The sequence below is a fragment of the Haemaphysalis longicornis genome, unplaced genomic scaffold (assembly GCF_048455015.1).
Source record: "Haemaphysalis longicornis isolate Haplotype H1 unplaced genomic scaffold, Haemaphysalis longicornis Haplotype H1 scaffold_5, whole genome shotgun sequence".
NCBI classification, from domain to species: domain Eukaryota; kingdom Metazoa; phylum Arthropoda; class Arachnida; order Ixodida; family Ixodidae; genus Haemaphysalis; species Haemaphysalis longicornis.
The window spans coordinates 175,059,196-175,203,374 of record NW_027526385.1 but is presented as its reverse complement, the minus strand read 5'-3'; the positions used below and the strand labels follow the sequence as shown (position 1 = coordinate 175,203,374).

At 46.1% G+C, this 144,179-nt stretch overlaps 3 protein-coding genes and 2 long non-coding RNA genes across 6 annotated transcripts; 3 read left to right on the top strand and 2 right to left on the bottom strand.

Moving 5' to 3' along the window:
* The first annotated feature begins 3,738 nt into the window (after nt 1-3,738).
* On the top strand, nt 3,739-11,704 carry LOC144139513 (uncharacterized). Its single transcript, XR_013316240.1, has 3 exons — nt 3,739-3,813; nt 5,675-5,728; nt 11,563-11,704. It is a non-coding gene; the product is annotated as an uncharacterized LOC144139513 (long non-coding RNA).
* A 15,757-nt stretch (nt 11,705-27,461) lies between these two features.
* LOC144139512 (carboxypeptidase inhibitor SmCI-like) lies at nt 27,462-62,446 on the bottom strand. The gene is made up of 7 exons (XM_077671830.1): nt 62,125-62,446; nt 45,526-45,588; nt 44,635-44,808; nt 33,523-33,705; nt 31,359-31,541; nt 29,863-30,027; nt 27,462-27,596 (listed from the first exon to the last, which is right to left on the bottom strand). Exons 1-7 carry the CDS (start codon nt 62,219-62,221, stop codon nt 27,556-27,558), a joined length of 906 nt encoding a protein of 301 aa, XP_077527956.1. The 5' UTR covers nt 62,222-62,446; the 3' UTR covers nt 27,462-27,555.
* A 10,540-nt stretch (nt 62,447-72,986) lies between these two features.
* Nucleotides 72,987-112,058, top strand: LOC144140008 (uncharacterized). Its single transcript, XR_013316310.1, has 5 exons — nt 72,987-73,080; nt 73,842-73,909; nt 104,858-104,938; nt 106,249-106,290; nt 111,937-112,058. It is a non-coding gene; the product is annotated as an uncharacterized LOC144140008 (long non-coding RNA).
* On the bottom strand, nt 85,585-93,503 carry LOC144138827 (uncharacterized). 2 transcript variants are annotated; one of them, XM_077671309.1, is made up of 3 exons: nt 93,215-93,503; nt 92,387-92,524; nt 85,585-85,681 (listed from the first exon to the last, which is right to left on the bottom strand). In XM_077671309.1, exons 1-3 carry the CDS (start codon nt 93,317-93,319, stop codon nt 85,661-85,663), a joined length of 264 nt encoding a protein of 87 aa, XP_077527435.1. In that variant the 5' UTR covers nt 93,320-93,503; the 3' UTR covers nt 85,585-85,660. The 2 variants fall into 2 exon arrangements, with proteins under 2 accessions (XP_077527435.1, XP_077527434.1); XM_077671308.1 differs by having other exon boundaries at nt 85,608-86,270.
* A 1,167-nt stretch (nt 112,059-113,225) lies between the features above and the next one.
* On the top strand, nt 113,226-137,263 carry LOC144139511 (uncharacterized). Its single transcript, XM_077671829.1, has 8 exons — nt 113,226-113,253; nt 120,046-120,087; nt 123,271-123,306; nt 125,114-125,158; nt 126,724-126,759; nt 127,906-127,962; nt 131,973-132,005; nt 137,148-137,263. Exons 1-8 carry the CDS (start codon nt 113,232-113,234, stop codon nt 137,213-137,215), a joined length of 339 nt encoding a protein of 112 aa, XP_077527955.1. The 5' UTR covers nt 113,226-113,231; the 3' UTR covers nt 137,216-137,263.
* The last annotated feature ends 6,916 nt before the right edge of the window (nt 137,264-144,179 follow it).

The window sequence follows — 144,179 nt, the reverse complement described above, 5'->3', positions numbered from 1 at the left end:
TATTTCTCAACGCAAGAACATGAAACTGTCGGCATATCAGATTGAATTAGCCGAGCTGTCAAAATTGATTAACAGAAGTAATACGAACACCATTGATACTTACAACAGTGCAGTGATCGAAGACACTTTGGAAATAAAGTGAAGCGTAACATCAACTAAAAAACGCTAGCTTCCGGCAAAGAGAGAATTTACGCAATCAGACACGAGGACGGTAGCAGTTCACAACATGGATGAGACAATTGAATTAGCGGAACGACTTTACACCAGCCTATGCGCCTCTGACGTAAGACCAGGGAATACTGCTAAGCATACAGGCTGAGCTGGGGAAGTCGCACTAATAATCGAAGACTAAGTAGAAAAGGCTCTCTAGGGAATGAAAAGAGGAAAAGCTGCAGGGGATGATGGCGTAAGCCTAGAATTTCTGAAACATGGGAATGTAATCGTACTGTAAAAGCTTCCCACACTATTTTCCGAATGCTCGAAGGCTCCAAAACCGTCCGTAGCCTGAAAAAAGCGCCACTATAATTCTGATTTGCAAGAAGGGGAAAACAAAAACCTTAAGAAATACACACTTATTAGCCTAGTCTCAGTTGTATACAAGTTGTTGACCAAAGTGACCGTTAACCAAAAAAGTAATAGCCTAAATTTCCTATAAACCCAGATAACAGGCTGCGTTTAGAAAAGATACTTAACAATGATCACATCCACATCTTCAATGAAGGTATAGATTAACCCGCCGAGTATAATGAACTATTTTACCGTAACAGAGTGGTGAGATGGGCAAGTGGGTATGGCGTCAGTCTGGGCAACAGCGCGAAAAAAGGCGTGGACGAAGGGAACGGACAGAACGAGCGCTGTCTCAGAACTAGTTTATTCACGCGATCCGAGCAGAAAATAGGCGTTTACAACAGAAGAGAAAGAGAGAGAGGGAATGTGAAAAACTGGTTGAGCGCCTCCCGGCCTCGGGCTTGGCCGACGCTCTGGGCCCTGCAGTGGAGAATGAACGGTTTGCTGTTGTTTCCTACGCACATAGGCTGTCCCATGGGCTAAAAAATGTAGCGCAGCGCTATGGTGTTGGTGTGTTTTTTTCTGCGCCACATATAAGCTTACCAAGATGTGTGCTCAAGTGCGCAGCCGCACAGAGGGCAATCGCACAAAGGGTAGCTGTGGTGTGAAACACAGACCAAGGTTTGTTCCGTGCAAGACGGGTATAGTCTGTCGGGTAAGAGCTACGTAGGTCATCAAAGTGGCCGATATTGTCCACACTCACCTAGGGGAGCATAGAAGGTCGCTAAAAGCGACCACCTACTCCCGGCTGGCGGACCACTGCCGCGCATGAGTCTGATATCCTTTGCTTGAAGTAACAACCGTTCTTTCAAGACACGCCAGGCAGACAGGCCGGGAAATCGTTGAAGCATTTCACATCAAGAAATTGGGAGCTAATTGTGTAAGCCAAACGTCGATTGCGCTGTGTGAGAAAGCGTATGCGGGCTTGGCTAGCACGTGCCGTTATTCTTGATGTTTCGATGTTTTGTATCCCAGTTATCAGCCCGGTGTGTCCCACTGTTCATTCTTCATGAGTTTCAAGTTAACGTGTTGAGTGCTGACGATGTGGGAGAGGGGGTACGAGGGAGTGTGTTGGATTTGAATGTTCTGTTTCTCTCTCTCTATCTCTTCTGTTTTAAACGCTTATTTTCCGCACGAATCGCGTGAATAAACTAGTTGTGAGTCAGCGCTCGTCCTGTCCGTTCCCTTCGTCCACGACTTTTTTCGCGCTGTTGCTAAGAAGAACTATTTAATCGGCCGTTTATGGACTACGAGAGAGAATTTCGTTCACCGAGCACCGCAGCAGTTTTGGAAGAAATGGAAGACCAAGGGATAGAGGTGGCCTACATCAGACTCCTAGACGACCTATCTCAAAGACCTACGTGCAGGCATATCCGTCACAAGTCAAGCAACGAATTACCCATCCGTAAGGCCGTACTACAGCATGATGCGATTTCTCCAAAACAGTTCACAGCTTGTATAAAGGAGGTACTGAACATGTTTAAGTGGGAAAACACGGGATTACGAAAGCGAGAATGTGCGAAGGAAAAGGTGACTTCCACCTAATTCAAGCGGTACGGCTAAAAGGGCAAGCGGTACGACTTTCTCGGAAACTTCACAGTTGTAGAAAAACTCTGCCTGTTCCAGGAAACGGACACGGGACCACGCCCCATTTAGGGCAGTCGCTCTAGCAGCTCAGCTACCCAGGAGGCTAGCCATTTGTAGCACTAGAGCGAATTCATCAACAACTCGAAGAGAGGGACAGGTGTTAGTCAGCCAGATTTAGGGGAAATCCCCAAGGTGAAGTAAGTTTCTGCGAAAAATTTTGACATCCTCCTCAATTCGGCCGTACGGCTACAAGGAAGGGCTATGCAACCTTCTTAGAAACTTTGGTGGTGAAAAAAACCTCGTCCTGCCGCAAGATACTCGTCCATAAACAGAGAACACTTGTGCCATGTGAGGTTTGCAGACAACATAGCCTTGCTAAGCGAGTCGGCAGAAAAGCTGAAAATATGTTTGAGGAAATATATTATGGCATCACGGCCATGAGGCTAGAAATAAGTAATAATAATTCTAAAGTAATGATTGAGAAACATGCCGACACGCCCTGTTTAGCATATGTAATGAAACTCTAGAACGATTAGCAGAATATAACTACCTCGGCTAGCTCGTCTGTTCTGATCCCGGCCCCAAGAAATAAGTCCCGTGCAGAACAGATATGAGCTCGGTGCACCCGGCAAAAGCTCCAAAATAAAGAGAAGTAACCTCATTCACTCGAAAGGCGAATATGCAACCAATGCGTCCTTACGGTTTTGACATATGGAGCGGAAACTTGGCGCCTTACCACGCAGCTTGAGGAGCAAGTTAAATTGGTTTAACGGGCCATGGAAACAAGAATGACAGTGGTAATGTTAAGAGAGAGGGAACGAGCTTCTAGGTTCAGAGAACAAAGTACAGTCGGAGACCTGAATGTTGAAATAACAAAAAATGAACTGTCGCTGGCAACGCAATTAGGCGAAATGACGACCGGTGGACTACCATGGCTACAGATTGGGTACCCAGAGACGGGACGAGAAAGAGGAAAAGGCCAATGACTCGATGGAGGGGAAGAAATAGCAATTCCAGAGGCAAAGACAGGCCTGGTGCGGCGCTGGACCGGAGCGGTTAGATCTCGATGTAGAGGCCTTCGTCCTGCGGTGTACCAAGTTGTCTGGTATTGATGATGATGATAACCATCAAAATGCCTTTGACTACAACAATGTTTAAAGCCAGCATCCTGTTCATCATCATTTTTGCAACCACCACCTTTTCTTGCATCAACGATTTCTTCACCAGCCTAATGATATTAATAAACTCTGTCAGTATCATCACCAATATGAACATATTCCCAGTCCAATTATGTCATCTGCTGGCAACGGCATTTTTCCTGAAGGTTTGATACAGGTTTCGGGTTTTGTTTTGAATAATAAATTTGTTGTTTTTATGATCGCATTAAGGATGCCTAATTTTGCATCTTGCGTTCAGTTGCCATTGCGTTTGGCGGGAGAAATGGTTAAGAAGGGTCGATACGTATGTTTTATCTAAACAACAGAAAAATGCACTTCAAATTACAACTCTATATTTGCGCTTGTTTGTCAATGCCTCATTTTCCTGGGTGATTGTGACCACAGAAATATTCCTGCATTTTGTTAGAACACATCTGCTTTTCAAGCGGGCATTCGAGAGTGCATGGCGAACGAAGTACTCGGAATGCATGTACTAAAACCGGTAAGCCGGCGCCATTACAACAATCTTCGGATATATTTGCAAAAAATGCTGGAAAAAGAGAACATTTCAGTGCGAGCTGCCGTAAGAACTACAGCATTTTAACCGTGAAATCAACCACATGACGCATTCAACTGGTCCCCTCTCAAATGAAGTGAATAGTAGCTATTTTAAATCACTAAGGGCAACCCTTATTGTAATGAAAACTCGCTACTTCTAGATTTGAAACGCAGCCTAGGGTTGCCATGCGTGTCCGGTGGTGTGCAATGTGTTTTTTTTCCAGTCAAAAAATGTACACAAGGGGAAATGCGTTCTGATGAATGGGCTACAGATAACTCGTCTGCACCATTTCAAATTTGTTTTCAAGCGACATGTGCACGTTTTGTTGCGTCACTTCGTTCTTTCACTACACGCAAATAACAGCTTTCTCACTGTACTGGTTCAAATGGAGAGCAATTTTATTGTGCTAGAAAAACTGTTGTTTCGTTCCCGCACATCAGGGCACTGTAAAAGTGTTACTGGTCTGAATCGGACGTACTGGATGTGCCGACTGTTTTTGCTAGCTGAGACAACCAATTCGTCAATGGTGATTTCCCATTAAAAAGAAGAAGGCGTTAATTTCAATAAAACGGGGGAGGCGGGGATAACAGCGAAGTCCTGCTGTTTACAAGCATCCTTTGTGTGATACTCCAGCACGAAAAATTCCTTCGTACCAAAAGGAATGCCGGTAAAATATTCCTGCATCGCGTGCTGAGACGGGTTATCTATCCTGTTGTGGCCCGGACCAGCACCACAGCCCGGGCTTTTTCGGGCGAAAGTAGGCATCAAAAGTGAGAAAAAAGGTGAACGTAGATAACAGGCGGCAGTTGAATTGACTGGGTCGCGCATGCTCACGTGGTACCGGTATCAAACTTGGCACTATGGGTGCCTGTCTTCAATGCAGCGTGCATCAGGTCGATTGAGTCTGATAGGCAAAAGTTAGGCCACTTTACGTACCAGTTCTGTGCGTGAAAATCCTGATTTGCCTTCTGATTTAACAACGAAGGTTTTGCAGGTAGACCCTTGTCGACTGTGTACTCTAAATTGTGTTCTGCGCGGATGTAGTAGCCGGGTCCCAAACCCACCGATAGAAGGTGCAGTTGTCTCACGGGGACGAGGTTTTCGCCCTCAAACTAGGGGACGGAGAAAGGTGGTAACGTCGTGCCGCTGACGTTTAGCTGTCGATTTCTTTGAGGGAACTGTGGAATTTCCGCGGCGACGGCGCTGTGGTTGCCGCACGAGGGCCCGTTTACGTTCGAGCCGAAGGAAGAGAAACACTGCTCCACTTTTTCAGCAGATGTTACGCTCGTTGGAACTGGGTTTCAATTTTTATTATCTCGCAGACTTCTTGTAAACAAAAATAACTCAGAACGTTTTTAGCGTTGCTTGATAACGACGCCAGTGCTGTCACCAATCTCGTTTGGAGCCGATCTCACCGAACATTGGAGGTTATCTATAAATCCATGTCCAAACAAGTGGACCACATGCAATTTCCATCGTTTACTGTTAGATTTTTCCGATACCGTTAACGCTATTAAAGTTGATTTAAAGTCGTATTAAAGTTGATTTAAGAATAACTGAATATACGAAAAACGTGTTGTTAATTGTTCAAACAACACGTCTGCCAATGGAACAAAAACAATCCTACCAGAGATCCGCAGATGAAAACTGGACAGGTAATTTCAAAACACCTGAAAACGTGTTGCTTAACAACGCTTCTTTAAAGGGCTCAGCGGTGTTTAAAATGTATGGCGAATTATGTTTTTCTTCGCCGGCAAATGCTGATGACTCGCCCTGACGGTGACTACATTTTTGTTCGCTTCAGGAACTGTTTGAAACCGCTGGTGTGGAAGTCCATACCTTGCTGAACGATTTAAAGGTATGTCGCATTGAATGAATTTATACTTGGACATTTGTTGATACGCCACATTTTGCCGACACAAGGGGCTGTATACACATACCTTTGTATCAGAAAATACACTGCATCCTGTTCACTTACTACGTCGTACTGGACAAATGAATGATTACCATGCATTGACACCACAGTCAAAAGCTGTAAACGGGGATGAGCCCAGGGCTGTGGCTATATGCGACAGCACACACCGCACGGCTGCTAGCAGTTTCCTTTCTTGGGCCCGAAGTCATAAACAACACAAGAAATATATATTAGTTGAGACGTAAATCTCCCAAATTTGGTCGGTTTCATTATTCAAGCTACGCTAGAAACACTTGGCTTCCATGTAAACACATTGCACTGAACTGTGAATACACAGATTGAACTCGCGGTAGCCACACTAAAAAGGCGATAAATTCAAAAAGGTGAAAGGGGGTATGGCTACAAAACGCTACTTCGCGTGACTAGTGAAAAGAAAATTGCACAGCTTGTATGAATGTTTTTTTTGTGTTTTCTAGTTGGGCTAGAGTATGTTATATAAAACAGATGTATATAATACTTCCGATAAGCCCACTCCCTTTAAAGGTAAAAACCGAAGCTTTCGAACCACATTATGCAGCGTTCATGACTACCAGTACGTGACCTTTTGTTTTTGTTAATTTCTACATATGTTTGTGGTTGCGAAGATGAAATAATAAAAGATGAGGGAGAACGGGTTGTCTGGAATTACTTATTACTTTCAACGACGATACCTACAAAACTAAGAGAATTTAAAAATGTCCCCCACAACAGGCGAAAAGGTCATCGGAGTGTTTCGATTCCTGTATCGCTATGTGGAAAAAGTCTTAAAGGAGCCATGAAGAGAAAACAAAAGTTTGTTTTATTCGAAAGATTAGGTGTTTCATAGTACCCCAAGCGCTTTCCCGGAAGCAAATGATGCTTTATTCACTGAGAAATAAGGCAATTTAAGCCAAAATTTTAAATCTCCCGCTAAAATTGCACATTTGGTGACGTGAGCAATGGTGTCACACGGGCCGGTCCATGAAACAGATACTTAGTATGTCGACTCCATATAGCACCCACACGCGGGAGTCGACCGAGACGGCGGCCATTTTAAAAATGCTAGTAAAACCTAGTGCACCCGCAGCCCTAGTCATGGAATCGCCTGATCCGGAGAACAAAACTCTCGCCGAGGAGCTCGGGCTTGCATTTAACAACCTCACACCACTAGAACGCTCAACGCTTCTAAGTGCACGAGCGGCAAGAGTTGTGGGATACGCGGTGGACGGGAAAGCGACCATTCCGCGATAGCCACAACAGACGAACGCCCTGCCGTCGGCACCGCTGCCTCGTCAGCGCCGTCGCCACGGACGAATACAGACTGGTACGTATGTGCCGTATTTTTATTACGGTTAATAATAGTTCAACTTCAGTAGCAGTATCGCTTATGCCAGTTGGCCGGTGTCGTGTATGGAAAGCCGTTCGCGCGAGCTCTCTGCTTCGACCAGAAAGATACGAGCGTCAATGCGCGGTGTTTACGGCATTTTTCCTCCAAGGTCAGAGCGCCTCGAACCCGAAAATTCGTCTGCGCGACGGCGAGATGTCGAGCTCGGCCAAGCGGTTGTTTCGTACGCATTGGCGCACACGCTTGCGTGTTCGTTCGGAACTTCAACCGTTTACTCCACCGTTCTTTGTCATAAAAAGAATGTGCAGTATGTTTCACGGGCATTTAGCTCGCTATGCAAACTGTAAGCCCTGCCTAACATGCGTTTGCTTTTGCCGGCCTCCGCCAATCGCAGAGCTTAGCCCATGTGACGGCATAGGTTCTGTTGCGGGAAATGAGCTGGTGGGTCGCATGACCATTCCCGTTTTTCCTAATTATGTAGCTTATTTGAGCGAAGTTTGCGTTATAAGTGGTGTCGTTATGGTTCTAACGAGGCAATCTTTCGAATGAACCAAACTTCTGTTTTCTCTTCATGGCTCCTTTAAAGTACTTTTTCCGCAATCTGCAGTTTACTACCGTTCTAGATTTTTTCTGTCGCAGGCCAGACGACAGGTCGCTGTGAAAACTTCGTGAGGTATTCAGCGTAACTGTACAACTGAAGAGAAGCAATAGGACTGCCCTCCTTCCTTTAATATTGCACACAAATATTATAAACCAAGAAGCGTTGCTTGTCGTACATAAACTGAAAAATTGAGGAGCTCTATTTTGAGTAACACAAGAAGCCTTTCAGCCTGAAATGATCCCAGGCAACCCTTTAGCGGAATTGCGGTGCAACCTGGTTTTCTACTGTATATTTTGATTACTTCACTCATGCTGAACGCATTCATCTTAAACCCGCTTGAAGGGAGAAAGAGAAACCTTCTTGACGTGTAAGGGCAAAAATAAGTAATCGCTCCTATGACATCCGACCAAACTGTGACATCCGACCGAAATCAATAGCTTATCACGCTGCGTTCTAGCACGTATCAGCTTGCATCACGTATCATCTATCACGTATCAGCTTGTAATTAATAAGTTCCGGTATCCTAAATGCGATCACCTTATTACTAATGCGGTCATCTCCATAATTTCTAATTGAAGCAGCCTTGGCACTCTCTGTGGCCGCCTCTTGTTTAGTGTTGCCGACCATTTTGAGTTCTAATTCAAATTCGAAGCCACGCCCTCCACCGGAAACAAAGAGGCATTGTGGGTGTAATATAATATGCGGACGAGAAATATGCGACAAACGTCTTTTTCAAAGCCTAAAAAGCGGCTGGAGCTCTTTCACCGATAACTTCAGTACACTTAGTACACGCATTCATTTAACCTTCGATCAGGAAGAAACAAGCGTTAAGAACGTGACAGTTTTTTTAGGGAAGTTGACACAATTCATCAAGTTGTGATGTTTTTGCAAACACAGTTTGCTTCTGAAGAGGATTTTTATAGTGTTCCAGGGTACAGGCAATTTCATTTGAACCACCTGGGTAAGCGTGTAGGTGGTGTCTCAACATTAATTTTTGATTCCTTATAATATGAACTGCTACATAAATGTTCTTGCAGTACTCGATATTACTAAGTTTTAGCAGTTGAAAATCTATATATATTTTTTTAGGCTATCGCCCTCATGGGAATGATTGCTATGATTTTTTGTTTTCTAGGCTGATGTTTAGAGTTTCTCAATATGAATGGTGATGATTTTTTTCTAGGCGGATGATTTAATAATAATATAGGAGTTGGCAGTAACATAAAATGGAATTTTGAATCTCTTCTACATGTCCTTACACGTGAAAACGTTATAACCATGCCCAGGGTCAAACTTTAAAATCAAAGGCTCTTTTAGATATTTTCCTAACAAACTTTGACGCTCGTCATTTAACCTCTTGTGCTATTCTTCGTACAGTTACGAACCTTTTGGTTACTTATATTTGAGTGAATCAAACTTCAGTTCTCGGTAGAAAAGAAAAGAGAGGTGAGATTACAGAATTATTATTTCCCGTACTCTTTCCAGGTTTAGAGACCGGTTATTGCATAGTGAAAGGGGCGATGTAGTCAGAGAAAGCAACAAAAACACAGCATAGGATGAATTCCTCAGGTTATTCAAAGCAGCTAACTCCGCCTTATTCCCCCTCAAACATATAAAAAGCCGTAGCAGGGTCGAAGGACATGAATGACAAAGCGACTTCAAGCCCTCATAAAAAATGGGACCAACAGTACGAGTTCTTTATTCAAACCAATTTCCTTGGGGCATTAAAAGATTTAAACAACAAAAAAACTCTTTACAAAACAGCGTAGAAAGGCAGGAACGCATTATTTTTAAATTTGCTACAATTCTTCATGCAGAAGCAATGAGAATGTTTGGAAGACCCTTTATTTACTCCTTGGTAACTCTCAACAACCGTTTGAAAATTGTACACGGTTGTACCGAGCTATCATGGAACGCACTAGAGAATGCTTTGAATGATATTTTTCTCTCCGTTTCACAACGAGCCGTTTCCCACGAGGGCCATGAACCACCATTTGAAGCAACAGTTAATCACACCCAACTGCGATCATATACCCAAGTACTCCCTAACTATAGGAACAAAAGTCACAAATACCCATTTCCCCGCCCTCGCCGCTCTCTTAATAATGCTACCACCTTCCGGCGACTACAGGCTAACTCCTACCGTAGTGACGAACGTCCAAAATACCCATTCCCCCACCCTCACCTCTCTCGTTATGATGCTACCACCTTTCTGGGACTACAGGCTTACTCCTACCGACATAAGACCTTTCCACATGCCAGGTATTCCACCCTATACCCACCGCATGCAAATCACCGCATGCAAAAAATTTATGTTATAAATCCGATTTAAGCAGTAGCGATTGTGCATTAACTAGGCTTACCATGTTAGAATAAAAATTTAAGGCTACAGGATCCGTACAACATAAAATCGGAGCGTCAATAAATGCTGCAAAAACTACGGGACACAAATGATCCAGTACGTATTACCTACAACGGTAAATACTGTTTTTTTTTTAAAAAGTAGCGTTTCATCTCTTTCAGCTAGACAGTTGCATAATATGATTTCTAAGCCCGATGCGACGTAACAAGTTTTGTTTTCAAGTTGTCCCTGACATTTTTAATTGCTCTGACTTGAAGTGAGCACTGTACTCCAATTTTGTGCTTCATTCTTGTTTGTCTGCTAGTGCAATAGTTTTGCACACGTTTTGTAACTAACTACGCTTGTTTTGTAATTCCTCTCGTCATGCTTGGCTGTGCGCTGTGTGCAGGGCGGCTAGGACTTCAAGCTTTTTCAACAATTTTTTTGCTTGTCTTAACGCACAATTAATATAAATTCAATTCAACTATTTTATATGCCCAGTATTACACCAGACAATTGCCCTATGCCAACCACCCCTCACCCACAACACAACCCAACCCCTTCTAACATAAAATGACGTACACTCTCTCTACCGCTTCACCCACGGACAGTTTTCTCTCCCATATAAGCAATCATCAAAGAACACAGAGCCATACTTCGCCAGCTACGAACCAACATCTTACCAAACCCGCGCCGGAAATTATTATTGCCCAAACAAAACACACCCTAATGCATATTCTGTCCCACTTCAGGAACAGTACACCACATTATGTGGCTATGCTCGAACACTCTAGATAGCTGTTTGGGTCCAAGCGGTACCCTGTCAGAGTTTGTGTCGACGCCGACGCTGACCAACTCTGGCCCGTGTTTCCAGCTTCGGCTGCCGAATAGGACACGGACAGTCGTCTAGTTAGGAAGTCTTGGATTGGACAATTCTCCCTGTCCGGAGTGACCACAGTGACAACGGACGGGGAAAATACAGTGTATTCTCCCTCTCTCGCTTCAAAAAGGAGGTTTCGACGCACTGTGGCACCAACCGAGTCTTTATGGGTGTTCGACTTGTGTGCGTGTATTTTTGGTCGTTGTGATTTTTTGTTTGAACAGCTCACTCAGATCTACTGGCTGGATGCGCGGTTTCGAAGTGTATTGAGGTTCTAAGAACTACACTCACTTGCATATGCTTCCAGCTGCTATAAAACACTTAAAAATAGAATAAATCAAGGAACTATAAAAAGAACTCTAAAAATACTGTTCATATAATATAAAGAAAGCCTACTGGGCACGTGGATTCTGCAGGAGGAGGCACAACACCAGGCACTAGACCAGTCACTGTAAGGTCCTCGCTTGTAAAGCCAAAAAAAACTGTTACTGCTAGGTTATATATGTGTTCACCGACCATACAAACGAAACTTTTTATTCAACATAAGTATTTCTTTTGTTGCGCATGTCGACGACTGGCACCGGCACTGCAGACGTGCTTGGAGGGAGATTTGTTTCCAACCGACATTCGCGTTGTTTTGGGCACGGTGAGGTACCTTCGGAAGGTGCTTTTCTTGGGAACGACAAAATAAAAACAATACAGTAGCGATGGATTTCCACTGAAAATAACGTTTAAGCCAAATAAAATTTTATTATAGCTCCTCTTTTGTAATGTCGTTTTGATGTGGTGCTTGTAGATTTTCAGAGACGTTTTCAGTATGAGTGAAAAACAAAGAATACCTGCCTTCTTTCCAAAATACGTCAATTGCTATCGCATTAATAGAAGAGGAAGTAGACTTCCTAAGCAAGTCGTGTGTGTAAGTGCGTACGTGATATGTGTGTGTGTGACTCGTGTATGATTTCATCATTTTTAATCTCTTGTTGGTTGCTTAAATAACACGTGTTCTTCCAATAAAATTTCAGTTTCTAGACAGCGCCTCTCTGGTCTATTGTCTTCTTCGTGTGTTGTTTCCGTTCGGGCTGACCACCATGACTTTGCTAACTTATTACAAGCAATTTCTAACTCATGGTCGGTCGCCCAGAGTTTGCAATCCGATCATTAGGGTAATCCAGGAGTATAGTAATGGCAGGCTTTACCACGTTATTAAAACCACGATGACACTGCAGAAACCTCGGTTGTGTGTAGCTCTCCCAGATGGTGTCAATCACCAGAAGGCACAGCGCCGTCAACAATACTGGAGTAGCCCTAACAACTACCCTTTCACGAAGCCTGTTTAGTACTTGTCTGGCCGAAGAAAGTTATTCCTGGGTCTCGGTCTGGCCAAAGATCTTATGCGGGAACTGAGAAGGATCGGTGCATGGCACTTTCCCTGCGGGTGCTGTATTGAACGTGGCTGGGCCAGTTATTTGTGGGAGAAGCAGGACACGACCGGCTCCCGTATATCCAATGTAAACACGATGGGGAAGTAACGAAAAAGAAAATTTGCTCGCGTCGAAACGTATCTGCAGCTCCATTGCGGATGCTGGGCTGCAAACTGTAAAACATCGTATGCTGGCACGTAGCACGCGACAATATTCACGGTGGGCATAAACATCTGAAGAATGTTGACTGTTAGCGGGTAAAAGCTTGGCCACACTGTGGACGACGACGGTTAGCGTAGTCCGATAGTTGCGTGGGCTCTGGTATTGAATATAAATAAACAACACGCTACGATGTGGCCCGGTAAGCCTACATGCAATGCTGAATCTTCTGCTGCGCAAAATGAGACCATGACCGCCATTACCATAACAACATAGCCTGATGACCGTCTAAGAGGACATTTTCCTAAAAAAAAACATTTTGAGATGAAGCCTAATAGACACTTCTCTAATGTAACAATCTGTTGCACTGTCGAAAGATAGGATAGGGTTCCCCAATAAGTAAGATTCAAGCACTTCATTACTTAACAAGCGCAATCTACTGGAAGGCGTGGCACGCCCGTTGTGCTTTTTTGACCAACTATCAAACGAACTAAATTTGTCGCCTCAGTAGTCTGCAGATAGAATTGTCTGGTTGGAGTCAAGTGCATGTGTTGTAGCCACAGAAATACCATTTTTTTCTGGAGGCGTAAAGTTTCTTACTTCAGTTGTATCGGTGGCTGAATATTTTGCATTCTTTTGGCAAATAGGGGTGGTTTGCTATTTTTTGTCTGATTACGAGTAGTCACAACGTATCAGCATGTTTAATAAACGTTTTGCATTGCCCAGGAATGGCCGGTCTTTTATCTATCTCGTAATCGATTATCGCTATCTGGTGGTGCTTAATAAAGGGTTCAAAATTTCTTATTGAGCTGGCAGTATAACTTCTTGCAATGTTCCGAATAGTAACTGTTTATTGAACGTCATATTTGAGAACTTGTATAAGCAAAAGCATTCAGAGTTACATGTTCCAAGGAAGCGGTTCAAACTAAAAAAAGTACGTTGTATTTTATTATTCATATATTCTTTGCATCAAAAGTTTACCACAACTTCATTTAATTTTCCAAGGAGGGAAAAAAAATCACAACCAAAAAAGCCTGCTGTTGTAAAAAAATTTTCCACTTTCCTCTTTGGTAAATACCTCAGCTCAAATACCACAGCCAAAGCGAACTTTGTTTTATTCTAACAATACTTGTAGCTTCACCCAAAGGTTTTATACAAAAAAGAAAAGACAAAGACAGCTTTTGGAAAAGTATGCTTTGAATGCGCAGAGTGCAATTGTGCGGATGGTTGCCGCAGCGAAAAATGTGCAGTGGATTTATCGAAAAAATACCTGTAGGCCCTACGTAACGAGCCACGCACAAAGCGCTGGGAGTAACCGCACAGTTGCCACGACAAAACAAGGAATTCTAACAATCTGGAAACGGCAATATACAATTAAGCTGGCACACTGTATGCCTCGAGCACTGCCTGTATGGGCGCCACTGAAATCATCCCCCTAGTCATAGAGTTTCTTACAATAGACACTAGGGAGGAATCGGGCGCTAGTGTCTATGCGGCTCATATCAAGTAGAGTTCCTCTATACGCCTCGAGCGCGGCCTGTAGGGGCGCCACTGAAATCCCCCTAGCGGCCCGTTTCGAAAGCAGGCGCGGGAGTCCGCGCCCCGCTCCCCAGTGCCGCCGCTGCTTTTGCGGCACGTTCACGGCTGAGATTTATCGTTTATGGGCGTTTGAAATTCATGTTTGTGTGGAGCAGTCACTCTGTTCGCAAATGGGGTGTGTTTACGAGAGTGTAAATGTTTCCGACGCGATTTTAGTGTGGTATTTTCGGTCTGTATAAGCGCCAGGGGTGTGACACAGGCCAGCGTCGCGGAACCGGCGTATGCATGGACCTGATTGTAGTTACACTGAACTGAATTTACTAGCCGTGTCTCCGTAACCACCGGTTCCTCAGATGTTTATGCTACGGCTATACACTACGATTTAAATCGGTTTTGTGCGCTTACATAATCAGCGGAGCACTCATACCTGACAGCACACCAGTTACGTTCGCCAATATTATACCTCAGATATTGATCACCACCATTTACAAGCCAGTCTGTGTTAATTTCGGGAATATTCAACAAAAGTACGATGGACAATGCATAATTTTACTCGGGGATCAGCACACGACAGAGTCGTCTTGTCGTGAGGTGCGCGCCCGCAGACCTTCATCTGCTACATATATCCTCTGCGAGCAGCGATTAAATGCGACTAAATGCTTCTTCGAAATATCGTCATATGGCACAGGGAGCCTGCAGAAGAAACCAGAAACTGAAATCAGAGGGCCTTATCACATACCACACTCTTCCACCGACACAAATGTCATCGCTTGTTGAACAGCCTACTCTGTATACTTCCAAAAATGCGTCCGCCGTACGATCAGCTCTTCGTTGAAGTAGAAAAACAAAAGGAAAGTGAACGCGAGATTTATGTGTGGGATTACTAAAACGTTCATTGCTTGATTCCGCTCCGAATTTGTATACGGCGTCCCCCTCCCCGCCCCCCCCCCCCCCTCACCGAATTCTCGCGAAATAGCAGTGCATTTTGAAACCTACCTGGCTTAAGTTTAGACGAACGTCTTTAGCATGCCAGAAGCTGCACTGTTTGTTTTTTCATTTCCGTTAGAGCTATTATGTTTCTAAATTCCGCATTGGCACAGCATTTATTTTTCTGTGGTTTCATTATTTCCTTGGTTCCTGCTATATGGCGTGTGTGGGCACATATTTAACGACGCACAGGCTTGGAATATACTTTACATTTTCATGGTTTACATTCTTATAAAAGGCATAAGTTTTTGTCCGGGATTGGGTAATCACATCCCCGAAACATATTTTTTTGCGGCGTATATATGCGAAACGAAGCCGCATTCGTTCTCCACGCTGCAAAATGAAGCCAACCTCTCATTGTGCCAGTATCAGGTCTAAACGAGGCGTCAGTAGAATTCATTTGTGCCTGATGTTTTGGAGGTGACATGGGTGATATGTTCCTGCCGTCGCCGACGCCCGGAAGAGCGGCGACGAAGCGCGCAGAACCGCGTCCCCGGGTAGCTCTTGCAGGCGATCGCGTACTCTACGAAGACGCAGCTGCTTTTTAAGTGACCTAAACGTACTCTTTGCCTATAGTCGTCACCATAACAAGTTTTTTTAGGCCGCGGAAAGGCGAAAAGAAGCGAAATAGAACCAAAACACTGCACGAGCCCCTATCAGTCACTCAGCGCAAATCCCGTCAACGCCGCGGAGAAGCGGCGGCAGGCGGCGCAGCGATCACGAAGCTCGAGGCGTATATAGCTCCCGCAGGGAGCTAAAAGTTGCGCGACCCTTCTCCATGCGCCGCCGTGATGACGTCACTGTGGTTATCTAAGCCGCGCAGAGAAGCCCCTACTACAGCTGCGTCGCAGCCGCCGACGCGGGCGGCACCGCGACCCGCCCAGGAACAGCAGCAGCAGCAGTAGCAGCGTGAGCGACATCACGGGAATCCAGCGTAGCAGCCGTAAGTAAGGTGGCTTCCGGCGGAAGCGTGAAAAGCATGGTTATGGGCGAAGCAAAGCTGAATTTCAAAAGAGAAGGAAGAGAACTGATTAAAACTAATAAACTCAGCGTGGAGTCACTCAGAACCAGGAAACAGGAGTTTAAATTACCCTTAAAATTTCAGGCTTTTTACCGCGTTGAACGAGGACAGAGTAGACATGCTAAGTCAAAGCGTAACAACTGCAATCATGCAGTCACCAGCAGCTGTGGCAAAACCAGCCTGTCGGCAACCACCTGACCAACTATCTCAAAAAACGAACGAATATGCAGTGAAAGGTAAGGACATAAAACGCTGGAGTACGGTTGAACAAATTGAATTCGTGGAGTTATAGAAATTGATTAACAGAAGCAAAACAGACAACATCGGAGCGTACAACATGGCTGTAATCGAGGAAATGGTGGAGAGAGGAAGACGCTTTAAAGTCACAAAGAAAAAGCAAGCTATCGAGAAAGACCGATTATACGAACTGAGGCACGAACAAAGCAATATTACGCAGAACATGAACGAGGTAATAAAACTAGCGCAACAATTTTATACCAGACTTGACGCCAGCGACGTTATACTAAAGGAAACTACGGAGCCTAAAAGCTCAGCTAGCCATGTCTCACTAGTAACTAAAGAGCAAGTGCAAAATACCTCAATGGCATGAAGAGAGGAACAGCGGCTGGTGACGACGGTATAACCGTGAATATTTCAAGAAAAGGAGGAGGTATTGTACTACAAAAGCTTGCTGACGTATTTTCCGAGTGCATAAGAACTCTAAATGTGCTCATAGCCTGAAAAAACTGCAACATAAATCCGTTCACACGAAGGGAGATAGCAAAGATCTTGCAAATTGCGAAACCAGCCTAATGATGTTCGTATACTAGCTGACGACCAAGATAATAGTAAACGCACAAGTGACACCCTAGATTTGGAACAACTTAAAGAGCTGGCTGGACTTTGAAAACAATACTCTTCATCGAATTATATTCGTGCCATAGATCAAGTAACACGAAAATCCGCAGAATATATTAAACCCCTTCACAATCCATCTATAGGCGATGATATTGCGTTTCATTAAATTGACAATGCAGTAGTGTTTGCACCGAGAACTATGGAAAACCATGGAAGGGAACACCACAGGGAGGAGGGCGCCACAGCCATTGCGCGAGCGGACATCCAGAAGGGTAAATCTTCGTAGAATACACCGTCTATGAAACCGCCAATTTCGTTACCGTCAATTGTGCAGAAGGGCAAGCGCAGGCGAGAAGGACGGTTCAGTTCGACACCATGCTCAGCTCAGTAGGATGCGATCTAGAGGCTTTACTGCTCGCGGTAAACGAGTTCGAGCAACGCAAACACGTGGAGGTGCAGCTGGGCCGAAAGTGTATGATGTTTGCTGAAAGTAGAAAGGTCGTGGCAAGACTTGGCGGCACCCCAGTCGTCGGCTCAACGAGCAGCCACCTGAACAAGATGATTGCGAAGAGACTACGCACAACAAAACACACTACCGGGCGGGTGAACTGGGCTCAGGGACACGCGGGCACCGTCGGAAACGAGACCACCCCTGCGTGTGCGAGCGACGAAGCAAGTACCCGCTCTGAACTATTGCAGCCGGTTCCCCTAGCATGGCATGCCCCTGACTGACTATGCGGGCCTCACAACCACTGCCAAGCAAGAGAGCAGGGCGGAGCTCCGCACCGCCACACCCCCGGCCAAAGATAACTTTCAGGAGGACTTGCCAGGAGGACCCAAGTCCTGGTACACAATATAAAAGCCGGGCCTGCTCTTACAGACGACGTGTTTGCAAACTCGCGTACATACCGTCCACCCTGATAAAGATACCTGAGGCAACCCACCCATACCTACAAAGATATCACCATCGTGACCAGCTCTTTGTGTTACTTGCCTACTAGGCCTACAAAGCACAAGATGCTGTGGAAGTGGTCAGGGCTCCCAGCGGAGAGACGAGCCCATCTTCCGCCGTACCCCAAAACCCTCCACGAGTTAGCATTGCCTCTTCTTGGCCTGGGGCACCGAAACGAGACCCTGTCGACTTCCGCAAGTACCATGGGTATACACAACAGGATGCAGAAGACCTCATTTTAGTAACCGCCTTCCCCAACACTGACTAGACTGCGAGTCTCACTTTTTAAATAAAGAATAATATCAATATTATAAAGAAGCCTTCACTGCAGTTTAGGGTGGGGGAGAGGGAAAATGGATTCCCGTGAGTGAGTCGGCAGACAGCTATAATCTTTCGGCTATATTCTTTGGGAAACCGGCCAATGTGAGGCGAATGATTTTGATGGCATCTTGTGCCACGTATTAGGAATATGTAACATAAATTTTCCCTCGCAAGAAACTTAACTTCACCAGCTGTCCATAAAAAACACAAGTGTGTTGCCATCTGAGCTGCGGCAGTTGGTAACTTAATGTGATTCGGTGACAGGGGGCCATGGTTCAGCCCGAATACGTGCGCTCATTCTTGGCCCCACCCGTTTTGTCATCGATGAGAAAACGACAAGGTCCTTTTAATGAGACATCCGCGTGCGTTAAGGATATTTACGTGCTGCACTATATATTCGTATCAATAGCCCACAGCCGCTGGTCCCCCTGTAATTCAGGTTTAGCTTCCACATGCTAACGTCCAGAATAGGCCCTTGTGAATCTGTTCGCAAAAGAAATGTTTTTTTCTACTTCCTGCGTCACAGGAGGTCAATTGTCGATAAGGGTGTGTCCTTAAGAAACGAATTTCATTTCACGGGTGGCAATACAGCACAATATTTTGTGAAAAGGCGTGAACAGTGATTTTATAAAAGGAAATTGTCGATCTGCAGGTATTACTAATTGTCTTGTGAGCATCCCTTGTTTTCAAACAAACCTTGCGAGGATTTATTTTAGGTCCCAAATACAACAATATGAATACATATTCACCTTCTTATTTCCTGCGTTTTGTGCCTTCTGAGAACCTGAAATGTGGAGAATTTTACTACGAAGATGGCCTATTATAAATACAATGAATTGAGGCTGGTAGTAGTTCTAACGTCTTGAAAGAAGCGTTGTGTCAATTACGTATAAGCCCCCACTCCTAACCTTTTTCTAACGTTCTTCGAACGATTTCCGGCGAGAATTATGCTGGCTATGGCGTCTTGTAAACACCACGCTGTAGCATCAGCGAGAAATAAAGATATTTCCCATACACGTGTTGAAATGTCAATGCAGTCACAGTGTTTTAATATGCACAGCTGGTATGCGACATGATGCGGGCGCCGAACTTGTGTGTAGGTTGCAATCAATTGCGGCGTTTTCGTCTGATTATGCACGTCTTCTTGTCTGCAGTAGATATTGAATGGTTTCGCTTTAAATACCGCCTTTTATTCGTCTATTTCTAGTAACGGAGGGCATCACCTAGATTCGCACGAGCGCCTGAAATAGCTGCACGCATACACGCCATAGTGTATAATGCAATCATAGTATCTCTCGCGCTAGAGTCCATCCGGGTGCCGCTGCAACTAATTCAGCCCTCCTTCTAACGACGCTTCTTCATGTTCATTTGTTATTTATATATTTCGAGTAACAGTAGTGAAGGGCCAGAAACTGGACATATTAACGCTGATACCTTGACAAGGAACATCCAATAACGAGCTTGCTTTGTTAGCTACTCTTTTGCTCTACCGGGTGAATTCGCCCGTAATTTTTTTTTCGGGAGAAAGCTACACCCCCCAGGAAGAAAGTTTAACAATCACCGCCTGCCATAAATTTAGTAGAGTTAATATTCTCGCAGCGCACTTAGTGCCAGTTCGCTTTGTTCGCGAACACCACCTTCGGCCGTGCCTTACTTTTCCGCTCATAGTGCTTATCACGAACCGAGACCGCTTATAATCTGAAAGCTACCCCCCAGGGGTCAGGAAGTTTTGTTCTTTGAACACGACGCCACCACAACAGAAGCAGCAACAAGAATCGCGTGCTGTTTTAACGCATCGATTACGAGCAGGTTTATTATGAAGATACACGCACCATGCTTTTAAAAGCAATGCTTTCTACCTTTACCAGCCAACGCTTCTTTTGTGGCGTAGGGGACGAGAAACTCCCAACGTGGCTGGAGAGGCGGAGGGCGCGTTTTACTCACGGAGTACAATGTAGATGACCCGGCAAACGCGCGCTATTACTAGAGTGTACTAGGAGGAGTTCTAGTACACTCTACTATTACCCAGCATACCCTGCGCGGCGGCGGAAACCACTACGTAACCTCTGTCGTCTGCTTTATCGAGGGTTGGTTTGGGCCTATTTTGGCGCAGCTTCGCGTTCATTGCGCTGTTTCTTCGCACGTCTTGATTAACCTGTTCGCAGCACCTCTTGAGTAAACCAGACCCGACTTAAGTAAGTGGCCATACGGCAAAGATAACTTAAGGATTGGTTTCCCAGGCGGGAAAGCAAAATGTAGAGACCACACACAGACATCTGGCCGCTAGAGAAACGCTATCTTCTGCGCACTGCTTGTCAAGAATTGGACTTCGTTTCTTAAATTTCTGAATACCAGTTCGGTTGTGTTTTAACAGGTATTCGCGGCATCAACGTTACGTCAGCTTTCTTGCAATTCTCAAACTTACGAAACTATGTAGTTTAAATTTGTATGAATGGGAATCACTAAGCTCACACGCCGGATTGTGTCGGTGTTGGCGCTTGTGTAGCGCGGTGGTGTAACCCCGAGCTAGCACATCAGGATGGCTAGGTTCCGCCGTTTGACCCTTCGAAAGACGCTCCTCTCCGTTTTTATTCTTCCGACGCACGGCCGGGCTACAGCGGCGGCGTCCGCCGCTCAAGCCCGGCCGTGGCCGACGCTGCTGCGTTCGGGACGGCGCCCCCGCGAATCCCACGTAGTAAACACCATTGTCCGGAAGTAAACACCATTCCGCATACCTGAGAGTATAAACTACATATGTGCAAGAATCCCCGGACGGCTCTTTTGAACCAAACAGCGCACACTCTTCAGAGAAGACTCTAGCTGCCCTGTTTAGGTGTTTTGCCCATCTCCCATGATTGACCAACCCATACCTCGGCCTTCAGTGCACGCAGCTCTACTGCCCCTGACCATGGCAGCGGTTAGACCAGCGATACAGCAGTGGGCGCAAAGAATGTCTCCGTCCGGTCGAGCCGCCTTGGAACTTGATCCTGGCACCGTTCAATGCGTGAACTAAGTCAAGAGACAGAAGCTTATTTGCCCTATTACAGGAGCACGGATATTATAGGACTACGCCAGGTTCGAACAACGGGAGAAGGCTTCACGGAGTTGCGTAGCGGGTATAATCTGTGCACCTGAGGTCCTGAATAAAATGGGGATCACGGGGTGCGTGGGATTAATATTCCACAGAGAAATGGCAGCAAACGTGCAGGAATTCCTCCGCATCACCGAAAGGCTCCAGTCGCACTGATCAAGATAAACAAGAGATACAGGTCAACGGATGTACCAGCCTAAGCGCCAATATCTAGCTAAGTAGATCAGGCCATAGATGGTTTGTACGAGGACGCTGAATAAACAATAAAGAAGGGGACATCGCAGCTCACGAATGTGATGGGAGACTTCAACGTACAAGTCAGGGCAGTCTGAGAAGTGAGTGGGAAACTTTGGATTGGGCTTTCGTTACAGTCGCCGATATATTTATCTTAGGTAAATTTGCGGAGACAAGCTTCCACAGGCTAATTAACACATTTTTCGGCAAACCAAAGTATAGGAAATGCATATGGCAAAGTCCAAGCGGTATAACAAAAAAAAAAGTCACTTAATTCTGAGGGGTTGTGTCAACCCTGGAGGTGGTAATCAAGATTTGGAGCGGCGATCATGGGGTGCGTGGACTCAAAGTAAGGCTGAATCTCAAAAGAGAAAGAAAAAAATCGCAAAAAATAAGAAACCCAATATGGAGTCAGTCAGAGCCAGGAGTCCAGACTATTCTCTTTCAAAACAAATTCACCCTTTTAACAGGGTAGAACCTGAACAGTGTAGATATGCTAAATGGCAGCCTAACAACTGGAATCGCGTAGTCAGCAGCAGCGATGGGAGGAGACGCCTGTCGGAAGCAACCTTGAAACATATCTTAAAAGACATAGAAACCTTTTCAAAACGTAAGAACACATAGCGCTCGTGTACGGGGAATAAAACTGAATTAGCGCAGCTGTCAAAACCGATTAACTGTTGTAAAACGCGCGACATCCGTGCGTAAAACACGGAAGTAATCGAGGAAGCTGTAGACTAAAAGCAACCGATAAGAAGCCGTATAATGAAAAAAATTGGCCGCATATCTGCTCCTTTTGTTGCAAATGTTGTCAAACGACGATAGTCTTTGTAGACATTTGCCAAGGAAATGCCCCCCTTTGCTTTCCTGCTCACCTCTCATGCTGTTCCTGTACCGTCGCGCTCATCTCATGGTGAACACACCAAAGGTTTGCTCAAGGCGATTTGAATTTGCCGCGTTCCACTGCTACAGGCGGGGTTCCTCGATGCCAGCGCTGCAGGACGGCGGTGACGCGCGTGAATGGAGGCGGCCGACTTCAGGTTTATAGAACCGCGTGGCCGTGCTACTCGTGCGTTCCAAGCAGAACGTGGAACTTAGCTAGTGGAACAACCGATTTAGCCCTGGCCTATCCCCCTTGTGGGTGCGTGCCAAAATCTTTGAGGACATCATCATCATCATCATCTTTCGTTGCTGTTGTCGCGTGATTTTTCATATTGCCGCCTGGAAGTGGCGCGGGCAACAGCAGGCGGCGGTTTACTGCAGTAAATGTAAAATATCATTTGCTATCGAAAAACCAAACATCCATGCATGTTTTAATAAAGGAAAACTGTAAATATTCCTTGTGTAGTAATTTCCTGTCTTATGTTTGCGTAAGGGCTTGTTTTTGTTGGTTCAACAAAGTTGACAAGTAGGAACATATGAAGCGGGCTTAGACGTTTACCTTTGGCTCTGAGTATATAAGACTATTGTGCAATATCTACTTTGCTTTGGCCGGGAGGCTGAATCGAGTCACAGACGGACAGACAGACCCACAGGCAGACATACAGACCGACCAAAATTTCTGAGTTTAAGTAGCCCAAGAGAGACTGTCGTCTTTTAAAAAAGAGATTGTATTTACTTAGAAATGAGGATAAGTATACCCAGAACATGGACAAGATAAGAAGTAACAGAACGATTCAACATCAAGTTATGAGCCGGTGAGGTTTGTCCAGAAGAAAGTACTGAGCGTACACGCTTAGATTGTGATTTTTCACTAGTAACGGAACGGTGAGTAGCAAAGATTCTCAAGGGCATGAATACGGGAAAAACTGCAGGTGGCGACAGCATAGCCGTGGATCTTTTATAGGGAAGGGGGGTTATTGCGCAGGAAAAGGCTGCTTCACTATTTTCACCGGGCTCAAAAACTCAAAAAGCACCCGCTGCCTGAAAAAAAATGCCAAAATAATTCTGATTTATACGACGGAAAATACATAGGACTTTAAAAATTGCAAATCCATCAGCCTGTTCTCAGTTATTTACCAGCTGTTTACCAAAGTAATAGTCCGCATACGTGACAGTTTGGATTCGTAAGAACCCGGTGGCAAGGCTGGGTTTAGAAAAGGGTGTATAAATAAATCACATTCATGTTGTAGATCAAGTATCAGAAAAACTCTCGTAGTATAATGGGCCACCTAACATGACATTTAGGGACTCTAAAGAGTGGGCTTCAGTAAGCGCCGCCGCAGTGCATGAAGCAATAAAATGCCCTCAAATACAGGAGACACACGAGAGGATGTATGAGCTGGATAATCCCGCTTTTTTTGAGCGGGATTATCCCGTGTCTATCATGTGAGGAGTGCGACAGGAAGATATCAATTCGCCAAAAGGGTTGAAGCGTGTCTGGGAAGAAGCGGAGGAGCGCTGTAGAAAGCTGGATTGGGACAACGCAGGATTTTGCAATCGTGGGGAATAATTTAGGTCTTTGAGGTTTTCAGGCGGCATTATCCTCCTCAGAGAGTCGGCGAATCACCTGCAATAAATGCTTGACGAAATACAATTAGAAAGCGTGGCCCGGGGGCTGCGAATAACTATGGATAAATCAAAGTAACGATCAGTGAACATGTTGAACTAGCGATCTTCAGTTTAGGTAAGGCAACGCTGAAATAAGTAAGCTGGTATAACTACCTTGGACAAGTTCTCAGTGTTGATGCTAACCACAAGGAAGAAATACGCCGCAGTATATGTATGTGTGGGGGTACAGTGTGCAACCACTACCTAATAATTAAAACTTAGCTCTGTGACCTCTGGCACAGAAAGAGAAGGAAACCATTTCGTGCTGCCGGTGCTGGCGTATGGAGCAGAGACATGGTGCCTTTACTAAACAACTGGAATCAAAATTTACGTCGGCTTGAAGAGCCATACAACCAACATTGATTGTGTAATTTCCAAGACTGACCAAAACAAACATCCTAAATCAGAGAGCACAGTTCAGTATAAATTATCATAGTGCAAGTAAAGAAAAAATGGAATTGGCTGGAAATGTAGTGAGAACAAGTTACAATCGATGGACTATAACAGGATAATAGAATGGCTACCGAGGTACGGGTCTAGAAGAATGGAAATGCTTTTAACTAGGTGATGGGACGAAATAAGAAAATTTCAAGTCAACGCAAGAACTCTTGCAGGGCAGTGCAAGAGCAGGTGGGCGTCAATGGGAGAGGTCTTCGTCTTGCAGTTGACAAATAAAGCAGATGAGGAAGACCACGGCGACGATGATGACGAAGACGACGACGATGATGATGGTATTCGCTTAATTCTTGGGTAGATTTCCAATTTTAAATGGACCGACAACGAATTTCTGTGGAGTGCTGGTGCTGAAGCTCAAACGAAAGCCAGCGTTCTCTATACTGTGGTAACGACAAGGAATTTGTGAACAAACAGTAAGAAAAATAATATTCTGACTGTGTTGATTGATTGATTGATTGATTGATTGATTGATTGATTGATTGGTTGATTGATCGATTGATTGATTGATTGATTGATTGATTGATTGATTGATTGATTGATTGATTGATTAATTGATTGATTGATTGATTGATTGATTGATTGATTGATTGATTGATTGATTGATTGATTGATTGATTGATTGATTGATTGATTGATTGATTGATTGATTCATTAATTCATGGTAGGGTTTTCCGCGTAGACGCAACGCAGTCGATGAGGGCGCCTTAGTGGAGGACTCCGGATTAATTTTGACCTCCTGGGGATCTTTAACGGATGCCGAAATCTTGTACACAAAGGCGTTTTTGCTTTTCGCCTTCATCGGAAAAGCGGCCGCCGCCACCGGAATTGAACCCGCGTGGCACAACGTCTTAGCCGCTGAACGTCACAACGTCTTAGCCACTGAGCCATCACGGCTGGTATTTGAGCTTTATGAAATCTGAAACGAGGTGTCTACACTTGCGTTGTCATGCGTATACAAACAACTCCGTCTGTTGCAGTGCGTGATTCAAACACCGCATGAAGGAATAGAAAAGACTCCTTTTTCTTCTTTTTTGCCTAGGTACAAGTTATTGAACATCTGTTTTCACCTCATCCGCAATCGAAACTGCGTTGTCGCAAGGTTCACTGTCATAGTCGCCACCTTTCGTTTTCACAGCATGTGTCAGGTTGGTAGATCTGAATGTTGCTTCTTTCGAACGCTCATCGGCGCTATAAAAAAATCGTTATGGTTTAAGGTGTTCTAAGTGGTGCTCTTTTATTTTGCTCGCTGTCTCTTTAAATTCCGTGAGCAGGCATTCCTCTATGTGTAAAAGTTCTAGACAGAACCGAAAATAAAAATGTAATCGGTCACCACTGGGTACTGAACCGTTTTTCGACTGCTTTGCACGTGAGAATCAAAAATGCGCCCCTGCGTGATGAAGCCAGCAAGCATGTACGTACCAAACACTCTTCTGAACGCAAACACAGGGTCATGAAATACTATGATTTAATTTTCATTCATGAAGACCACATCACTCTCATTCATCAACATCGCTTTTCTGAAGTGTCTATGAGCGTTTTGAACCAGGTTTAGACGATTCACCTCCAGTAATTGGCAGTAAGAAAGCGTTAAGAAAGCCTGGTGTTCCTAAATGCCGCTTGAATGTTCCCAACAAAGACACCAAACTTCGCGCATTTAATACTGTAATCAGACCAACCCAAGAATACTTTTCTATAGTATAGCCCCCTCGCCCAGAAATCTTTACTGATATGCTCGCACCCGTCCAAACCAAGGCGGCACGGTTTATTTTTCATAGTACTCTCGTTATTAATGTGTGTCAGCCATTAGACAAAGTTTAAATCTCTCACCACTTGCGATACGGAAAAACGTTTTCGGGATATTTTTCTTCCACAGATTATACCACAGTGATTTCCCCATGCTATTCAACCTTCATTAACCCTGATACCTAAATTTCTACGCCTATCGATCATGATCGCAAGTGAGAATCTATTGATTGATTGATTGATTGATTGATTGATTGATTGATTGATTGATTGATTGATTGATTGATTGATTGATTGATTGATTGATTGATTGATTGATTGATTGATTGATTGATTGATTGATTGATTGATTGATTGTAGGGTTTAACGTGCCGACGCAACGCAGGTGGTGGGGCGCACCGTAGTGGAAGGCTTCGGATAAATTTTGACCACCTGGGGATCTTTAAAGTGTGCCAAAATCTCGTTCCCATCGGCGTTTTTGCTTTTCGGCTCCATCAAAGAAGCGGCCGCCGGCGTCCTCGTGCTCATCAGCACAACGCCTTAGCCACTGAGCCACCGGAACGGGTACAAGATAGAATTTAGGTTTTCTCACAAAATGAAACACCAATATTCTCCCTTTGTTTTGTCGATAAACAAGGGGAGGTATCTGCCCGCTAGCTAGGTCGCCCACACAAAATATTCAATTTATGAAACTGCTTTACCCGCTTTTACTGGAACTGATAAACAATCACACCCATTGCAATCTTTGCTTGTGTATAAACGATAAGTACTGCTTTACCCGTTGTACCTGCTCTGCAAAGCTTTGTCGCGGTTTTTTCTCGGTATATTTTTGATGTCTCTGTAAATTACTTTCTTATCCTCTGCATAATTGATTTTTTTATAAGATATCTATTAGTATTACCGAAACCCCCTGATGTAATGTCCTTTGGGTGCATAAGGTAAATAAATAAATGAATACAAAAATAAATAAACAACTAAATACTTACATCAATAAAAAAATAATTAATAAATCTGGACACGCATCAGTTATTTGGCGTTTGCATGGCTTTCTGATATGACGGCAGCTGTTTACCCAACAAATGAGACGGAACAAATTCTTGAGGTTTCTCAATAAGAATCGAAATACAAAACGACGTTTTGAAGTTCCACGGAACACCATGTAGCTTGCGTGCTGCTTTATTGGCCTGATGTAACATACACAGCCATTGAATTTGATTGTTCCCAATAGAAGTTAAGCACGGTTGCACTCAGGATCACTCCAAGTCAACATAGCTCGAGTCAGCAACATAGGGGGCTGTAAAAAAATGGAATTATACCAACGCTGTTTAATTATAAGACATCACCTCAAAAGTAGCAAACTACTCGCACTGACGGAAGTGCCAAGAAAACCTTTAAAACCCTAGCTTCAGAACTTCAAGAAACTTATTCAAAAAGAGCCATACCAAGCAAGGAATTCCAGGGTAAGCAGTTTTTCGCAATACCGCAATCAGTGTACCGTCAATTCATAAAAATAATAGTAGCGCTAAAATTTTCTTTTTATTTTTGCGTGTATACGCAGCCTTTATTGCAATATCTGACATCACTTTCTGCACTAAAAATACTATCAAAGCCACTTTGCGCTCTTAAGTGTCATAAAAAGTGTCATAAAACCAGCAGCCCTAAAAACGTAAGAATGTAAAGTCAGAAAGCTCTGAACTATGCATACTTGCTGTGAAAGTAAAGTGCAAATGAGAAGTTTCCTTCACTAAAACAGCGTCTGCAATGCGATAGGCCCTGGAATACACTGTTGTAAACAACCCCACTCTGAGAATGAGGTCCAGACAACGGTGGGCCTCTTTCCCACCGTACCAAAACGTGCCCAGGAGCGAGGTTAGTACACGATTTCTCTGTTTTTTTCGTGCCTGAAAGAGCTGCTAACGATTTGTTATTGTTCGGAAAGAACACGGCCGCCGCTTCTGGCACCCTTTCTAAGTTTCTACGTTAGGTTTGTTGCGGGTATCTGTTGTAGAGCTATCAAATAGAGGCTCTAACGTCCTCGTAGTATTGCTAATAAAGTGATGCGTCTATATTGCTTGTGTTACCTCACAAAAGGGCTCAAAGAGGCTCAGAATTGGAAGAACTTTGGAAAGCGATTGAATATTTTAGAAAGCTTTTATTCCATGAGCGCACACTAGCAACGTTAGGCTGGGGTACCTCTTGTTTGCATTACCCGTGCACCCAGCATAATTCGTGACCAGTTCCTGAGAGTGTTTGAAATGTCGCAAGGAATGCACCTAGTTCTAAACTTCGATTTCAGAAGTGAGAAGACATACTGATTATCAATAGTCATTAAACTATTTCAAGAAAACTTCGTGCAGAGTATGTGTAGTTTTCAAACGAGCGTGTTGAGTCGAGCACGTGAATTCAATTCGGTAAGGGCTGCTACTCTCGGCCATAGAAGGTTCGAAAACGTTCATGATATGAGTCAGTTGTAGCCTCTGCGAAGCCATCTTCCTTTTCCGTTTCGCCACTAAAGGCACATCCGCTGACGCAAATGTAAGAGTAGTTTTGAAGAGCAATACAAAAAAATATACCGTGCCATAAACTCCCAAACATGAAGCTGCTTGAAACCGTCGTCCATGAGAAGTTTTTGGCATTCACTGACATAATAATCTAGCAACATAACAAATCTTTGTTCATAATTTCAGAGGCCAGTCAAAACTGCAATCGGCCGAATGGGTTTTTTCTTGTTGTTTAGTCCTAACAACGAAGGAGAAAACTTACGGGAGCTAACGATAGGTAATGCATAACAGGCAATACAAATAAAGGTAAGACCGCTTTTTCAATTTAGAAGGTTTTTTTTTCTACGCCCATTTGAGAACGTAAAGAACTGTACATAATCATACGCTACTTTAGGAACGAGGTACAATGATGCAATACCAGGGTCCCTCTATGCTATAAATCGACTGGGCAGATTACGTGACTTAGATTCGTGTTGTGCTTCCTTGTGCCGCTTATATCACAGCTAAATATCCCGGAACAAGTCCGCTATGACGTTTAGCTGGCATGGCGTACTTGGTCATATCAGTTTCGGCAATGGCCTCATTTCGCGGCGTCACAGCTTTACAAGTGCGCAAGACCTTTAACTGAAACATTAAAACCTTTTCATACTGAAATCGCTGAAACACCATACTAACCTTGTTAATAAACATCTGTTATCAAAAACAAATAAGATGTGATTTTATGCGCGGAATGGGGGAGTGCAAAACACCTCGAATAAAAACAGCTATCGTATCAAATTCTTTGTTAAAACGAAGGTTTTCTGTAGATTGTCATAACCGATCTCAGAATTTTTGAAAAGCGGCAACGCCTTATTGGCATGCCGGCTTGGCTGCCAATATTTAAAGAGAAAATTCATACATAAGGGCCAAAATAATTGCTGCTTTGCTGCTGTGTCACTTCAGACTGCCTTCGACGAGAAGGCGCGTAGTTCTCTATGATGGACCGTGGAGGAGTCCAGAAATACCTTCCTGGACATCCACGTTCAGATTCGTAGGGTGGCGTGCGCCATCAGTACTCACCCATGCAGGCGTTCTCGCATTCAGCAAGTGAGTGGAACTGGCCCGGAAACCAGTAGTAGGCGGAGTGGCGGCAGGTGTCCGTGTTGATGTCATACCACCATCGTTTGTGCCTTACCAACCGCTGTTTACCACCAAGCCCAGGGGTGCACTTGTACTTGGAAAACTCTGTAGCATAGAAGGAACAGGCAAAACGCGCCAAATAGTACTACTGTTTCTCTAGTACTATACGAGACGTTACACGTGGTCTCACACGGCAGGTATGAAGATGGTCCTCTACAAATTGAGAAAGAGAAAAAAGTCATGCACCCCTCTGTTTAACGACGACGATGGTTGAACGCGAAGCTTTCTTATGATAAATTCTTTGGTTGGCCAATCCTACACTGCGAGTATATGCTAGTCTGGAGATACGCACCACTTTTCTAGAATACCCACAGCAACTGTCGGGTGTGCTCTCCGTACGTGTCCTAGCTCGTGTCCTGTCTCCCAACGCGTGTCCTGTATCCCTTCTTTTCTAAGCCCATCGTTCTTGCGCTGTTTTCCATCATGCACTGCGTAGGCCGAGCGTTTGCGTTTGGTGTGTACCTGCTGCTTGGCATTGGCTTCGGCCATGCCGAAAAGGAGAAATCAAATATACGCTAGCTGGCTAAAGCGAGGGACCCAGGTTTTATTTCGGCTACGGAACGCGTCTTTTCCGTCCACTTCACCCACAATATTTCATCTTCATCGTCAGAGAAATTTGGCTTTCCTGCAGGGTGTATCGGCTTGCAACGGCATCAGTGAAGACACTAAATCTTATGTTTAATTATATTAACCGTAAAATAAGCGGAAACTAGTACAACCTAGTAAAAAAAAGGTTGGCGGAAAAAAATCCAGGAACGATTCCCAACGAAATATTAAGATTGCCATAAAAGCACCTTGGCGGGTAAACGTTGTTCGGGGGCGGTGTGAATATACAGTGGTTTTATTGCTAACGTATCTCTGCAACACTACCCCGTAAGAAAGGTAAACCCGCTAAGCATCATCGGAACCATCCCGGGTCAATCATGACCCGAGTTCGCACCGCGAAGCAAACATGACATTTGAAGCAACATACATTGCTACTCGCTCAATGGCCACTTGTGAGGTTAGCATGCCCACATTTTTCATCATTCCTCAGCAACTGTCTCTAACATACGTTTTGATAGGTCGCACAAAACACGGCTTTCACAAAGTCCACCTGTCATGGGGCTTAGTGCCGGTGTAAATTTTTGCTTGTCCCGCATTCCGGACGTCCTGAGTTCGAATTCCAGCAAAACTCAACTACTCCTGATATAATAAACACAAGGACATAGCCTTAATCCTTTGTCTTAGCAGCTATGTTGTGCGTGATATTTTCATAGGACCGATGCCACATCTCCTGCCTGTAGAGCCAATCAACACTTTCGCCACAAACGCCCAAAGCACGATAAGGAGCTGTGGTCAGAAGAAAAAGAGAAGAGGTTAAAACCACTCCTTACTTCCACAGGTAGTCCAGCACTCTTTGGCGGTTTTGAAGTAGTTGGCGTTTCCACCACAGCCAAAATGCACGAACCACTCGCACCTCCCGTGCTTTTTGTTGAAGCCGTAGACTTCATGCATACTCCTTCTTTTGCAGAGTTTTCCCGTTGATATAGGCAGAAAGCAGCGGCTTTTCAAGTGGTCTGTAAGGGAAGGGCAAGTGTTCAGGTTTTTGTAATAGGTCGCTGTTTCGAAACACAAAGAGATGCCATGTGATCATCCCTCAGTTATAAGAGGCACAGAAATTGGCCTTAAGAATGCATTTTTGCCACAACCATTACTCTTTCGGGAGCTTAAGAGCAGTCAAAGGGGAAAGACGGCTATATAAAAAAAACTTAAAAAAAACTAGTCGTCTTCTCAGACCGACGACGCTGGCGGAGGGTTGCGCCGTCGTTTATGCTTCTCTTGTAGTCGTGTATATTGCACTGTTTTTGGCATCATTAATATGAGCAAACTACCCCAAATTCACCTTATCTAAACGCGGCTAGAAAATACCTGCAGCTGCAGTTTTTGGCGGCCATGTCAATGATAAGTGCAGTTTCAAGTTGTTGAAAACGAAGCAGATTGAGGCTGCGTGCCATTTCTTGCTGTCTTTGTTTTCAAGAAGAAAGCGAAACTGCAATGTACACGATGACACAGCAAAGTACTCAGGTGGTCGCTTCTGTGGAATTCTCCCAATTGTACCTACATTTGTTTTAATTACAAAGTACCAATTCTTCGGTGTGAACAACAATAAAACCTAGCTATTTTCCCTTTAAAAATTACCTATGTTGCCGGTAAAGGTTGTCTGCAACGACTACATAAATACCCATGCTTACATACAGTATTTATTACTTGTAAGCAGGGCAGGATTTTAAGTTTGTCACTGGTGTCATTGATTTAAGGATAAAACTGCAAAGAGCGTTAGAGTACTCCTGAGAGCACAACAATATTTGAAGCGAAGTACTTACTACACTTGGTGGGATTAACTTACCTTCAACCAAGTGATTATGTCCTAAGCTGCGGTCAAACATGCGGAAATTCTTTTTCGGAAACACATGCGGACCAAAGCACATCTCAATAAAACACCCTTCTAGCACCCTTGATAGCTTGGCACAAGGGCCTCTCAGGTGAAGCATGAATAGTTTGCGTATATTGGTACTAGAAAAATACATGGTTACAAAGCGAGACTAACGCAAGAAATTTATGTGAGGGCACTGTAGGTCTTTCTTTCTGTTTGCCCCGTTTTGTAGCACTGGTCTTGATATCATTTTAAAGGCCATACACTTATTCTAAAAATTCAAAAAAAGTTGTTTGCCCGAAATTGCTACTTGCAATGACGGTTTTTCTTAACATGTACACATGCAAAATGCCATCTTTTTTATACAATGACGAGAAACGCACGTATCTGAGCAAATATAACACCATTGCCATTATTCAAAAAAATTTGTAGTAATACTACCAAGAAAAAATATAAAAGTCACAACGCTTGTCTTGTTGGGCAAAAAGCACTTAAGATAGTTTTTTAAATAATTATGCGCCGATTTGCGTTTCAAACTTTTATACCCTTGATATATATAGCAATGCACAAATTTATTTTTTTAACCTTTTCTACTGTTCATTCACTTGTCTAGTAGTTGCATCATAAATCTTTCTGTGCGTGGTTAATTCAGGGCTGATACGCCAGAGATTTGTTTTATTTTAGCCACATTTTGTCTTCAAAATACCCGGTTTATTATCTAATGACTGCCCGAAACGTTTTTAGCTGTACTGATGTTTAGCCATGATCCTAAGATTCTATACAAATGCATTTTATACCAAAGTGCCCGCTCGAACGTTTTGCTGTAATTTACTTTGATGTTAAGCAGAAGGCATGGTGGACCTATACTATGTGATATATAAATGGTAACCAACCAACAGAGGCATCACCCGTGTGTCTGTCTACTTGTGCAGTTAAAAATTGTTTAAAATGCTTGAAAAGCGGTAAAGGTATTCACGAACTGTAAATCAAAATTCCTAAACAGCTGTCATAAAAAGCCATTCTAGTTCTTCGCAAAGCTTTTACCGAGAAATGACCAATATGCAAAGCTTCCACAGTTTATGATATTTCCAGGCACGGGCAAAAAGCAAGATCCGATGTGATACCTTGGCAGATTTTCCAGCAGTCCTCCTCGATGTGAAAGTAGTTCCCATTGCCACCGCATCCATTGTGATGAAACAGTTCGCATGTCTGCTTCTGATAGTTAAACCGATAGGCACGGTGCGGGTGGTGGCTGTCGCACTTGCGACCTCTACTCAAGGGTAGCTTGCATGGGTTTTTCTCAAATTCTGCAACCAAAACAAGATAAGAAACTTTTCTTTCTCTCGTAAACTAGGAAAGTTATGCAAAATGAGTAGGCGCGAAGCCTTGTTTAAGCCCTCAATTGGTTTGCCGGCCACTAAGTAGCTGAACAGCAGTGCACAAAAACACACAGAGCTGTTCAAGAAAATCTTCTTTGGCAGGCTGTTACACAGTGCTTGTTCCGTGTTTTTCTCACTCTTCGCCTCTTTCGCGCTGCATTATATCATCCGCACCTACGTTTTGTGTATGCACAGTAAAGTGCATTCATTCTACAAGACTGTTTCACGGAAATCCTACATTTAGACGGGGTACAAAAAGCAAGAACTGACACGATGTATTGGCATGATGCCACCAGCTTTTTCAACTCTAAGTTTCTGCCAACAATACTTTTCTACTAATAGGGATAGGCGTGATAAGGGGCCTAAAACAAAAACGTAACATCTAGTGTAGCTTGTCAAGGTAGGTTGACCTTGAAGCACACAGAGAGAGAGAGAGAGAGAGAGAGAAACTCTTTATTAAAGAGAAAAATGCAGAGAGCTTTGCTGACATCAGTTCGCCGGCATGCTACTCTGCGGGGAAAGGAGGAGAGGGAAAAAGGTAGTAGGTGTGAAGAAAAGGAGAGTAGTAGTGAAAAAAAAATAAAATATGATCCTTCTTCAGGGTATTGAGTTCAAAAGCTCTTGAGATGGAGGAACGACTACAATTTCGTGGACACACCAATGTCCTGGAGGAATTCGAATAGCCCGGACAAGATTTTGCGCTGAGCGGAGGGAGAAGGCCATGGTCCAAGTATCAATCTTAATGTCAATGGTCCAGGGTGGAGGCGCTCAATTTTATGTTGTAAACGGCACCTTGAGTTGGCATAGGCAGAGCATTCCAGTAACATGTGTTCAACAGTTTCAAGTCAACCACAATTGTCGCAATATGGGCTTGATGTCTGGCCGATCCGATGTAGATAGGAATTTGTTAGTGCTGCATTAAGACGAAGTCTATGCAGCAACGTCTCAAAGTGGCGGGGTAGACGCTCTGGCAGCCGCATTCTGACATATGGGTCTATGGAATGTAAAAAGCCGTAATGATGCTGCTGCAAGGACCATAAGCGGTTCCTTTCCGACAGAGCTAGTGCGTTCGTCATTGTGGCAGCATCATGCTTCGTGAAGAAAATCTTCTTTCTTTTTCTCATTTGTAGGCCCCTGCGGGCAGCATCGTCCGCTTTCCCGTTTCCCATGATGCCGCTGTGGCCTGGAAGCCACTGGAAGGTAACGCGATGTCCAGCGACGTATGCCAGATGGTGCAATTACGTTACGTCACGCTGGACATCTTCGTGAAAGCTGAAACAGCTAGCGCGTTGTAAACTTTGAAGTGCTGCCCTCGAATCAGAGAAAACGGTCCAACATGTCGGCGGCTGGCGCAGAATATATCGAAGTGCTTCTTTAATCCCGTAAGAGCTCCGCCGACGCAGGCGAAGTCGGTCGCTCAAGCCGATATGAAAATGATTTTTTACTTGATGGAATGAAAATTCCCGAAGAGCTGCACTGAGGTGTTGCTGATCCATCGGTATAAATGTGAGTAGTTGCCGAGTAAAATCTGTTAATGTGTGCAAGCGTCATCTGCAGCAGGCCAATTTGAGGTATATGTTTTTTAGAATCAATTCCGGGTATGAATGATTTTATCCGGACAGGCGTCAGATTCCAGGGCGGGAAGTTCCGTGGCATGGTCGGCGGTGCTTGAGTTGGAATTGGGGCATTAATACTTTTTATTGTTTCACCAAAGCTAGAATTCGGATTTTGAACCGCAATACGGGACAGGAAATGGGTTCGTGCATGTACCCTATGCCTCAAATGAACGCGGAGCATTTCTTGGAGCCGTAGCACGTCCTAGGGGAGGCAACCTGCTTCAGCAGTTGTCCCAGAACATGACGAGCCTTTTGGAACTCCGAGGCATTTTCTGAGGCAGTTAGTCCTCGCCGTCTCCAGCTGTCTTTTGCTTGTAGGTGTCAGTTGCTGCAGGACAGGAAGGCTATGGCGCAACAGGCCCTACACATACGACTTGAAGAGCATAACCATGGAGGGGCAATCGCTACCCCAGTGGCTGCCAGCAACATACCCAATAATTTGCGATGCTGCTGATATTCGCTTCTGTAGCCTCTGCACTTCAGGGGCCCAGGAGAGGTTTCTGTCTAAGAGAATACCACGATATCTTTGGGTCCGTCTGTAGACCTTGAAGCACGCAACACAAAACTAGGATGGGGTATTTAACATTGTGTGCGCCTATTACAAGCGTATTCGTCCAAACCAACTTTAAAGCTTTTAAGTCATCAGAAAAGCTGGGGTTTATTTAGCAGTTGCTATCTCTGATGTGCTGGGTGGTAAAACCCAAAGATTAACGTCGCGAGGATGCAAAACGAATCTTCTGTGAACGTTTGCTTACTTTTATCCTTCTTCCAAAACGATGTACCAGGAAGCCTTTATCGGGCAGATTTATAACTAAACGCCACACATGCATTCTGCACTCTGCGATGCCTACAATGCACTGTGAAGTGAGCTAAATTACCACGCTCGAAAATGTAGGGGATGCATATACAAAGACAATTGGAAAAGCACTATGCGAAAACGATGACGAAGCTAGTAAACACAAGACCATTGCTTCGCCTTCGCTTTTGCATGGCGCTTTTCCAATTATAAACGTATACCAACGCACCCAGCTGGCAGTTCTAACACACACAAGCAACGCACCCGATGTCGGAATAATTTTCGTGCACCAGATGGAGCGTTAGGCAGCCTGTTAATCACAATAGACTCGTTAACTTACTCAATTTTAAATATTGGTTATGTCTTCACCGCATTTCTTCAAGATAAACACAACTGTTAAAGGGACACTGAAGTGATATGTAAACATTGCGGGATTACTAGCGCAAATTGTAGTCCGGAGTCCCCAGGCCATGTTTCGATCACTCTAGGCGCGTTTACGCAATTTTATTTAGTAGAAAAACTAATTCGAAAATGCTGTCCTCCTCTCTTTACGCTCGCCCATTTTCTGTGGCGTTTTCGTGTGACGTCAGGAGGGGATTAGCTGGCAATTGGCTGCGCCACGGCTGCGCTACTGCACGGCTCCCCGGCCGACAGAGTCAGTCGGCCCAGCGTTTCGTCCGCCGGCCGCCGGCAGGTCGTCGCAATCAAGGAGGTTAAAAAAAAATTGCTTAGTGGCAATTCGTTCGCTTTGTTGAAACGAAGCCAGGACACGTTTGTGAATGGAAGAATGTGCCTTTCTTTACTTGGTTTGTTTGTACACTGTATCTAGCTCCAAGTCAAGTTCGCTTCACACAAGTGCTGCACAAGCGCACATGCGACGCTTCGCTGACTGGTACGCCAGTAGGAAAATATAAGGCCTCTCGAAGGCGGGAGAAGAGTCAGCGAAGTCAATATAGGTACTAAGGAAATAAAATCAACTGATATTTTTACCGTACAGCGTAAAACTAGGGCGCGGGAAGCACTTTTTTGCGCTGGGCGAACAAGCACAGCGGTCAGCAGCACGACTACGCATCTGCGAACGCTTTTCCGTCTAGGGAATGCAATTGCTAGACGTGAGCTACTGTGGAAACTCGGGCGACGCTTACTGCACGATCGCAGTACAACAAATAGTCACCTAAGCTGCTTGAAATGCCAAAACTAAATAAAAGTGTAAACCGGTTGTACAATATATACCCTATATTAGCAATGCCTTCTCGTCCCGCTCCGTGGCTCAGTAGTCTGGGGTGCTGGGTATGTCACTGCAAATGTTTTGCAAGTCACGAGTTCGAATCCCCGCGGGTACGTGCTCTTTTTTTTGTAAGTTAACTTTTTTGTTTTCCGCCGATGTTTTCTATATTGAGTTCACCTTTTTTTGGGCCGCAACGTTCATGGCTACACGAACTAGTTCACAAAACACGCGCAGGCTGGCACATGCATGGCGCGCTAGCGAGTTCTCGTTGGCGTGCTGTTGCCATAGCACCGACTGCTTGCAGGCAGTGGGCACAGGCCAGAATGAACAGACCCTTGGCCTGGTGCGAACACGCTTTTTAAGATACAGGCATGAGGGAGGCAAGCTCCAATTATGGGGGGAAAGCGCATGACATTTGGGCGTCTACGGCTACGCGGAGGGCGTTCATGCACTGCGTAGGTTTCGGCTAGTGAATGCTACGATTCCAAGCCGTCCTAGGAGGCTTATCTTTATGCATTTTTACAGCTGACAACATGGCAGAAGCGCGGTACGATGATTACTGAGTCATTGAGAATGCCCATCCAACAACGCCAGCGGTTGTGTTTTACAGAACCGAAACCGAAACCGAAACTTGTTTGGTTGCTCACCTTGGGCATCGTCCAATCACGGTGCCCGCTCCTCCTAACGTCACAGCTTTAGTTGGTGCGGCCGCCGCAAACCGCGCATGGTAGTTTTTCTTCTTTCGCGCTTTGTAAAATAATTACCGATTTGTCAATCGTAAAAACGATGAAAAGTGTGCTAATTTGAGCCAGTCTACACAGTGCAAGCAAAAACGGGAGCTTGACAAATTCACTTCAGTGTCCCTTTAAGAAACGCAACTGCTTCTGCAGCAAGACAGTTTTACTTCTCAGGTTGTTGTATAGGCTAAATTTGACTCCGTTTTAAAACCTGATAAGGTGAAAGCAGATATTGTGGCAGAAACCAGAAACGTCATATGGAACATGAATACACAAATTTTGAAAATCTCAGAATACTTGCTTTATGACTATAGTTCCGGGTGTCGTGTATAAGTTCAGCTACGAGAAAATGATAGGTATTTTCAGCCGCCCCCGGAGAATTACCCGGAACCGCAAAAAAAGTGATAAAGATACGGTTTTTTTTTTCAGTTTTTCTGCTCAGAAGTGGTATTACTATGTAATGCTAACACACGTATAGAATTTTGACTTCAACGTACGTGGAATTTATGTTGCTCTATCAATTCGTTGCTTAAATAATGGTTGCTATGTCAATTCTGTTTCATGAAGCATGCTTGTGAGCCCAAGAAAAAGTGTACATTACGCCGAAAACCTTCAACGATATCCCACAGTTCTACAGAATCTGAAAACCTAATACAAGAAACAGCGCACAAGATATTTCTCCAAGATGAAAGCAGGGTTTTGGGAAGAGCGCTCGCGAGCATGATGTAGCTATATAAGAAACATGTTTCTCCAAGACTTGTTTGAGAAATACCCAGCTTTCGTTCTTTCCTAACTTCAAGAGGACGACGTAGGGGAACCTACATCGTTTCGAGCCCCTTAGGAAATGATCCAGATCTGTATACGCCTTCGGCTGTTTCCATAGCACAGTTAAGCAAGGAAAAATGTTTGTTTTAGTAATTATGTACAGTCGTTGCACAGTGATTTAGTATTGTAAACAACACGTGCGCTTTTGATCAGCCCCAGCCACCATTCTCTGTGTTACTGGGACAGACTATTGTGGACAACCTGTGCTTGTTGCCACTATTTCTTTGGAGGGTTGAGGGAAGGCTTGGCGAACTGCGGTCGGTAAGCCGCCCACCGAGCCTACATCGTACCGGCCGGTTTCCCTCACGTCTACAGCGGGGAAGCTAATGGAGAGCACGGTCCTGGCCCGCCTCCAGTGGATTGCTGATCGTAGGGGCGTTTTCCAGGAGCAGCAAAGCGACTTCAGGCGCCACCGCGACATGGCGGACTCCCTGGTAGATGTGGTGTCTATGCTGGAGCATGCCTGCCATGACAAGGAGGGGGCCTTCTTGCTCCTGCTGGACATGAAGTCGGCCTTCGACTTCGTCTCGAACACGGCGATCCTGGATGCTCTTGACAGCATGGGCGTTGTGGGGCACCTCCGGAGTTACGTGAGTGCGGTCCTGGCCAACCCGACCCTTCGCGGCAAGGTTGGCCGAGCAACGAGCAGCCCACGAGACGTCAGCTCTAGGTTCCGCAGGGGAGTGTGTTTATCCATTTCCTTTTCAACCGCATCCCCTCTCCACTCCCGGACTGAATCCCGGCTGGGCTGGCGTTTCCAGTGGGGATGGCAGTCTATGCTGACGACATCGCCATCTGGGCACACGGACCAACGAGACTACTCTTCAATGTGAAGGAGTGCCTCCATGGGGGGCGGTGGGCAATCGCCGCCTTACTGACAAGCCGTGGCCTGCAGCTGCCCGTGTCGAAAACGCACGTCTTGGTCTTCCACCCGGGGGGCTGCAGGGCACCCAAGGTGACATCACCACTGACCTTGAACGGCCAGTCTCTTTCGTGGTGCACCAGGGCCACGTATCTGGGGCTCCTGGTCGACCGCCAGTTGTCCTGGCTACCTGCGGTGAAGGCGCTCCAGCAACGCACAACGAGGGTCCCCCAGGGCGTGAGGAGGTTGATCTCGTGTGGTAAGGACTCACTCATACCGTGACCCTGCGAATGTTCCAGGGGATGGCGTCGTCCGCCATCATCTACGCTCTGCCTCTGGTGCAATTCAAGCCGTGGAGGTGGGAGGCGCTGGGGGTGTATCAGCGCCGGGCTATCCCCCTTTGCCTGGGCCTTCCGATTACATCCCCGGTGGTGGCGACATACTCGAAGGCAGGCTCCTGGCCTATCCAAATGCGGGCCCTGCAGGTGAGGCTCAACCATATCCACCGCCTGCAGGGCACACTGGACGGCGCGGCACTCATCCAGCGCTACTGCAGCCGGCCCAGCTCTCGCATAGGCATGCTGCTCAGTACCTACGAGAACCATATCGCGCTGCCGCAACGCCTCCGCCTAGATCCACCACCACCAGGCACGGGGCAGGCTTTACGCATCACCACCACATTGCCAGGGTCCGTAGAAAGAGGTCCACTCCACCCAAGGCCACCCACCAAAAGGTGGCCTTCCTGCTGCAGGACGACGCTGCCGGACTTCTGCAGGTGTACACGGATGGCACCGTGCAACAGTCGACGGGCAGAACCGGAGCTACCTGCACGGCCCTGGAACGTGGGACCAGCCAGGTGTGCAGCCTTCCCTTCCCAGCCTCATCCACCCACGCAGAGCTGGCTGGACTCCACTTGGCCGCGGACCTTTTAGAGCAGGGACCTATGTCCAAGGGGGGCCATCATCCTGACTGACTCCCAGTCTGCCCTCCTCCGTCTAAGAGCTGCCAATGAGCCAGCCAGGTCCAGCATCTACATAGAGCGGTCGCTAGCGGCCATGCTTCATGGCCGTCACACGTGGGAATCACACGTGGGAATCATGGGCAACGAGGTTGCAGATGCCCTGGCCAAGGGTGCTGCTCGCCAGGCAAGGGAACCAGCCTCTCAGTATGTGATGTCATTCGACGCTGCAAGGACTATCCTGGCCCGATTGGTGGAGGCCCTGCATCAAGGTGCTCGAGTGGTCAGTGGTCAGGCCCCATGGGTCCTGCCCGGACGCATGAGCAGAAACGCCCGGTCGCTCCTGCTTGGGCTGCAGCTGAATTGCTGCAACGTCGGAGCCCGCATGCACCACCAGGGCCGCCTGGCGTCCCCTGCCTGCACCGACTACCCAGAGCCAGAGACGCTCGAGCACTTACTGTGCTCTTGCCGCTAGCACGACACCGCATGTGAGGAACTCCGGGCTGCACTCCAGCGATTCGGTGCACCAAGCCACAAGCTGGAAGACTTTCTGCTCCCCACGGGATGGGACGCCTTACGACAGGAGGTCTTCCAGCACCTCCTTAACTTCCTGGTTGTGACAGGACTGATGCAGCATTTGCAGCCGTTGAGCCTCGGATGAGATGAACGCGACATAGACTGTGCCCCACTCTTTCCTTCTTTCCTCTTTCTCTCTCGCTATCCTTTGGAACCCCCCTTCCCTTCCCTGGACTGGGTTTTATGGGGGTGAACGCCCCGATGAGTTGAACAATATCCCCAGTTCTTTTCTCTTCCCTGCTTTCTTAATAAATCACCACCACCACCACCGCTCCTTTATTATTGGGGAACGGCACACATTTGTGTTTCTAAGGGCCAACGCCTGTGGGTCATGAAAGCGGGCTTTATTTAAACGAAAAACGACGACAGGATACTAGAGCGACATTTGCAAAACAATTAAAGTGAAAAGTTGAGAAATGTGTTATTGCGTGTTTAAACAATTTTTTGACTGGCGTGGTACACATACGCTGTAACACCATAACACCTAAGAATGTCGTGAATAGGGGTTACATCTTGAACCGTATGTTAATATATATTGACGTATGTATGTATGCATGCATGTATGTTTGTAGGCATGCATATATGTATGTATGTATGTATGTATGTATTCATGTATGTATGTATACATGCATGTATGCAAGTATGTATGTATGTATGTATGTATGTATGCATGTATGCATGCATGTATGTATGTATGTATGTATGTATGTATGTATGCATGCAACTATGTATGTATGTATGCATGAAACTATGTATTTATGTAAGAAAAAGAAAACTGATCAAGGTGGCTGCCTTGACTGTTGGTATATTTTCAGCAAAGCGGCGCTTGCCTCAAGGGAAAACGCACTCATCGCTGTCACGACTTGTATAAGGGTGGTTCCTTGGTAGAGAAACGGAGTAAGAAAGAGAAAGGGAGTGTAAAAACAGAATGAATTTGGGAGTGTGAGGATGGCGATAGTGAGAAGGAAGCAAGGGTGCATATTTTTAGCGGCGCAGCTGATGAGAGGAAAGTCAGGTTTCGTCCATTTTGCGTGAAAATCATGGAGAGAGAGTGTGCGAAGGTGTTTGTTTTCATGCCACGTGGCGTAGAGCAAGTCTCCCGGGAATGCCGCATGCCGAACACGTGGTACGGGAACGTTCTCATCAGGAGGTTTCTGTACCTCACAGGTCAGAAAAAGAGTATAACTAAGTAAAAAAACATACAACTGCGATTGCACATGTAACAAATAGGATTATTTCTGGAGAGGTTTGCTCCATAAATGTTGCTGTGTATTTGCGCAGTTATTTGAACCTTTTTTATTACCTTCCGCTACGGTGTTATCATAGTGTAGGTTTCGCTTGTAGACATAAAACTAGCCATTACCCTTTATCGGCACAAGGTTTCCCTTTGCTAAATAATGCTTGCAATAATAAACAAAGACGCCGGGGTATTTAGTTGTTACAGTAGTTTTGTATGTATAGAATTTGTACCTGCAGTTCTGTACACCGACTCTCTAGGCACACTTCACTCTATTCAAAAGGGCAAGGACCTGGTAACACAATGGTCTCGAAGATGAAGATTTTCTCTTCCGACGAGAAGACACTATCATTTTCAAGTGAATCCTTGGCCATTCAGGGATGGCGGTAATCAAACTGAATGAAAAAGGAGCCATCTTTTTCTCTGACACGGCTAGGGGAGTTTTCTTTGTCTGTCCATCAGCGTGCGACATAAAGTGCGACCACTATAAAACCACGCCAACCGCACCTCGCATTGGCGTACCTCTCTTGGCACGCCTTCTTCAAGATTCACAGCCCTAGCAATTCTCATCCTCCTCCAAATTCAAACTTATGCCCTCATATCTTGGGCGCTCCTCGTTCTGTACAACCACGGGAAGCGCCCTAATTTCACTCCCTCTACGGCAAAATTTAAATCAGCATGGTGAGAAAATGCCCTCTTGGATCATTAAAACGATTTCTTTGTCCATATTAAAATGGTATCAATTTTATTGCAACCATCAAAGAAATAATGAAGGCATTTAATAAACGTAAAGCAGGGATGACTCCGCTGCTACTTTCCAGTGATTTCATTATAGTGTCATGAAGTCTTGTTTGCGGGATTGGAGGCACCCAACCGAACCCACCTTAAAAAAACCTGACTGGGCGATTGTGGTCGGGGCTGTAGTTGTGTTTCATTTCATCACTCGATTGCTAAGGACAGTAACACACTGCTAGTTTTTAGCGCTGGCCGACATCAGTTGACCGTAGTGCGAACTTTGAACGTTTTGCACAATTTCTTGTATTTTTTGGTTCGGAATATCTTTTTCGGCAGTAATAAAGCGTAGTGAGTTACCAAAACGTTGTTCTGTCTACATAGACAATGTTGTATTTTGTCTACTTGGCCCATTTGCACAGTTCTTACACAATATTCAAATATTCACACATGCCTAGCCAAAATCTCCTTCACGGGAGTAGCACCTTGTTGTAATACTTCAAGCTACCACCTACGGGACACCTAAATTGTACTGTGAACAAATTTTGATGTTGCTACTATTGCTACAATGGCGGATGATATTGTCTTGTTGCTTCAGTCCAGAGAAGACCTGAAGAGAGGGCTTTAGAAACTGCTGATAAATCTCAGTGCAAATTGTTGAACTATCCTAGGAGGAAGTATAAAATAGACCTAAACAGGTATGTCATCGTTGTAGCAACTAATTTTCACTAGGCTGTTATTGAATGGTTTTGAATTAAAACAGGTGTTACGGAAGTGTTCCGCTATTTTGCCCCTTCCGTTCACGGCCAGTTAATCTAAACGGCGTTAATTCTAGAACGTTTACAAATTCACTGTGAACCTACTTATTGCGACATGTAAAGATAATTCAGCGTAACATTAAAATCGTTTTTTTTTGGGGATCATTCAAGACTTTTTAAGGTACCTACAGGAGGTTGAAAGTCACAGATGATTTGATAAAAATTGGCTACAATTTTTTTTTGCGTGGGAGCCCGACAGGTAGACGGACGGACATCCTCCACCCCGAGAGGGTAGCTATGTGCCGCTTCGCGATTAGCGCTTCATCAAATACACGCGGTGAGCACCAATATGCTTCAAAAGCAATATAAATAGAAATTCATGGCTTATCAATATAAATTCATGGCCTCCCACTTGTTTGCATATCTGGTGTGCACGCCTTCTCTATGAAGTCATCTTATTTTTTCTGTAAGGATTGTGCCATAGTACGCATTATTAGGTGCATCAGCGATAATGATACTGGCTAATACGTACTTCCGCAAGCTCTGTGACACTTTCCAAGCGTGGCAAAGCTGTTGGGGGTGTGATCGCATCCTCCGTCGTAGTAGAGCCGGCACCGTCGCATATATGCATCAAATCGGTACCGCACTCTCGGAAGTCTGCAGACACCGAACACCTCCGGCAGCTTGCATATGCCCATGTCCATACCTGCATGATCACATCAGAGCAATATTTTCGCCACGTGTGCACCTTGATGATGTTACAGCTGTCATTTAGCTCTGCGGTTTTAGTTACCCTCCGAAATCACTAAAACTCTTGGTAAGCAATAATATCATATCTGGTTTGTTTAACGATATCGCAACTGATTGCCTTATTCATATTTCAACTGTTGGAGCTTGGATATAGCATCTCCATCAGATAAAAAGCCGTCCAGGGCATTATTAAAGGAACCCCAGAAAACTTGAATAAAAGAAAAGGGAAACATCTTCAATTACAAGTTGGTAATTTGAATAATAACAAAAGACCCAAATATTCATAATCACACGTCATACCAGCAGTATGTGAAACAATTTCATAATGTCGCATTACCGTCTAATAATTATTCGTGGACTGAGTAAATGAAGTGCATGAAAAGGCGGCGGTCTTGCTTTTAAATCAATGGGAGCCTAAATGGTTTAAATGTACATTTCGACATTTATTCTTCTTTTTAAAACTTCCTTCGCCTAGTACAGGTCACATTGCCTAAACGTTATGCGGTAATAGTTCGAAAGAACCTCTTCTAATTTTGTATTTGGTTTTTGGGTGGATAACTTTTGCCTCGCCTTTTGCCTCAGCACCTTGGCAATTTTATTGTCAGAAGTTCAATAAACAAACAAACAAACTGGCCTAGCAGCAACAAGAAGTACCAAATAAGGTTGCTCTTACGTCTTGCTCGCACTTCAACTAACTTTCGCACGGTTATATTCGCCTCTTGTGCTTGACCATTGTCTGCAAGAAAAAGAAAAAAGTAATAACAGCATTTGCAATACCGAGATAACACTGCAAACGAATGCTCCAGCCAGCTTAAGCTACCGGCAGACAGAGCATGCATGGAACCTTTGAGTCTCTTTCCTGTAAGAATAATTAGAGCGCTGTGGTATTCGTTAATTGCGTGTCAAAGTGCGTGCCGGCATCCAATATCAACGCAACGTTCTATTAAGAGCCTTCCCAGGACAACGAACCCTACCGAGGCCTGTCAGAAAGAATCCTTCACGGCTCTATTCCTATTGAGGAACGAAAGCTGGGAGGGGTTTGTTCCTCCTTTTGAATGCTTAGTTATACTTTTCATTTACACTATTAGATATATACGCGCCGATAAGGTGCGTAATACGTGATGTTAACCGCGGGTAAAACTGATAGCACGAGCTATACTAGATGAAGCCGCTTTTTCGCCCTAAGAGCGACAACGGCTGGCTGACTTTTATGGCCCTCTGGGGAAGCTGCTGTGCGGGATTGCATCTAACGGAAGCAAAAAATGTAGGTCAAGCTCATTCTGAAAATAATGGCACATGAGTCATTCGCTACGAATACGCAGTTGACCTGTATGTGAATATTTCACCGACGCAACAGTATAAATTTGTACATATACAAACACTGTAGCGTAGGGTTGAGCCCCAACGTGAATATAATTGCAAGCCTGCCGATGAAAGGAATTTGCATGGTCACCGGAAAATAGTACTGTGCTCGCAATAAACCGCTCTTCATTGGCTTGAAATGTTTGCCCATTCACATGGTCTAAACTGTTTATTTACTCACTGCTAAAACCTCGTTCCCCACTAGTTTCCTTATCAAAATGTCACGTTGAAAGAGCGCACATCGGCTGCCAGTACTCGGCACTCAGAAAAGAGGCTGCTTCTTAAATCTCGCCGAATCTAAGGTGAACAAATGTTATACTATGTAATACATTTTATCCTGAACACAAATTTTGATTTCTTTGATGATGCTGCGAAAAAATAAACCCGATTTAATTGAACTCAATAAAGCAAAATTCTTTAAAGTAGAAGACATTAAGGTTGCAATCAGAGTGATGCATTGCTTCGGGTTTTATGATCCAAAAGCATATGTCGGCACTGCCTTTGAGTTCTTGATATGTGTGCCCGTAAAATTTCTTTTTTCGTATTGCCGGACTAGAAGAAGGGGAAGGCCATTAACTCGACTGAGAGATGAAATAAGAAAATCTGGAGGCACAGAATGGACTCGGGCAGCACAGGACCGAAGCGGGTGGAGGTCAAAGAGAGACAGAGAGAAATAACCGTTATTAGAAAAGGATGGCCACTGGTCCCGATGGACGAAAGGAATGGGGAGGGAGGGCAAATAAGAGAAAATAAGCAAATGCTGGTCGATCTCATCAGAGTTAATAACTAGGCCAGTTCGTGGTGCCCGAAAGAGATTAAGAAGTTTCTTCAGGTGTGCCAGTTCGTTCGGGGGAAGACCCACCAAACATCCCGTGCTAGACCGCTTTTAATTCAATAAACTGTAATTTCAGACAATAGTTGTGCATCAATTTGTGGTGGATCGGGATGTGGTGGGGGCGACCTGAATGTACATTGCCTGGCGAAAGCTGGGCATCACAAAACTAGATGTGCGATGTCTGATGAAGTGGTGATATGGCAGTAAGGGTATCAAGTGGGCGGGTGAGGGGTATACAACTTGCGAAGTGTTTTAGGTGGGTAGCATTTGCAATGTATTTGTTAATAAGCATTTCACCTGAGCGGAAAGAGGAGGTAGGCGGCTGCCGTAGCCAGCTGGAATTTGTGCTTTTAGACGGGTGCGTCGGTCCTTCTTGTGCTGGTGAATGCGCATCGCTGGGGAGGGCGAGGGGGACCGCGACGGCCTTACCCCAGGCACCAGTGGAGGATAAGAGGGGGAACTCTCCTGTGCTGCCCCAGGGGCCGCCTCGTTGCCTGCAGAAAATGGTTCGTGGGTGCCCAGTCGAAGTGGAAGTTGGTATTGTTCCGTTGGAGGAGTTGAATTGGATACAAAATTTCATGGACGAGAGCGTGGGTGGAATTATACGATTGCAAAGCTCTGAGGGCCCCGTAAGAATCGGTGAGGATGCGTATGGAGGGCGGTAGAGGTGGGTCACAATCACAGGCGATAGCTGACATTGCGTAGTTGATCGCGTGCATCTCCGCATCGAGGCTGGAAGGTTCTCTGCCAAGTAAGGTGGTGTACCATGAGAGAACCGGGGCACCAGGAGATGTCCAAGCAAGTCCCGCGCAGTGATGGTTTGCGCTTGCGTCCGTGAAAATGTCTGAAGGCGATCTCTTTGGAGGCGTCGGATTCGCCGCTGTCGCAATGATGTATTACTTCCCTCTATAGGTTTGCTGTGCGTAGAAGTATCAAGAGCAGGTCGCTGCCAGGCTGCTGTGGGGAATGGGTAATCGGGAAGTACTGTTGGTGGTCTGGCGTCCAACGAGGCTAAGGCGTGTCCCTGGTGTGTAAGGGGTCTCTTGAAGTCCGCCTGGGCTTTGGCCTCCTGAATGATAGATTCAATAGGAGGAAGAGGTACAGCTTGCTCTAGTTTGCCAATGGGTGTAAGCTTTAGTACGCAAGTGACTGTCTGGAGGGTCGCCCTATGTAGTACCCGAATGGTTTTGGTGTGAATCTTGTTGAGTTCCTAAGCTGTTGCACCCTGGCCATATTCAAGAAGGCTTTCGGCGATGATTCAACATATTTATTCAAGTGCAGCATGGCATTCCCTTTCAGTTTTAATCTTTTGAGCCAAATTCCAAGACTGTTTTTTGTTCCCATGGGAACGCTTAAGAGTATAATGGGCTCAGTTGAAGCAGATACATCACAGTTGGCTATGTTGACTGCAGTTTCTTGTGGTGGGTTACGTGGGAGGACTTCGTCTTACAGTGGACCTAAATAGGCTGTTGATGATGATGATTATGATAATAATCATGGTGATAATGTTCTGCGTTGTTGGCAGCATTGTGTGAACGTTTCTGTCTTCCGTTTCTTTCTTTATTTCCGTTGTACGCGTACCAACACTTTTTGTCTCTCTGTCCGTAAATTAACTTTCGATGAACTGTCATTTTCCCTGCAGGCCTACATGCGTGCACTGGAGTAGTGTGTACACATGCCATACGCGTGTATATGTGTTTATGCCGGTTTATCCATGATTGTGCGTGTTCTGCTAATTTGTTTGCTTGTACGTGTGTTTTTATGATGTGAATCTACTATATTGGTGTGCATATATTTCTCCAAATGTAATTTGTTTAATTTTCTCTGGAGGATCACAACCCATTTTGTGCGAAATCAGTTTCCTGTTTTCTTTTCTCTCAGCCTCTTTTTGCGAGACTGAATAATATGCACTGCTGTGTTTGCACTGCCACTTGGTGTGTAGCGCGTCAGGCCTCATCATATTCCTCAATGAGCACCTCTTTGTCTGGGGTCCATTTTCCTTTTAAGGAAATAGGCACAATTTCTGGTTGGTATTTTGATATTCAAACAATAGGGTAAACATCATACTGCGTTTCGTTTGTCTCGGTGAATATGGCGCATCCGTTTGGTTTAAAGCAATTGTATAACCATGGAAGCAAAATGTCTCCTAGGCATGCGCAAGTGTGAAGCACAAAACAGACCTCCCTTAGAGGATATGCTCAGCATTCTTGGCCAACCTCCGTAAATGGTATGGCCGGCCTTTTCTGGGTATTTTAACTGTGGACGCGAAAAATAACGACTTGCTACACAGTTTCGCTCTTAAAAGCGATGGCTGTTCCAAAAAAGAGCGGAAGGTTACTATACTCTCTAATGAGAAACTTGGACGCAGCGTGAACTGCAGTCTTCTCGCTCACGGTGCACAGCTGCTGCGTCTCACGAAGTGATCGCGTGATCAGCCAACTCACAACCGCGCGCGCTACTCTGCCGTTATCTCGCAGCGTGACATCGCCACCGAACATGTTGTTTCAAATCGTGGTTGAACCTCCCGCGCACATGTCACGTGGTTCGGATAAGCGACGAACGAAAGAAGAGTGACTGGCAAAAGTGTGAAGGTGAGGGGCACCTCGGGGGCGAGGCATCTAGAAAGTGTGAGGGAGAGGCAGGGATATAGATGACGCCATAGCAGCTCCTCCCGTCCTCCCCCTCACATGTTCACCAGAGGTCCCCCTCCATCTTCTTTCTGTCGTTGGTGTCTCGTTCGCTCAACGGAGCACACTTTGTAGCCGCTTCCGATGAAGCACACTTCCCATTACCTGAATGAACATCTGAAGGATTTAAGCTTTGTTCTTGCAGACAGACGTGGAGCTCCTTGAGTTCCCCCGCGTCTTAAGCATCTTACTGTTTGTGTAACACACAAACCCACTCCGCTCTATCACTAAGGACTTCGGATATGTCCCATTTGGCCGTTTAAAGTGCGCGTTTAAACCTCGCACCAGAACAACAGACATTCCATCCATCAGTACGGGCACGAAACCTACAGCTGCGCGTGCACGCCCGCCCACCATCCCTTCCACTGTTTTCTGCTACACACCTGGGCATGCATATTCTGGCAACCATTCATGTGCGCGCGCTTAGAGTGACAGACGCGGTCGAAAATATCTCCTAAAAGTCCTCTGAAGGAGTGATATTGGCTCACGCTCGCGTTGCAAGCGAGAAATTTGCTGTTCATTTGGGACGGACTTGCCGCAACTCGATGAACTTAACTTAAGGCGGACACGGCGGCGCCAGCAGCTTTCCTTTATTTTTGCCCCCGTTCCCGCTTGCGTTCGGGCCAACGCTTCCATTCCTGCTCTTCTTCCTCCAAACGAACGACATACATCCGTGCCATAACGATTTAAATCCTGGAAGCCCTTGAGCTCCATTCTAGCGTACAAATATTTGGCGGCCCGGTTCCCTTCCCCCTCGTAAACATCTTACTGTCGGTGTAAGATGGCCGTGTAACACAACAACCAACATCGGAACCACTCGTTTAAGGCGGACAGCCCACTAAGCGCACTGAGCCATGTAATTTTGACATCAAAATCTCCCACCAGCACAACCGGCATTTCATCGCTGGCGGCATGAGGTCTATCTGTGTGTGCACGCCCCCTCTTCCACCTGAACACCGAGCACGCATAAACCGGAAACCGGTGATGGCGAATACTTGGGCGTGAAAGACACCGGCCAGAATATCGCTTGGAAGGCCTTGCAACCTGAAAAAGAAATATGGGCTCACGCCAGCGTTTCAACTAGGCAAGTTTCTCTTCAACCGGGAGCGATTCTCAGGTACGTAGCGAAGTGGAATTTGAGCGAAAACGGCGACGGCGGGTTTCGGTCGTTTTAGGGGTCTGGACTTTCTAGGGAGCGGTGTCTCTTTATCTCCGCGTTAGCTAGTGAGCAAGCGCAGCAGGGTCGAAAGAAAGAAAACGGAGAGGAGCGTCTAGCGAATGGTGAAGTGGAGTACGACATGGACGGCTACGGCGTGATCTCTCTCACTGCCTTTCCCTCACACGTCTCATGCGTCGCCACCAAGGAGCGCCGTCCCCCTGGCACTTTGCCCGGACCGTATTCCATTCACCGCTAATCCAAACCACGTAAAATTTTGGCGAGAGGTTCAAACACGATTTGCAACATGCGGCCGTCGGCGGCGGCGCTCTGCGCGGTAGCAGCAGAGTAGCGCATCGCCGTGCGTTCGCTGATCACGCGAACACTTCCTGGGACGCACAAGAAATGCGCCGTGACCGAGAAGACTGCAGCTCGCACTGCGCACAAATATAATATTAGCGGGTATAGGTATAGTAATCGCCAGTGGATTTTTCACGCCCACCCGCGATTCTGTTTCTTTTTCGCAATCATCATATAACCGCACTACCGCCGTTTGCTGCCGACTGCGCAACTTGCCAAAGGGACATATGGGGAGGCGAGGGGACAAATAGTTGTGAAAGACGTGTCAGCGGTGGTGAGGAGAAGCCCCGGAGCGGCGTCGAGAAAATCTATGACACCGGAAAAGAAACGGGGGGGGGGGGGGGGGGTGCGGGGGGGGTCGACCTATATTGTTTTGCATTAATACGTCTTTACTCCCCGACAGCGGTTTTATGTCAGTCGGCGTCATACCGGTAGCATGTCCACAGTGGAAGTGCGGAGTGCTGGCAGCACCACCACCCCTGTTACTGCTGCTCCTAACACTTGGGGTCGATATCTCCCACTCTAGCAGCGAATTAGAACCTAAAATCCAATGTTCAGTTTCTCTGCAGGTGATAAAAACAATAGAACACACACACAAGCACTGCAACCGTTAAATTAACGCCAGACCACCAGTGTTCATCGGGTGACGCACGGGCACCACACACACGAACGGAAAGAACGGAGCACTTGACAACCAAGCATGGCGGTGCGGCGTGCTTTTCATAGACGACGCTGGCGTCTGGTCGGAAAGGAAAATGGCGGAACCCACATCTAGAAACGAACATCGCGTAAACAAAGGGCCTCAGAGAGAGCCCCTTAAATTCTAGCAGGGCAAACAATCTAGCCTCGAAACTAAAATAAGGAGAGAGAGAGAGAGAGACAACTTTATTGGCTAGCCTGCAGAACGAGAGGATCGCCTCCTAGAGAGGCACCCTATCGTGACGCGGCCTGGACGTCCTCGTGGTGTGCGCCGCAGGCGTCGACTGGCTCGGCTGACGGGCAGTGAGGGGGTGGATCCCTCGGCCTCGCCGCCTCCCCGAGTCTCTGCCGTGCGAGAGCTGCCTCGAGCTGCTGGACGGCCTGGAGCTGGGTCGTGTATTCGGACGAAATCATGGCACTCGTGAAACTGTCCGGCAGCCGCGTCGGGGCGGCCGCCTCGTCTGGGTTGCGTTCACAATCCCACAATATGTGGGCCAGAGTCGCGTTTGCTCTCGCGCACACACAGCACTGCACGCTGTCGTAGGCACCCGGACACACGTATTGCGCCAACACGGGTGTGATCACAGAGTTTGTCTGTAGCTGTCTGTAGAGCACGGCCTCGGCCCTTGTGAGCCGAGGATGAGGTGGTGGCATAGTTCGTCGGCTGAGCCGGTACCATTGGAGGACCTCGGTATAGGTCGTGAGGGGTTCGTGGTTGATGGCCGGCTGCCTAGCCGAACGAGAGGCGAGAGGGGTCGCCGCGCGGTTGGTGAGTTCGCGCGCGGCGGCATCTGCCGTCTCGTTGCGATTGGCGTGGCCGTTGCTGGAGCCGAGCGAGTCCATGTGCGCCGGGAACCATCGAAGGGACGTGGCGGACACTGATGGGGTCGTGGTGTTGCTTCGCACTTTCACTGCACTTTCACACACACTGTTTCGCGCATAACTGAGTATCGCGGAGCGCGAATCACTTAGCACTGTGGTGCACTGAGGGTCCGTCAGGGCCAGGGCAATGGCCGTCTCCTCGGCATGACGCGCGACCGGGACGCGGAGACTACAGGCGCTGTAGATGTCGCCGGTGGTAGCCCTGACTGCCACCGCTGCGTACGTGCCGGGTCGGTCGGGGTACTCGGCGACGTCAACGTAAAGGGCACCGGTGTCGCGGGCGTAGAGCTCCGTGAGGGCCTTGGCTCGGGCGACTCGTCGGTCGCGGTTGTACTCGGGATGCATGTTCTTTGGTATGGGATTAACCCGCAGTCTGCGCGTGACGGCGTCTGGCAGCGGGCGTGTACTAGAGGTTGAGACTGCTCTGGATGCGTAGCCTAGCCGGTCGAGTATGGAGCGACCGGTGCGCGTGGTTGAGAGCCGCTCGAGCTGGGCCGTGCGGTGGGCCTCGGCGATCTCGTCGAGGGTGTTGTGGATGCCCAGCTCGAGGAGCCGCGCCGTGCTTGTGCTGCCGAGGAGCCCGAGGGCCGCCTTGTACGTCTTCCGTATCGCGGCGTCGATTTTGGCTCGTTCTGGCGTTTTCCAGTGGTGATATGCTGCCACGTATGCAACGTGGCTGATGGCGAATGACTGTATCAGTCGGAGGAGGCTGGCCTCCTTCATGCCGTGGTGCCGTGTGGTCACTCGCCTGATGAGGCGGGTGGCTGTCGTGAGCTTGGTGGTGAGGCGGTTGACTGTAGTGCCGTTGCAGCGATTGCTCTCAAGTATCATGCCGAGAACTCGGAGGGACTGCACTCGCGGGATGACGGTGCCGTCTCTCGTGCGCACGGTGATTGCTGCGGTGGTTATGCGGTGGCGAGGTGTGCCCGGTGGGGGTATCACTAGTAGCTCTGACTTTTGGGGGGAGCAGACGAGGCCGGAGCCTTCGAGGTGTTGTTCGATAGTGTCTACCGCGTGCTGTAGGGTCGTTTCGATGTGGCCGTCGCAGCCTCCGGGAACCCACAGTGTGATGTCGTCCGCGTATATGGTATGGCGAACCTGGGGTATCTCCGCTAGCCGGTTGGCCACGCCGATCATTACGATATTGAAAAGCAGCGGGGAGATTACCGAGCCCTGGGGCGTTCCGGTTCTGCCTAGCGATTTCTGCGGTAGTTCGAGGTCACCCACGTGTATCGTGGCGGTGCGTTCCGAGAGGAAGTCGTGGATGTATGCGAATGATCGCCTGCCCATGTTCAGTCGCGATACTTGCGCCAGGATGGCAGAGTGCCGTACCTTGTCAAATGCGCTCTGCAGATCGAGACCGAGCACCGCCCTGTTGTCGCGGGTGGGGGTGGTCACGTCGAGTATTTCGTGTTGCAACAGGATCATGGTGTCTTGGGTACTCAGGCGCTCTCGGAAGCCTAGTATGGTGTTAGGGTATAGCTCCTCAGTTTCGAGGTAGCGTTGCCATCGTTTCAACAGGACGTGTTCGAGAACCTTGCCGACGCATGACGTGAGAGATATCGGTCGGAGGTTCTCTATGCTAGGTGGTTTGCCCGGTTTGGGGATGAGCACCGTCTTTGCTGTTTTCCATTGCTTGGGCAGCCGGCCCGCTCGCCAGCACACGTTGAAGTATTGAGTGAGGGCCGTGATGGCGCCGTCGTTGAGATTTCGTAGGGCTTTGTTGGTGATGCGGTCTGGGCCTGCTGCAGATTTACAGTTAAGGGTTTGCAGCACTGCTCGGACCTCCCATTCTTCGATGTCGCGGTCTAACAGCAGATTGTCTGCTCCCTTGTAGTCGTCATGCTGTTCCTTGGGGGTGCTGGGAAGGTAGCGGGCGTTGATTCTCCGGCCCGTTTCGTCTTCGCCTAGCGTTCGTATCGCCGCGTGCAGTGTCTGCGCCAGATTGTGGCGTTGGAAACCCTTTGTCTTGGTTTCATCGAGTAGGTGGCGAAGTAAGTTCCAAGTTCTGCCCTTATGCATTTGGCCGTCTGCCTCGTTGCATACGGCGTGCCACTGCTGTGCGCAGAGTTGGCGGCTGTAGCACTCTATGGCTCGGTTGAGTTCTGCCACCTTTTTGCGCAGTCGGCGATTGGTGCGCCGCGTCTTCCAGCGCTGTAGGATGGATTGCCGAGCCTCGAGCATGTGTGCGAGGCGATTGTCAACCTGCGTGACGGTCTCGTCCGTGTCAATTTCGGTTGTTGTATTGGTGACCGTACGAACGATGTTGTCCGTCCATTCGTCTATATCCGTGATCACCGATGCCGATTGTGCCAGGGTCCGTCGGAATAGTTCCCAGTTGGTGAGTCTATGCCGGCGTTGGGGCTCGGTGGCGGTAGGTTTGGATATGGGCAGGAGTACCTCAATAATGTAGTGATCACTGCCCAGATTTTGCCCCGTGTTACGCCAACGCACCCCGCGCTGTTCTTTGGACGTGCGGACGAAGGTTAGGTCCGGGGTGGTGTCCCGCGTAACGGACGTGCCTATGCGGGTGGGGGTCGTTGGATCGGTGAGCAAATGGAAACCTGCATCGGTAGCGTCGTCAATGAGGTCTCGCCCCTTTACCGTTGTTTTGAGGTAGCCCCAGTCTTCGTGGGGGGCATTGAAATCACCGCACAGCAGGATCGTGTCCTCGGGCGCTAGGCGGAGGGCCTTGTGCAGGAGGGCACGAAACTTTTGCTGGCGGTGCGCCGGGTTGCTGTAGATGTTGACGAGAAGAATGCTCTCTTTGCTTTTCCTTCCGACGATCACTTCGGTGGTGCAGTGCTCTATGGTGCTGCGGCCAACGATGTCATGTGTCGTGAACGTAATACCTTTCCGAACAAAGGTACATACTCCTCGGCCGGCTCCTTTGCCGCAGTCTCGCGCACTCGGAGGGCTGGCATGTGCTCGATAGCCGGGGAGAGTCGGAGTGTTTTCGCTGTGTGTCTCTTGTATCAGTATGACTCACGGCGCGTTCGGAAGCCATGGCAACTGCAATGGATACAAGTGCGATACCCAGCAACGATGCGACTACGGCACCACAGCTGCAACTCGACCGCGACTAAAATAAGGACATCTACTTGAAAGGCGTGTAAAATATACTTGTGCTCGCAGTAACCGTATCAAACAGACTGTAACTGCCGTACAAGTATTATCGTACAACAGAGTAACTATCGCACAAGGAAGTGGAGACGAGACAGCATAAGAAGGTCGAAGAAAAACGAACAAACAATAAGCAGATGAAAGAAGAGGAAGAGGAAGGCGCACCTGCGTTCAATCCTGAGGCATTGGTCTTAACTTTCTGAACACGCTTTTTCGTCGTCTAACAACGAAAAGCAGCTGTCCTCTCTGTTTGCTAGTTTCCCATTATTATGAAGACCAGGCTTCAGAATTGTTGAAGTAATAGTATTTTTATAACGATCCATGCAGAGGTTTTTTATAAAATACTTTCTTCGTAAATACCTAGCATAGCTAGCAAATGAGGATTAAAAATAGGGGATCTCATTGTTACAAGGCACATGTTACTTAGGTTCTTGATGTTCGTAAGCTTATTTTAGATTTTCCCTGGTGTCACTAAAAACAGTGTAAGGGGCATCAGAGCATGTAAAACATTTACATATGAGAACGCACAGCGGATACAACATGCATGAATCATCCACTCATCAATTCTTCGAGAATTCTAAACCAACCCAAGCTACTCGGCAGGACTATACATTAAAACCCCAGAATGAGTCTTAACGTATTGAAATTACCTGTCCGTAAGTTCTGCAATACGTCCGTCATTTATAATCTTTTCTTTTAATTTACCCGCGTAGCTAAGGGGAAACGTGCGACCGGATGTGCGGTTACCCACGAAGCTTCCGCGCGCCGATTCGTTGATTAAGGCTTTGACATCCAACTTGAACACAAATAGGGAAAGCTTTATCGTGCTGCGAGGATGTTTGCTCCATGCACTCGGAGCGTGAACAAACGAAATGTACGCATTTAGGATTTTGTAGATTTCAAAATTTACCATTCCTTCCTAAAGAAAGTTTACAAAGCCGGAGAACTTGCTAGCATTCAACCTGCTTCAGACGTGCACAGAAACTTTCTCTAAGAGTGTGTCCAACCTTCGCTCAATTTGCGTTCTAGCGATCGTTAAACCTTCAACGACCCAAATCGCAGACGAAGAACACACCCAAAACGGAATTTTTCACGCACTAAGTAAACGCATCAACGAACGATGTGTACGTATGCCGACACGTGGTTTAGGAGATCAATGTATACTCTTGTACTCCTTCTTCACGATCTATACGTGTACTGTCTTGTCTAGAACCGTTTCTTTTTCGCGATTTTCAAACAACCGTTTTGACTGGACGAAATCCCGGTTTCACGAACGCGTCGTGTGTGCACCGACCCTCTCAGAGGTTTTCGGTCGACCAACTGGTCTATACAGAAATGCAATAGTTTTAGAACAGAACGCGTTCGGTCGCTGTAAGATAGCTTTCGCATAAAAATATATTGACGGCCTAAACACCATATTACGTTCTGCCGACTAGTGTGAAGCCATTTTGGTTGTTGGCTCGGCGGCAGTTAACTGTGCCCATAAATATTGCCTTCTCGTGCCGGGGTTTGTAATAAACAGAGGATGTAACTTTGAACCTAATCACCACACAATGAAAAAAATGGTTGACACTGCACAATGCCTCTACAAATTGCAGCTAGACAAACTCCGTTGTGCTCCTCCAAATTGACTGGGGTAGAAAGTCTCTGCTAACCATTGACGTTTTTACTTATAGGTAGTGAGCCATATTTAGGATAAAAATAAAACGTGCAGCTAAAAATATAGGTGCAGATAAATTATTAAGTTACCTTTGTGGCGATCCCCAAATTTACATACTGATTCACGCCTTGCTTGTTTGATAGAAGTTATATATTTGGCAAGGTTTTGTTCAGTTTAAAGGTGGACGATGTTGATTCCCTCTAGATGATAATGATTTCTGTCCTGCACTTTTCTACGTGTGAAGGTTTTATGAAGACCTTTTCTGTAAAGTATGCTGAACAAGTTGAAAATTTTGGGACGTTTGCAAAGCCCAACTGCAATTTTTGGCGGGGTTTGCTGAGTGATCCAACTCTGTGCTCAAGTCTACACGTGCTGGCACATTTATTTCAAAATCTAAACGTGCAATCCTATGGCAGTCCAATAAGACACTACCCCCCTAGCAGCCAGGACATGAAAGCCTCGCGACACATGTTGTTTAGCCTCTACCAACCGCATTGTGTGTACGAAGTTTAGTGGATCATTGGCCTCAATGTCGAGCTGAAAACACAGCATGAGTCATACCACGGCTTTTGACATACAAATATATATTACATTTTCAATTCCAGGGAACGTCTTGTAACGGCTTTTTCAAGCAAAGTGAAGCGAAATTCTCAGCTTGGTTTCAAAATTTCGGTGAATCATAAGCTGCAATGTGGCTTGCCGAGGGCTTCATCTTACCCCCACCGCTGCCGGAATAAACCACACTCTAGCGAAAGCAGCCCGCCATTTTAGATCTGATAATTAGTTTATGATTTGCTAACGGCGCGTTTCTGAAAATCATCTTTCTTGTCACATTTCTTTCTGATGAAGAGCCCTTACAATCTTCGCTACCACTGCTTCTTCTGAAGGGGCAAAATGTTTAGTTTAATGGGACGAATGAACTCCGAGTGCGAAACACTAGCTCAAGGCATAGGAGACACAAAAGTAATTTTCGGCCACACTTAGGGACTTCTTCCGCAGGAGTTAATTTCTATCTCTAGAAAGGTGTCTTCAGAACCTCAAGCTTCAAACCTAGTTTTGTCCGAGTGGTGAATGCAGCTATTTTTCAACGCCTAATGGCAATTTAGACTGTTTGTCTCCTGTGCAGACCTGCTTTTGAGTCAATATATTCCTATACGGCTTTACTTCTGCGGTTTTAAGCAGCAAAGTTTACCCATAATTCAACGCTCACACTTTCGCTGCTGAGCCAAACGGCGTGGATTTCATCCCGGCCACCGCTCCCGTTTTACGCCGCCATCTTATCCCGCGGGTATACAGATGGCACCGAACGTATTCCAAGGTGCTTGGTATTACTCCGGCCCCTTGCACTGCGAAGTTCCTCATAACCGAAGTTTAGTTTCATAGGGTAAATCTTTACCAAACCCTTACCAAAAACATTTACAGCGACGCAGTTTAATAGGCTGGTGGTTGGGCCGGCGAGCGTACGCAGGAAAACCGCGCCCAGCGATTCCATCATCTCACGCGCCAGCACCTCGGCGCCCTCGGGCGAGACTTCTGTCGTCACCTGTCGGTGGCGCGATACGACTGGTTCAAGCATGGCTTCGGAAACACATCACGGGCTTCTAGCTACGAGTGCCGCAGTTTGGACATTACAAAGAGAAGAAATAGTGTCAATAAGAAGGGAGCCAAAAGGCGGAGAAGTGATAACGTTATTCAATTTCTTAATTATGTCCCACACGCAAGACAACAAAAGCCGAATGGTGAACACCGAACGAGTTCAAAAATTGTGAACAAGTGCTGTTCCCCCTGCGCCCTCAGCTACTTGGAGTTTCACCGCAAAGCCTGTGGAAACGCTTAACTTTACATCCTTCAATGACCGAGAGTTTATTGCTCTTGGAGGGCTAACGACGACAACACGCAGAGAAGTGGACCACGTCTCAAAGACTAACCACGTGTGAAACTTGGCCAAGTCCCCATGCCTAACCCTGCATAAACTTAGCCGAACCAAGAATAAGCTAGGTGGGGCCATCACCTTCTCTTTTTGCCTAGTCTTTGCGCCACTAGTGCGAAGCTGCCCTATTGTTTTGGCTCCCTCCAGCTGAAACGATGAATTCGTGGATTGATGCCAAAATGAAGTTTACCACAACAAATTATTGACATGCTTTGCTTCTTTCGAAAATGGTGCATTATGCGGACACACATAGCAAGATTTTGGGCGGGGTATTTAAACCAGACTCAGAAACTGAGGTTATTGAACAAAGTTCGCTTACAAAGCGTCGAATAGTGTCGGGATGGCCACAGCTTTTCTCTTCAATCAGTTCTTATTTGGGCCCATCCAGACAGCAAATGTCTTGTGTGGGAGGTAAAATATCTATACCCTCCTGAGAACAGAGCATGTTTTGACTAAATTTATCAGAGCTTTTGGGTTAATGGAATTGTTTATTCAGGCTGCGAAAATTGTGAGATTCCCAAGATGAACAAAAACGAAAATGCAGAGTTTGAGTCAATGGAAAAGCTGCGTTTTTGATTCTGAAGTTTCAAGTGATTTTTTAATAATGAAGGGCACTTCCCCGGCTTTCGTAGCGCAGCGCAGACACTGGTTTTAAATAACTGTGAGCTGGCTGAGGAAATATTTACCAGTCTACGTTTGCCGCCTTGAGTATTCGGTTACATATGCTGCCGTGTAGGCGAACCTTAGCACATGTTTTCTGCCGTTGTTTAAAATTGCTCTCTTTGAAACCGAGTGCAGAGTAAAAGGGCACTGTCTAAATGGTAACACTGCAGCAATCTCTGTGTTACTCACAAAAATGACAGACCAGTGCAACATATTATTCTTACGCAACGAGAAACCAGCTAATGCCTGAGAATTCTCCTCCAGAAGCCCTTTCGGTTATAAAACGTTGACTGCAAAATGAAAGACGGCACATTAACCATAATTTTATATATAACTTCCTTCGGTCCTCGGTCCATTCAACGAAGTAAGGCAAAACAGTCGCCGCACCAGCCCACCGTCTACTTTCTGTTGGTGTTCACAGACCGCAGGGCAGAGTAGGACAGCGAGCTGCTTATTTTGTGCTGTACTTATTCGGCAGCGTACCACGAAAAATCTAGGTAGAAGTGATGGTGTGAATCCTTGCTGAAACTAGCCCTACCACTCGTGCTAGCTCGTGTACTTTGAGAGAAAAATTAACTATAAAGAAGAGAATATTATATCCAGCCTTCCTCAGGCATACGTCGTAAGCCCGCCCACAATTAAGTAACCGTAGCGTATTAAAATATTAAACCCAGTTTTACCCCGTGTGAGATCTGCTGAAACAGCGCAGCTGTATTCTCTTGTGGCAGCTCGAACGCCAACTGGCGCTCTCCCGCGAATGGCAGTGCCGTTGCCCCGCATCTTCTTCGGCCGCCGCAAAGGAAACTGAGCTAGCGGGCGGTTGAAGAGCCCCATCCTGCGACACCAATTCACTATTTTTCAGCCGGTCTGCGAGCCGCCGTAGAGGTGGTGGCCAGACCCACCAAAAAAGTGTGCAGGCGAGTCTGCGAACCTGTTCCCCCACCTGCGCGAAGCGCGCCATGCAGCAGACGGACGAAAAGGCTCCACGGACAATAGCTCCGAAGGTAAAATGCGTTTAGTCGAAGTAATATAACGACCATGATTTGTAAGGTTCACCCAGACTATCTCGCCATGCTTATATTGTGGGCTGGGGCACTGGTTGCTCGAGAAAAAAAGCAGGGTACTAACTATGTCATGCAGACACGATCACTTTCTTAGAAGGCAAGTTGCTGATTTCCCGCAATAATTAGGGGTTTATGCTTCGACGAGAATCCATCATTCGCACTTGCTGAGAAAATTTGTAAGGTACAGTTTTCAGAAACACTCGGCACATGGTCCATCCAACAACTGACTCCTACGCTACCGTAGTGGAAAACGCTCACGGCTGCAGATCTTCGTTATCTCGTTCTGCAGTTGACTAAAGCTACAATATACGGAACCTTCTTATACTCCGACTTTGAAATGTCTACCCTAATTGACCTTAGCACAGTCAAAGAACACACTATCATTCAAATAGCACAGTTTGCTCTACAGATTGGCTTAATACACGCGGTATAGAGCTCGTGTTCTACGAAGAAAATATTCTCTTCAAATAACATCAGTACTCCCTTCGCGGTGCCCACGAAAAAACTGTACACTAATTCCTCCCGTCAGTACCTACACAATTCTTTGATCTAGAGTACTCTTTGGGGAATAAACGGGTTGCAGCAACATGGAGCATCTTAATGCGAAAAACCACAATGTATGCACTACAGAAGTGCATAATATTTTTCTCTTGTTAGATGTCAAACACAACTAGTAGCAAACATTTACAAAAAACGCCCGATTGAAGGAGAAATCGCTCACACCTCGCGTGGTCGATTAAGTACATATTGAAGTTCAGAAGTGTTTGCAATACTCCCAAGTACTCTAGAGTTCAATTTCGATGTTATGCGCCAGCCTTGTTTGTAGGTACATGAATGCTTAAAGAACTTACCTGCACAAAACACCAGAATGGCAGAAGCAAGCGTTGCAGCCAGAGTGTCAAACTTCAAAGCACGCTGTGTGATAGTCCTTAGGGTTAGTCTCAACATTTTTGGATTTACACTGGGGCTGGATACTTTAAACTTAAAAATGAGAAACCGTTTCCGAGGAGAACTTGAGTGGGGCACTAGGAGCCGGTGACGTGAATTTTATCGAAAACTTTTCGTTAAATTCACCGTTTCATAACGAGAGAATATGCAGAAAATGTGGGTGAAGAGGACGTTCACGACCAAAAGAACACAATAGCCTATGACCTTTCGACTGTGCTTATGGCTCAATGTTTTCGTGACCTGACACCTCGCAAAACATTTTTACCAACAGCAAGTTCTATAGATCGACACTCACAAGATGGTGGGCGACAAGTACTGAACAATTGATCAATTGTTTTGTTTGACCCGTTGGCTGTCATGCTGACGGCATTGAACACCTAATGCAGATGAGATCTCGAGTAAAAAAAAAACAAAAAAAAGAGTTATGGCACAGTACAACTACACCTACATTTGTCGCTCCTGTTAGAGGTGCTAAACAGCAAGATGCTGTCTTAGAGGCGATTCTCGGGAAACTCATCTGAATTCAGCACCAGAGTACCAGTCAAAGTCGACCTACTAACTGGAGTCGTTAAACGTGTGCAAAAAGGCCCGCAGCGTAATTCGTAGGCCGCATAATATGCAACAGAAAAATTATTAGTTTACGAGAGCTACATTTTTATAAGCTTGGTTTTCTTGAAAAATCTTGGACGAAGAGTTTTAGCGTACTCAAATAATAGCAAGCGCAACAGCGGCATTGGAATTGGGGTGCCTCGTCATGAACTTGTAACCGTTGCCGAAGGAAGTATGAATATTGGTTTCTCTTTTTCTCCCTCTGCATTACTTTCGCTCGTGTCTTACCGCTGTGGGCATTAGTTAAGCATGCAGTAAACAGGACTTCTTATTTCAATACTAACTCGTGTAAAGTTTATTTTTTCTTTAGCAACTGACCAATTAGGCAATTTTACAGCGGGTATCGTAGCAAGGTTGTGATGAGACAGAGTTATATGTAATAACCGGATGCTTCTTTTTGTAAAACTAGCGTCGTCTCTTGAAAATAGCTAAACATTTCTTCAGGAACCATGGCAATGTTTGCATGAATATTTCAGCATGGCCTTCTGGGGGCCGCTGCGACGGCTCGTGTTCGCTAAAAGTACTTCGGCGGGTGGTTGGCCTCAAGAAACTGCCCATGGCGCCATACTGGTGCGGTGTCATCCGGCAGCACCACATATCGGGAACCGGCACTAAAAGAGATTAGCGCTGATTCCAATCTTGTACAGGGCTTGCTTGTACAGTGTATGTGTGTGCCCATGTGTGCATTGAAATTCCAAGCATCGGCGACGGAACACCGGTCTGTGACCCTTCTGAAAAATGGTCCAGCGTGCCACACGGGCACGGCGTCACAGGGGGAGAAATGGCAATTCCGGGAGCCTAGGCGGAGAGGCCAGTGCCTTGGGAAGCGCCAATGACTCAGCGGCTCATGTCCCCGGCGGGCACGAGAGGACAGCGGTCAATGACAGCGGAGGTGAGGGGAGGAGCGGAAGAAAGCGAAGACGGGTATTAAAAGAGGAGGCTGACCGAAGACAGGCAGAGAGAGATAGACGACGGAAAGCAATCCGCGGCGCGGACAAGACGAGTCGCGAGATTCGTTAGGCAGAAGACACGGGGCTTCGGGCCAGGGAGGCTTACCCGCACTAGCAAAACTTGTTCTTTAAAACTGATCTGGACATTGCCGTTGTGGGACTTTCCAGGGGAGTTACAAAAACGCAGGTTGAGTATCGCTGCTTGTCCACGTTGAGATGAGCAGACTGAAAAAGCAGTAAAGGCTTGTGGGTGATTGCAAGAGAGAACGGCAGTGCTGTACACACACTTTTTTTTTCGTTTCTATACTTTGACAGGTTATGGACAATCCAGAGGACAGCTGTTTTCCTCTAGCATGCGTACTCGCGAGAACAAAAATCGTGAAAGTGGCCCAAGTGACTAGCAATTTTCGGTGGCTGCAGTTTTTCCTAATTTCGGGCTTTGCGCACGGCAAGGTTTGATCTTTCCGACTAAAATACGTTCGAAAACATAAACAGCACCAAGATCACAAAGAGATCAAGGCCATTTTTGAGTTCCGCCGTGAACAAAAAAATTAGAAAAAGGTCCGAAATTGAGACAAACGATATATTGTCGCTTACTTTTCGCCCCTTATCTCCGTATCTCCAATGGGAAGAAACTCGTAAGTGATGCGCAATGTCGACAACATACGCAAACGATAAAACAGGAAAAGTCTAGATTAGCGAATAACGGATACTTTTCACTACCGATAGGAACCCGCCGCGGTGGCTCAGTGGCTAAGGCGGTGAGCTGCTGAGCACGAGGTCGCGGGTTCGATTCCCGGCCGTGGCGGCCGCTTTTCTGATGCAGGCGAAAAGCAAAAACGCCCGTGCGTACGAGATTTCGGCGCACGTTAAAGGTCCCCAGGTGGTCAAAATTATTCCGGAGCCTTCCACTGCCCACGCACACACACACACACACACACACGCACACACACACACACACACACACACACACACACACACATTCCACTACATCAGAGAACAAAAATATTGTTGTAATTGAAGACATCAACATCAACATTCTAGATACGAATTCTCCACACAAACATGAATATCTAAATTGTTTTAACGGTTATGGCTTTGAATCGTTAATTCACTTAACTACCCTTTGCCCGTCCGTTGGTTCAGGAACTCTTATTGATCACGCGTTTACTAGTTCTTGCCCCCTCCGGACGCATTTATCCTACGTACCGACATTACCGACCAGTATCCTATTGCGTTTCGTTTCCACTGTCTCCTTCCTAAAAAACACTGGTCCATAATATCTCTGCTGGACAAGGTTTGTTTTTTCTGAGCAAATTGCTAACTCAAATTGGTCCTCAGTTCGCTCATGCGAAGACCCATAGCTTTGTTGCACTAGATGTTCAAATGATAGGAAAATGCTTTTCAGCCTCAATAACTATAGAACCCTGTAAATAAAATACGCCTCACCCCAGTGCCCTTGGATAACGCAGTCTACTTAAAGGTTTAAGAAAAAAGTGTAAGCTGTGCCGAAAAACTAAAAGACAGCCTTATATTATTTCAATGAAACAGTGTTACAAAACATATTCTAACATGTTCTCTCCTTTACAGCTTAAAGCAAGAAGAAACTACTTCGAAAAACAGATAATTCTAGCCGGTGGCAATTCTGCTAAGCAGTGACGGGTGATCACTTCTTCTATTAACAAAAACACCAACAACAATAGCATTCCTGAAATACATGATGATGACAACGTTTGCACTGACCCTGTAGGCATAGGCAATGCTTTCACTTCCCTTTTCTGTATCAGCCATGCAGCACCTAAATAACCCGCAAAACCTGTCCCAGACGCTTTTTCTCTTTCCAGAATCCTGGTGAAGGGCGGGTGACTATTCTTAATCTGAAAACAACCAGTCCCGGTGATAATAACATTCATGCAAGCTGCAATAAAGAAAACGCCCAAAAAATAAATATCCGTATTCTTTTTTTTATGTTCAACCTAATTTTTTAAGAGCTGGAATTTTCCTCACGAGCCAAAAAGTAGCAAGGTCCCACCTGCGTTCAAGAAGGGTGATAGGAGGAAATTCGCCAACTACCGTCCTACTTCAGATAGCCCTTTTTCAGTAAGCTGGTAAAAAACTAATTGAATGACTCCTTTGTACATATTTTTTTAATCTTTCATTTACCAAATCCCAGACAATGTGATTTTTGGCGTGGTTTTCTACGGACATTGAAGTAAGCAGTCTAGAATATAAAATTAAAATAAAATTGAAAGCAAAACATGTAGTTGCGGTATTTATTTATTTTTCCAAAGCATTTTTCTCTGTTGACCCCGATCTTATGTTTTGTAAACTTGCTTCCTATGGCATAGTAGGGCTCGCATTAGAAATAATCCAAAGTTATTTAAGGGACCGCGAACAAACAGTAAATTTATCGGGAGGAAATTCTACCAGAAAAACAATTAACATCGGTGTCCCGCGAAGCTGAATTCTTGGACCTCTCTTTTTTTTTGGTTTGCATTAACGACCTTCGAACTTGTCCTTAGCCCATCAACTGATTGCCTTTTGTGCGCTTATGATACAACTGTTCTTACCGCGAACAAGCAAATCAACCTGCCAACTGAAGAAATAAATTATGACCTGAAGCAAAATGTAGCATGGTGTAATTACAACCTCTCAGCAATTAATCCCTCTCAAACAATGTTTATGATCTTTAGCACAAAGACTAGGAGAACAAGTAATATTCTACCGATTTATATTATTTCTCATGCCATTTTTCCCGGCAGCCATTCCACTTTCTTGGGAGTTGAACTGGGTGGTTTTCTCTGAAATTCGATATTCCCATTAGTTTATTAGCCGAAAAGTCTGCTTATGGCATCAGAATACTTCTAAAGGCCCGCTCATACTTTGGTAGATGTACAATAATTACTCTTCATTATGCTTTTTTTTATAGTCATATAAAATACTGTATATCTCCATGCGGACTTACCTACAGTTGTCATCTCGCCTCATTGCAACACGCTCAAAATCAAGCAGTACGTATCACTGCTCACAGCCCCAGTAATTCTCATATTACCCCACTTTATAGACAACTCAATGTCCTGCCGTTACTCAGTCTTTTAAAGAACAATCTAGAAACTATGGCTCATCATGTCACACATATTCCCAGATTTATATATATTCTAGGCGCAAATCCATTTCGAACACCAATAAAACACGTTTAGAGCTTCAAAACAACTTTGGTTACAGAAATACGCACTAACTATGAAAAACTAACCGCTTAATTCTGTGCGACTAAATGTTAGGAGATACCGGTGTCAAGCAAATCAACCTCGTCATTTTCTATTTTTAAGCGTCTACTTCGTTAACATTGGATATATAGCTGCTGAATATTGCTTGATATTCTTATTCCCAAATGAATCATTTTCTGTTTATCCTAGTTACCTTTCCTGATTTTTTACTGACACTGCGTTAAGCAAATGATGCTATATTTATTCGGCTTTAAATGTATGTGCCCTCGCTTTTGTGGTTGCTGTAAGTGTGATGATGCAGTAATGAGTGTTTGTAATTAGTACAGTCATGTGTGTTTCTTACTGGTATTTCTGCCCTATTAAATATTCATTATTGCGTCCATCTTTTATTAGCTCTTTTTGTGTTGATAATTTGCTGATTATATGGACAATAAATTAAACGCTGGTTTGTAATATTGTACAGGGAGATATTGTTTGGACGCGTGTCTGCCGGTTCGGTGCATCTGTTCGTAAATGTACGTTTATATTAAGGCTAAGCCGCTGCTTTTAATCACTTGTAAAACATTGAACAATAAGAGGTCCGCTCAGCAGTGGTTCACTTTGGGACCTCTTTCTGTAATGACCCAATGTATTTGTCCTTAATGAATGAATAAACTTTCATTTGATTTGATTTGAGCTGCAAAAATAACCTTATACATTATGGAGAATAGTGAACAGGAAAAAGACTGCGAAATGTGCCAGAGTGCCGTATGGCGCAAACTGTAGCAAGACCGGCAGCTGCGGGAACCGACGCGGAAGGGCAACGCCCGTTGCATGAGCAGCGCTTGAATTTCATTTGAGTGCTTTTTTATGCTGATTGTTTTTTGTGAAGCTGCCAGCCCTGGTGTGTTCAACTTCTACATCTTGCTTCCAGAAATTAAGGGGTTACCGATTCATTGATGCATTGTTGCTATATTATTTCAAACCCTTTTAATTGTTTTTCATTGACAAAATTCAATACCTCCTATGTTCAGAGTGAGTTACACAGGGAAGAAACAAGAGTAGAAACAAGAGAAAAGACAGTGTTCGCGGTCACAATGCAGCAGTGAACATCAAAAATTTGACGTATACTTGTGCTGAGTGCGTACACTTGTACTTGTACACGTGTGCTAAGTGCGTGGTATTATCACGTTGTGGTAATACGGGATGGTTGCAATGACGACGCAGATGAAGTTTGGTTGTTATTTGTTAATTTTATTGTTAGCAATAATGAAGTTACTATTATCCGGCATTTGTACGGCGTACAGGCAAATTACAACAGTTGGAGATTGAATTGATAGCGCGACTGCTCCAGGTTGTTTTTTGCTGGTAAAAATGAAGCGGGCACTACGGTTTTTGCAAAATTTTAAAGCTATTATTACTCAATATATATAAAAGAGTGGCTGCAAACTTAGTAAACGTGCAGCAGTTGCGGAAAATGTTTAGGGGGAAACAACATACTATGGTAAAAAGAGCATACACCAAGGGCGTCTCGAGGGTCCCAGCATGCGCTCAGCGCTTTGAAGATGAATAATATGAAATTGCCAAGGCAAGCTACTGGTATTTTAGTACCTAAGTATGCAGAGAACCTAAGCAGCTTACTTTATTGCGGTAGCTGAAAACTTTGCCTGATGAGCTGATATCATACTTATCTCGATTTACCTGCATACATTCTCCTTATTCAACCTATAGAATCATTGGAAAACATTTCTGACGTGTTAGAGCCATTACAAATAATATTTCCGGAACTTCGCAATACTAAAGTTCAGGAATCACTAGCGATTATCCCATAACTACATACAGTCGATTATCCCATAAAAAACATACAGTCGAACCTCGTTCATTCAAAGTCGCGAAATTCGAACCAACGAATAATTCGAAATTGTCCATTGGTCCCGCAAAATGATGTGTATTTGAATGGGTAAAAAACATTCCTAATTCGAACCTGAAACACGTGTCATAGTTAATTCGAACAATATTGCCCGCCTGCACAGACTACTTTTCGTGAAACTATAAGACGAAGGCGAATGTTCAATGCATAACTAGGCCCCTTAGCTTCCTCAACCCGCCACCGCGTGCTTGCTACGCGTACACTGGAGCAGCTGGCATAAACCACGCGACCTTCGCAATATAGATCGTAGTCCGGAAGTGCGCGCCTGCTTCTTCGTGTTAGCATCTGGAAATATTCATTGCAGATGCCGTACTTTTCGCAGGATGTAATTATTGAAAGCGCACTCCGAAGGACGTGCAATACCGCCTACGTTTCCCGTATGTGTTTGTAATGCTTGTAGCGTGCGCTATACCGCCAATCAAACGGCCCCCATTAGTTTGAACTCCGGCTAGATTAGTTCGAACTCCGAACAGATTTGCTATGCCATCGGAGTTCGAATTAACGAGGTTCAACTTTATTATAATAAATAAGTATTGCAGGCTAATGTTTACTTCAGTTTAGAAATCAAAGAATCCAGACTGAACCCTGTTATACCCCTGGTGAGACGAAAGAACGTGGTGAATCGACTTCGTGAAAAGATAAGAATTGGTTCTTTTAGGTGAAGAAATCCGCATCAAAGAACAAATGTTGTGATCGGTTTTTCTCTTTCCGTAACTACAGTATATGCATAGTGTTTGGTACTTAACTGAAGCAAAACTTGGAAAGTGTAGACATGTTGCTGTTCATTGATTCTTCTTTGTGTAATCCACAAAAAATATGTATAAAATGAACAAGACAATTTATGCAGGATAATTATCAAGTTAATCCAAACCTTAGTGATTGGAATAAGTTTTTTTTCGAACACGGGGATGAGGAGTTTACTTCGTAGACAATTAGGCGTGCATTGAAGTTCCAAAGCAATCTATCCACTTTACTATTTCCAAAAAACTATAAGGTCCTATTGTTGCTTTTCCTACCCACCAGAACTAACAAACAAACGTTCTAACTATTTTTACTCATTCATGAAAATTGCCAACAACATTATCGGTCCCTTCGCCACGAAAGGAGATACATTCATAGAGCACCCACAGGAACAACCGCAAGTTTTCCCTTTGACTACCTCGCTCCGTAAACTCCGGCTCCCAGTGAACAAAGTGTTTTCTCCAGGCCGCTGGTACAGTACCTGGAGGCATAGTTATCCCTTCCGGCTTTTAACTTCCCTAAAATCCCCCTCCCAAACCTACGCTCATCCATAGCAGCGCTAAATCGCAACAAGTTTGAATAAATGTATTCTCGCTCAACCACCAGCACAACTAAACCATTGAGACGATTCGATTTGATGTAAGTGTAGAGATCATAGACGACACACTCTTGGTCTCATGCTTTGTCTGGGCTTTCCAACATTAACGTATTCCAACTTGCCCAGTTATGTGTCCTATTTTATGGTGTTATTCTTTTTCACAGGGGAACTGGTTAGCAAATCGTAATTTTTCGTGTCCGCAGTTAAAAATAACAATAATTTCCCGAGCGCGCGCACGTGATCATGGGCCTTGCGGCGGCTTTCGTGAAGCTAACAAAACCAAGAAAATGCCAACGATCATGTATTCGTACCTGGCGCTGGCCGCTGAGCGTTTCCTCCGCACGTTTGTCGAGCCAAGCATACCCACTTAGGACATTGGCCTAGAATGCGGCAGTTAAGAAACCAAGAAATGCTGAGCGCTCGTGTGTGCGTGCCTCGCGGCGACCGCCCAGCGTTCGGGGCACACGTTTGCAAGCCAAGTATACCCACTTAGGGAGATTGCTCAAGATTGGCAAAAAACAAGCGTTCGCCGTAATCGTGGCAACGCTTGCTCGGAATGACACAGTGCATGCCCCTCCATGGTGATGTCAAATGATTATCACTGCCAAAAAAATGAAAGAAGCGCACCTTTGTAGCAACAATGATGAAATAAAGGTCGCTGCGGCTGCGAAAGCGAAACAAATGGGCTGCAATCCTGACTTAAACCTTCATGGTGATCGTGAATGCCGCGTACAGTTTTGCTACCTTCAAGTCTTCCGCGTTAGGGCGAGCTTCCTTCATTTTTTGTGATGGTTCCTAAAGCAGGCGCAGATATGCTGACTCACCGCCGGAATGTCATCTCTACACCTGTGCCTAAAAAGAAGACGACAGGATGTTTTTTCACGCAAATGTGAAAGTAGATGTCCTGTGTGACGGTTTCGGAATCTTTTGAAAGCGAAGATCCTTCCTTTCCTTCTCGTGGTCTTCTCGCCCATGCGGAAGCAACAGCTGCACAAAAAGGTGGAGCCGGAAGGGGTTGGCGAGACCACGCGGGGTTTCACAAGCTTGGCCCATCAGACGGCGCTCTTAACGAATGTTTGCGCTCAATTCGCCAAATTACCGCCGGATATCAAAGCCTACTCGCAGCGGCGACGCGCCCGTTAGAACAAAAATTGTGGGTCACAAAGAACGCATATTAACATTACGGACAAACTCAAAACATGGTACATGACAAATGCTTGGTCGTAGGGTTGCCGATTGGTGAGTTGAAAAGACACGGGCCGTATTTCTTGGGGCAAGCGAGGCCAACAAGAGCGAGGTTTTTTATTCACAGGCCATTGGTGCTACTGACTTGTCTGCGCAGTGGCGTAAAACATACCCCAAGCGGCGTTCCCACAACTCGCCACCGTCATACCCTGGAAACTACCGATCCTGCACGAGATAAACGTAATCATGGGTAACTTCACATTGGCGGGTGTGCACCGAGTGATTGGTAAAATGAACAAGGCTGGACTATTCATCGGCAATCAACCGAACTTTTCATGAAGGAAAACTCCGGCCTTATGACTGAACTAGAAATTGTTTGCTGGTGTTAAAGAGGTGTAGAACCCACGCGTACATAATAGGTTCATAAAGTAAGAGAGGCATTAAGCGTTCTGTGGAGCTGTGTGGAGCTGTGGCACGTCAATGTGGAGCTGTGGCAATCAATGTGGAGCTGTGGCACGTGTCAGCAGGTAGTAAGACTCGATTGATTGATTGATTGATTGATTGATTGATTGATTGATTGATTGATTGATTGATTGACTGATTGACTGATTGATTGACTGATTGATTGATTGATTGATTGATTGATTGATTGATTGATTGATTGACTGATTGATTGATTGATTGATTGATTGATTGATTGATTGATTGATTGATTGATTGATTGATTGATTGATTGATTGATTGATTGATTGATTGATTGTGGGCTATAACGCACCGACGCAAAGTAGGCGATGAGGCGCCCCGTTTTGAAGAACTCCGGATTAATTTTGACCACCTGGGGACCTTTAACGTGCGCCGAAGTCTCGAACACACAGGCGTTCTTGCTTTTCGCCTCCATCAGAAAAGCGGCCCCCGCGGCCCAGATAGAAAAATTCCCTGTTGTCTCGTGTTGTTGGCGGCACTCATCTCTTACTCCACCAGCGAGACGAACGACAGCATGAACGGAAACTACAGTGAATAATACACAAATGCGCCGCAAACAGAGCACCCAATTTCCGACAAGTAAATTAACATTCGAAGAGCACAACTTGGTCACCAAACCTAGTCTTATCCCTCGAAAAAGGCTTGGTGGTGGTGGAAAAGCCTGAACATGAATGCACACAGAAACAAAGGTATCTGAAGAAGCTACCAGCTTTTTATTCACACACCGTCTGGTTAAAAAGTGGACTCGGGAGGCTATACGAGTAGGAGGCGGCGCCCATCTTTTAGGCGTTCATTGCCCTGCTTTTTTGCACATGGTCGTTGATTCCCGGGCTTACGCAAGCTTTCGGAGGTTATTACCCCGCCTCGATTATGACACGGCTATTACGGCGCAGGTGGGTTGCCAGCTTTGTTTATAACCCCTCATTAGTATATGCACGTGGTACAGAAGACAGCCGTTGAAAACAAAACCCGGAAACAACGGCAATATTGGCTGGCCACCACCAGCTTCCTGTTTTGTGGCTGAACCAGGTGCAACAGTTTAATGACCTTAAGCGAACCCAGTGTATGTATATAAGCAGCCCGAAATGTTCGTGTTCGCATCACTGTCACGAGTTGCGAGGAACATTGCCGTGCTAAATACCTTGAGATTGTGTCAGGTGAGAGCATTTTTACGAAATACTCTATCTATACTTCATTGAATAATTATCCCGTAATAACGTTGGAATAAAATACAGCACCAGTAACCATATGCCAGGAGCTACCCGTGAATCAGTACCGCCCTTGAAGTGTGACCAATCTTAAATTTTACGTGTACGTCTTAAGGATGTCAGAGTCGTTGATTTTTGTTTTTTGTTGTGAGGTTTTTTTGAGAACTGTGCTGAATGCAGGGTCACTTGTTGGTCCCTTGTTGGTCACAGGGTCACTTGTACAGCCGTTTAGATTTGTTAAAGAAGCTTTGCGATGCACGCTATCACTAAACCGAAAATGTATACTTGGGTGCACGCGTAGCAATAAAATACCGCCAGCATTTTTCAAAACCGGGAAAAAGCAGCCGCTACAATTTTTTTGTTTTTGAAGCTCGTAAAAACAAACGGCAAGTCTATTGCAAGTGCTTCAAAAGACTGTTTTAGGGAATGTTAGAATCGATGTAAATGGCCTACTTTAGGCCGGTGAGGTATTAAGCTCTGAATACGATTCCGTCGTAGCTACTCGGATACCACTACTAGGTTTCCTTTTATGGGAAAATATCATATTTTGTAAACGCAGGAAGGTCTCGCAAAGCAAAATATCGAACCGTTTTTATAAAACCTGCCCATTCCTGTTTGTGAGCACATAGCACATAGGTTTCGCTGCAAAATACCTGCAAAAATTATGAAACTAAACGGTTCTGTGCCCATGTTTATTGCCTTCCCTGCAGTGCATCATTCGTCCACTCCAGCATGAAGCCGTCAGTTGCTGTTTTCTTTGCTGCCATCGCCGCAAGCTGTAAGCGGAGCACGTCACGCGCACTGAAAAGCCACTCAGGGAAGCTTGCTGAACAAGGCAGTAAAGGTTCCGAAAAAAGCAGTCAGCAAAATAACGCCGCTACAATTTCTACTGCTAATTCAGTAGTTACCTAACTCTAAGGTACACATTAACAGCGTTGGCGTTGGTGGTTACCTAATATGAGCCACGCTGTTTACAACCCAGCTGTTTGGAAAGCTCAGAGTACAGGGGAATTGACTCTGAAATAACAGCTGCAGATGACATCTGCATCTATGCATTTATGATGTGATATCGGTAATCGCGTTGAGAGAGATTTTCGGAACAGGAACATGCTAACATGCCGCATCCAGCATTCATTCTGTGCAAGCACGGTAGGTCAGCTGACAGAGCGAAACTGGCCGCAATGGTTTTTAAGGCCGTTGCACACGCTGAATAGCGGCTATCTACTCTTATAGCTTGATATGCTCGCGTTGATACATTCGAGGAAGGTTGTTGGTAAGTTTAAACAAGAAGGCGGTTGTCGATGTTTCAAAGTGTTTATTCTGGACCGCCTTCCTGATAATAAGCGTTCTCGTTGTTTTCTGTGCTGCTGATCCGCATGTGGCCATTATTTTTTTGCAGACTGCTTGCAGAGACGCCAGGCAGGCGTTAAAGTAGCCAATATATTTTGGTAATAAATATAGTGAGATTCTATATACTGAGATTTCTTTGCAATTAGGATTTAGTTTTGGTTTTTTCGCTCTTAATTTAGGTCTTCCATTCCTGTTTGAGTACGTAGCGCCAATTTTGTGAAATTTGTTTTAGTTCAATTAGAGCCATTTGGCAGTGGTGTCACTTTCTCTAAATACGTCATTCCGCGGACACTTAATTGGTGCGGCAGCTAGCACCCACTGGGAATCGCTCTGTGATCCTAGTAATGCTGCCGCATCTACGAATCTTACGGGGATAAGAAGGTTCAAGAATTTGCAAAGAAAACGCCGGTGTTTTCCAGTGTCGTGGTTTTCTGGCAGTGTCGTCCGTTTGTAGATCGCGTAGTTGATTAATTTTTCCACAGTTGCATTCTGCATCCCGTTCTTTCTGCGGTGATGCATGTGCCATCTCGCCACAAGTGTTAATATTGCAATCAATGGCTCTCTTCCAGTTGTGACGGTGCTACAGCGCTCAGATCTCATCTTAACTTTTGTTCGTAGTACGGCCAGATCTTCCATATTATACCTATTCTCCTCTGTCCACTTTGCCATCAACGTTTTAATCTACCTTAATTAAAATACCTTAATAATTACCTTACCTTATCTACCTTAATAATTAACCAAGCCTGAATACAAGACCTAACGTGGTACGTTAGGTCTTTGAACCCCAGCGCTTCAAGCCGATAATAGTTTGACTTTCGGAAAAAAGTTTCGAAATAAAGTAAACAACATGGGCGTAACCATTTAACCTCCTGCTTACAGATCTAACACTCGGCGGTGTCTGCTGTCGGGGTTGCCAGGTCTGGCAGTTTGGCGCCAAGCTGGCGACTTTTCGAAACTCGCGGCGGCGAAAATTTCAGTATAGCGACTGGCTACTTTCAGGCGCCTTTGCGCATTGGGCATTTCGTATATTTCCGGGCACTTCCAATGCCCCATGTTCCACGAAGGGAGCCTTATACGACCAGTTATTGCATTTCAGTACTTCAGACAAGCTGAACGAACAGAACACAACCAACTTTTAGGCAGATTACTGTTATCTGCAAAGCCCAGAATAGGTCTCAACAATCTAGTCTCTCAAACACATTACCGAACAGCTCTACTTAACGGGTGAAACCAAAATTTACCTTTCGCTGGCTAATATCGTCCACCCGAGGTCGTATGAACGGCGTCAAAGACTTCAAGCAACGCCATCGGTATGAAGGGTAATGCTTCAGTAATTTACGGGAGCCTGAGATCTTATGCCCAGTGCTGGGTAGTGTGTATGACGTTGTATAATAGGCACGATGATTTAAAGTAAAGAGGCAGCGGAAGTGCGAAAACACGGTGTGCGGAAAACGCCCCTTCTATGTCATTCTTTGAATGCTGCACCTAATACTGCATATACAACATTTTTGTATTTATTTATTTATTTATTTATTTATTTATTTATTTATTTATTTATTTATTTATTTATTTATTTATTTATTTATTTATTTATTTCTAACATACCTACATTTGCCAAAAGGTATTGTTGTAGGGGGGTGTTATACAGGAAAATAAACACAAAGAAGCACAGGCACGGCCTAATAGTAACAAGGAAAGAAAATGCAAAGAAAGAACAGCGGAAACAACAGACGATAGCGACACACTTAAATCAACTGCCGTCGCTTTCTCGCACTACAGCAAACGAATAAATCATGCAATACGGTTTTCTACATATCCGTACTCCTGCATTTTTTTCCGCAAAGGTAATCAATAAGTACTTACAAGCAACGCTCCGCTGAAAATGATGATGATGATGATGGTTGGAGTTTTTTGGCGCAAAGCCACCTGGGGCAAAGAGCGCCAAACAAAAATGAAAATGGCGTTTTTTTTTTGCTCCTTTTAAAACAATCACTTGAAGCTGGTGAGTTCGTTTGGCTACTTTCGACTTTCCAACCCCGTCTCTTGTATACCGTCCCCTAGCTCTGAAAAAATATCTGCTCCAGCTCTAACAATGAAAACAGTGCCTAAGGAGTAATGGTGCAGAATTTTGTCTCCGATAGCAGGGGTCGCTGCAAGTCCAACGACTTTTTTATTTCTTCTCTTTCTATCTATTTCTTTGTTTGCTTCATCTCGGCAATGTTGTGGTCACATTTATATCATACTGGTTTTTACTCTGCGAGGCATGCCCATGCTCTTTCATACACTGGTTCAACCTTTGCTGCAAATTTTTCATAATTCATTGCTATTCACTACATCGCAACACAAGTTCTACGTTAGGCTTATTGTGGTTTTTAAAACGATGCGGAGTCGATATTCACCGGAAGTTTAAGTTCATTGATCTACAATGATCACGGGGTTCGTACTGAATCTGGCAGGGTTAAAAATAGGTCTACTTCTCATTTTTTTTCTTTCTTCAACGCAGAACGTTACGTAAAAAAATAGGCGCTACATATTGTCTAAAGTAACGTCATTTTGTCTCTCTGATGTCTCTACTTCCAATGGTTTTCATTTAGTCAAGAAGCTGTCACCATCTCGGAAATTCAAAACTCTTAGCCCATAAAATGTCTCGCCTCAATTAGGAGCCGCTACATGAAATGTACGGGAATAATATAACAGTACACCCTTTACAGCTGAAGCAATATTTGACGTACGCTCGGAAGCTGTTGGCGATAATTTGAACACGAGAAATACGGCTGCAGCGACACGCGCTAGGATGAATCAGGGGCCAAGAGGTTGTACTGCGGACTACATGATCTCAACTCGGAATTCTGGATTCGAATTTCGTTTCTAAGTGCATGCCCATACAAAAATGCCTTATGGGCGTCTATAGAAAAATGTATGGTGAGCTATGGCCGCCTATGGGTCCCTATGGCCACCCATAAAAGTGCATAAATTAGGCTATAGCCAGCTATTGAAGTTTTTATGCATCCTGCACTAAAGAATGTAAACCATACAATTCTCTTTAGACGACTATAGAACATCCTAGTGTGTTTAGTCTATAGAGTTACAGCTATTCAGGCTACTGTAGCCAGCTAAAGAAAAATCTATGGCTTTAGTTCTATAGGCCAGCCGCGACAAAGCTCTTTTGGCTGGCTATAGGCCATTGTTTAGCTTTAAGTCTACAGACTTGAAACCATTCAGCTGTCTTTTACCAGCTATTGAAAAGAGTTCGCACTAAAGCTAAAGAGAGAAAGCCATAAAAGCTCATTTGGCTGGCTATAGGCCGTTTTTTAGCTCTAACTCTACAGACTCAAAACCATTGAGCTGTCTTTTGCCAGCTATTGAAAAGAATTCGTCCTAAAGCTAAAGAGAGAAAGCCATAAAAGCTCATTTGGCTGGATATAGGCCGTTGTCTAGCTCTAAGTCTACATAATTGGAACCATTCAGCTGTCTTCTGCGAGCTATTAGAGAGAATCTGCCCTAAAGCTAAAGAGAGGCACCCATAAAAGTTTCTGCGGCTGGCTACAGCGCAATATATAACTGTAAACCTTTAGACGTGGGACAATTAAGCAACATTTAACCGGAATTAGGAAAGCGTTTGGCGCAGAATTTAGAGGCTTGCATCCATAAAAGCTTCCTTAGCTAACTACATAGTGACATAAGCCTCTAAGTCTACCGCCGCTAATAAAAAGTGTTAGCCTATAAAGGTATAATTCGAGCGCACCATTAAATTCTATTCCGCTGGTTCCAATATGACTTATGCCGCGTAATTTATACACTCATGATTTACCTAGCTACATCTACAACACAGACTGAATAACGATGATGAGGTTCATCGGCCAGTTATATGAAAGGTTAACGCTCAAATTCAGGTTGCAACTTTGGATACTGTGCCTCGGCAAAGCTTGCGAATGAACGGAGACCGAAAGACGTATAAGTTCGGAGAATTCTTCCTCTGTGGCCCTTCGCTGCCGCGGTCAAGTGAAAAAGCGGGCTTCTCTGAAAACGGCCTTCTCAGCGTGGAAGCAATTTGGAAAGAACTTTCGCGGCCCCCCTTCCTGCGGGCGCAGTCAGAAAAACCGCATTCCTTCTCCCGCGGAGCTCACTTTGAAATTAGTCATTGAGAAAGGGGGAGAGCGACCCAAGCTGGACCAAAGGAGGCAGGGAAAGGAAGTTCTGGGAAGCATTGAAAAGGCAGAGGGGACCACGACCAGCCGGGGAGGTGCGGCGTGAGTGCCCCGCGCGTCGACGCTGTAGCCCGGTAGTAGGAAGGGAAGTTTTCGTGGAAAAGAGGGTCAGCCGTTCCGTGCACCTGCCCTTCAGGAGAGGAATTAACCAACCTCTTGGGCGGGTGAGGAGCATCGCTAGGCGGATGTGACGTCACGTTTGCTCATGCTCGCAGCGTTCCCGCGCGGTATGTTTACATTTTTCCGAGTGCTGCCTACACGGCGTACGTGCCGTAGCGATCCAAGTAGTCGCGTTCGACTTATGCGATCAACGCAATAATTCATAAACTGGCGATGGTTGTCTCCCTGTCAGTCGTCGTTCAACAGCTCCAGCGTCTTCTGGCACAACAGCTTTGCAGTTATCTGTGGGCGTTCAACTGTCCACCATCGGCCGACCAGGTGAGTGTTTTTTGGCGGGTTTGCAATCAGTTCGCATATCTCCTACTGCAAAGCGTCCTTTCTGCTTGCGGCAGTTATATTAGCGACGTTTACGAAATTGTTAACGGCGCGTTCTCACCGTCTTGCATTATTGTTGCTGTTTATGCTGCTCTGTTCGCGTCTGTCGGCGATCGCAAGCTGTTGGCGGTTTGTTGCACGGCGCGGAAACCCGTCTCGCCCGTGGCGCTTCTTTGTCTCTTCTTCAATGTGGCGTCATTAGCATCGCTTGTTATCCTTGTGCTAACCTATCTTAATGTTGTAACGAAAATGAACTTGCTGTGCGATCTATACGTGAAGTTAGAGCGTGACAGAACGCTGTTGGCAAGGTTTTCGTGTGCGCGTGTGGTTCGTGAGGGCGTTGTAACACGCTGCTTTGGCCTCTTGCACCTCTTTCCTGCATCTAGTACTCTTGCTTGCCAGGAGTGCCTGCCAAGGGATGGTTACTTCGTTATGTGTTTTCATATTTAATAGTGAACCACTCAGCGTTCTATAACTGATGCAAATGCAGGCGGAACGACCCCGATAACAACGCAGGGCAGGGGCAGTGCTTGTGTGGTCTTCTCTGTCGTTTGCCCTTCTTTTCAGTCGTCGTAGATTATTTACTGTTGCGTGAACGTTGTTTGATTCTTCACGTTTCATTTTTCTCTTGCAGCATCTCCTGACTGCAGTCACAGTGCCCCTACCCTGCGTGCAACACTCATCCTGCCATTCTAGTGGGAACTGATGTTCGCAGGCCACTTGTCACGACCTAACGGGTTCCCGCCCTTGCCTGGCTTATAATTGATGGTATACTTCAGATACACTGCTGCGTTCTCTCTCTGCATACATTTAAAGCGAGTGTTTACACTAACACAGCAGTGGATAACCATGAAGACAGCAGCGTGTGTACTGGAAATGCCAGTGAAAACAAAACCAAACGATCTACAGATCTATGCCAGCTTGACCATTACAAATCTTTCAGCGAGTGTCAAAGCAATGGACAGCTGGGGATATCTCGTGCGCTAAATTGTGTTCTTCTTTCTGTTTGTTTTCTATTTGCTGGTATAAATTTACGAATTGATAGTATGAGTAAAGTAGACAGAGAACAAAGTGATTGCGTTGCTCTTAGAAATGCCTTACACGAAATAAAACTGCTTCCTGCGAGTTCGCAGCGGGGAAAAAAGGTTCCGTATAACAAATAATTTGGTGCACCCAAACCCATCTGTGATGAACATATGTCATGCATGGATTATTTAAGGGTATGTTATTAGCTTTGGCAAAACAAGAAAGTGAGCTCTTCCTTGTGCAGAAAACTAGTTTAGTTGTAATTTTGGCTCTTATCTGTCCAGTGTCAACAGGAATAGTAGCCTTGATGTGCGACTTTGCGGACACTTCCCTGTCACCTTCCTTCAATGTCACCACAGTGGTGGTAAAGACTCCTGGGCAGTCGAAATCGCATGATGACAGGCAGCTATATTCTACCACGAGAAGCACCCTCCACAAGCCACGAGGCCTTGCTCTGTTTTCAGCTGGGGCTCCTTTCGTTGCCAAGTGCCTTGGTCTTTTGGGGTAAAGCTCCCAAAACAGGGTGGTCTTGTCCCTGTTGGAATTGTCATGTTGATCATACTTTTCACCCACAGCTTTCCAGTTCATTTCACTTTTCTAACCCAATTCTAATGTTATTAGTGTAGGGAAATCTGGTGTCCAGCAGCTTGCGTTTGAAAGGGAATAGATGTAGCAACTACATCAAGCACTAGCTGATTCTGATGCTTAGTGAACTTTGCTGCGAGCCGCCCAAAGCACCACGAGGGGAAGCAGTGCTGGTCTTATATAGTGTACTACTTGGGAGCTGCAAAATTACAATGCACCTTTTATTACAATGCACCTTTTTTACCTCAATTTTTTATGCTGCAGTGGAAATCATGCGAATACATGTTTGTAAATGTCCATTCCACCAACAAATTCACGGCATGCCTTGACAGTAGGCGCAGTTTTATGCATCTAGATAATCACCTGTACCCATTTATCACAGGCCTGCAATTTGCACATGGTCGGATTTAAGCACCCTAAATGTGGCAAGTGTAACCGACCGTAACACACAATCTTGAAAACTCTACCTTATCAACGCGAAAGCAATAAGTGGCCCATTGACTAAGAAGCCACTATCCGCTGTACTAGCACAACAGCTCCTAAACCGGCCGGCAGTGCAAAGAGTGGATTGAGTTCAAAACTTTGGGGAGAATTCAAACCACATGGGAATCAAACCCAGGACATCCCTAGTGCAAGTCCAGCACCACATCCTTGACACCACTATAGCTCAGTGGGTCTAGCTGACTAAAGGTGGACCCAGGGAGCGCATTATGACCTTAAACTGAAAAAAGTCCACAGGTACAAGCAACCCGACATACAATGAGTTTTAAATTTCTTGGCAATTCATTAGGCCAGCACATAGCCGTAACATCCCCACTCAGGTGAATTGGCCAGTCACGATGATAGCTGCTGTTAGAAGATCATGGGTGTTTTACCAATTTCCGTTTGTCTTAAAACAATGCTGCTTAAATTACACACTGGCCAACTGCACCTCATCGAGTATATTTTACGCTCCTAGCTATCTGCAGTAGCCTTGTTTAGTGTTAAAGAACTACGTATTTGATCACATGTGAAGACTGCGATTTCTGTTAGAGCATTTTGTGCTTTCAACCTGAATTGGTTGACGCTCGTCAATTCAACACTGGCTGCAAACTTTTATTGTGGTGTAATAAACATAAAACCTGGATAGAGTAAAAATACTGAAGAGTAAATTATGCTAGGCTTATCATTGCACAGCGTAGCTGTAAACATCAAAATTCAACTTTTTAGGTTTCACGAGGAAAAGCTCAGCATAACTTGGGCCAGCTATGAAGGGTAACTGCAGTGTAGGGCTATAGGTTAAGTCAGGCCACCTATAAATCTTTGACATGCTTCGAAATCTTGGCACACAGGCATTTTTTTTGTTCTACCTAAACCAATGCTTTGGACTTTGGCGAAATGTTTTGTACGGGTTAAACTGCACAATGCAATTGCAAATAAGAATTGAACAAACGTCTGTTGTGTCCATTCGAGAATCCAGTGCTTGCCTAATATCGAAAATTGCATCCAGCAATCGATTCAAGAAATGTAATTGTATGTCCAAGAGACAAGCTCAAATAAAAAGTTACCCTACTTCAACTGCATTCCTTGCATATTTATTTATTTGAAAATATTTAGCACGAAAACAGAATGGTACAAACACGCAGTGCTGTCACTTTTCGTGCTCTCTCTCTCGTGCTGTGTTGTTTTACCACAGTTTATTAATTTTAAAAATATGCCACATTTGCCATTTTAGTTGGTTTTATTTGTTTTGATGTTGTGCTGTGTTGCCAACGAAACTTTGCAAATGTCTTCCTAAGAAAAAAATAAGAATACCTAGCATTTGTAAGTGTATGCTTCTTGATGGATAGCAACTCTCACTATTAGAAAGTGAAGCCAAGAAAACACCAAAGTCATCACAAACACTGAAGAATGTTTATTGACATGGCATCACATAACTTAGTGGACAAGCAACAAGGCACCATAATGCTGCTCACACAAGAGTGCAAAGCATGCTCCATGGCTAAAACCACTTGATAAAAATACAAGCAGGCGCTTATCTGCCCCAAGGTGACCCTGAATGAAAATGTGACATGCGCAACACTGGAAATCAACAAAAGTTATTGGGTCAGGCATAAGTGAAAAGTGCGGGCAAAAGTCGAGGGCACTTTCATGTGTTGGATGACGAGACTGCTGGCACAAGACAGGAAGGATCGAAGGGTGCTGACTCAGTATTGTATGGTTACAAATACGTGCAGATTGCTACTCACTGGACCAAAAGTGCTTGAAGACCCTGATTTTAAAGCAAAACTTTCTATGTCTCACCAGTGGAATATGCCATGCCAAAAAGGCATTGCAGAAAAGCCAACTTTCTCTGACAATGATAATGATCGTGGGTAAAGAAGTGCAGAAAAAAAAACGCTTCCTGTAGTCAGAAACAAATCAGGACCCTCGCGGTGTGAAACCAACATCTATTCCGTGACACCATTGCAACATGGTCGAAGTAGTTTGAATCTGGATAGCGGTGCATCGAGATGCAAAATTAGACAAAAATGGTGCACCTCACATTCTAATGACGACGACAGTTTGAACGCGAAGCTTTCGTCGAGCAAAACCAAGTGGCAAAGTTTCAAAGCCACTGCAATCAAAAGTCCAAACAGCATGCAAGTAAGTGATAGCTCAAACAGGCAACGTCCAAGCTCAGATGACAATCAAGCAAGGAATCCCTCGCAAGAAAACTGAGTTAAACTGAAAGACAATTTCTCCTAGACACCCTTCCCACTAACTTACAACCAAATTCCTTAAATGATCTCTTGCGGCCCTCCTACCCACCTAATTTAGCGGAGGCAGTGTGGGACACACTCCTGCATTTCATATACCGACCCACTATTTTTCCCTTGCTATTTCCCACCCATACCCGTCGTGAACTTTAACTAATCGCTACTTCTAAGGGGGCCTGATGCACTAGCAAGAGGCCCCCGGGTGTTTTTTTTACATTTCAATAAACGTTAAAAAAAAAGCCATTATTGTCGCAAGACAAAAAGCGTGCACGTTTTTTTTCCTTGCAATTACAGCAACTAATGAACACATGACAGAACAAGTAACAGAGAGCAATGATGAAACTGACAACCACAGATTTGCACATAACTGTGGAGAGGAACTCTCTGGATAGGAGACTGAGCAATGGAAGAGCACAGCAGCTGCGGCTGAACCTTCCCACGCAGCTGAACAGAGACGAAGAATACGGCAAATGGACAAAATTAAGGGTTGGGAGTCTTAGTAGCCACTGTACTTTCTTATCAACCAGGCGTGTGGCTAGATGGTATAGATGAACAGCAACGTGGGAGCTAGAGGACTGCTTGCTGGCGACACTACTACCACCCAGTAGCCTGTACTCCACAGTACACAGTAGGAGGAAACAAACTGGAAGTGGGACTGCGAATTGCCATGATGTTACAAATGAAAAAAGTGCTGCGTGGCTGTCACAAGTGAAGGTCAATCACCCTTAAGGGGAGGTGCCAAAACCCCTTAGAGAGAGGATGAAGACATGACATTTGAATCTAGTGGCTAAAAATGAACCATTCATGTAGCACCCCACCGTAAAAGGGGATTGATCTTCACTCATTTCCTGAAATAAAGTTTAAAAGCAGTTCATCCAGGGCAGTTGCCACCAGCACCCTAGAGTAGTATGGTGGAAACACACCACAATCTTTGCTTTTGGGAGGTCTTTTACCGGGCTGTCTACCAAAAAACTCAAATTCTTTTTTTCTAAGTGGGCACCCTGGTCTTAAACAAAAAAAAACATGGTTTTTACAGTTAGGACGATAAAAATTGGGTGATGCATGTGGTTTTTCATTGAAATTGTAGATATGAAGTTTGTTTCTGTGTAAAACAACTACATTCAACTTTATTTGGCTTTTATGTTTGATTTTTTGACAGCCTTTATAAAAAAACTGCTGGAGGGGCGCAGCTGAACAAGGTACCGGTCAACTGTGCACAAATCAAGGACTGACTGCCATAAGACTAACATTATCATTATATATGGTCTGTAGCAGAAGTGACAGCTGTTTGAAGTTTGGGCCTGGACGGCAACACCAGTTTTCCTGGTTCCCATTTTCCAGGCCCAAACTTCACATGGCTGTAATTTCTGCTACAGACCATATATAATGATAATGTTAGTCTTATGGCAGTCAGTCCTTGATTTGTGCACAGTTCACCGGTACCTTGTTCAGCTGCGCCCCTCCAGCAATTTTTTTATAAAGGTTGTCATAAAATCAAACATAAAAATCCAAATAAATGTGAATAGAGTCGTATTACACAGAAACAAATTTCATATCTACAGTTTCAATGAAAAACCACATGCATCCCCTGATTCTTATCATCATAACTGTAAAAATAAAGTTTTTGATCAAAAACTGATGTTCCTTTCTAACTCGAAGCTTTCTGGCCAGCTCCAGCCTCGAAGGTCAGCTGTGCCTGATCAAAAGGACTGTCAACGCGGCTTGAGCTCAAGGCATCCAGGAATGAGGACACCTCTCTGAAGCATTTTGCGCATTTAATTAAAGTTTATTCTCACTCTCTCTCTTGCGACTTGAGTAAAAGTCCAAAATCTAAACTGCTTCGACCGTATCAGAAGGGCGCAGTCTGACAGACAATGGTTTCATAATGCAAGGGACACTGGTTCCATTATGACCATGGAAAGCATTTTTTCTTGAGGTGCATATGCTTTCGCTTATCATCCTCATCGCTTTGTGAAACTCACTGTGTAAAGTTAGCTTTCCTGCAGTGCATTATGTAGCCACATTGAATGCAATCAGTGGGGTCCTGAAAGCTTCACTTTAACAACAGGAGTTACGTGCTCGTCAAGACCCTCGTCTCACAGCAAACTTCTCTTCAGCAGGCACAGGCTAGAGCCCAGTCAGCAGGTGCTGCAAAGACATGATGAGAGTATTTAAGCACGAACCTCAAGATGGAAAGGAGGCGGAGCAAAGAGCAAGAAAAATGCATCAGGAGGAGACTGCAAGCTCTGGGATGAGCAAGCTAGGTGTGGTGCTGTCAGGACACTGATGTCGCAACCCAAGCCTGGGAACAAGCGGAGCAATAGCGCGGTTGTTCCAGCCTCCTCTGGAACAGTGATTCAGCTTCTCATGACTACCATCTTAGCGACCATGACTGCTCTAAAAAATTTGTCATAATAGCAGTGAACCTTTCAGAAATACTGGACTGCAACCCAATAGATGGTATTCACTGAAAATTTCAGAGGGAGATTTCTTCACCCGACAACACTGGAAACCACCACGTCTGTGCCTGCGCATTGTGCCCACACCTCGCAGAAAAAAGAAAACCTCGGTGCATATCGTCTGCACCACTTCAGCCCGATTGTCGGCCTTAGTATTAAGAGAAGCCATGTGCTCTGGTAGCCATGTGCTGGTAGCCATGTGCTCGTACCGTGGTCAACCTCAAGTCTTCACCCCTTTCCTTTGAAATCCTTTGTGTGCACGCACAACTCACCACATGCTGTCGAAAAAGAAGAAATAAAAACGTGCATCACTAGAAAGCATAGCTGCTACCCCAGCAACAAGTGGAGGGGGCACCCTTTTGTTTGTTTTGCCCGAGACGACTGTCCAGAATGGCGGATTACTAGCCCGCGCATGTGCAGATTGCTAATAGAAAAAGGTCCATTACCGCAATCTCATGGAGTCCGACGTATCACAGACGCTGCGGCACATACATGGCGGCGCACACACAGGGTCGCCCACTTGTGGGCCACACCAGTGAATACAACCTATGAAGTGCTATACCCACCACCGATATAGCATTATCTAGCTGCAGTCAGAAACACTTTTTTATATGTTTACACGTACTTTCAAGCGTTCGGAGGGTCAAAATGGCTGCTTGTCACTGCTTCTGACCGATCATCCATGGGTCGATCCCACCAATCTGGCTGCCACAAATCACAGTAATAACGCGGAAGTCTTCAATTGTGGGCCGAACTGACACACACGATTCGCGCCAGGGCTGTCAAACTGGCGTGGCAACTTTCTGATCGCGGCGTTAACACGCCACAGTGGTTCGAACACTTGCCCAGTATGAAGGTAGCTATTTCTGTCGTCGTTGGTTTGTCGCATAATGCATGCTTTACTGATGTTTAAGTGCAAGACCTGGCAAGCTTCTCTAGCTCGCCCAGAATTTCTCGATACGCAACTCTGAGCTGACGTGTGAGCACGTCTGTTTGTCGTGTGGTTCCTTGTTAATGAGCCAGACCATGCAACTGAACGGTGCGAATGCAGATTTGATGCTTTCAGCGCATTTCACTCCTTTCTTCGATCAACAAGAGAGAAACTGTCAGTAATGCTCGTAGAAAGACGGGGCGAGTCAGAAATGCTGCTTGGACACTTCCTAGTACCATATAAATAGTGTACTTAATCTTACCGAGAGCCAAAGCATCATTTTAGGTTGTAGTGAAACAGACCAGAAAACACCCCTGCCCTTTTTCTTGACCTTTCTCTTTGAAGCACTCCTTTGTTTATGTATTGAAAACCAATTTGTGCAGCGGCACACTTCATTAGTTATTTGTGTATATGGCTAATTTTTTACATTTTAACATTTATATGTTCTCATTGTAGTATGATACTAATCTTGATCAGTGCATTTTTGAAGCAGAGGTGGTTTTCTTCAGGTGGCAGTTCCTTTTCTCTACAAAAAAGGGCTTGCTGTAAACAGGATCAAACAACAAAAAAGGAAATCTGTTTTAAGTAAGGAGGAAAAAGGTTCACGTCAATTTATAGGGCTGAGACAAAGATTATGGCAGTCACTACACGTGCTGCGGTTCCCGTAGGGCTAACAAGCGATTTGCAAAAAACTGGACAACACTTCCCATGGTGCGGAAACCGAAGATGTACTCCTGCAATTAAAACACGGAATTATCGCTGCCCCTTCAAAGGTAGATAATTGAGCCATTTTGGCACTTGATCTTTAGAAAGCTTTGATCGCGTATCACACCAGGCTATTTTGTGTAACGTTGCCACTTTCACTCCGGGTCGCCGCACATACAACTATATCCGTAACTTCCTTTCGAACCGCACGGCTGTTATTCAGCTCGGTGACCTACAATCCGACACTATCCATTTCCCAACCATTGGCACGCCTCAAGGTGCAGTATTATCCCCACTCCTATTTAACATTGCCCTAATCCACCTTCCCAGTAAGCTCGCCGCGATCCCTCGCTTACTCCACAGCATATACGCCGATAATATTACGCTGTGGACCACCAGAGGCAGCGACTTTCAAATCGAGGAGGTTCTCTAACAGGGAGCTGACTTAGTTACCGCCGCCGCGCAAGTTGGGCTTGGATGCTCACCTGAAAAATCTGAGCTTTTAATCCTCCCCGCCAAATCAACCGGCAACCCAGCCCAGACACCCACCATTGAGGTCCGCATTGATGGTAGGGATGTTCGCCAAGTGGAAGGTCCTGAAAATACTTGGGCTCTGCATACAGCGCAATTTCGCAAACATTAAGTACCTAGCACAGCTGAATTCTCAGGTGAATCAGACGATCGCCCTCATCCGCAGGATTGCTGCCCGCAACAAGGGGCTCAAAGAAACGGAGCGTATCCGGCTGATACAGGCATTTGGGCTCAGCCTTCTCACTTACTCCCTCCCGTATCTCTTGCCCTCGCGTACCGAACTCTCTAAAGTCAACTGCCTCATTCGAAAGACCTAAAAAACGGCGCTACAAATCCCTCAGAGCACTACCACTGCCAGACTCGAGAAACTCGGCATTTACAATACTGCGGAGGAACTCATTGAAGCCCACCTTATCGGTCAGCTAAATAGGCTCTCATCCACCCCCACCGGTCACACTCTCCTTGTTACTCTTAACCTTAAAGCCCCTATCCTCTGTGATGACAGGCTCCCGGTACCAGCCGACATTCATGGCTCCCTCACTATCCACCCTTTACTGCGCAATATCACCCTGTTTTCAACAAGCAGCGTAGGGAACTACGAGCACAAGCACTTACAGAGAAATACCCCGTCCACCCCACTACGGTTTACATGGACGCAGCTTGCTATCGATGGCAGGATGCATACACTGTCGCAGTAGTAATCAACCATTCCAACACTCCTCCTCTTAAATCCCTAACAGACCGCACCAACTGACCCGCTGAGACGGAAGAGGCGGCAATAGGTGCCCGGTAAAAAGCGCAAATGCTCATGGGTGCATTGTCTGCTACCGCGGAGTTCTGTTACTTCCGGTTCAAGAGCTCTCCTGGCCTCCCATATGCCGACGGCTTTCACGTGCGCTTGTGCTTGTTGTTTATCTGTTTGCACTGAAAAAAAAAAAAAAAACCGCTCATGCATCGCACATTCAATGTGTAACAACAATGAATTCTACTAGGGGCTTCTCTGAAAGGTTAGCACTTTGTGACAAATAAACAACACGCACACACGCGCGTGAAAACCGGAAGTGGCTGGAGCAGACAACGTTTACCGGTCACCTATCGCGCTAGCCCTTACACATAGGCCGCCCCCTATCACTATCATCTCGGATTCGAAAACGGCCATTCGAAATTACGCCAGAGGCATGATCTCGCCCCTGGTGCTCAAAATTCTCCTCAAAAATCCTCCTACCATACAAATAAAGCTGATCTGGACTCCGGCCCACATGGGCGTGGGGGGAAACGAGGCAGCACATAGGGCCGCTCGAGAGCTCACCGTCCAAGCAGGCCCTAGCCTCGAACCCTTTCACGGAGCCCTATCAGCTTGGGACAGTCTCTTGACCTTCCAAGACATTACGGCACATTACCGCCTCTCACGCCGCCAGCTCCCCCCCGCACACCCGGATTTATCCAACAGGGAAGAACGGCTATGGCGACTGGTGCAAACCCATACCCTCCCATGTCGCTACCACCTGCACCGTATTTATCCTTCCGTCTACCCCTCCACCAACTGCACGGCCTGTGGAGCAGTGGAAACACTGGACCATCTTCTTTGGAACTGTCCCCACAACCCCTATCCTCTCTTAGCAGACGGTGGGCACAGGGCTGAGGCACTGGGCAGGTCCGACCTGTCTACCCAGCGGGTGGTCACGGCGAGGGCTGCTGCGGACACCGATACGCCAGTCACCACGTCCCCTAAGGGGCCTTTAAAGGCTCAATAAAATGTTTGTCCTCCTCCTCCCATGGTGCGGTCACATGCGGTTTTGCACAGATGGCATCTGGCCCCATTTTGTCTGCCTGGCAATGAAAACTGCCTGCTTCAAAATAACTAAGACATTTTTTCGCCACATTTATATTCAGGCAGAAAGTGTTGTGCAGCCATTGCATGTAATGTTGCCTAGTATGAAAAATTGGGCTCAATAGGTTTCTGAGGAAAGCTGGTTTCGAGAATTGCATTGTGCCATAGGACAAAACAAAATTAACTATAAATGAAAAACAACACAACAAAAGTCCTGAGTTTTGCCATGCCTATTTTTGTGCTCCTTTTCTATCATGTTTACAACCAACATGACCATACTGTTAATTACATTGCACCTTTGGTCTCATAGGTCACCCAGAAAGGAAAACAACTGAAGTCGAGGAAGTAGTGTAAGGAAAATTCACTTTATATTGTAAAACAACAACAGTATTAATGTATTCTTGAAAGCGTAAGAAACAACAGCCTCGCCTGGACCTTTTGCAAATGTAAAATAGTTTCTTCTTGTCTTCTTTTTATTTTATGGTGAAGGAATGGGGCTGCTTCTTTTCCTGCAGCTTGTTAAGTTGGCCAATTTTTATGTGATCAGGTATTTAAGCATTCAGGAGTAGACGTGTCCTGATCAGGTATATCTTGAGTCCAACTGAGTAAAGCGTATTCTGATTTTTATCATGCTAAGGGTCATATTCCGAATGCTCCCCATGAGCACAAACGAGTTGCAGTGAATGAATGAAGATAGCACGGAATTCTTTTATCAACACGTAAATGCCTAAGACTAGTTCACATACTTGAGCAAATCACAAGCACGGCATAAACTTAATGCGGTTGCCCAGCAGTTGGGCAACACGCCACTATTTAAACTAAATGGATATGCTACTCGATAGTTTCCCTTCAGCTTAGAGACTGCCTTTTCCATGTATTTTCTAGTTCATAAATATACCATAGAATGCTTGGCTGCAGCAGCTCTCATAAATTACAAAAGGACAAGAATAAGATGGGCATTGCTTCCACAGATGATCTCTTTGTATCATTCCTGACATGAAATAGCCAAGTGAATCTTTGGACCTTGGTAACAAACTGTTTCAAAGCACAGTGCAAACCGTGATGAACAAACAGCATTGCGTCAGGTGCATAGCCTGCGACACTGTGCAGCTGAAAAAAATATCTATGTCTTTCTGCTTCATTTTCCTGTGTCTACATATGCAAAGTGCCTTTATTAACAATAAAAGCAGGGCGGTAGGAGGGGTGTAAAACGTTTAAAGAGCTTACTGCAAAATAATGTGACACGCTTTTTTTAAACATTATGTATGAGCTGCCTCACGTACGAGGCATTTCTTACAACATTCTTAGCCCTGTATGGCTTTCTCACACAGCTTAGATGTCGTGCGAAAAAGGCAACTTAGTCTAACAGCTCAAGGCGAGGTAGGTGCACCTTCTCCCGTTTGCACTCAAGAGTTTACATGAGAAGGCATTAAGTAATTGCATCATAATCGAGTAAACTGAGGTCACTTCGCACTATGAGGCACAGGGCAGTGTGGTAGACCTCTCACTCAAGGATCTTTAGCGTAAACCAAGACATTGTGTACAGAAGGTTATTTTTTTTGGCTTTATAAATTCAATGCAGCCCCGGCAGCCAAGAATCGAACCCAAGACATTGTACATCCCTGCAGCCATAGAAAACCATGTGAGATCTGAGCAATCTGGCACCTGAGAAATCTCATTACGATGAATAAAGCTACCGTGCGATATTACTTAGTGTTTACAAAAACCAAGGATAGACAGCATAGGGGCACTAGATACATCCTTGCTTACACAAAACTCAAAAGTAAAATTAAGAAATATATATATATATGACGCGGCCATCCGAGGCACGGTATATCTATGGTGTTGACTAACACCATGTACTGTGCCCTGGCCGACCACGTAATTTGTGTTCCTGCCTCCACTGGAAGCTGGAAAGCCCTGTAAACGGCCCTGTGGTCAGCCATAACCCATTACACGCCCAAGACTACAGTGCAAACTTTGTCGTGACGGAAACCACGTACGGTGCTGTTTGCACGAAGGTCACGCCAGCCCACCTCATAGATTGTGCTATATCGGTAGTGCATATAACAATTTCTGGTGGGACTTCACTAGGTGGTACATATACCATCATCCATAAATTTTCAACAGTAAAAAAATGAAGGTAGTAATTAAGCAGTGCATGAGCTATCCCTACCTCTTCATTGTTTCACTAGCTACTGAAAGACTTGTATTTGAAAATGTCAGGCTGGAATGGATGCATAGACCAGGTTGGTTTTTTGACATTGGCATAAATAACTAAACTTGATTTTTAGTACACACGCTGCTGTCTTCATGGCTATCAACTACCGTGTTACTGTAAACCCTCGCTTGAAATGTACACGGAGTGAGAACGCACTGGTGGATCTAAAGTATACCATCAAATAGAAGCCAGGAAAAGTCGGGAACCCGTTTGGTTGTGACAAGTGGCCTGCACTAGAATGGCAGTTCCCACTAGAATGGCAGGATGAGTGCTGCAGGCAGGCTAGGGGCACTGTGACTGCAGTCAGGAGATGCTGCAAGAGAAAGAAATGGAACATGAGGAATGAAGCACCGTTGAGGCAGCAGTAATAAACAATCTAGGATGACTAAAAAAGGGGCAAACGAAAGCGAAGACAACACAAGCAGTGCTCTTGCCCGCCCTGCGTTATCCGGGTCGTTCCCGCTGAATTTCCATCGGTTATTGAACGCCGATTGGCCCCACTATTAAAGATGAAAACACATAACGACGTAAGCATTCCTTGGCAGGCACTCCTGGCAGCAAAAGTGCTGGATGCAGCAACGAGTGCAACAGGCTAAAGTAGCGTGTTACAACGCCCTCACGAACCACACGCACACACGAAAACCTTGCCAACAGGAACCTGTCACGCTCCTAACTTCACCAACAGATCGTACTGCAAGTTCATTTTCGTTACAATATTAAGATCGGTTAGCACAAGGCACGTTGTCTAGAAAAAGCGTCGAGGAAAACCAGTGATGTTAATGACGCCACATTAAAGAGACAAGGAAACGTCATGGGCGAGACGGGTTCGCTCGTTCGCCGACAGACGCGAACGAGCAGCATAAACAGCGACAATAATGCAAGACGGGGACAACGCGCCGTTAAGAATTTCATAAACGTCGCTAATATAACTGCCGCGAGCAGAAAGCAAGCTTTGCAGTAGGAGATATGCGAACTGATTGCAAACCCGCCAAAAAACACTCACCTGGTCGGCCGATGGTGGACAGTTGAACGCCCACAGATAACTGCAAAGCTGTAGTGCCAGAAGACGCTGGAGCTGTTGAACGACGACTGACAGGGCGACAACCATCGCCAGTTTATGAATTCTTGCGTCGACCGCATAAGTCGAACGCGACTACTTGAATCGCTACGGCACGTACGCCGTGTAGGCAGCACTCGGAAAAATGTAAACATACCGCGCGGGAACGCTGCGAGCAAACGTGACGTCACATCCGCCTAGCGATGCTCCTCACCCGCCCAAAAGGTTGGTTAATTCCTCTCCTGAAGGGCAGGTGTTCCGTGCTGTGTTAGTATTCGTGCGCGCAGCAATAATAGTGGCAGAAAATTTTCCCTGAGTACTGACAACAGATATAGTTTTTTCGGATGAAGAAAACAAAACTTTAAGCGATGTTGTATTTGCCAAATAAAATCATTACCAGAAAACAAGTTAGAAAAAGGTCGAAAGATGGGCACGTATCTCCGCACTATTTGCTAGCGCGATGGACCTGCTTATACCAGGATGTACTCAGTCAGCCACATCTCGTCTCCTTGCTCATGTGCGCGGGCATGGCACGTGTTGCCAAATGTTGGAAATTTACGACTCGACTGCAATCTGTTCGTGTTGATGGTGTGACGCCAAGCAATTGTGCCGCTTATCGCTGTCGGAAATTTCGGTGTTTACGGTGACAGTGTTGCGATTAATTCAACATCAACCCGTAGTCATGCTAAAATGGATACCTGCGATACCGCGACATGAATTTCATCGTACGCAAAACACCAGGGTGAGTGATCTTACGAACTGAAGAGGCTGTGTTGTGCGAGAAATGCAGGACTTTTTTTGGTGTTCAAGAATACGTTTCCAAGCTACCCTGCACCACATGGGCATTGCAATGTACACAGAAGTGAATATTTCGCCGCGGTGATGAGACAAATATAATTATTTTTTCGCGAACTGAGAAAACGTACAAGGAACTAATTGAACGGGCTTGGAAAACGTTTTTTATTATTGCATTATGTGCGACCGTCTTCATTGTTTAATTAAGAGTGCATTTCCATTTTAGCCACCATACTTGCAACTTCGTGCATTGAGTACTGAGTGAAATGAACGATTTCTGAGTGTTCTATTTTCTGTGGACTACCCAGCACCTGCAGGTATTGTGTCTCGGTGGGCGTTCGTAGAAAATGTGCCGCGTAGTGTGGCTGTCGAGCGAATGACGTAAGCGTGAGCCAGAGTGTTGGAATGCCTGTGCTGTGTGTTTGGATCGGCGTATGTGAACAACAGTTTACTGGCGGCGAAGTAGCGTAGATAGTAGCCCTTTATGTAATGAATGGGATGAATAAACCCCTTGGTTTTGATTTTCTTGTTTGCCTTTGTTTAAGCCTTTTGTGAATGAAAACTGGCGACGTGTTTGCAGTCGCAACCTTGCACTCCCCCTATATCGCTGAAGTGTTCATGGAGCATATATTACAGAATGCAGATAGCCACACAACCTAAGTGCCACAGGAGAAGTTCTAGAGATCCGCAAGGCTATATGCCGGCATGGCAGCGTGTTAATAATTTCCCAGAGGCTGCTGCTGTCGCTGTGTTTCAAGTAGAGGCGATTCTCTTCTGGCTGCAGCCCATGCAAAAATATCGTATGGTCGGCTATTGAAAATCCTTCTTATGGTTGTCTTTAGCTATTTGGCCCAATTATCTTTAGACATTTGTATGGCTGTCTTTAGCCATTTCTATGAATATTTCTATGGGTGTCTTTAGCTTCTTCTATAGCCATAGCGATATCGAAAGAAGACCTAAAGAAAGCCATAGAACCGGCTATAGAAGAAGCTAAAGACACCCATAGAAATGTCGATACGAATAGCTAAAGACAACCATAGAACCGGCTATAGAAGAAGCTAAAAACACCCATAGGAATGTCGATACGAATATCTAAAGACAACCACAGAACCGGCTAAAGAAGAACCTAAAGACACCCATAGGAATGGCGATACGAATCGCTAAAGACAACCATAGAACCGGCTATAGAAGAACCTAAAGACACCCATAGGAATGTCGATACGAATATCTAAAGACAACCATAGAACGGGCTATAGAAGAAGCTAAAAACACCCATAGGAATGTCGATACGAATATCTAAAGACAACCACAGAACCGGCTAAAGAAGAACCTAAAGACACCCATAGGAATGGCGATACGAATCGCTAAAGACAACCATAGAACCGGCTATAGAAGAACCTAAAGACACCCATAGGAATGTCGATACGAATATCTAAAGACAACCACAGAACTGGCTATAGAAGAAGCTAAAGACACCCATAGGAATGGCGATACGATTCGCTAAAGACACCCATAGAAACGTGTAAAGAATATTGGGCCAAATAGCTAAAGCCGACCATAAAAAGGATTTTCTATAGCCGACCATACAATATTTTTGTATGGGCAGAGCCCTCTAGGGGCTCACGTCGTCATCGTAGCTCAATCGCGGGACCAAAGTAAACCACATGGCGTTCTGTCGTCACGGCGTCCAACAAAGGCTTCGAAAAGCAAGCGGTTTATATAGCCATAAGCATTCGAAACTCGTGAACAACTGGCGCTTGTCACACATGTCCCCCTTCTTTAGCCCACAGAAAACTGCAGCTATATTAAGGGCAAAATATACGTAGTTAACCAACAGCGCCCACGTTCATTTTGTTAGGAACACTGGCTGGGTTGGTTTTTGCGATAGTACGAGAAACTTCAGCAACCAACAAATGCCCATGCTTTGTTTTCGCAGAGGACCCGCCGTGGTGGCTCAGTGGCTAAGGTGTTGCGCTGCTGAGCCCGAGGTCGCGGATTCGATTCCCGGCCGCGGCGGTCGCTTTTCTGATGGAGGCGAAAAGAAAAAACGCCCGTATGTTCGAGATTTGGATGCACATTAAAGCTCCCCAGGTGGTCAAAATTAATTCAGAACACTCCACTACGGCGCGCCTCATCACTTGCGTTGGGTCTGCGTGTTAAACCCTACAATCAATCAATCAATTGAGTGTTGACGGCAGCCATCACTAAAAACCATTGTTGCATCTCGGCTCCGACACATTCAGGAAACCGTAGCCATATATTTTGGCGTGGTTGAACGCGGTTAAACGGAGTTTGTCTAGCGGTAGATTTGTTATGTCGCTGAGAACGCGCAGGAACGCGCACACAATTCCGCAGCAACACCACAGAGGTGCTGTCTGCGCAGTCGCAGTTGTAGGCGCGAACGTGCAGTCAAAGGGACCCTACAACCCTTTTTTTCAACTTTTTAGAAATCTCAAATGCTTGCAGAACCTAGCCACCGAACACACCCAGTACTTAGATTAGGTTATCGCAGAGTACCTCAGCCAAAAAGTACTGCTCTATGCTCATCAGATAACTTGGAAACTCGCTCAAAAAGTTTTTTGCTCTTCCCTGGTCTTGAAGTTCTTCGACGGCCCGAATTACGTCACTAAAGCCATGTAGCGGCTGTTGGCCGGTTTTTCTTCAGTTGCAGCAATGAACGCTTTTCGGTAGCAACTTTAAAATAAAGCCACAAAACAAAGCAGAAACGGACGGCGTATCTGGTCCGAAGAGAAAATCCCCCAGTGCCACTCCGTGCTGGCGATAACTGTAGCTTTTGCAGTGCTTCCACACGCGAAGGAAAGAATGAAAACGTTTATCAAAAGTGTTGCAGGGTCCCTTTAACTTGTATGCAGATAGCGCCCCCTTGCATCATTTTCTCAAGACACGCTCCTTCACTCTCTCAGCCTATCCCCTTCTTCCTCCGCACCTCTTCCCCTTGGAACAGACTCGGGACAAGACGCTCTCTTTGGACATCCGCATGAGGCGGGGTGGCTTGAGAGAACTCAGCTAGATTGTCCGAGTGCCGTATACGAACGAGCCATTTTATGACCTAATCTATGTATGCCTTAGTGATGGCGATGTAGTTACACCAAAACGCACTGAAGGAAAGCACCAACAAAGCACCAACCCTTTACACCAACAAAGCACCTGGGAAAAGATATGGTTTACGTGGTCTAAATTGAATCTGTGTTCCCCTCGTAGTGAAGCCGAAGTCTGTCCGATAGCGCCATAATTTGCTTAAGTTTTTTTTTTATTCATTGCCCGGTGTTGACAATACACTCCACATCACTGCTAAATGGTTGATGATTGCTTGTAGGGTTTAACGCGCCGACGCAACGCAGGCGATGAGGCGCGCCGTAGTGGAGGGCTTCGGATTAATTTTAACCACCTGGGGATCTTTCAGATGCGCCGAACTCTCGTACACACGGGCGTTTTTGCTTTTCGCCTCCATCAGAAAAGCAGCCGCCGCGGCCGGGAAACTGCTAAATGGTGTAAAAAAGTGCGCAGTATTAAGGTGCGCGGGTACAACCCTGTGCTAGCATTGTTAGTTTTATTCTCGAAATCCCGTAACATGCTCAATTTCTGGCAGCCACACGGGCTATACCTCCTCAGGTTTAATAATTTCCACAAAGCGACCCACGAATTTCCTTAAATACTGCTTTGCAGAACGGGCATCAACGTCGCTTTAGAGCCTTGCTGTGTAAGAGCGATTTATGCTGTGGAGGCCGAGTGCGATGACTGAGTCATAAGGCCCATCATCCTCTTTAAAAGGGTACTGACACAAAATTTTGAAGGCGAGATAACTTCGGAGATAGACTGGTGTGAACACACATACCTCATCTGCAAAATATCAGCGGCGAATATAGCCTAGAACATATTTAAAATCAATTTTAAATTGTGCGAAGCACAACCGAGCAGCCAGCAGAGGACCACGCACAATCGACATCCCGTGGATATATTCTGAATAAACAACATCCAAACACGCCACGAGTTGGTGTTTGCTGCTTCCGCACTGCCGGCGTTTTTCGCCGGCTCGCCCGGCTCGCCGCTTCAATCGGAGGTGTGGAGCTTCTGCTCTCGAGAACGAACGACGCGGTCGTTGGCGGCGGAAGCGCCGTGATTTCGTGGCCTCATCGGGCAGCTGGTGGCGACCTAAGTTCTACAGCGATTCCAGGCACTTCTTTTATTACTTTTTATTTACACTGGACGCAAAAACGCGCTGGAGACACGAAAAGCCCACTGAGCGAGCCGCACGGTCGCTGTGCAGGCGGCGGCCACGGCCGCGAAGTGGCCCGGGCCGACGCTGGTAGCTCGAGTGATAGCTTGTTACCGCTGCACGAAATTGTCCCCAAGTCCCGACCATGGTGGCTTACATGAGAAAGGAGTTAATGATGCGATGGCGGGTTGCATTAAAAATTGTCATCTGCACCGCTTACGAGAGCGGCAATCGAATATCCGCCGCAGTGCTAAGCCGAACACATCTGCAGGTGGCCCTGCAGGCAGACCGGCGGGCTGCTCCCAGCGCGCGTCTTGCCACCCACTGTATCGAGCGTCGCGCGTCGTTTTTTAGCCGCGGTAGCATTTGCACTCGCAGCGCCTGCGTCACGTCCACGGTCGCTTTTTAATTAAGCGGCTCACGAGATCAGTACGTGGGGGCATTCGCAGAAACTGCCGCCGATGTGGATTCGCCAGTGCTACGGCAGCTCTGCTCTGTGATATCCCTCCGATGGTCACGTGGTCAGCTTTGTTCACACAAAATCCATCGTTTCGCGGCACCGACTGAAACCGAAACTGCGACTGCCGCACTGAAAATGGTTCTGAATAAACAACCGTCGCACGCTGAAGCAAATGAGGTTTCTACAGGTGATAAGTCGGTCACTAGCTACTTATCACCACACAAAAAAAAACATGCAAAATTTCTGGCTCAGTGCCCTTTAAGAGATACCTTATACCATGAGGGTGTAGCGGCAAATCCTTGCGAATTGTCCTTTGCAGAACATCCCAACCATACGCCCCTTCAAACAACAAGAAAACCGTGGTCTATTGTCTTCGGTGATTTGCAATAAAACAGCCTTCCCCCATGACACAAAAAGCCCGTTTCTTCCGTGTACGTCGGGGCTCATATAGTTTCCGTGTTTACCCCAAAGAAAAAGGACTTGGCCCCTGGCTGTACCTGCATTTTTTACGCTTTTGAGCACATCCTGACCAGGTCCTTCAGGGTACATAGCTCTGTACAAGGGCACAGGGAAGAGAACATCTACAATATCATTTTACAAGGTTTTCCGCGTCACTGTTATTATATATTCGTTCGAAAAAACGTGCACCTAAGAATTTCACACGCCCATCTACTTGAAAAGAACCAAACATTTCTTTACGAGCTGTCCCGAAAATCAATAATCCACACCCGTTTCCCTCTTTCTCACTCACCTAAACAGGTTGGCGCAGTTGCACCTCTCCCAGGTCACAAAAACCGCAAACACTCTTTGCAGCTTTTGCACACTTACGCAGAAACAATGCAGCACCTAGATTACCCACCACAATTTACAAACAAAAAAAGCCCGCCCGCCCGCATCTTCCCAAGGGGGAACACGAGTAAATGCGTCGCATAGGGGTGATTGCATTGCGCGAACGTAGCGTAATTGGGTAATTTGTGGTTACCGTTTGGATGTGGGGCGGGTTTCGTCTTTATTATTCTTATTGTTGATTTTGGGACACAGGAAGGACAGGTGAGGGTATTGTGATCATTATTATATTTGAGCGCAGGTGACTGAATTCCGAGCGGCCGCTCCGGCGCTTATATACACTGCGCGCGCTGTCGCGGGAGAGGACTATACGGTGGAGAGACGCGCATGCGCACACTTCCGTACACAAGCGCGCGCCCTTTCCACCCCCCCCCCCCCCCCCGCGCTGTTATCACGCAGGTGGCACGCCGCTAGCACGCCGCTATCACGTGTACACCTGCCGCAGTTGCTGCTGAGCGCGACAGAGCGCACGGGCTAACTACTGCGCATGCGCGCGCAGACGCGTTCCTCCCGCACCGCCCCAGCTGCTGTTGAGAGCGACGAGGCGCACGGGGCAGCTACGACGCATGCGCGCGCAGACGCGACCCTGCCGCACCGCCGCAGCTGTTGTTGAGAGCGAGCTGTTGTTGAGAGCGAGGAGGGTACGGGGGAGAGACGCGCACCTGCGGAGGGAGCGTGGGGATGGCGCCGACAACATCGACGAGTGACATCGCGAGCCTAAGAAATGCTCCGCATTTAAAACAAGTTGTACACTGTTGCCTTAGCGAAGAATGGTACATAAGCCCGGTTCCACTTGTCCACGTTTGCATGCGTCTTTTGCGTTTGCTCCCGTCAGTAGGGTTCACTGTCCGTGTAGGCCGTTTACAGCGAGCAGTTGGGCTCGCTGTAAATGCAGGTTGCGGTAGCGCCGCAATCGCCGTGACGCGTATTTCCAAACCCTTACAGAGCGCCCACGTGACATGTCTGTTCGCGCGATGGGGAACGGTAATTTAACGTGGCCGTTGGCTGCTCCCGAAACCTAAAGCGGCTTAAAACATACGAAATCACCATTATTAACAAAACAACGCGGAGATTTGAGTTTAAAAAAAAAATGTGGAAAGAAAATTAAGCAATGGAAAAAAAGTAAGATTTAGACCTGCTGCGGCTCGAACCCAAGCCGTCAGCGCCAGTACTCAGTACACTACATCGAGGCCACAGGGCCCAAACTTAGGGGTCATATTACAGACACTCAAACGGATAGCGCGCGCAGTGACGTCACACGTGTCACGCGGGTGCTCTGTGCAGCGAAGCTTTTGAAAACATGCCGCCGTGACTGCTCTTTAGTACGGGGCGGTTCCGGTTTTCAGCGTAGGCGGCCATGGTGGTCAGCGAAGTGTGCAGTTAGAAAATATGGAATCCATGGGGGAAAACGTGCGCCGTAGTCGGATGTACCAGCTACGATCGGGACCTCAAGGTGCGGCACAAATCGCCATGCAAGTCTCACTGCCCGCAACCTCACGAAGACTGTCCATGTGTGCACCCTTTGCAGCACACTGAGCGCGACGCCGACACCAGGCTGCGACTGGATACGCGTTGCGTGCGTGACGCCACAACGAAACGAGTCAGCCAGGCTGTTTAAGAGGTTCGGAGCAGAGACTCCCAGATTCTTTTCCAGTTTTTCGCTAGCCCACACTATAGCTTTGTCGCGAAGCAGTATGTATCATCTCGCGTTACCTACAGTACACCGGACGCCTTTCACCGCACCGCCGGAGTCCCTGGAGCCACGCCGTTCGGCGCTGCCGCTAAAGGGGGATTCCACGACCGACATGTCTACAGCAGGTCTGGTGACGTATGACGTCAGAAGACGATCCGGAGGAAGGAGGCATTCAGCCGAAGGAGAAGGCCAGCAGACGACAGCGCGGACGAACAGAGCATATTCTCGACGCGTGGACCACCTGCGCTCGGCAAAAACGCGCAACAGGGACCAGTGGTTGAGGATCGCGGCAAAGATGGACGCTGACCGAAAGCGTCGTTGCGGGGTGATGGCTGTCGCGTTGGCCACGGATTAAGCCCCGTAAGATCACGTACGTGGCGACTGAGAACGCATGTATGCAGGAAAGATGCAGCGCCCCCGTTTTCTCGTCCTGCGTTTCCTGAACTCCTGCCTCCTTTTCTGTCGCTTCAACCGCTCTACCTGTGTAGGCTCTCCGCTGATGACGTTGTTGCGGCCACTTGACTAACGCTGCGGTGAGTATGTCGCCCAATCGCGCTTGCGGCTCACAAGCCAAATGCCCCTGGCGCGAAAGCCCTGTACCGCCGTGCAACCGCGCCGAAACAAGCACGCGGTGTCGATCAAATGGCGATCTCGATACGCCCCCCGCTGCTCCGAGGAGAGAGCCATTGTTGCTCGAATATGGCGCCTTGAGCGCGCCAAGCGCAGTATTTAGCTGTATTCCCCCTGGAATCGTGTACGGAAAGGAAGCCTCGAATTGTCAGCCCGCGTCGCCCGCGGTCCGTTCACTAGGGTCAGGAATCGGTGACCTCTTATCCCGTGGTACGCATTCCTCGGTCCGAATCAGCGATTTCTTCCCACCCTTCCTACTCGTGACGAGGGCAGAACCCTGGCTTTAGTAAGCATTGCATGTGTTTCGTCGCACTTCAGGCCTGTATTATGGGCGTTGGCGCAACCAGAGCTAAGCCGTAGCGGCAAGTGCCTTGCGCCAGAGCCTACAGCTTATTTCCAATTTTGCTAACGATCTGAGTGCGAACGAATCCGTTATGAGATAAAGGTGGCCCAACCAGCGGCTCAAAGCCGCTTCATTTACACCATGGGTCAGCAACGTCTCAAGGCGGAGGGCCGAACTGCATGAAACCGACAGGGAAAGGGTCGGACGGCCAATAGGGGCGGAGAGGGGACGAAGGAGGGCGGTGGTGGTACCTGTGCAAATAAAGGAAGTGAAGACATTGTATGGCTAACTGGGAAGATGGGGGCAATGTCAATTGGAAGTGACCTTGCTGTGCTCCTAACTCAATCTGAGTTTAAAATTGCCATGTCAGCCTTGAGATAAGAAGCGAGAAAGGGAGGGGGGCTCTGACGTCGTGCCCGGGGCCGGAAAATACTTTTCCGCGTGCCGCAGGTTGCCAACCCCTGATAGTGTTGCTGTGTAGCACATAGAAACAAAAACATGCCGCCAAATAGCTATGAAACCCGTGAACAGGAGCTTAGGCGACGTGCGGCTTTATGGGCCATGTTTCGGGACTCAGTATTCTCCGAAGGTTCGCACACAATATCTAGTCGTCGGATCAATGCCCACGCATAATGGCACTCGAAAGTAATTGCACAATTCACCCATAAAGCCTTTCCAGCGCTCGCCGATGCACCCCGGCCGCATGCAAGACAACGGCGAGAAACGCGACCTTGAAGGCCAGCAATGTCCAGTGACGCCACACCGTCCAACAAGGCTGCGCCCAGGCCGCCGCTCTGTAAACGGTGTATAGACTGCACATGAGCACCAAGGTGTAACATTGCGATAGGTGTAACAAAATTGATAGGTGTAACATTAAGAAACAAGAAGAGAGCGGAGTGGGTCAGGGAACAAAGGCGTGTTAAGGACGCATTAGTAGAAATTAAGAATAAGAAATAGACGTCGGCAGGGCATGTAATGCGAAGGCAAGATAACTGTTGGTCATTAAGGGTAACAGAGTGGATCCCTAGAGAAGGCAAGCATTGCAGGGGGCGGCAGAAAGTTAGATGGGCAGATGATATCAAGCAGTTTGCGGGGATAAATTGGTCACAGTTGGCACAGTACCGGGGTAGTTGGAGAATAATGGGAGAGGCCTTTGCCCTGCTGTGGGCGTAGACAGGCTGGTGATGATGATGATGAGGAGGACCAAGGTACCTTACTGAGGCCGTTGCCCAGCTGGCGTTAGGAAAAGTGTCGGTGGTTGACTGCCACTTGCCGTGCCAGAACCCTAGGCACTTTCTCCAGTTCGCCAAGCCCCCCGATAACACTCCTGAATCGATTTGTTATGTGTACAAATTTCATAATGCTGGATTTGTTCTAGCAGAAAACAGGAATGTCGTCTCCGTATGCCAAAACCTTCCTTTCTGACGTATGAAGGCAGAGCCCTCGAATATCAACATCATTAAAAACACGCAACTATAACGTCTAAATGTAAATGCAGAACAAAAGTGGGCTGAGCTGGCAGCGGTGGTGCGTGGAGCGCCGCAGGTTAACGGGAGCTCCAAATGTCTTCTTCCCAATTGACCGCGTATGCACTGAAATTCCGGTCAATCACGAATAATATGATCCAGAATATTGAACAACAATTCATGTGACACACAATCAAATGCCTTTTCAAGGTCAAGCTAAAGCATAGCGAGGGATAGTCGTGTGACGTCGCTATACTCACGCATGCAGCTACTCTTACGAATATAGTGCGTATAGAAAATCTTCTGATGCCGCATGTGTAATAAGGGCCCAATATTCCATCCATCACACCAGAGAGCCTTTGGTGAGACGTTTTGTGAATATTTTGTGATAATCATTTGTGAGTGAAAGAGGTCTATATGCTGTGACTTATTTAAGTTTTCCTATATCTTCTGTTTTTGGAATTACAACTATGTAAGATGATCCACAGGACATTGGCAGTGAGTTAAAATCCTAACCTCGTTTAAAACCGCAGCGAACACCGCCGCTGTTTCCCTTTTTAAAGCCTCGTAGAATGCCGTGCTAAAGCCATCACGGCAGGGAGACTTCCCTGGGGTTTCATTGTCGATTCCATCTTCTATTTTCTATGTTATTGACTGCTCCAATTGCTCCCTTGTTTCATTGTCGAGCCTCGGTACGTTGTGTCGAAATTTTGAGCGTGCTTTCTTCGAGCATAATCAGGTGTTTTTTGCTTCCCGCCGGTCGATGCTGAAACGTCTATTGCAGCATCATCGCATTCGGGTCGCTCAGCATTCTCTTTCGGTTTCCTTGCGCGATCGTTGACTTTTGACTGGCTGAGTTGAAGTTGACCATGGCCTCGGCTTCGGCAGTTTGGATTTCAGACGTTGGGAGGGCAGATTGTCGACTTTGTTCTGGATCAGTTTGCATGGGAAAAGCTTCGCTCTGTAAACAGATTTCTCTTAGGAAAGGCGCTTTGATTTTTCTAGGTATCATTTGGAATATTAGGCTTCGCCTGAAAGATGTCTAAGATTTTATACACGCAGTGCAAACACAAACGCTCTTGGTGAGCATAACCGATGTGGTATAACTCTGCTTTTCAGTTGTGCACGAAAGTCAACAGACAGGGTTGCTGAAAGCCTACAGCAAAGGGCCGGTGACAAAGCAGACAAAAGCGGAACAAGGTAAGGTTTCGCTGGATTTAAATCATAGGCTTTTTTAAGCCCACTTGTTTAATACATATTAGGTTAATATTATTGCCACAAGTACAAAATACCAATAACGTAATAATGTTAATACAAATAATACTACAGTATCAGTATTAGTAACTTTTCTAGTATTATTGCCGTGTTTCCATGTTCTCATTCGTATAATTTCCGCAAGGACATCCAGTTACTTGACTTGTCCGTTCAATTTGTTGTATTGTTAATTTAGAGGTACCCGAAGTCTCTGAGTAAGCTGCCTTCCCAACTTCAGACTTAATACCGAGTGCCTACATAGACCAATTAAATTGCACGCCATGCGTACATACTTTTACAGACATTTGTTTGCCCGTATAAAAATTCATGAGCTTCCAACACAATAGTACTTCAACTAAATGAAGCGTTAAAGTTTAAGGCGATTCAATATCTTTAGCGGTTAAAATATCTCTAATAACCCCTGTTTTGAGCCTTCGTTCTTAATTCGCAAATATTAGAGTCCCGCAAACAACGCGCGCCTGAAAGCCAGCTGATATGTATAAATGACACCGCATCAAAACCTTCTGTAACGCGCTAAACTATCTCCACCGACATTTTTAGAAGTGTTCGAAAAATCTACGGCGTTGCTCCTGACCAAAAACATGGCAACATGCCGGAACAATTTTAGTGGACCAAATTAAATCGCCGTAGACCACCGACAAACTGTTTCCATGTTGGTAGAACCTAAATAGGCTGTTGAATCGCAACACCGTCAAGTTGTTACTGCTATGCAAGAACTCAGACACACAGCTTGATTATGCATAAAAGCGTAGTGTTGCAATTATTTTCACCAACAACTGTGTACCATAACGTTTGCGACTTTAAGCAGGTAAAGGGGAACTGGCGCAACGTTGGCTTGCGTACCAAAAACGTTCGTCAAGTTTATGCCGCTGTCTTTGCTTTCACAGACCCACTAGTGGTGAAAAGTTTTGGTTCCCTTGTAAATGTAAAAGAAAATATTGTTTAGTTTCCCCACTTAATTAAATTAAACTGTAAGTAGGGGCAGTACAAATCTCGCTAAGCGCTCAGAAACAAATTTCTCCTTGGCTCGGAAAATTGAAGCCCTAGGAATAAAATTTAAAATGTTCAAAATTTCCTCGGCGACCTCCAATTAGTTTGACGCCTGAATCTAACGCTGATCGCCGAATCGCCGCGACAACCTCTTCCTAACCACAAATATTCCCGTCATACCTTTTATGCCGCTGGAAGGTTTATTGTATGCCAATATAACGAACAATCTTGTGCCTTGTTTTCAGCGTTGGTGGAGTTCATGGTGTCCGCTGTGGAAGACGTTGAACGTAAGATGGACCTGCTTGTACACAATTTTTAACATTCAATTTCTTTATGCTTGTTTTGGCAACTAAAGTACGGTTTTTATTTTGAAGCAGAGCTGTTTAACGTCGAGCTTATTCTGGTGTCGTTCGCAAAAAAAATTCAAAAAAAAAATACGGAGTCTCGTGAGGAGCGCCAGGTGTCACTAGGCTTGCGCCACGTGAGGAGCTCGCCAAAAATTCCTGAAAAAAAAATGCCGAGTGCTCGTGAGCGTGCACCTCGTGCACGCCCAAGTGCATGACGTGCACTCTGCACAGCGTTCGCGGCGTGATCTCTCTCGTGCTCTTCTGCTCGCCAGTTCACGTTCGTTCGCACCGGAAGTGGGGAGCAGAGACGCCGTGTTTGCGCTGTAGACGCCGAGTTTGCGAAGCCGGTTGCCGCCGGTTCTATCGCGTGCTAACCCGGTCCATTTTGGGAGAGATGCGGAAACCTGCGGACGAAATTCTCCGGACTTAGCAGTCATGGAGAACGTTCAGCGGAAAGTTTGGAAGTTCATGTGAGGGGCAACATCCGGGTCCCCGACGAAGGGAAAGGGGCCGGCGGATCTCCTGTTTCTCCAGCCTTACACCACTAGTTAAAGATGCGCTAATTGTTTTAGCTGTGCCATAAGCCGCAGATCGAAGAAAGCATTTTACTTACCTGGATATCCATTCCATAGGTTCTCACACAGTTTATCTCACCGCCTTTTTATCAAACGCTGTTTTATCAAATGATTACCTATTTTACCAAGCGCTGTTTCACCAAGTGCTGCTTCATAAAACTACCTAAGGCCGTTTTGTGGAATTTGTAGTTTTGTTGATTTCAGTGACACTTACGTCATTTTGTTTATTAGGCAGTTACACTAACCTAGTCTACAGATATTCCCATTTGGTGTTCTTTGTATCCCATGCACAAAGCTACGTACATACGTTGGCGTAAGGTTTTGTTGCTTTCGATCATTTTATTAGATATTTTTCGCGTGTTCAATGATAGCTTTGAAGCACGTACGTTGTAATGTTACATTGTCACCATATTTGCCGCAATATTAGAAGTCCTCACTCCTTGCATTACAATCCTTAGGTGTGTATCTGGGAACTTAGGTTGGTGCTGCCAAATATATACCCTATTCCACCCTTCATGGCCCCGATATCGGGAGTTGTATCATCTACCTATTTTTCTACTCACGCGGTTTGTATGCGATTCATACCGTTGTCATGTGTGTGGTCTCATTCTTTGCATCTAGGACACACATCGCGCTATAAGTTTTTTACACAGATTAGACCTTTACCGATTGACGTAGTAGTAGGTCGGGGGTCCCGCAGTTGTAAGTGAGGACACGAGAGAAACGGTGAGGCCACGAACATCAACGTGTTCTGTCGCTGCCACCCCCCCCTTCCCCTATGTCGCGAATCCCACCCAGAAGGCCATTCCTGCGTGACGGAAGCTCGCCTTTCGACACAACGCTTTATTCTGTAAGGGCAATTTTGCCGTGCATATCGAACCATATTTTTCAAAACTCCTGAGCCCAAAAGAAAGAACAGGTTTTGGAAGTGGTGGGATAACTCTGGGGGATTTTTCGAAAGAACAAAAATACTCTGGGAAACAAGGACGCAAAACCGGTGGAGACATTTATTATCTTGAACCTGGTGTGTTTTCTTCGAAGAAAGGTCTGAAAGCTTGGTGAGGTGAAGAAATACGGCGATGACAGCACAATAATCAAGATATAGTAAAATAAAGTGGCATCAGCCAAAGATGGAAGGTAAAAAAATACAGATAAGAGTGGGAGGCCGGAAGTAACGCGGTATGTTTAGGTGCGAATAAAGGGTGAAAAAAAAAATCCTACCAACTAGCCTTACGGTGGCTAACTATAGAACTGCAATAACAGAAAGTTCAAATTTCTTAGAAAAGCTGGGCTAAGGTTTTGAAGGGAAGGAGAGGAGAGGAGGGATAAAGAAACCATTCCCCAACCGAAGTTTTGAATCTCCGGGAGGACTTGCCCATCGTCAAATAGCGAGTATACCGATGCTTATTTTGCTGTCGCAAGCCACGCCGCCACATTAGCAACTCCGATGACTGCTCCCATTGCAGCAATCCCTCATTTTACAATGCCGCTGACTAAAAAATAACAGAAAGAAAACAATCGGTGGTACATTTAGAGCCCCCACTTTGGATCACATTTTTTAAATTAGTTTCTTGTTTACGTTTTTCACTCTTTGCTACCATTTTATTGTGCACATCTTTTCTCCTTTCGTGTACTTCCTCTCTCCTTGTGGGGAGAGACCGCCCCCCACTCCCCCTTGCCACAATGCAATGTTGCGTATGCCGGGGCCCCTAATAACTTAACACAGTGACCGTAAATAATCATGAACGCGAAAGGAAGGAGACAATTCCTAGCATTCTAGCTAGATTTTTGAAGTTGCAAATATCAGCGTCGAGGACCATAGAAGTGCGTAGAAAAGAGAGAAAATAAATAGCAATTGTTGCCTTGAAAAAGCTGAGTAATAAAAAATGAACACTATACCACAACATCCCACCCTAAATTATTACAGTGGAACCCCGATAATACAACTTTCGAGGGACCGCGCGGAAGCGTCGTATGACCGGGGGATCATGCGATCTTAGTACAGGTAAATGTCGCCCTAATAGACGGCCTCTTGTGAGAGGAGGGATAAGAACTTATTTAAAGTACTATAATTAGCGCATTCTCACGGAATTTGCGAACTACTAACTGAAATCTAACGTTTCTAAAAAGAAAACGCCTATTTGATGCCCCCTCCTCCCCTCCACGGCGTCTACGCAAGCCCGCGAGCCATGCACCGCGCGCTACGCGACCCCCGTGCCGTCCAATGCTATTTATAGCCCGTCAGCCCAGTTCCTCGCGCACGCGAGGTAACGCCGACGTGGTAGACCAAATTGAGAGGGGAAAAGGCGAGAGTTGGACTGCCAAGACCAAGCGAAACGAACAATAGTACAAGACTGCGGAATACGAGACAGGAGCGAGCGACAACGTGGCGGCGCGATCGCGTCGCGTAAGAGAGTAACTTGAATGGAGGCGAAGAAAGCGGTTGTTGGGTGGCGTCGTATCTGTTTTTACGTTCGGCGGCTAGATGGTAGCTTCAAATTGGTGGTCCTCCGCGCCACTTGCCTGGACTTGGACTTCTCGCGGTTGGCGCGTTGGTTGACTGCTGCCGACCAGTACCCGCCTGCTTGCTTGCGTCTACTTGCCTGCGGGCCTTCGCACATCAGGCAGCGTCAAACGAAGGTTAAGAATAAAGAAAGAACGGGACGAGGTGGCGAAGCGGTTTAAAAGATGAGAAAAACACCGGTTTATACCCGCCAGGGTGCGCCGTATGGAGCCGACCACGTGCACCCGAGCTTCGTATTTTCGGGGTTTTTAATGCATTGTTTTTACGGGGAGTTTGCCGGGACCGCGCTGTTCGTCGTAAGAACCGGGTCGTCGTAAGACAGGGGGACGTATCATCGGAGTTCCAGTGTACCGGAATATGTGGCGGATCAGAGGGATGCCTGCAAGAAGAAGAAGATCCGTTATAACGGCTCCGGCTGCGCTATGAACGCAACAAAAAACTGAAAACAAGCTCTGCTCACTAGAGACACATTAAAGGTGTAAGCGGAATAAAAAAAATACCTGCACAATTATGGTGCCACACTTGGCTCACTACAGCATATACAGACCACAGCGAAAAAACATAAGAACTGACAATTCACTTAACTAAAAATCTGCTATCAGCCCTTATATTGCAATGGCTTCGAAAACACACCGTTGATGCAACGGCGTTCGATAAAACACCGTTTGTTAAACTGTCCGGACACCCATGCTGTAGCCAACACGGCATGAACGCCGCAGTAGTGAGTGATCTATGTTGTAATTGACAACTAGAGTACGAAAACATTTCAAATAGTGCAAAATAGTGAAAAATTATTAGTTGTACACATTAAAAAGTGGTAAAAAAACATGCCGGAGGTCACCAGAGAGGAGTGGTTTGGTCACAAATGGAAGGAACTGCCTTCATAATGAACTTGGTTAAAAGACTCAGGAGGACTAAATGCTACTTTGGTTATTCCACAGGATAATGGTAGTGTACTGAACCTGAATAGGTGGTTTTTGTTAATGATGATCATGAATGCACGCGCACTGGACAGAAGAGGGTGCATCCAACACGCGCCGGCTTGAGATCGAATGGGTGCTTACAAGATTACACATTTCCTCCGCCATGGCTGCTTCATCAGATGGAGAACAACCAGGCAGTGCTAGTCATTAGTCTGACTCCTGTTTTGCACGCATGGCCTAACTTACCGGGGTAATCACTGCCCGCAAACACACAATTGCACATCACGTATAGGGGTTTTCGTGTGTAAAGGTTAATCCCTGGGAGTCGTACGTGCTTCAAGCGATCAAGTTCAGCTTCAGAAAGTAAATTGATTTAAACTCCGCAGCAGCTCAACTAACCAGGAAGGAGTAGGTACATTGAAAGCGGCCGTTATTAGTATTGAAACTCCTCAAAGAGATAAAAAAATTGGGGAGTTGCACAAAAATAACCACACGTATGTTCACACCGCCGTTAAACCGCGGTGCATTTGAAATAGCGCGTGTAGTGTCATTTTTTGTAGCTTTTTCTCTAAATTGCAATTTATCTAGAGAAACCTGTTTTTATTTGTTTTCGACCTAATCAGTTCGTTCTGCAGCATAATATTTTTAATCAACGTAGCTATTGTGGGCACCAAAGAATAAAGGTAGCAGATTTGTGACATATCTCGAACCTATATAAATCGTAATTGCCGCCTCCCCATGTCTTCAGTGCATTCCTTGAGACCCGATTATTTCAGGGACGTAATAATGGGTAGAACCATGTTTAACAGCCCACGGGTGTCTTTATTACGGTTGTCTTTAAAAGCGAAATTTTATTCCCATTGTTGTGCATTTACCAGTAGCCTCAATTTTAACGTTCCTGTCACAATATCAAGCCCCGAAATGGTTCGCATTGCCGTTACATCACGTCGTGCGGAAATTTTATTAGTATTGACGATGAAGCCATGAGGGAAAATGGGGATGTCAAAATATCTAGCATTCTGTGGGTGCATAGGAGCCATGGTATGAGCTTTCTACTTGCTTCGCTCGTTACGTCACTTTATCCGCCACCGGATCGATAATCCTCCACAGCGGCTGTCCAGGCGCTCTGCGCCTTGGAAGCTGTCGGAAATTACTTCTATTTAAAGGCTTATCTGCAACCTGCAGGGGATACAGCGGAATTGTTAGCTCACCGACCCCTGAACGCGAATACGGGTACAGTACCCTTTCATAGCGTTTGCTCTTCACAGGTCACCGACTTCTTTTAATAACCAGCCTGCTGCGCATAGGCACATTTCGAGTTCTGTTGATGAAGCTCAGGAAGAAAGGTTCTATAATTTCTAGCTGACATACTCGGGGCCTCTAAAATAGGGTACACTAAAGGACCCTCACTTTTCATTCCTTGACCAATGGCCACAAACTAGCGCTTTACCCACCCCTTGTATATGTGTTTAGGTGTTTTGGTGTGTGCGAGCTCTATAAAGAATAGGTCTAAATGTATGGGATGTTTGTCGCTAAGACGTGTTTACGTTGTGTTTGCGTGCAGTTGCGGTGTCCCACCCGGAGGTTCTCACTCCGGTCGGAAACCGCCATGTTCGCGGTCGTGGTAAGTGCATTGCTCTCAAAGGCAGTACCAGAAAGAAATACGTTGTAGCCCAGGACGAGTAACTGTTGATGGCGATCTCTGGACTATGATATCCCTTTGGCTGCAATTTCAGTTCGCCGTCACAGCAGTGTTGGTTTGTTTGCTAAGAGAAGGCAACAAAACACACGGGAAAATACCCCATTTAGAGCCGTCATTATATGCACAATACTTCCTAACGCGCCAAGTTAAGTTGTCAGCAGAGGGAATGTACCCTTTAAATTCAGAAATTCCGCGTCTCTGATAGAAGCTTTCACCTCGTGTTACGCCCCAAAGCAAGAAGAAAAATCTTATTCACCTGAAATTCGGCGTGCTGAAATCGGTAGTCTGTTCATTTTGCTCTCAACTAGCCTTCGTGTATAACGTGTTTTTCAAAACGTGTATTCAAGCATTAGTACCTTATGCAGGCAAACATATTTTACGGGGTTGTGCTTCAAAAATGGTCTGCTTTTGTAAAACTGTGTAATTGTGAACAGGAAACATTTATGTTGAATAATAAAATTAATAGGTTGAAAGAGGTTTAAGTGACGCGCTGGATTCCCTGCAATACTTGAGAATTAATCACTTTGGGAGGAAAATGAAACTTTTAATAATGTCATTAAATGTGAGTATAAAAACAATGTTTGAGCTTAGTAGTACGTAGATTAAAGAAATTAATATTATCCGCACAAAGGCCACAATTGTTCTCGTGCCCTATTTTGCTGTTTGTGATGGGTCCCATAATATAGTCACGAAGTCAAAGATGAACTCGGGTTGTCGAAGTAATCACATTTATTGGAGTGAACGCATGCTCCGCAAAGTACTTTAGTCATACACAATTGTCTAAGAAGCAGCCAATGGAGTGGCAACCACGTACGATCGTGGGAGAATAAATTGCGCCCACGTTAGCTCCGCACGCACTTATTAGAGCGCTAATGTTTCTGGTAATACTCAATTTTGATGAAGGGCATTCAAGAACAGTCTAGGATACTGACACAAAGCAGCACCTTTCCCCTATGAAATAATGGCGCCTCTGCGCCATACATGACAAAACGAAGGAAACAGGCACTTAACTGCAAACACAGATAACATAGCTGGAAGCGGCTGAGCGCGGGCAAAAAAAAAAGAAAACAAAGAAACAGAATGCGTGTTTTGGGCATTTTTATTATTACTACGTTAACAGCAGAATTATTTATTGTTTCCTTGCAGATGCGTTTCACATGAACATTCAATTGGTTCAAGGTGAGTTTCACACTAAACCGCACTTATTTTTGCGACGGTCGAAGCGCGTAAAACAGGGAGTGCTAAGTGTGCTAAAATGCATCTCTTTATGCCACCCCCGTGTACACAGCTTGTGGGATATACGAGGGGTTCCTCGGGGGCCTTGCCAGCTCTCTGGGGTAGGCCCCCACGCTAGCTCCCGGCGTGTCAACCACGCGGGCTCCCATGGCTACGGCAGCCCAGCGAGGTTCGCCGATACGAGAACACAGTAGACAGTAGTGCCGAAGCACAGCCGTTTATTTGGGGAATCCCAAAGCATGCGAGCACAAGGCTCGATGGCGTTCACGAATCACGCCGTCCGGGTCGTGACCGCGAACGGGAGTCAGGCACTCACGGCGCGCGACAAACAAAGCTCCCACCTGAGATGCATGAATCCATCACCGCCGCGTTCCGCCGATCTCGCCCCAACCGGGTCTCCGACGAGACTCTCCCGACTCCCGACTCCCGCGACTCCCGTGCGCGCACGCTCGCGCCGCCCGCGCCCGCGCCTATCCCTGCACACATCGGTGGCGCCATCTCTCGGGGGACGCCCGAGAGAGCGCCGGACCGGTTTCAGCGCACAAGCGTCTCTCCCGAAGCGCGCGCTGGCTCGGGATCGCAGGTCGCGGTTCTCCACGATTCCCCCCTAAAACTGGACGCCACTTGAGCTCGAGTGACGCCACGTTGCACCACACTAGTCACGACGTCTCAAGTCAGCAAAACAGCCACCGAACGCCACTCCACACCAAAGTTCGCCACACGATGCCGCCGTCGCGATGCTCGCCTCACAAACCCGCAAACACATTGCAATGGTTCCAAGTCTCTCGCGGTTGGGCAGCACAGCAGGTTGGCAGGCCCGGGGGTAGCCTGCAGCCGCAGCCGACGAACGCCGGGGTCGCGCCATGATGCGACCCCCACTCCGAGCTCGAGGCGGCAACAGGAACGGCCGCGCCCACTGCGGCTGCCCGAAGGCTCGCGCCACTCGCGTAGGCGCCAGATCCCGTCGCCGCCTGGGTTCCGTGGCCGCTTCGGCCGCAGGTCCTCCCGAACGGTTGGCTGCCGCCCGGCAGGCCGGAGCAGCAACTGGCGGTAGCTCTGCGGGCCGCGCTCGGTCCCGCCGGTGGTTCAGCAGGCCATCCTCGCTGTCCGTGGCAGTGGTGACTGGCGTGGTCCCGGTTGTATCCGATTGCAGGTCTCGCTCTCACCGTCCAGTTTAAACGATTCCCAAACTTGACGTGGGGAGCAGCGGGACTCCGCGATCTCCTGTGACTGGCCGGAAACCTTATCGACGATCTCGCCAAATAGGGTAACAAAGATGCCCGAGGGGGCTCCCCCTTGCACGTTCGCTTGCTCGCGGAATCACGAGTCCGGCAACTGTGCTCCAGCAGCCACCCCCGCCTGGAGGCAGCTCGCCTGACTATTACGGGGGGTCAGCATCGAAACACCCGTCCGAGTAATTTCGGCTTGGTGCGTTGGTCGGCAAAGCAGCGTCAGCATCAAGCAGGCGGGGCTCCTGCAACTCACTCGCAGCAATACAAGCTGCCGTAGAGCCAGCGCCAACCGCAATACCAGCGGCTTACGGGCGCAAATCACCGGTATAGGTCGCCTGAGAGTCCGTCTCTTACTAAGACTGGCGATCTCTCGCGACCAACGAGCCCGCTGCCGAGCCGCGCGAAGCTCATACTGCCTAAACGCAATTTCGAGCGGAGACTTCACGGCATCGAGACGCACGCACTCCGGAAGCGCGGAGACAACGGTCCCATTGCTCCCGCTTCCCCCGCAGCGAGAGCAGACTGATTCTTCAGCGATCCCCCTCGCTCTTTGTCAGGCGTCAAATCGGCAAACACTCCGCCTCGGACTCGAAGCGCAGTAGCGGCGGGCTCATCGTGCGGCTTGCGAACTCCCAAACACCGCACCCTCGCTCAGTGGTGTCCGCCGCGCCTGGGGGAAACTTCAACCGGCGCCGCCGGCGCGACTGCGCAGAGACGGCGCTAGGAGGAAGGCGACCCGCCGCCATGTTGGAACAAGGCCTACGCACCTCCCGTCTCGCAAGCGGGCCGCGACTGCGGTGCTCGGAGGTATCCTACTGACTCACCGCCTGGTGCGTGTAGGAAGGTTTACACACTTGCCGTCACGGCTGTATCGGGCATCATAACTGTCTGCCTGCAACCGACTGGCGCGAGGCGTTTCGTCCGAAGTCTTCCGGACAAAGGGTAGCGGGCTACGACTGCAGCAACGCATTTCTCGGGGAGCTAGCAACCTCGAATTCGTCTGAATACGAGCCCCACGTTGGGCGCCATGTGGGATATACGAGGGGTTCCTCGGGGGCCTTGCCAGCTCTCTGGGGTAGGCCCCCACGCTAGCTCCCGGCGTGTCAACCACGCGGGCTCCCATGGCTACGGCAGCCCAGCGAGGTTCGCCGATACGAGAACACAGTAGACAGTAGTGCCGAAGCACAGCCGTTTATTTGGGGAATCCCAAAGCATGCGAGCACAAGGCTCGACGGCGTTCACGAATCACGCCGTCCGGGTCGTGACCGCGAACGGGAGGCAGGCACTCACGGCGCGCGACAAACAAAGCTCCCACATGAGATGCATGAATCCATCACCGCCGCGTTCCGCCGATCTCGCCCCAACCGGGTCTCCGACGAGACTCTCCCGACTCCCGCCTCCCGTGCGCGCACACTCGCGCCGCCCGCGCCCGCGCCTATCCCCGCACACATCGGTGGCGCCATCTCTCGGGGGACGCCGACGAACCAGCGGAGCGCCGGACCGGTTTCAGCGCACAAGCGTCTCTCCCGAAGCGCGCGCTGGCTCGGGATCGCAGGTCGCGGTTCTCCACGATTCCCACAAGCTATAAGCAACACATTATGTGTTCTTCTACACCTATACTCTTTATAGAGGACAGCATCAACTGCACAAACACTATACCTTTATTAACGACGTTTGCAAGGGTAAATGCTGGATACTGAAGGATGCATTCTGCACTGATGATCAAAGAGAATATTTTAAAATGCTTACTCCGACAGGGACCAAATAAAAGAGCATGTTTAGTTTGCTCGGATTATTCGAATTGATGGTCTGTGTCAAATAAGTGGTTGCATAGATTATTGCTCCTTAAGAGATCGCAGGGGGGAGGAGGCAGTGGAGTGGGAAATGACCTCCAGTTAGCATTACAATGATGTCGCACCACCATGGGGGAAAGGTTGAGAGCGAAAAGATGTACGACGTATTTTCCCCTGCACTATAGAGAGTAGGTTGCTGCCACTCTTTATGTATTTCGGGTACAAGATTATATTTCAGAACCATAATATTACGGGGAAACAAGGTAAAGGTAATGTTAATATAGGTGTACACTAAACAGGCTGACCGTTGGTGACAGGCTGAGCCGGAGACACGCGCTAGCCCAGACTGAATCTGAGCACAGTCGTTGTCCTCTTCATTTAGGCTAATTTCCTTCCGGCGGAGCCTGATGGTATACACCAAACATGTAGGTTTGCCCACTGCCCCCTCTATTTTTTTATGCCAAACAAATTACCCGCTTGCCAATGGGAGTGAGTAGGGTGCCTGTTTCGGCCACATGTCGTAAGGGGGGGCCCGAAGCTGATCCATGATCACCCGACCGTAACTGAACTCAAGCGCGGCTTGTACCTATTTGCTAAGGCAACAGATGTCCGTGACCTTCGACGTAGAGAAACTCTGGGCAGCGAGGACAAACTAAGCGCCACGGTGCGCGGTTTTCCTACGTTGCCTACTCCCACCACGCTTCTCCCCAGGAGGTCACGTGACTAAAGTACTCTGAGGGGTAGCAATTGAGGAAGGGTGCAATGAGTAGTAGCAGATGAATTCGTTGGCTGCTTGGGGCTGGTGCGTTTGGCATTGCAAAATGCACGAGGTGATGGTTTGCCTCAAGGCACATAGCCCAACACCTCGTTGTATTCCCCCCAGTGCAAAAGCACCGTCACTGTGCTATGTAGCAGGTTCGGGGAAGTATGACATGTAGCGTTGGAGGGGAGAAACTTGCACGACGTCGGCACTGGCTACGCGTGCGTACGTAGACGGGGCCACAGGCGTAATTATGTAGGTGAGGTTTGTGACTTGGCTAACGACGCGCTGACGGCCGTGGTATTAAGGCCGGCATTCACAGTTTGCTAAACAGCGAAGCTGTTTCGCAGATTATTATTTTCTCTGTCGGGAGTTAAATATGCCCAACAGTCGCCCAGTGCTGCACGTGAGCGCGGGCCTCGCGGCGAACGTCCGGCCGTTAATAAAAGAAAGAAAATGCCTAGCGACCATGCGTGTGTGCTCCGTGAAAGACCACCCAGCGTCACCGGCGCAAGTTTGTCAAGCCAAGCATATCCACCTAGGGAGATTGGCCGAGACTATGGCGGCCACCCGGCACCCTAAAAAGCCAAGAAAACACCGAGCGTTCATGTATGCGTGCCTCGCGACGACCAGCCAGCGTCACCGGTGGACCTTTGTCCCGCCAAACATACCCACTTAGGAAGATTGCCCAATATTGGCCAAACTTATTCCAGCGTTCTCCGTAATTATGACAACACTTGCTCAAAACTAGGATGACTCCATCGTTCACCATAATCGTGGCAACACTTGCTCGGAACGAGAAAAACACGTCATAGCGTACGCCCCTCCATGGTGATGTCCAAAGATTATCACTTTAAAAAAATGAACGAAGCTCACACTTATAGCAACACTAACGGAGTAAAGGTCGTTGCGGCAGAAAAGAAGAAGCAAATCGTTTGCAATCGTGGACTAACACGGAATTATGTGTGCGGTGCCAGGTCCCTGAAACATTTGAACGTTTTTTTTCTCGACTGCCGCCGTTTCTCAACAGATAGACAACCGCTTTTGAAGGACCTAATTGAGCGTTTGGGGTTGACCTTTTCGATTCCACTTATATTATCTATTGGCGGATCAAATTTGGGGTTTGCAATAAGGGATATATATAATTGCATTCAAAATGTTTCTTTCTGCTTCACTTCGTTTGAATTGCTTGAGGGTGCTTATTATGCGTAATTCGGGTTTTATTCATAACTAAGTTTCCTTTTACGGCCTCTTTCCGGAAATAATTTAGTATTTTGAGGTCCCCACGTATTTCAACAACTGATTTAGTCCTGGCCAATCTCCCTTGTGGGTACGTGCCAAAATCTTTGAGGACATCATCGTCATCATCATCATTACCATCGCTTCGCTACCTTCAAGTCGAAAGCGTTATGTGAGCTTCCTTCATTTTTTGAGACAGGCCGACGTGGCATGAAGGAGTCCACAGCAACACGAATGGTCCCGGAGGAAAGTTGAAGGTGCCGTGGTTTTCATCACAGCAGTGGTTTTGGGAAACTTATGAAACCGAGAGGCGGGTATGGGCCACCTCAGTGGCCAGGCGAGAGCGAGCTCGCTAGCATCGGAGGTTGTTGTTGTTGTAATCCTTTATTTCGAAGTGAAGGCCATGCGGCCATAATAAGGGAGGAGGGGTAAGAGGCAGGGAGGAGTAGCCGAGCAGCACAAATGGTGGGTCCTTGAACGGGAGGCGTACTCAGTTGGCGAAGGGGTGAGCGGGTGCAGCAACGTGTCGGCTGCCATATGGGCTTGTGACCGTGCAACAGAAAAAATGGCGAGATTCCAGCACTGTCCTGGCGAGAGGACTTCGCGATGGTGACGTATTGTAAGCCAAAATCGCAATCGCAATGGCCGTCTCTCTCTGACACATACATGGCCGTGCCATGTCGGGAAGCGTGCGGTTGAAGCGCTCCGAGACACATTTCGCCTGAGGATGATAAGCTGTAGTAAGCTTGTGCATCGTTGAGCGTGAACGAAGAACGTTAGCGATGATTTTAGACATGAAGTATCGGTCGCGGTCTGTAAGGAACTGTCGAGGAGCCCCGTGGTGCAAGAGAACATCGTGAAAGAGGCAGTCAGCAACATCAGTTGCCCAACCAGTGTGAATGGCCGCGCGTGATTGCGAAGCGGATATCGTAATCAGTGTCTTCGGCGACCCATTTGTTTCTTGATGTAGAGGGGGTGGGGGGAAAGGGCCTTGTAATCCCATGCCAACAATATAAAATGGTTCGCTGGGCACGTAGACTGGCTGTCGTAGCTTTGTCGTAGCTGCCCGTTCCCAGTGGCTCGGTGTCTAAGGCGTTGTACTAGTGAGATTTGAGGACGCGGGTTTGTTCGCGGCTGCGGTGGTTCCTTTCCTGATGAAGGCGAAACGCGAAAATTCCCGTGTGCCCGGTTTCGCGCCACGTTAAAGTTCCTCAGGTGATGTAAATTGATCCGAAGTCCCCCTCTACTACTGCACGCCTCATAGCCAATCATAGCTTCGGCGCGTTATACCCCACAATCAATCAATTAAATTGATTAATTAATTATTTAAAATATTAACTATTAATCAATCAATCAACCAAACAAGCAAACAACAAATCAAATAATCAATCATCGATCAATTTGTCTCACGTGGGAAACGAAAACGCTCTGCCATAGCAGCAGGGCCGCATTACTGCATTAAAAATGAATTCTGTCCACGCAGAACAGGCTTAAATCGACTGACCGACTTTAGATTGGTACCATTGGATGTTGATGCAGGTTTCCCAAATGGAGTTTTCCGGAGCTTCTATAGTTTTGTACACCTGTTTTGTAAACATTTTATTTGCGGATTTGACATAATAACTGTATTCCATAAAAAGATGTTTCGTAGGTTCCGCTTTTGCTACTTTGTATGTTTATTTGTTTATTAATATTTGCTTTTGTCTTCTAGCGCACGATGGATCCAGGCATGTCTACGTAGCCACTGTAAACGGTAAGTTGGTTGAGGGGTTTTGCATAGGAATCATAGTATATATAAGTGCGGTTAAAAACAATCTGGTTGGCGTAGTTCCACTTACGGGCACTCCTGTATGGTGGACTGTTTGTGGTAGAATCACAGTGACAGCTGTCGATTCTCTGTTTCGGAGGTATGTTCAGTTGAACTTCGCGTGGCACAGGAATCACTGGCTTGTCACTTCTATCACAGGATGTACCACTGAACCTAGAGTTTGTCCTTCGTGTTTGTTATGAGATTTCTTACCTACACAATCTTTGACAATTGTAAAAGAATTGCGTGGCAAGCCGACGTTAAAATTGTATTTTTGGTTTAGTAATTCGTCTAGAGTCACTATACAAAGACAACCGCGCCTACAGTCAAGATTTTTAACATTGCAAAAAAAACACAGAAACTTGAAAGCAAATGCACGAGACACGCCATGTACAAAAACCCCCTTTCCTGTGGCATGGGATAAATAAGGATGTTTGGTGTATCAAAGATCCTTTCTACCCTGAGAAGAGGGAAGTCCAGCGAAGGCTGGGTTGTGGTTGGATTTTTTGTTGGCGTTCAGCTGTAGAGTGAATTTGCTATGTTGAATTAGAAAGAGAGTGCCGCTACCTTTACGACACAAAGGACACACGTGATTGGAGGGTTAACGTAATAGAGTTTCATCGAAGCACGGCGACGCCAATCACAGCGCAGGCTCTGTGCGCTGCACAGGTAGCGGACCAAGAGCGTGTGGCTTTGCGCAATGTCAGGGGAGAGAGAGAGAGTTTACGCAACCCGGCAAAGAGGCGGTGGCGTTAAAGAGGAGTATCACAAAAACACCATCCTCCCTCCGTGAATGGCTGTTCCTCACCATGCAATGCAAATATTAGAACGATTATTTAGAAAGACCAAGCATACATCAATCCCCTTAAAGTTGGCTCCACCTCTAAACAGGAATACATTAGCAGAAAGGCCCTTTAGGGTCAATATATGCCGGTTTATACCAATTCAAATGCCCTGGAGTTTTATGTTTCAATGAATTTTTGAGGCGCGAAGTCCCTTAAGGCCAGAGGCTGTTGGCGTCTCCTGTCGTCGTAGTAATCGTCATCTCATGTAGTCACGGTACTAAAACACCGGGAAACTGGTTAACGCCTCGCGCTAGGACGCAACACGTACTAAAATGAGCGGTACACTCGCTTACGCATCGCCCTGGAGCGTTTCGTAACGCGTACTAAAAAGACACCAGGACACTCGTTTACGCCTCGCGATAGAGATCTTCGTGCTTCAAAAGAAGAGGCCTTTACAGCAAAGCTGTATACCTCTACCCCCAACGGTTTCATCTTTCTAGGAAAAAAACACCAAGGCGCCAGGAATACAATTAGACACTGCATGATTCGCCCCTCCCCAGGCTTCAGGTTAGTGGAGATGGCCCCAGATTTTTCCTTGACACCCTGAAATTTGTTCTGAGCGCCGTTTGTAGGCGTAGACACGAACCGCCAGAACCTAGCCATATATAGATTCCCTCTAAAGCCTGCTTTTTGAACAACACTCCTACGCAAAGAATGGGTATGATGGATTGCTAACTCAAGATTGCAGCACATGCGGATATGAAAACCTCCCTGAAAGCATGTAGTAACAAGAAGAAAAAACGAAAGGTTTCATCTCGAAAGGGTGAAAGCTGGGGCAACAGACAACTCTACACCTTGTGTGGTCACAGCGCTAAAAAGTGCTTTCCAAGCCCATTATCGGTGCCCGCACGTGTGGTGTAAGGAAATGGGAGTGCTGACACGCATAGTTCGCAGTCTTTCTCGACATGTACCTTGTTAGAAATACCGTTCATGGTGTCGTCAATTCGTTCTTGTCCTCTTCACTTGTTCACCACTGTTGTGCTTATTGTATTGAAAGCAAGATTGTTGGAACCTGGAACAAGCAAGCATGAACTTATGTCGGCGTCGAAATGTTTAGTAGGGAACTTCATTCAATAAATGCTGCAAATAACAGGATGCTCGATTGCAAAGCCCTGAAAAGTTTTTAATTACGTTTAACTCCACGTAGGAAGTAGGGCAATGATGATTAGGGTAGCAACGAAGGTTTAGTTTCTTCCTACCATTCATTACGCAGAACAAGACGTGGAGCAAAATGTTCAAGGGCAGATGTCTGGAAAAGTTGGGCACGTTCAAGGGCCGATAACTAGCACAGCTACCACACGGCATAATGCGTGCCGCGAAAGCGAATCTCTGGGCTGCAGCCTGATGGCTTTCAAACAACTGCCGCTTTGTGGATTTTGAGGAAAAACAGTTCCTTCCTGTTGCGAAATATTTTGTGGGTGTTTGTACAACCGTGTGTTTTTTGTTATAATGCCTTGCTGTATTAGCGCGCAAATTCCGGTTTCTGAGACATCGCTTATTGAATTAGAAAATTCAGGCTATAAAGAAAACAGGTATTTATTTATTTATTTATTTCAAAAAAACCCTAAAGGCCCTCTGGGGAGGGTATTACATAGGGTAGGGGGGTTACAAAGGTGTCACATAAACTTGAACAAGAACAAAATAAACACAAGAACTAAAAAAAAAAAAGGTACAAATCATTAACATTGCTAGAGTGAAAAACAAATACAAAAATTAGGTAGAATAATAGGAACAGCTATTGGTACAGGAACTAGAACAAACTACACCGATTATAACCACATGGTATATTACAACATGTCATCTGACAAGGCAAGAACTGAATGAAATGACGCATGAAATGATACATATTATACATTGATATTTTTGCTCAAAACATTAGTAAATTTCGTGGTATTAGGTTCAGTAACAATGTTTGATGGTAGATTATTCCAGTCTATTGTGGTACGAGGAGCAAATGATTCGGCAAAAGCAACGGTATGACATGTGATGCGTTTGATTTTGCATGAGTGATCTCGACGCGGAAAAATGGCGGCGGGTTCACACATAAATTCGTTATGAAGGCATGCATGGTAGTACAGTTTATGAAATCAAGTTAAGCGAGATATGTTGCGACGATGCGATAAGGTTACAAGTTCAGCACGATTTTTTAATTCTGTTACATGACAGGATTTTTTAATTCTGTAACATGACAGGAACACGGTTAAGTTCTTCTGTTATAGACCCAGTCACAGCGATGGTACTTTTTCAAATAAAGCTATGCCTTATATTTTGCCTTTTCTTGCAGAGTCAACCCCAGTTGTTGCCATGGCAGGGCCCTACGGTAAGCTACCAAGCTAAACAAAACAGTTGCTGTAGGCAGCGTTATCTTGCGTAACAAACTCCAGTGGCACACACTTCATGAAAGCGGCTGCAGCTACTAGAAAACCATTATAAAAGCCATAACGAACTTCACCCTAATGCCCCAGTGGCTATTCCCTCGTTAATTGGTGTGAATCATGCAAATACAGCTGATCTGCTGCTCACGTGGCGTGGTTTCCCCAGAAACATGGTGCCATTATCACGGGAACCGAAACTGCCATGACGTTGGCATATCTACGTTGCACCCTCCTTCAAACCACCGCACCGACCAAAATCCAATCAACTGACTATTACGACATCAGAGTAAATATTTCGGTAAAAGAAGCCAGACGCCCGTTTTGAGCAGGCTTATTACGGCGTTTAATTCGCGTGGCACCTATTGGAAGGCAGACAGTTTTGTCTAATTACTGAGCTAACACCGATGATACAGAGCGACCTGAGCCCAATCCAATCTCAGGTCGCCATCTTTTAGAATCTCAGATAGTTATCTTATAGAAATTTCCAAACACTGAAAAAGAACCTAACTTCACCGATATGATCGAGTGCAATAATAAACTGTCTTTGCCTACGACAGGTTGAAGTGGCACCTGGAACCACTGAAACATGGAACGCCATGTTCACCTAGTGGACCATCTATTCTAATTCACATTCGAATTGTTCCTGTGAAAACCGCACGAGCAAAAGCAAGGACAACACACACAGTGTCCCATGCAAAACGGTCTTTTCCTAAATTTTCGCAGCCTGCGGTCTAGCTGTATGTACTGGGGGATTAGGTGCATCCTATCGCTTGCTCCGCAGGGCATGCACAAGCGGCCAAATGACGCGTTATTGGTGGCGAGACTCAGAGCCTAAGGGCCGGTGAAGCAGGCCCTAAACCATACCCTAGCCACTTGATTCGCTTGCGCTGAAGAGCACGCACTGAGCTATCAAGTGCAATCAAACCAGCCCTTTCACCCTCACATATTTACTTGTTACCGCAGCAGTGAGGCTCCGAGCGAGCTAAGAGACAAGGAAGGGTCAGTTTTTGCGCTGGCAAATGCAGGTTCCTTGCGACGCGATGAATCATTATGAAAGACTTACAGTAGCAGAGGTTTCGCTCTATATCGCGCGTGCAAAACCTGAAAAACAAAATGGCCTAAGCGCGTTAAGTTCCAGCATAATGCTCAGCGTCCCCAGGTATTACAGGTTCTTCCGCGCGGCGTTTGTGTCACTCCAACAGTGAGAAGAGCTGTTTCCCGCTAAGTGGCTGTTCAAATTTAAACGTGCTTAAAATTACGGAAGCTACACTGGGGACGCCTTCGCACAAAGCGACAACGATTCTTGAAGACGTCATTTCAGACAGTGAATCTGCTGTTCTCAACACGATTAGCTTAAAAGCTACCTGGAATGAAACTGGTTGCTGTCAGTAGCAAACCACAAAGCCGTTCAACTACGGGATAACAAACCCGTAGTCCGCATCAAAGTATAAAGTGTCCTGAGAGAGACCCGATGAAAAGAAAACCTGCCGTGACATGGCAGTAGAATGAAAGATGATGTTATCAGCTTAGGACACCTCCGGAGCCCTTCTCCTTTTGCGAACCCTAACTCCTTGGGAAAGAAGTAATACCGTTCTGGAAGGTCGGATGTTTGTTTATTGTTAGTTTTCTTGATTGCATTGTATAAAAGGATGTCACTTGAATTAAAGGTACCGGAATATCAGCTTTCCAAAAAAGAAGGTGCTGTTGTTTAACTGTTCTTTGTCACATTTTTTTTTCATTGCGCCGGCGAAGTGGTGAAAACAAAAACAGGAAGCTTCCGTGCGGACGCCGTACCAGGTGAGAATTTTCTAACACACTTGTCTTCCCTTTCAGTCATTGTCATATTAGTTATTGTTTTCGGTCTTACACTTCTCTCTATGGGCAAGAACCATCCGCTGGACGTCAACAATGGTCCGCCTGTTACGCCTCTAAACTGAGACAAACATCGCTAACAGTTAGGACCGGCCCTGTGCAATGGCCAAGGAGCGTTGCCTTGTTTGGTGGCAATTACCTAAACGGCCTTTGAAAATTTGCTTCCCCCTTTTGATGACGCGGAAAACAGGGGTGAAGCTTGCGCTTTACCTCCGCTGTTAACTTTAGCTATATTTTCCAAGCCGTGAAAGTAAGAGCAGCCCAGAAATATATATATTTTTAAAATCAACAAGCCCCTTCCCTCAAGAAACAGAAGTGCACGTGAAACTTGACCTCCGTTTAAACGAAAACTACCAAGCTCAAAACGCAATGACACTAAATTCCAACAGAAAAACACTTTTGTCATAATCCAAACTTAGTAACTAAAATTAAAAACCAAAAGCAAAGACAAGACCGAAACGAAACCCTTTGTTTCATTTTGATAAGCTTCACCTGAACGCAAATATTCGGTATACGTTATTGTAGATCATTCGTTTGTGATCATCGGGAACGTTCACGTTCTTCAATGGCTGCCTGTGCTTCTGCGGAGTGAAACACGCACGGCGTACCCATGCCCCGTAAGTAGGTGAACTGCCTGACGAGAGCGAGCGACCGCATCTGCGATGTGCGAGCGATGGCCCTGATTGATTGTCATTGTGGCGCGATATAGCGCCGCACTTGTGAGCGCACTCCCGCGCCAGCTGCGAAGTGCGAGCTTGAGCTGCGGCCGAGAAGGGGGACCCCGGGGAGAGTTTCAATGTAGAATTCATTTTATAAGCAAGAACAGGGGTATAGTCAACAATTTATACCTGTCAAAACCCCTCGAGTGGCCAAATTTTAAACACGTAAAGGGTATCATCACCATTATTGTCGTCGCCGGTAGAATTCGTCGACAAATTTGGCTTTGCGGCAAGGCGTTTCGGCGTACACACCACCGACACCGCAAGTCAGCCAATTCGAGCTTCACTTGAAAATCACCGGAAAACAGCCTCTCGTAACACACTCGAACTATGTGTTCGGGAAAAAGAGGGTTTTTACTCAATATTACGTCTGTTGGCAGCAACGTCGCAATACCACCAACCAATCAGAAAGAATCCCGTTTCTGACGTCCACCATTGGGCAGGGCACATTACGAGTGAAGTTTTTGCAAAAAACCTCACTTAGAACTTACTGTCCCGGTTATAGAGCTGCCGAAATTGTCGTAACCGTATAGAAAAGAAACCTGGGTGCACACCCGTTAAAATTGTTATTTGCAATTCGCAATAGGCGATTTCTACGTCAATGAGAGGGGCTACATATGATGTTTGTGTGGTATATGATTGTTCAAGTGGGGCTGAAGTTATAGCAACTTGGCTTCCGGTGGATTAAAAGCACATTTGGTTTCTTAAAATACACGCAATGCCGGTCGAGTGAACCGTTTATACTAAAAAGGGAACGAAAATTTGTTGCAGGAACGAAGGCCACCTACATCATTTCACGTCTCTACGGTATGTACCATGTTTTATTAATAAAAGATACACTTTAGGTGGTGACCATATAAACCTGCCTTAATGTCTAGGTGATGATGTTATGGCGTAAAATCAGGTGCACAAGCATCCTGTACCAGTAGGAAAAGTATGAGGAGTTCGGGTTCAAAAATACCCTGCAGTTGTGTTTTCTGATCCTTTATGTCGCATGAATTCCTCTATTGTAGATAAAAAACTCGTTTTATTTTCCTGATATATCAGCGGCGTGGATTAAAACACTGTTTTTTTGCGGAAATACCCACGGCTTGCTTATCACCCAGCGTGTGCCGTACAAACCATAGTACCAACATACGCTCATTGCTACACGATAAGCTGAACTGAAGCGTGTGTCTACAGGATGGGTTCTCTGGTCTGCAAGGATATACGAGGACGGAAACCGGTTGATGATGGAACAGAACAGAGCTCGTGTATTCTTGCGAGGTTTGCGGGGAAAGCTTACTCTAGTGAGATAAGCAGACATAGCAACCCCCTTGTTGTGAACCCTAACGCAAAGGTTTATATACTTCAGTTAGTACCAATGTATTTTTGTTGGAAACGTATGTGCGTGGTACAATTCCTGCAGTTGCTAAAGAACATTATATGAGCAGGTTAGGTAAGACAAAAAGCATTATCAGTTAAATTGATGCACGAAAAAAGCGCAAGCAAAGTTCCTTTAATGAACATTTGTTGTAGTAAACAAATGAAATTTTGTTGATTCCAGCTCGTGGAGACACGAGCCTGATTTTGCTGTCATTTGGCAGAAATGGAAAACTGCAGCGCGGTACTGCTGACAAGCTCAAGAGCGCAATAAATAAAAACCTGGCGCTCTTCACTAGTCGAAAGGATTCAGGTATCAGAAATTTCTCAGCGATGTTGTGTTTAAAGGCTCACAAGTTCCTTTTTTATTTGCGTTGAAAATCTAGTTGCGTGGTCTATGTGGATACCAATTTTTATTTTTGTAAGTGGGATCTAGTGTTAAAATACAGACACGGATGGCACTGTAATATCCCCTTGTGTAGCAACACTGGTTTCCACTTCAAAGACTATGAAACAACTGGCCCAGCTTTCTACCTTGGACAAAGTTTTATGTTCAGACGGGTGTAAAACGTGTCTTTCTGCTAATTTCAGGTGAAAAACCTTCGGACCCAAGCCAAGCAGAGGACGTAAGCATCCACAAATATGGAGGTAAGTTTAGCAGAATGACCACCCAGAGCGTACAACGCAGCCTGACAGACAGCCTGCAAGCCTTCTGATTAACGCTTGCACTCTTCCCTTAAAAGCATTGCAAAAGCTACATTTCTCACCAGGCGACGGGATTTACTCGTCACAGCAGATACGTGTTCGGTTTCTGCATTGCTTTGGTTTCGCTTTTCTTTGAAATAGCTATCGAGAGCCTTCGTTGCTGCAAAAAAGAAGCCGGCAAGTACATACCGACGACATTACTCGACTGATGTCATTCGACCCCGCAAGCAACGCAAAGACTGGGGGGGGGGACCGAAAAATCCTCTGATGTAGCTTCTAAGTTATTTGATGGGCGTAGAGGAGTGACGTTTGGTTGGGGCACTTTGTGAGCCCCTATTTTAGCTACTGGCTGCGCTTGTTCACTACTTTTCGAAAGCAGCTGTTGTCATTACAAAAAGGTTTTCAAAAAATATTGCAGGGCCCTTTGAAAGCTCCATCCACGTGAAAATATGCGGTTTTTACATGACTCATTTTCACACCATGGCGACAGTTAAATGCTTGATTATCAGGGCAAGGTCCTTCAGATTGCACCTTATGATCATCTTAGTAATAGGTGAGAAATGTCTTGCATACGTAAAGCACTGGCAACTTATAGCGGTTTCGGGTAAGATATTTTAGCGCCAAAATTACCACGATACACGACGATCGGTGCTTGGCTCCTCTACATGGGCTACTCCGATCCAGTCCACTTCCAACTAAGCTTTGCACGCTCATCACCAAACGTGTTGTGACGCGTAGAAGTGACTTCGTCCCCTGTAAGGCACACCACCAGGTATCACCCTGTAAAACGGTGTCTATAGCAGCACACACCAATTTATTCGTAGTGATCTGAAATTCAGCTTTGCTCGTTTAGCGAGAAGTGTTTTTTGGCCCCGCATCGTCCACAGCAACCTGCGACGCGCAGCCACAACCTCTAACTTCTTTCTTACATAAAGCAACCAGCCTCCGTGGCCCAAATCATACTGTGAGAAATCTACAATGAAGAGGTCCATGTGTTTGAACCGGACACGTGAAGGACATATAGTACTAATTTTAGGTGGTGCGCCACTAAGATTCGTGTCCATGTGGGCATCGCTTCATTTTACATTTATTATTGATTGGGCAATACCAGGTCAAACATTCCGTCCCGTGCCGCCGGATTATAATCGGAACCCCATACGGCAATAATTGGCAATATATATATATTATAAAATGAAATCTGAGAACTGGATTCAAATTAGTTAACACAGAAGAAAATGAACAACAAAATTGTCGAATTAAAATACACAAGAAAAATGGATATGGGCCACTGAGTCCGCTATTTGAGATCATTCTAAATATAAGCGTGTCCAGTTCTGTAGTTTAAAGCAGAACTCTTATACGCTCGCAAGTAAAAAATCCTGTTTTGACCGCCCACAGCAGATAGGACACATATTTCGGCCACCTTCGCAATTTAGATGCGAAAACCGAAAACAAAAAGCGGAGCTGGTGGTCTTCAGAAGCTTTAACTTGGCTTTTCTTTGGCCAGTCCCTTTTTGAAAAGAAAGACGGTTAAAAAGCGAAGATTTCGCGATGCAAACACATTCAAATCAAAGTCAACAATCCCCCATTTTAAAGTCCAAACTCGAAACTTCCAAGCATCAAAGCGAAAGTCCACTTATCAGCCAAAGTCCAGAGCCAACGCCCATGCTACGAATACAAAGGAAATGCTGAGCGCCTGAATGCGATGATAACGCAATCAGATAGACGCTAGTTCCATAACGCTTGGGACCCAGGTTGGATTCCGACTACCGGAAGCGGTTTGTTCTTCAGGCGCGCACTCCCCACACCGGCTCGTTGGCTCCTTTGCTCCTCGCCACTTTCTACCACACTTTTTGGCCCAGCATTTTCCTGCTGTCCACTTTGCTGCGTCGCGTTTTGAGGAACGCCAGCCACGGCTCGAAGGCAAGCCTACACAGCTCCGCTGATAAAAATATGGCAGCTTGCACTAATGGTGCAAGCGTAGAGAAACAGCAGAGCTGGTCAGCCCTTTTCCTTTGTCGGATACCAGGCTGTTCAAAGCCAGCCTCTACGAATAACTCAAAGTAAATAATGCTACGCGGCCGGAATGCGATGATAGCTAATTCGGATAGGCGCAGGTTTCGCAACGCGAGGGAGCTAGGTTAGATTACCACCACGTCAGGCATTTTTTTATTCTTTTCAATAAGAGGTTTTCCGTTCGCCTTGGTCAGCGTACGGCCGTGTTAAACAGCTCGGGCTGTTTAACCCCGCCATAAGTAAAAAACCGTCCTGATTGGCGGGTGAGATGAACATGTGCTTCCCAGCCACGCTGTAAGCTGGTTAGGGCCTGTCGGAGTAATAGGCTTCGTGTCTTGCGACACTGTAGTCTGTGGGTTTTTAACTAATGAAGAGAAAAAAAGCAAGACAAAGGAAAAGACGAGAATATTATGTAGCATCGGAGACGTTTTTGATAACGGGAGAGCGTTAGGTGTCCCTTTTTAATGGTCCGCTCTGCTCCTATAGCCGAGATAGCTGCTGCTTGCCAGGGAACGCTACTGTAGTGCCTAGAAAATTCGCTAGGACTGGCAGCCGGGCCAGGTTTACATTACAACGGCGTGTCGTCGCAGTGAGGAAAGCACAAATACAGGACACCAGTCATCCGCAGCGCCCCCTTAGCTCTCGCGTGGTATTCACTATTGAGACATTTTTAAAAAGAAAAAAGCACTGTTTTACTAGTTTGTTATTGTAAAATTTTTTGTTTTGTTTTTTTTTTTCATGTTAAATAGCTTTTTATAGCAGTTGAAAGCAAGAAATTAGCGCCTTGTGCTTTAACGCCACTTCGAGCTGTGGTCGCTGCACTTCGCTGTGAGCAGAGGATCAGAGGCCTGCATTTACAGTTTCAAAATTCAGAAAAAATATGTTATTCGGATGCCAGAAAGGATGCAAAAGAAACACAATCTCACGAAAAGATATCAAAACAAAAATTTCGTTTTAGAAAATTATCTTAGTAGCAAAAGTCGGAATACTGTGAGTGTGCTGCTGCCGACCAGTGTATGTCTGCAACATGATTTAATTACAGAAAGCGCCTTGTTCAAGACCTGGTGTGGCAGACAAGTGAAATTTCTGTAAAATATATCTTGAGATAAAACGTTAGCGACGAAGCCGGGAAAGCGATTCAGACTAGGCAACAATATTCCACTCTTCAACGGGGTTAAAAACGCCATGGGAACCAACGTCTGAAGCAAGCCAACTTTTATGGAGCTCCCAAAAACCCAGCGATGTCTTGGCTCTTGGAAAGTTGAGCAGCTTTCTTATGACCGTTATAGCGTGTCAACGCCAACATCATATAAAAAGGTGAAATAGGCAATTAACAGGGTATTTAGCTTTGGTTTAGTGACCCACATATCCCTTTTCCACTTTGTTTCGGTTGAAGTTCTGGTTTGCACACACATAAGGTATCGATCAGTGCCACGAATGCTTCCGCAACGTGAGAAATACTGTTATCGCTTAGCTTGTTTCTCGTGATGACGATGTGGTCGTACTGAGCGGACTGCTAGAATAGGGCGCATCGTCGCGTCTCATTTGAGTCCCTGCCAAAGTTTATTTCAGTTATATGACAGCGTAGGGTTTTCTGGTATAATACGCGGCTCACAAGTCCGGCCTTTTTTTTCTCATGGAACACAAAAATGTTTCGGGGTAAAATAAAAAAAACTACCGCTTTGGAAAGCTACACTGAACGCGAAAACGCTTTGAAAAGCAAGAATTCCTCGTTTTAATGAAACAATTTTATTGTTTCAATTGGTCTCAAAAATGTTTTTTGGACAAACTGTTTGCTATTTTCGCGTGATTGTTGTAGCGTCACCACTGGTGGCCATCGAAAACAGAATAAATGAATCAGGAAAGAGTTTCTCAAACACACCCGCTCATACCAATAGCTCTTCTCTGCAAACTCTTTCTATTCTTATTCTTTTCAGACTTCGGAATCTACGTGGTCGGCTTCTTTCACCGTAAGTGTAATTAAACTTTCTTCAGCGCATGACAGTAAGAATTACGCGGAAAATTGCCCATTTTGAATGTATAGCTGAAATATTGGAATTTGAGGAATTTAGGAAAAGGCGGAAGGTCTGCAAACAAACTGTGTTATGCTGCTTTATGTGCAACAGGTGCAACGTCAGCTAAACCCTTCAGATTTATAGTCACTCTAGAAAATTGGGTGGTATTTGGAGCGCTAATCAGCGCATTTTCTTCCGTAAAGATGGCTTTAAAGAAAAATTGCCCCTATCATTTACGTCCTCAGTATTAAAAGGTGTGATTTGTTTACTAACATAAGCCGACCCTTTTCTATTTGTGTTTGAATATTGCAAGAACTGGTCTTAGGTTTGGGGAAACAGTATCCTCAGTATCCTACTCAGTATCCTCAGTATCCTATTCAGTATACTCAGTATCATACCTCGGGCCGTGTAAGAAACAAGCAAAAGGCAAAAAGAAAAGTGTGGTTGTCACCCACATTCAATGACAGTTGTCACACTACCCTGGGCAAAAACATGCGGTTTTTAAATAATGCCGGCAGAAGCACTTCCCACGCAAACGTATTTGCACGCTAGATGTTGGCGAGTGTGGCAAACCGCTCTGAAAGCACACTGACATAATCGCGGCACCTGTAGCCATGCTTCCGGGACAAAGTTCGTGGGGTCTGAGAAAAATCGGGCATGGTGGTACAAAAACCAGACCACAAAGCGATAATTCTAATAAACGCTATCCCATGAAAAAAGACCAAAGTTCCTTTTTTGCTCAAAGGAGACGCTTTTCGGTCCAAGTCAGTCTTTCCTGTCCTTACATAGCCGACAGGGCTTCGCCTGTGATGGCTGTTGTGGGTTGGAAGAACAGGCACCTGCGAAGTGGTCCTCCGCTCCCCAAAGTGAGCACGTTGAGGTTGATTCCGACCGGGCGCCTTGTAGTCGCCAAGGATACGCAGTAACCCTGCTGAAAGAGGCATCTCGATCTGTGAAAGCTAGCGACGAAACGACGTATTTCTGTGGCCCGCCGTCACGAAAAAAATCACGGCTCTTCCACGCTGTAAAAAAAGTTTGGGGTTTAGCTATATTGTTGGGGTTTAGCTATATTGGGAATTTTCTATGCGGAATGATAAGGACAGTGGCGCAATCTCTACTTCGACGAATAAGGACACACATTATCGTTATGTACAGACAACGGCCTATCCAGTGCGCCAAGCAGGTGGCCACAAAAAAAAATGGACGCCATTGCGCAGGGGCAGGGGAGAGGAACCGGCTTGAATGGCGGAGAGTCTACCAACGCCACCTAGCGAAGGTTGCTAAGGCCGGGGATTTGGCAAGTGAGGTAGCGCTACCAGGCCTGTCAGGCCGCACTCGAATATGCTAGAAACCCAAGGCGATTTCCTGGGTTTCCCTGGCATCGGCGTGCTTCTCACATTAATGATTACTCGGTGACAAAAAGATGTATACTACAGGTGAGTTTCTTTCGTGGTAGCAAAGAAACGTCGGCTCGTTTATTTGTCACTGTCGGGATCAGTTTGGAAATTTCGTGTTCCGAAACTTGTTCTCTTGTCGTACATTTGTTCCGGAGTGGTCGGAGAGGTTCTTGAGCAAGATGTGGATGCTACACTGCAGCACATGCTCCGAAACCAGTTAAATTTAAGTCGCATCCACGCATGCGTCGAAGTCAGACGAGTCGCCCTCGGTAAATACTTGTGGCGTTAGCTCAGTGACGAGCTGTCGCTGGTTTGATACCTTTAAAACTTCCGCTAATTTAGAAGGTTCCTCAACGACAAGATAGATGTGTTCCACAGGATTCACCATCGTCATTTCCAGATGAACGAGCCCTCCCCTGTTGATACCTTTGACGAGTCTACAACGAATATGTTGACGAAAATATTCTGTTCGATTGTTATGGTCAGACCACCGTTGCAGCTTTCGCGCTTCAGCCGCTCCAAGATCGTGCACTCCATAGCCTGTAGGGTAATAGCTGGCACAAGCAAACTTCACCGTAGTCGTCTGTGGTGTCTTTGCAGCGTGTATATTGTCAGCCCCGGCTTCACGACAACCGAGAACTTCAAGCGGGGTACTTCAATGTCAGTAATGTGCAGCAAAATGAGGTTGCCGTGTTGTCATCATTAACGGCGAAGCTGTTTAGCCAATCGTAATTTTTAAGTGCGAATGCACTTTATAAGCGACCATAAACCTTCCACCGCCGGCGGCGTCGGCGGCGGCGTCCGCAGTCCTCCTCTCTATATATAAAAAAACAGCATCCGGCGCCAGATTTCGATCCGAGGACTTTACGGACGCAGCGCGACGCTCTACTGACTAAGCCACGGACGCGACGCTGATATCAGTGTTAGTAACGCGCCTTATATCTTTAACGCAGTCCTCCTCTCTATATAAAAAAAAACAGCATCCGGCGCCAGGTTTCGATTCGAGGACTCTGCGGCCGCAGCGCGACGCTCTACCGACTAAGCCACGGACGCGACGCTGGTATCACTGTTAGTAACGCGCCTTATATCTTTAACGCATTCAAACTACGTCGTCAGCGGCGTGCGTTGGCGACTCAGCGGCGTTATAGCGGCTTGATAACTGCGTGGTGTACACGTGATACTACAAACCCGATGGAAGAGATGGAAGAGAAGGCGGCGAGGCGGTGGGCTGCGGGGGCCGAGCGCAAGCGCCGCAAGCGGGCCGACAACCGCGCATTCGCACTTTCACATTCTCCCCCTCGGGGAAATGCGGGGGAATTTTTTTGTGTCTGCAGTCAAAAATACCAAGAAATTGTCGAGCTCGCGCACATGAGCGGGGGCCTCGCGGCGACCGCCAGGCCAAGAAAATGCTTCACGCTCGTGTGGACGCGCCTCGCGACGACCATAGAGTTTCAAACTAATATATACTAGAGGGAAATCTGTCGCTGCAGTCGCGGGCCGCCGTAGGTGGCGCCATTGCTGCTAGCGACGTTCCTCGCCTGCTTGGCTTAGCTAGCCATACGGCTTCTTTTTGTCTCGAAGCCAAAATCAACAAAAAAGTAACATTTTTTTTTGTTCGTCCTAAATTAAGCTTCTAAAAAACTACTGATATTTTTTAGGTGTATCTTCATAATAACAAAACAAATTTTATGAACCATCTACGGTAATATTGTTGCTTTTTTGCGGCCATAGCCAACGCTTCAGCCTGTTCATGAGCCATGCCAAGGACAAGTGGAACGTACCTGCCGGGAACATGACGGCACGCTCGCTGAAGCGCGGCTCCCCTAGACAGTGGCGCCAGATTTCCCTCTAGTATATATTGGTATGAAACTGTATGGTGATGACCATTCGGCATCTCCTGCGCACGTTTTTCGAGCCAAGCTTACCCAGTGAGGGAGATGGGCCAAGATTGCGGCGACCACCCCGTTAGTTAAAAAAACCAAGAAACTGTCGAGCGCTCGTGTGTGCGAGCCTCGTGGCGACCACCAGCGTCGCCGGTGCACGTTTTTCAAGCCAAGCATAACCGCTTATAGAGCTTGGCCAATATTTCCAAAAAAAACACTCCAGCGTTTGCCGAAATCGTGGCAACACTTGCTCGGAACGAGAAACACACGTCATAGCGTGCGTCCCTAAAAGATGATGTCTAATGATTAACACTTCAATAAAAAATTAAGGAAGCACACACTTATAGCAAGAGTGATGTAATAAGGGTCGTTGCGGCAGCGAAGAAGCAGCAAATTGGCTGCAGATGAGGAGATAAACCATCGTGATAATTGTGATGGTTGCGTACAGCTTCGCTACCTTCAAGTCTTACGCCCTAGAGTGAGCCTCTTTCATTTTTTTCGGTGGCGTGCCTTAGTTTAGACAGCGTGCTTCTGGGCCTCACAAGATATTTTGCACCACAAATCTTATCGGTTTCCTTGTCTTTGCGGACTGTGAGGACGGACTGGGAGAGCAGGTTGTGCTGATAAACAGATTTAGGGGCATTCGTTTTGCCTCAGAGTGTGGTCCTCTTGCTTTTTATATGGACAAGTAGCTGTGATATTTGGGGCAGAGTGTCAATATTGGTGAAGCCGGGCACAAATAATTAGGGGCGTGCGCGTCCTTTTGTATTTAAAGGTGAGAAATAAACAAAAACTAAGGAACAATCATATAAAAAAGTATTTGCGGTAATCGACATAGGTAATACTATCTTCTGCAACACAGAACTGTAAGAAATAACAACAACTGGGGATAACAGCGCCTCCCCGCGGCACTATAACACCAAGCTCCTAGAATTGCTCCGTGAAGTAGCGCAGACTTTACGCAGTCACAATACTTGTGCTGCATCTTTCTTAGTGGAGTTCCGCAGAAGCAAAGCTTTCAACAAGACTATGCACGTTTATCAAGACGCTTGGCCAAACGGTACCGGAAGTACTTTGGTGAGATTGGCCGAAATTCATAGCATCAATCTTCCAAATTCCCCGAAAATGTGTACCTTTGCGATGAAGCGTAGGTGGTCGGGCTTGTTTCAGACATATTCACTACGTTGGTTTCTCGGCCTACTAGTGTGAACCACGAGGAAGAGATGGTGGTCTTTCCATGGACCGAAAAAGGAGCAGCAAACAATGCTCCCTATGTTTTCAAAAGTTTTGTGCAGGATGGGCCCAAGGGCAGCCGATCTATTCAGTTTTTTTTTTCGCATCCACTACAAAGCGGTGCTCGAGAATGTTCTGCTTTTAAAGAACCACAGTGTTGCACATGTTACATTCTAGTACGAAAGCTTATCGTTTCACATGAACTTGGTAATAAAACAAGAATCTTCAAAATGGTGTCACAGATCAATAAATGCATACATATATTGATGAATACTTCAATCACGGATAGCATTGGAACGAAGCAATAATATTGGTCAGTAACAGCGCAATCTCCAGATGAAGTGACACTAATACCTTGTTCCTTGTATATTTCTTAAAATATTTAATAACCGATATTCTTATATATTACCCTTTCGCTGTTCCGCGGTCATCACAATGACAATGAACAATCAATGAATGTGGCACGCATTGTGTTATTCTTTACCGGCAGTCTGGCAGCCAGGCAGAGATTTAGCGTGCCTTCGTACTCTCGATCGTGAGCCATCTTCAATAGATTGCATTTTTCTCTTTTCCATTTATGATAGGTATCGTAAGCAACCCGGAATTCTCTCGGCGACGTGATCTCATACAAGAAGCTGCCTTCCGTGGCTGACGTGACAATGGTCAGCCCAGCCAAGGGCACTTCACGATTTTGGCGACTCCTGCGAAGTTTGCGTTGTGACCAAGCCAGCGCGGAGAAGCAATGAATAAAGTGGTGTGCTTTTGAATGGACTCTATTTATATGTTATTCCCTTGATTTACACAATTTGAAACAATTTTTTTTCTGGATGGAGGAACGGTTTGTTAGGATATTTTCAACATAACAATGTTTTATCTTCACTCCGTAGGAAAGGTTCAGGGGCCGCCTGTACATAAATGCCAAGTAACCATCAGTACTTTCATAATTAAGCAAACATGAAAGGTTGAATTTATTTATCCCCTTCGCAGTCAAGATATGAAGAATTCATTTCGCCTTTTTTTCTATCATTTTCTTTGTTCTAGCCAGCACGTACTGCGATGTGGAAATGGGTTTCCGACAGAAGCCGTGTCTGGAAAGTGCAACCGTAGCGCCGGCGAAGGGTTATGGGAAAGAGCGATGAACCATGGAGTGGTATGAGTGCACTTTGATACATACTCGCCTGGGCTCTCAGATGTCTTTCATGGGTGACGCTCAACCAGCTTCGTAGAGTGCGATCTGCCTGCAGCAGCCGACACCCACGGTACACAGCGCGAGGGAAAATTTAAGTGTAGGAACGTAGCTAGTATTGAAGTGGTACTTTTTATAATCCTCGATTTCACTAACTTCGCTTCGCTCAAAGTGTCACTTGCCACTGCTAGCGTGAAATGCAGCGTTCATACCAAATGTTTTCCGGCACGCTTAGGACTGCTGCACCTGATCTGATGGCAAAATCCTGGCGTACTAATGGACAGCTACGTTTATTACACACGCCCTACAGTCGACATAGCATGCACACCATTGAAACATTTTTAACCAATGTTAATCTATCTGAATCAACATTTTATCGCCATAATCCCTCACGACTACCAATAATCCTTATAAATACACCCTACTGCCTTTACATCCGCCCTAACTGATATTTGAACTTAATTTGTAGCTACATTTGTAGCTGATTTCTAGCTTAATTTGTAGCTAATTTAGCTTAAAACACCTAGCCCTAATCACGTTTGTACTGATGTACCCTAATTCAACTAACTTATGCTGTTTTCCAGCTTAATCTGCCATTAATTATTCTCCTCTAAAAACTTATTTCGATCTATCCGCAGCTACCTAAACCACTACAGTAATCTGGCTTAGTTCATTTTATTCTCCTCAATTCATCTTACTTCACATTGATCCACTTTTACACTACGTAATTATTTACTATCAATCGCAAATTAATTATTTTTTATCATATTTATTGTAACTCCCTTTACACCACCCTGTTCTACATTATTCCTTCGTGATCCACCTAAATTCCACCTTAGTATTCATCACTATCCATCACTAATCCATTATTATTTAACCTGTAATATACTGCTTTCCCGTTTCAATGAGTCAGTGCTTTCAGATTCACCCGGAAAAAACCAATTGACATGCACCAGCCAGGGCATGAGGAAACTAGGGCCGTAGAAATGCAATGTCTTGCTGCTCTCACACGAATCCCGCACGATCCGAAATGCTTGTCTAATCTATATGTAGCGGTTTCTACCTAGCTACCATTCCTACTGACACTAACAATAACGACGGTGGGTGCTGTCAGGTTTGAGTTTTATGAGACACACAAGGCATTTTCCTAGTAAATACCGACAATAGCAATAAGCGCTACCTGTAAGAGCACCCGACGCGGTGGCTCAGTAGCTAAGGCGTTGTGCTCCGGAGTCAAGGATGTGCGCGCGATCGTCGCAGTGGTGACGGCTTTTAAGATGGAGACAAAAAGCAAGTGTACTCGTGTGTTGACAATTCGACGCACATTAGAGATCAACAGGTGGTCAAAATTGAACCGGACAGCACTCCATTACGGCACACGTCATAACCCAGATGTAGCTTCCGTGTGGTAATGCCCACAATCCACCATCTAAAATACGGGTCAGTATTGAGTATTTACTGGTCAGTCCATTCCTGCCTCCAAGCTGCGAAAACGTCAACGCTAAGTGTGGAGCAGCCTGCTTTGGACTCGAGCAGCCTGCTTCGGACCGGACGAGGATATCTGCTGATAGCGCCTGGCTGGAGACCCTTTGTGAACATGCCCGGCTCAAACTACGCGATTGCAGTCTCTTCTCTGGCTTCGCCCTTTGCCTTGGCTTGGGCACCTAAAGTAACCATGAAATTCCCTGCGCTGTGCCAGGTCATCGAACGAAAGAGGAGATAACCCGAATCAGTGCGTTCTGAAGCGGGTTATCTTGCGTGCCTCCCCTTTGGTGGGCAGGCTTCACTGTCCTGGCCATCCGATGCGTTCGTATCACGTCCACCAGAGTAAAATTTCTACACAGGCATTGGCTGTTATAGTTTCAGTTTCAGCGCATTCATTTTAATTCAACGGCTCCTTGTCGTTTTTAGGCACCAGTATCACTGACTCAACCTGGCTCAGCGAAAAAAGATACCTTCGCCAGATGCAGCGTTTCCGGAGTATGTCAACAAAGATTTTATTTTGTAACGCGTAGTTAGAAACCTCTCACAAAAATTGCTATAGGGAAAAAACACGCGCATATGCCGCGTAACACCTCCATCGGCTGCCTACAGCAGCCGTCGTGGTGATGGGCTAGACTTTTTAGCATAGCGAGTTGCGTACGGTACGCTAGCGGCGACAGGTATACCGGAACTCTGCTCTGCAAGCATCCTTTATGTAAAACAATCCACTAATTCTTACTCGCTGCGACGTGAACCTACGCACGCATGCATGTCCTTTCGCAACTCAACGAAAAGCGGGGCTCACGCATGCCAACTTCATACGGGAATGTTCAGGTGAACCTATAACTTTTTGTTGGTGTTATGTATACTCATCCCTCGCATATTTTCAACATTTCTTTCACTTCTTCGGGGCTTTATGCAAGAGACATTTAAGATGCTATTTCTTATTAAAGCGAAGCTGTCTATGCCTCACTGACGGCGTACGTCGCGTCGGAAACGCACTGAGTAGAATCAAACTGCCTCTGACAATGATGATGACCGTGGGTGAAGTGAAAACTAACGCGCTTCCCTGTGGTCGGTGGTCGGAATCGAACCTGAGGCCTTCACTTTCTGAATACGGCATCTATCCGATGGTACTGTTTTGACACTTGTTTACTTATTGCCGGTTTCAGTCTTCACAACCACCGTGCTCCTAATGACAAAACACTGGCTTGGCATGTTTAAAACAGGGCATGTGGCATGTTTAAAACATGCCACATGCGATGTGGCATGTCGCAGTCGATGGCAGTGGCAGCATGTGGCAGTCGATGTGGCATGTTTAAAACAGGGCATAGACAATACCCTCTTGATTTCATGCAGCCACTCGGGCGTACACGGTTGACACTTCCACTTCTCTCGAATCCAGTGGACACTCACAAAAATGCCATAAAAACTCGCTGTTGTTGGAAACTGTGTCATACTTTCTCTTGTTTGTTTCTGAGTCCCCGATCCTTGCTCTTTTTCTGTTTCCTCTCTCAAGCTTACTTGATGCCGAAGAAATTCAAGCAGTCGTGTTACGGCGTTCGCACTTGTTTTTCCTGCTGACTCGCTTTGCTCTCCTTCTTCCTTTCTCTGTCCTGCCTATTCTGAGCCATCTCCTTCAACTTGAACTCCAATGACAACCCTGATGCAATAACTCTCTTCAGCACTGGCATGAGAATTGGGGCATAGAACCCGGGTTTTACATTCAGTGAATCGAGGGCGAGTATGTTCACTTGTACGGCTTGGAATAGCTTTCTTAGCTCTTCGGTATCCCTCACTGATTTTACCTTTGAAAGGTTTAGCAGTTCGCTCATGTGCAAATCCACTCATTTTTCATGCCTTCCGAACGTGTCCTTCAATAACTTTATTGCGTGGTCATAATTCTTCTCCGCGGAATACTGCAGTCCTTCTATTGTAGCTGCTGCCTTGCCAGTTATTGAAGCCGTCAAGTAGTTGAACTTCTGGGCTTTAGTTATGTTAGGCCTGTCGTGAACTGATGATTTGTATTGATTACAAAATCTGCTCCACTCCAGCTCATTTTCATCCAATTTTATAAGCTCCAGCTTCGTTAGCTTGACCAGCTTCATGTCATTTGGCCTTGCGTTGTGCTGAGTGCTTGGTGCTAAAGTCTGGATTTTAGTCTGGGCATTCACGCTGCTGGGGATGGACTCCGAAATGCTTATCTAAAGCTTCGATAGGATAGCCAATATCTTCATGTCGTATTCAATTGTTGTCTGAAATTCACTGTCTGCGACTTCTTCCGTTAAATATTGCTTCATTTGGTTGTTTGCTTCTTTTAGTCGCGCTTCTAGCCCCTTGATTTGTGCTTGCGTTGAGAAAAGCGCCATTCTTTAGGCTCCTTCTCCTATTTGCTGTTCGGCTGCGTTGATGAGCTGCGTAATTTGCGACCGTAAACCCTTTCTTTTCTTCGTTACAATCTCTTTGCTCATCTTGGAAGGTGGTAGTCTGAAGCTCGCTTACATTGCAGTGAGCTCGTCGGATCCCGTTGATTTCCGCGGTAGCCTCCTCGTTGTCTGGACCAGGTCGATCAGCTGCTCCGACGCCACCATCTTCTCCGCTGCTCCAAGGCAGGTTGCTGGCGTTCGTTACGTGGAGGTAGATATCCTGGTCACGGCACCACTTTTAAACACGACAGAGGCCGGGGAACCGTTCGCATTCTTTCTTTAATGGCTGACACGACCAGATCGCGCGCTCGCGCTGCGAGGTGCTGCTCTTCTTCCTCTACAGGGAAGATGATGGTGATATTTAACAAATGCTGCTCCACCGGCTGGCCGCCATTCTAGACCGCCATTCTAAAAACAACGCTTCCTGTGGTCGGAATCAAACCTGGCTCTTTCGCATTACGAGCCGACGTCTACCCGACTGCGCCATTGTGACATGCAAGTAGCAGTTCAGATTTAGAGAGGGGTGCATGAATGCGTGAAGCTTTCTTTGTGCGAATTGAAATGTAGCGTCAAAGTCAAAGCGGGTGCGATCCTAAGTCCGAATTGCGCGCGAGTCATAGTCAATGCTCAACAAGTGAAAGTCAAAACCACCTGTGAAACGATGTCCTAACTTCGCGTTCTACCATTGTCGTCGCTTTAACAGACAGGTGCATAATTTTTAATTGTTTGTAGCAGTGTTCAGTGACACAGTAGGGCTTGATAAAATGCGTACTAGTTGAATTTGCGCGCCTTGAAAATACCCTGACATCAACTCATGAGTTGCGTCACGATGAGGCCTACAGCTTTTGGATGGGAATATAAAGGTGTTACAGGAGCATGTTTGTGGGTCATATTTACCTCGCTGCAGTAGAGAAATGTAGCCTTGTGAGTAGACACACTCTAAACTCGTTAAGAGGTCGATTTCTAGTATCTTCTTAGAATCGGTCTTCCTAAAGTCGTGGGCACACATAATGCATTTAGGTTTTGACAATTAAGTGCAAGGACTATTGTCGGCTGGCTTCCTTCTTTCAGTCGTGAATCCTGGTCTAGAAACCCTTAAAAAATAAAGGGTATTAGGCCTGGGCAGAAGGAGTAATAAAGAAATGAAAAAAGAGTTGAAGTGGTTTTGGACCTTCACAACATTTCGCATAATATAAAAAAAATGTGGTTGAACTCCCTTTCATAGGAATCGGTAAAACATGAAAGTGAACTTTGTCTTCACAGGATCAGTTGAATGTTTATTCTGCATCGATATGAACTTGTACATCGCTATATTTATACTTCGTTGGTACGACACCCTCAGACGCATCAACATTATACACAGGATTGCATGCGCCTAAGCACTCGTAAACCCGAATGAAACCACACGAGCTCGCAAACCATGCGAACGAAACCGAACGGGTTGCCAGGGAATTGTTTGGTGCACTAACGGTCCGCTGCAGCGCAAGAGCATGACTTTCGGGGCTGTATTGTGGGTGTGTTGTGCTGTATTGTGCGACCACCGCGTTCCGTCTCCGTGGAATGTACCGTAGACGGTTGCGTTGCGACGAGCTCATCTGGCGCCAACTGTCGGCGCTCATTAGCATAGTGATGCACTACTTCGCTTCACCTCTCTCAGACGGCAGCACCACCTAATTTAAATGGAGGATGTTATAAAAAGGATATATGGCGCGTTAATACAGCTGTCTTCTATTCAGCTCATAGCGTATAATAAAGAAAAAAAAGCCCATACCGCAGTCGGCAAAGTGCCGGGCACCTCCCGTTTCGGCGACGGAGTTCCCGGGTCGAATCCTGACGCAGTCGCGTCAATGGAACTTTTTCTGGCGATGTCGTTTCCGTCACGGATATGACGGGAGTCAGATCTTGGTGGACCACAGCATAAAGCAATTTCGTGTTAAAATGATTGCGACGAAGTCCCAGCAAGCTCGGCCAACTCTGCTACTGATAGCAAAAAGAGGTTCTGTAAAAAAAGATCAGACACGCATTTCGTTGATTGCGCAGTGGCGGTGGTTTATAAAATCTCCCTTGTTTGTGGAAATTGTTTCACACCTTCACCTTCGCAATGGGTGTGCCTCCTGCCACCGCTTCTCCGCGGCGTCTACGGGGAGAACTCTGCGTGGCTAATAGGGGCTCAGGCAGTGTTGTGGTTCTCTTTCGCTTTGTTGTGCCTATAGGGGCCCCAAACAACTTGTTATTGCCACGTATGTAAGCAATTATGCAGTGTAGGGTCCTTCAAAAACATCTACGGCTCACTATATGGTTCGAACAACAACAAAAACTATCCGGGTACGCCGTTCTGCGTAGAAAGACAAGAAAAGCAGAAAACGCTTGGCTATTTTTCTCGTGAACTCTGTATTCCAAATATGCTAAGGACCGTTTAAACTACTTATATAACAGCCAGCGGCAGTACATGTATCTCAATGCTCCAATTTCAGTATTGCGCCGCTATCTAAGCCAAACAATGGTGTCTTATTTGGCGAAGT

What these genes read in the sequence shown, in the direction of transcription:
- LOC144139512 (XM_077671830.1), bottom strand. Translation starts at nt 62,221, where the DNA reads ATGTTGAGACTAACCCTAAGGACTATCACACAGCGTGCTTTGAAGTTT. An exon ending in CTGCTGGAAAATCTGCCAAG is followed by an intron (nt 31,542 to 33,522) that starts GTATCACATCGG and finishes CTTCCCTTACAG; the next exon opens with ACCACTTGAAAAGCCGCTGC. An exon ending in GTGCTGGACTACCTGTGGAA is followed by an intron (nt 30,028 to 31,358) that starts GTAAGGAGTGGT and finishes TCTATGCTACAG; the next exon opens with AGTTTTCCAAGTACAAGTGC.
- LOC144138827 (XM_077671308.1), bottom strand. Translation starts at nt 93,319, where the DNA reads ATGGTTGTCGCCCTGTCAGTCGTCGTTCAACAGCTCCAGCGTCTTCTG. An exon ending in GTCCACCATCGGCCGACCAG is followed by an intron (nt 92,525 to 93,214) that starts GTGAGTGTTTTT and finishes TTTCTCTTGCAG; the next exon opens with CATCTCCTGACTGCAGTCAC. An exon ending in TTCCTGGCTTCTATTTGATG is followed by an intron (nt 86,271 to 92,386) that starts GTATACTTTAGA and finishes CTTTTTCGACAG; the next exon opens with CATGTGGTGAGTTGTGCGTG.
- LOC144139511 (XM_077671829.1), top strand. Translation starts at nt 113,232, where the DNA reads ATGAACATTCAATTGGTTCAAG. An exon ending in GAACATTCAATTGGTTCAAG is followed by an intron (nt 113,254 to 120,045) that starts GTGAGTTTCACA and finishes TTTGTCTTCTAG; the next exon opens with CGCACGATGGATCCAGGCAT. An exon ending in CGTGGTCGGCTTCTTTCACC is followed by an intron (nt 132,006 to 137,147) that starts GTAAGTGTAATT and finishes CATTTATGATAG; the next exon opens with GTATCGTAAGCAACCCGGAA.